Consider the following 139,387-nt stretch of genomic DNA (forward strand, 5'->3'; position numbering starts at 1 on the left):
CAACCGAACAGTGAAACAACCAGTCACTATGACGCGCACTGACCACCAGGAGGCAGACGCTTAATGCAGGAGCTGCCCCCTGGTAGTCCATGCACTCCCATAGGGGGAGCGCTGCTCAGCCAGGGCTCATGGCTGGCGAGCACAGCGGCGGTGGCGGGAGCGGGCCTAAGTCATTAGACATCTCCCAAGGGCTCCCAGAATGCAAGAGGGCACAGGCTGGGCTGAGGGGACCCCCACCCAAGTGCACGAATTTTGTGCACCAGGTCTCTAGTATATATCTTATATAATAAAAGTCTAATATGCAAATCGACCGAATGGCAGAATGATCGATCACTATGACGCACACTGACCGGCAGGGGGCAGGTGCTCAATGCAGGAACTGCTCCCTGGTGGTCAGTGCGCTCCCACAGGGAAAGCACCACTCAGCCAGAAGCCGGGCTCATGGCTGGCTTGCGCAGCGAGGCACCTCTGTGGCAGTGCTACGGATGTGCTCCCAGACTGTAAGAGGGCGCAGGCCAGGCTGAGGGACCCCCCCACCGCGAGTGCACGAATTATATATTATATATCCTATATAATAAAAGCCTAATATGGCAAGTGTCCGGTTGTCCGTTCAACCAATCAAAGCGTAATAAGCTAATGATATGCTAAGGCTGCTCAACCACTCGTTATGATGTGCACTGACCACCAGGGGGCAGACAGTCAACCAGTCGCTATGACATGCACTGACCACAGGGGGCAGACGCTCCAATCGGTAGGTTAGCTTGCTGCTGGGGTCCAACCGATTGGGACTGAGCGAGATGGGCCAGACATGCCCTGGAGCCCTCCCACAGTCCCTCCCCAGCTGGCCAACCTCCCACATCCCTCCCCGGCCCTGATCGTGTACCGGTGGGGTCCCTCGGCCTGGCCTGTGCCCTTTCACAATCCGGGACCCCCTCGGGGGTGTCAGAGAGCTGGGTTCAGCCCAATCCCGCAGGCCAGGCCAAGGGACCCCACTGGTGCACAAATTCATGCACCAGGCCTCTAATATATATATATGGCTTGCCCAAAGTATAACTGACTACTGCAGACCAACTCCAGGACCTGAGTTCTTAAACACATCATAAGGGAGTCTTTCCCTTCTATAGATGAGGCTGAGGTTCAGGGAGGTTATACAAGTTGAAAAAGTAGCAAAGCCTAGAGATCAACCAGGAACCCTGAGCCTGTGTCCTTTCTCTAGGACAGTGGTCGGCAAACTCATTAGTCAACAGAGCGGCAAACTACGGCTCGCAAGCTGCATGTGGCTCGCGAGCCGCAGTTTGCCGACCACTGCTCTAGGAGATAGGAATCTGTGGCTCGGTTGTTCATTTTCTCCTTGCTCCCCACCAAGGAATTGGGAGCCACTCCTCCCACCCCCCAATACCATCTCCCATCTTTGCAGAATACCCAGAGTAATCCCAGCGACTGTAAGGATCCTGATTTCTCATTGCAACACCACACACAAGTTGGGGGAGTCACCATGAGCTCACGCACATATAATCCCCTCTGGTGGGTCCAAATAGCAGCCCATACTCTATCTAGTCCAGCAACACACGATACTACACATCCAGAAGACACAATCTAAAAAACAAAGTACAAACTTTATTTTTTCTTTATAAAGGCATGGTGGCCTCTTGGTTTCCCCCACACACACTTTCTTAACAAAATATAATAGCTCTCCTTGAACACAAAGACCTCGAAATTGTTATTTAAAAAAAAAAACAAAATAAAGAAAAACAAAAAACAAATAAAGGGGGGAAAAAAGAAAAACCCAACAAACAAAACAGAGAGACAAAGACATTTCTGGGGGTCGAAGATGGGAAACCTGGAGGGAGAGGTGGAGGCCAGCTGGTGGTGGAGAGTGGCAAATCCTAGTGCTGAGGTGGGGCAGGGAAGGAAGGGCAGGGCAAAAGGGCAGCAGCAAACCCCAACAGAGAAGCAACTTCCACCCCGGACCCCCAGAGAGTCCTGACCCAGCCAGACCCCCAACCCATTAAGTGCTTAGAGAAAGAAGAAAACCAAAAAGAGGAGGGAAGGGGGAGTTAAAAACTAATGGTCATAGAGCTGGCTCTGGGGAGGGCAGATATATGTTGGGGTTTTGATTTTCCCTGTTCTTAAAAACATGTTTAAATGAAAAAAAAAAAATGCTTTTTGGCAGAGAGGCCAGGCACCTCAAGTGTCAGCTTTCCCAGCCCCCCCAGGTGAGGCCCAGCCCCAGGTGTCCCGGTGCTCCCACACACCCACCACCCCAGCCCCCAGTACCTCAGGTTGGGTGGCCTTCACTCAAAGGTTGATTTACAGTATTGAAAAAGAGGTCATAAAAGAGACCCAAATGACATTGTAATTTTGTAAAAATTCCTCACTCGCTGGCCCGCATGTATTCCTGTTGCTGCCCCGGCCCCCTCTAACCCCAAGAAGGGAGAGGAGGGCTGGGGGGTGGTCAGGGAAGCCCCCCAGTCCCAGCCGGCTCCTCCCGGCTCTGGTCCATGGTGTCGCTGTCCGAGGCCTCCGAATCGGAGGCAGTGTCAGAAGCTTGGGCCTCCGGGCAGCTCCGGACTGGCTTCACAATTACAGCTCGCCGCTGCTCCTCCTCCTGCTCCTGCCTTTCCTGGGTGCCCTCGATGTGCTGGATTGCCTGGGGGGACAGGTTGTGGTGAGGATGGCTGCAGGGACACAGACAGCCACCATCTCCCCTCACACACACATACACACACCAGAAAGGTCCAAAAATAAGTCTGGTAGAGCAGCAGGTGGCCTGCCAGAGTAGCAGGCAGCCTGCCAGAGTCAGGGTTAGTAAACCCCTTTGCTGAGCTGGAAAACCCCTTGGAGACGACAGTGCAGGTCTGCTTGGAGGTCACCAGCATCTTTCACTTATTTATATATTTCAAAATTGGCCTGTTCACTGATAGAAGGTCTTTGTTATTAATTTTACTATTCAATTTGCTGGAATTATGTGCAGCAGGGGTTAACAGACTATTTTTGGTTTAGTTGTTTATTTCTTTTACTAGAGGCCCGGTACATGAATTCATGCACCGGTGGGGTTCCTTGGCCTGGCCTGCACCCTCTCACAATCCGGGACCCCTTGGGGGATGTCGGACTGCTGGTTTTGGCCCGATCCCTGCAGGCCAGGCCACGGGACACCACCAGTGTATGAATCCGTGCACCAGGCCTCTAGTCTATATATATAAAAGCCTAATATGCAAAGTGTCCCCTTGGGAGTTTGACCCACCAGGAGTTCCATCGCTCGCTATGATATGTGCTGACCACCAGGGGGCGGTGCAGAACAAAGGAAGACCCTGGCCAGAAGCCGGGGAAGGGAGGCCCTGGCCGGCAGCCAGCAGCTGCTAGGGACCCTACCTGTGCATGAATTTCATGCACTGTGCCTCTAGTATGCATATAAGATCTTTGGTTAATCTCTTCCCACCCTCCCCCCTGTCCCCTTCCCTCTGAGATTCATCAGTCTGTTCCATGTTTCCATGCCTGTGCATTGAGCGTCTGCCCCTTGGTGGTCAGTGCGCATCATAGCTACCAGTCCAATGTTCAAACAGTCGAACAGTCACTTAGGCTTTTATATAGATAGATGATGCCACTGGGACGCCCCAGGGGTCTCTGCCCCAGGCTGTGTACAGCAGTGACTTTGGGCCTGACACACAGAGCTGTCTTCTCGTTTCTTCCTCCTCTGTAGGAGGCTTAACTGTCACCCTCCCAGCCACTGCCACCTCCACTCCCATCTCAGGTCCTAGGAGATGGAAGTGAGAAGAAGTTCTGGACCAAGAGCTGGATGTAGGAATTCTGGAAGCCAGGAGCTCCAGTAGCAAAAGACCCTCTCAACAAACCCCACGTAGAGGGAAGAAACAAGGTTTTCTGGGGCATCCTGTCCCCCATCTCTACCCCTCACCTTCACAGAGCTCCCCCTCCAATCCCTGCAAACAGAGAGGGAGACTCAGGGATGGAGACAGACACATACACCCAGCTTCCCAACCTTTCCCCGCACAAGCCCTGCCTCATTCCCCTTCAGTTCCTGCTTTCTAATGTCTCCCAAAGTGCCTATTCCCAGAGGACAACCCTGACATGCTGCCTCCTTCCCGAGACCAGGTACCTGCACGATGGTGTCCAGATTTTGCCGGGACGTGGAAACAGAGTTGATGACCGAGGAGGGGCCCATGGTGACGACGTTGATGTGGTGGGAGGGAGGGGGTGGCGGTGCCGGCACGATCACCGTGGGGTGGTGGGTGGGGGCCGGAGGGGACAGGAGCTGTGAGACAGAGGCTCTCAGTCTTTCTCCAAAGGTTCAGGAAGCTTCCCCTTCCCCTCGGGAGGTCACAGAGGGTGTAGGATGCCCTCCAAAACCATCTCCCTCTGCCCATTCCTTCGAGACAGTCTCCGCCAACCACTCATGGGAGGCCAGCCAGTTTGGCCTCCCTTATTTTAAGCAGCAAAGAAAAGGCAGCCTAAAGAGGGGCTCCCAGACATCCAAGAACTTGTGGCCCCTTCACTGTCCGGCACCAAGCAAGCACTCCAACATCTAATGCAGTGGTGGTCAGGAATACAGATTTTGGATTTAGACAGCCAAGGTTCAAGTTATTTAGCCTTTCTGTGCCTTACTTTCCTGATCAGTAGAACAGCCTCAAAGGGCTTCTACAAGGATTCATGTAATAATGTCTATAAGATACCTGGGAACCAAGAATGTCTGCATTATTACGATGTAGGCCCTGCCCTGCCATAGCCCACAGCCCCTCCCGAGGCCACCTGCCCACCTGGGTCCGCAGGTGCTGCTCCCGCTCCAGCTTCTCCTGGTGCAGCAGTCGCACCTGCTCTTGCTGTTGCTGCAGCTGCACCTGTTGTGCAATCACCTTGAGCTTTTCAGGGTACATGTGGGCCTCCAACGATCGAACCTAGGGGGAGAGCAGGCTCAGGGGCAGGGCCCGGGCCACACCCTTGCACCACCTCCAGTGCGAGGCCCTCAGGGCTGCTGAGGCCAGCCTCCCCATGCTCTAACCTTGCCAAACAGGCCATTCACTCCTGCTACAAACCCTAGCTGGAGCCTGTCATCCTGGGGAAGAGACCAAAGTCCTATCATAGCCCACCAGGCCCTCTCTGACTCATCTCCTCTCCTGCCATGACCTCCCTCATGCCATCTCCCTCACTCCTTCACTCCCTCCCTCCAGCCTCAGGGCTTTTGCTCATGCTTTTCCTTCTGCCTGGAGTACCCTTCTTCCCTCTCTGCCTTGTTAATTGTGAGACTGGGCAACCTCCCATCCTCGGCTCAAGTCACTTTGACAGAGAAGCTGTAGGGCAGGACCAGTCCAAATCCCCCTCCCAATGCCCATGCTTCCTGCAGTACCTTTTTCACAGCTGCATTTTTACAGTGTCAGGTCCTTTGACTAATCCTCCTACCCAACACAGATGGTGACTCCTGAGGGCAGGAACCTACCTGGTTCAATCCCCACGGGACCCCCACCCCCTATTCCTAAACCTGGCACAAAGCAGGCGCTCAAGGGAAGCAGGGACAGGAGGAAAGGGAGAGAGGGACTGGAACCCCCCACCCCACCCAACTGCCTGCCTTACCTGCTCCTCCAGCATCATGCGCACCGATCGCTCCTTGTCCAGCTGCTGCCGCAGTTCAATCATCTCCCGCCGTAGATCTTCCGCCTTTTCATCCTCCCAGATGTCTGGTGAGCCGATGCCCTCGTCCTTGTCTTCTGCCCGCCGCCGCTTGGGGGACGAGCCGCTCAGCTCCTGGGGACCCCAAGGAGTTGGTGAGTGTGCCCTCGTATCACCACCATCAATGGGGAAGTTGGAGGGCTCCATCACAGACCCCCAAAGCTGTCAACCCAGGTGCTCTGGCACTGGGAGCCCCACTCTGCAAATCCAACAATGGCCACAGGCTAGAAACAGAGGCAGAATGGACCTGCTTGCCGAGTCACCCAGTTCCTCTCGGAGCCACTCGACTGCACTTCATGGATGGGTAAACTGAAGCCCAGGCAGGAAGGCAAGTACCTGAAGTAGGCGTGTCAGTGGGGAAGGTGGGACCTGTAGCCTCAGAGTCCCAGGCCAGTGGTGAGCCCAGTCATGCCCATGCCAGGGAGAGGGAGCCGGGAAGAGGACAGGTGTTGAGGTGACGGGAGGCCTCTGCAGGTGCTACCTGGATGAAGCGCTTGAGCTGAGTGTTCTGCTGCAGAAGCCTGGTCTTCTCCTGCTCCAAGGAGAAGATGTACTCCGCCGTCTGCTGGAGAATGGCTGCCTAAGAGTGGGAGGGACAAGTCAGGGGCCCCAGCTGGCTGCGTCTACTGAAGCTCACTTCCTTCTCCCTCCACCTCCTCCAGGAAGCCCTCCCATCCCTTGCCCACCTTGCTGAGCTTCTCTCCATCTGTGTGGGGGATGAGGGTCTTGAGGGACTGGAAGCCTGCATTGATACTCTGCATGCGCCTCCGCTCGTTGCTGTTGGCAATCTCCCTCCGAATCCGCCGCTCCTGGTCCCGCTGAGTCTCGGGGGTCAGTGGAATGTTGGCAAGACTGCCAGGGAAGGTAGGGACATGCTCAGGCTAGGTGTCCTCCATGCCCTGTCCCCAAAGGGCCCCTGTCTTCAACAGTTCATCTCCAGAGGACCCTGAGTGTAACTTGCATTTCTATTTCTCCCCTTGCAAAGGATGCCAGACCTGATACACCCTAGACAGTGGTCGGCAAACTGCGGCTCGCGAGCCACATGCAGATCTTTGGCCACTTGAGTGTGGCTCTTCCACAAAATACCACAGCCTGGGCAAGTCTGTTTTGAAGAAGCGGCGTTAGAAGAAGTTTAAGTTTAAAAAATTTGGCTCTCAAAAGAAATTTCAATCATTGTACTGTTGATATTTGGCTCTGTTGACTAATGAGTTTGCCAACCACTGCCCTAGCAGATCAGGAGGGTGATGGAATAGCGTGCTCTGTGATACCTGGGTATCAAAGTCACTGCGCATACCCCAGTTCCCAGCCCCAGTGTCTGGCCAACAGGTCTGAGGGGGGCCCAAAACCTACAGGGCTAGCTAGAATCCCTGTGATTCTGATGCAGGTGGACCCAGGTGACAATTAGAGACACCTGCTCCTGGGACTCCTCTGAGCCTCTTGCTATGCACCTGGACCACCTCCTTCAGAGTCACAGGCTTGAAGCTGAAGAAGACATCATTACTCCCTTTGAATCCCCACAGCCACATCTCCAGCCACAAGCTCCTATGCAAGCCCCCAGCTACCCTGCACTAAGACTTCAAAGACAACACAGGTATCACTCACTCCAGGGAAGGGATGCCATGCCATCCACCCCTAGGGACAGTTCTCCATGCACACCTACTCCAAGTGGCAGACCACCCTGGGCCAGATAAACAAGGCTCCCAGCATGCAATGAGCAATGTTATTGCCTGTTATGTATTGCATTTTGTAGGAGTAGCAGCCTGTGGGTTGAGAGAGAAGGCAGCCAGTGGAAGGGAGTGAGGCTGTGGGCTGAGAGGCGATGGTAGGCAGAGACGACAACAGGGGTTGTGGGCCCAAAGCCACTGCTCCCAAGGGGTGGGCCTATGTGTGGCCTCCTCCTTCCCGGCCCTCTGCTGCAACACCCCCCCCCGCCCCGCCCCTGGCTTGATGGCTTCCAGATGCTAGGCTCCCAGAAGAGGCCACTGACCCCACCCAAAGCCACAGCCCAGGCTTCTTCCTGGTGCGCCCCCTCTCCCCTCGGGGTGACTGGTCCAGGCCTGGGTTCACACCCTTGGGTCTGAGGTAATGGGGAAAGGACTCTGGGCAGCCTGTTTCCATAGATGGGGGAGCCGGGGCTCACAGAGGTGCCTGGTTCAGCTCCCCTACTATGCCAGGCCCCCACGCCCAGTCCCAGGCAGAAAGGAATCTACATGAAAACCAAGAGGAAAACACATCTTCAACGGCTGGAGACAGCTGAGGCCCTTCCTGAACCCACAGCCCACCCCATTTGTCCCACCTCAGCTCCCTGAAGGACCCTGGATTTGTCCTTGCCCCTTCCTGTGCCTCAGCCTTTCCCGACAGAGGGTAGTCAGCTGGGGATGAGCCAGGAGCGGGCTCTACATCAGCTGCTGCTCAGGGTCGAGACAAGACCTCCCCCAGGGCCTCCCTGGGCCCCCTCCCAAGAGTGCAAGGCCTCAAAATGTCAGTGCTATAAAGAGGGTCCATGACCCCCACTTTATAGATAGGGCTTAGGGCTCATAGAGGGGAGGAACACCGTTTTAAAGCCAGACAGCTAGGTATCTGACTTCTCCCAGTGTCCCTGCCCTGCAGTGGAGGTGACTCATGTGGCCAGAGTAGATGCATGTCAGAGACCTGATATGCAGAGGTCAGCCTGACCTTTAGGGGAAGGTGGATTAGAACAGAGTCCAGGCTCCTGGGCCTGGCATTGCCTTCCAGAAGCTCTATGATGGGTGGATTAAAGTCGGGAATCTTTGGGGCAAGAAAAGATGGAAACATCCATAGGAAGCCAAACCACCGGGTGACTCGGTCTGGCAACATCATCCTTCCCCTCAGAAGTGATAGGAGAGAACCCCACTCACCCAGTCCCTGGGTCCCCCCTGGTGATGCCCAAAGGCTAGAACAGATCAAAGTAATAAGGAGTCAAAAAGAAGCCCCACAACCACCCCTGAGACACCTTAAGTGCTAGGTCTTACAAAAGGCTTACCTGGAGGGCCTAGCAACAGAGTAATGAGGTATGGGTGTTTTTTGAAGTCTCTTTAGAGTTTTTACTATACTGTGCTAAGGACTCATTTTGCTGGGATTTTCTCATTGAATTGTCATAATCTTCCTCTGAGTTATGTGGCCCATAATTCCTGTATGGGATGACTACATAAAAGATTGGAAAAGATCTAGCTCAGCAAGTGTTGGGGCTGGGACTTGAACCTGGACCCAGGACCATGCTATTAGCCCTGAGAGGTCTCGCCACAGAGTAGACTGGGCTCTGCACTGTCCCAGAGCAGCACATCCCAACGACAGGTGACAGTTACCCTGCAGAAAGGACCAAGCACAGGTATGCCCTGCCATCATGTTCACTCCGATTAGCATGCACAGAACTTTTTTACATATTTCCCTCTGACTCACAGAAACCCAGCAACGTGGCTGCCTCATCCTATTGCAATGAGGAGTCCAGTCCTGTGAGGGGAAGGACATGCCCAAAGTCAGGCAGCCAGACCAGGGAGCAGCAGGCACCTGCAGGCGCCAAGCTCACACTCTCCTTCCCCACCAGCTAATGGCACCCTCTACTGATGGCTCACACAGAGACCACTGTTTATCAGAGCCCTGTGTATGGCAGCAAGAGGCAGCACCCCAAAACCCTGACTCCTGCCCCCCAAGCCAGCTCATCTGCCCATGAAATCTCAGCTCTGGGGAGCCAGCCCTCTGCCCCTCCCATCTCCTCAGGATATCCACAAACTGAGGAGACCAACGAAGACTGCAGAAACCACCCGGTGGTTTGGCTTCTCAGGGACGTTTCTCAAATGGAAGTTCCCAGAGGGCAGGGGGCAGGGCCTATGTTGTCTCCTGCTCATTGAAAGCCACCAGCCTGCCTCTTCCAGATGTTCCATCCTGTCCTCTTCAACACCAAATCCATCAGCCCAGCCTCCTGGCTCAGGAACCGGCTACTGGTTAACCTAGTGCAGACTTAAGTCCCAGAAAAGACTTCTCCCCAAAGCTACAGTTCCTGGGGGGGAATATGGGCTGCCACCAAGACTTTCCCATTCTCACTCACCTAAATCGTCCTGGAAGTACCAGCTGACCGTTTGTTTTTCTTTTCTTTCTTTTCTTTTTTAAAATATATTTTTATTGGTTTCCGAGAAGGCAGAGCGAGATAGAAACATCTATGATGAGAATCATCGATCAGCTGCCTCCTGCATGCCCCACACGGGATGGACCCCATAACCCAGGAATGTGCCCTGACCAGGAATCGAACTGTTACCTCCTGGTTTACAGGTCAATGCTCAACTACTGAGCCAAGCTGTCAGGCTCCTTTTTTTTTTTTTTTTTTAAATGTATTTATTGCTTTTATTTTTTTTTTAATATGTATTTTTATTGATTTCAGAGAGGAAGGGAGAGGGAGAGAGAGATAGAAACATCAATGATGAGAGAGAATCATTGATCGGCTGCCTCCTGCTTGCCCCCACTGGGGATCGAGCCCACAACCCTGGGCATGTGCCCTTTACCGGAATCGAACCTGAGACCCTTCAGTACGCAGGCCGACGCTCTATCCACTGAGCCAAACCAGCTAGGGCTGTTTTTATTGCTTTTAAAAGGAGGGAGGGAGGGAGGGAGGGAGGGAGGGAGGGAGGGAGGGAGGGAGGGAGGGAGGGAGGGAGGGAAGGAGGGAGGAAGGGAGGAAAGGAGGGAGAGAGGGAGGGAGGGAAGGAGGGAGAGGGGGGACATCTATTGGCTGCCTCCTGCACACCCTCTGCTGGAGATCAAGCCCACAAACCAGGTATGTGCCCAGACTGGGAATCAACCAGCCACCTCTCGGTGCACAGGTCCAGGCTCAACCAACTTAGCCACACAGGCCAGAGCCAGCTGACAGTTTCTTTAATAGATGCAACTAACCAGGGATGCTGCCCAACAAGGAGTTCTGATTGGTGGAATGCTGCCTAACCAGGGATTCTGATTGGTGGAGTGCTGGCCAACCAGGGGTTCCAATAAAGGATGACTAATTGGAATTACCAGCTAATGCTACAAATGCATTAAAGCATATTTGCATTTCTTTCAGAGTTTTATAGAAGTAAACATAACTTACAGTAACTGTAAAAGTCCTACACACCTCCCCATCAACTTCAGAGCCCCCAAGTGAATCTCTTGCTTCTCTCCCTCCCCAAATGCCCTCCAACAGTCTCCTGGGGCTGGCCAGGGACTGCCTTGCCTCAGGAATAAGGGAGGGCACCTACCAAGAAACAGTTTGGGTACCAGCCTCAGATGCATAGACCAGAGCGGCCCACCCACTACCAGAGTACCTTCAGAAAGCCCCCTGGGAACAACACCAGCATCCCAACCAGAGGCTCAGGGCAGGGAGCACACTTTTCAAGTCTAGATCTTGACTGTACCTGTCCCTCTCAGTCCAAGGGCAGTACCCCCATCCTCCTTAGACACCCCTGTCAGGCTCCAGCCTCAAATTAGCCACTGACAACTCTCGTTTCACACTGTCCCGAAGTCACTCACAGACCTGCCACTCAACGACTATACACAATCAGAGGTGAGAGAGCCACACAGGATTTCTCCCATAATCCAAAGGACAGGAGGGAGGAAGACAACCCTCACCAAGGATGCCCAAGGTACTCATCCTTCTCTCTGCAGCAGGTACTGAAGCAGCCCGGGGCCCTCACCCATCCCAGCTGTTTCTATCCATAGATCCCCCAACTCCAACCAGCCTGCCACTCCTGCCCTCAGTCCCAGAACACACCACATCCAGGCTGTTCCCATCAGAAACACCTCCTCCTCACAGCTTCTCCGGCCCCTCAGAGGAAGCCCTGCACTCAGTGGGTTCAAATGCAAATTTACTCACTGTAGGACCCCAAGCTTAGCCACTTCATCTATCAAAGCCCCAGTCTCCCCATCTGTTAAATGAGGAAATACTGCCTCACTTCACAGGGCAATAGTGAAGTTTAAAAGAGGAGAAAAGAGAGAGATTGAGGATAACAGGATGCCTTATTTTTCTGGGGTTTGTATCCAGGACTCCAGGAGAACCCATGGACAACTCTAAGAGACTGCAAACTCAGGGCAGAGGCCAGTTCTGGTTCTTTGTGCTCTCCTCGACCCTGGCACAAAGTAGATGCCTTGTAAATACTAGATCAGGGATCCAACACACATTCAAAATACCCTAATTGATTTCTAACTTCTTCTAAGAGCAATTTGTCTCTTTCCCCACTTAGGCAGTCCCTAAACTCCTGCTTCTCAATGTTTGAGAGCTTTTTTGCTGTTATTAATCCTCACCCAGGGATATTTTCCCCTTCGATTTTTAGAGAATGTAATGGCAGGAGGAATGGGGAGAAACATCGATGTGAGAGAGACCCATCAATTGGTTACCTCCCATGTGCGCCCCTTCTTGGGCCAGGGATCAAACCTGTAACCCAAGTACGTGCCCTTGTCCGGGAATCAAACCCAAGACCCTTCAGTGCATAGGCCAACGCTCTAACCACTTAGAAACACTAGCCAGGGCTCTTCTTCTTCTTCTTCTTTTTTTTTTTTTAAGAGAGAAACATAGATTTGTTTTCACTTATGCATTCATTGGTTGACTCTTGTATGTGCACTGACTGGGAATCAAACCCAAAACCTTGGCATATCAGGATGATGCTCTAACCAGCTGAGCTACCCAGCCAGGGCTGAGAGCCATTTTAACAATTACCAGGCACTTTCCTTCTGTGAAGCCACACTTCAAGGTGCTCCATTTTACAGAGGCTAAGTGCGGTTAAGTGAGAGGTCTCAAACTACAAGCTTGTGAGGATCCTGCTGTGCAGTGCGAGGGGGGGGGGGGGCGGGGGAGGCCGCGGAAGTGTGGGAACAGGACTGGAGAGAGGGTCCCTCTGAAGAGGCAGGGAACCCTCCTAGTCCAAAGAATGGAACAAAGTCTACCAGTCTGAAAAGTGAGTCCATCTGGCCAGAAGATCCTGTCCGACCCACAACCTAGATCTTCTACAGGTCTCCGACCTCACCCCACAATCCCTTCTAAAAATAAACAAACCGCCCTAACCGGTTTGGCTCAGTGGATGGAGCATCGGCCTGGGGACTGAGGGGTCCCAGGTTCGATTCCAGTCAAGGGCATGTACCTTGGTTGTGGGCACATACCCAGTGGGGAGTGTGCAGGAGGCAGCTGATCGATGTTTCTCGCTCGTCGATATTCTAACTTTCTATCCCTCTCCCTTCCTCTCTGCAAAAAAATCAATAAAAATATATTTAAAAAATAAAATAAAATAAAATAAAAATGAACAAACCGCCTAGCCAGTTTGGATCAGTGGATAGAGCAGTGGCCTGCAGACTGAAGGGTCCCAGGTTCAATTCCAGTCAAGGGCATGAACTTCAGTTGCAGGTTTCTCCATGGCCCAGGCCCTGATCGAGTCTCGTGCAGGAGGCAACCAATCGATGTGTTTCTCTCACATCAATATTTCTATCTGTCTTTCCCTCTCTCTTGCACTCTCTCTAAAAATCAATGGAAAAATATCCTTGGGTGAGGATTAAAATAAATAAATAAAATAAAGTGCTAAATTTGTAAAAATAAACAAATAATAAATAAATAAGTAAAAATGAACAAACCTAGAGGCCCCAACTCCACACCCAGTGCACAGGCTGACAAGTGTCTCCCAGCAAGGCAGGCTGAGGATGCCCCCATGCCCAGCCCTGTAGGGGAGTCCTGCCACCTTAAGCACTTGGCCCCTGGGGGACAAATGGATTCCTCTAAAGGGAGGCTAGGGACAGTGTGAAGCAGGATCCACTGCACCAAGCCTGCCCAGGGTCAGGACTGGCAATGTCCTTTCTAGCATCTGGAGCAGCTCAACCCTTCCCCCCACTGCCCAGCCCTCCCCTCAGCAACCCGCAGTTTTTTCAGGAGGGGCTAAGAACAGAGACTAAGAGCAGGGCCCTGGGATCAGGGTTAAAGCCCCAGCCCCACCACTTGCTGTAACTGTTCCCTTTCCAAGCCTGTGTCCTCATCCCACACAGGAATCATAAGGCTACTTAACTCAGGAGACTGACAACTCAATTAAGAAAATCTAGCTAAACAAGTCCCTAGAATATATTAAGAGCTCCAGAATTTTTTTTTTTAATGTTTTACAGCTAGGACCCCCTAGTGGCCCTTCAAAAGGGCCAACACTCAGGGGGGCCCTGCTAGCTGCAACCCACCAACTGGCCCAGGCTGCCTGTATTTGAGAATAGTTGAAGTGAGAGTGAAGTTGAGAGGTGTGGGGGTGGTAGTACATGTGTAGCAACCTTCCCCCCAACCTGCAGCGCCTGGTATTCACCAGCCTGGGCCACACCATCTGGGGCTCCACCTCCCTCAATATCCACGCCTTGCCTTCCCTGGCGGCAGAGCACGTGGCCTCAACCCTAGGGAGCCATTTCCCTCCTAGAGCAGTGTCTCAGAAAAGAGACTGCAGGTTCCAAACGGGCACACGGGAGAACCCCCCACGAATCTCTGCCGTCCCCCGGGTGGTGTTCAGTATACAGATGGCCAGGCCCTCCCTTCTAGCTATCGGAGTTGCGGACATCGGCATTTTAACAAGTGTCCAGGGTGATTCTGATGGGAGTGGTGCGTGAAGTCATCATCTTTTGTAAAAGGTGGATCTGGAGCAACCGGGTCAAACTAGTAAAGTGGCTTCTGTAACAACCCGGGTCAAATTTGTAAAGTAGCGGGGAGCTGCGGACCTCGGACCACCCACCCACTCGCCCCGCTGGGAGACCTGCCGCTTTCGGTTTATAGCTGGGGGAAGAAGGTGGGATGGGAAAGTTTGCGGTAGAGACCTATGTGCAGGGTCTGGTGAGACTCGGCGCGGCTTCTGGTACCCACTATCCCAAAAGCTCCCCCCACCTGGCCTGCCTCGCCTATCCCGCCAGCAGAGGCTGAGCTTTGTGCGGGGAAAGCGTGGCCCGGACGCGCCTACAACTCCCACAATGCCGCACCGGAGAGTCGCGGAGAACTACAGCTCCCGCGAGGCGGCGCGCCGAGGTCCGCCTACTCCAAGAGGGCTGCAGAGTCACGTCCAGGCCTCGCTAGTAAACAGTGCTCGGGCGGCAAGCGAGCAAGCAGCGGCCGCAACGTGCCCGGGTCCGCGGCGCTCCCGGCTCGCCGCGCAAGTCCCTAGGGTCCCACCCACCCCTCTACCCCTATGCGAGCACACCCCCGCCGCAGTACTCCATCCTGCAAACAGGCACACCACCCGGCTCCCCGCCCCCCCCCACGCCCCGAGCCGCGGCGTGGCTGCATTGTAGCTGCCCGCCCGCGGCCCCCCACGCGCCTCGGGGCCCCCAGACCCCCTTGGAGGGGGTGCCCAGAGACAGCGAGGAAGGAGGGAAAGGAAGGAAGCCAATGCGGGAGGGGGGAGGAGGACGCGCGGGGTGGGGAGGGAAGCCACCAGCACCAAGCATGGCCGGGATTGCTGCAGAACCACGTGGGTCTGTTTGCAATTACAAACGTCGCGACTCGCCCGCCTGCAGCGGACAAAAGTGACCGGGACCGCTCAGGGCCCCCATGTTCCAAGAGAGGAGGGTTCCCGGACGGCGCGAGATCGGCGTACGGGGCTGCAACCGCCCGGGCGGCTAAGAAAAGCGAGCGGGGTCGGCGGCGCGGGCCATGCGTGCGCACACACGCGCCCACTCGGGCTGGCTCGCCCGGGGCTGCAATTGTAGGAAGGGGGTAGGGGGTAGGGGGAGGAGTACACACCTACAGAGCCCTCCTATCACTTCTTTCTCTGTTTTCCTGAAATGTTGCAAAGAGGGCACCTTCTGAGTGGGCACCATGAAATACTCCATAGCGATCGGCCCCCCTCCTCTGCACGAGCCGGGTCCCGTGGTCCGCCGGAGAATGCAAGATGGAAATCCGAATCAAAGGGCAGCGCTGGACGGTGGTGCAGAATCGGCCGGTCCCAGATGCTGGCGGCGGCGGCGGCGGCAAGGGGAGGGAGGCGGGCGGGAGGGGCGAGAGGGAGGTCTCTCCGGCCTGCCTCCCCGGGCGCGTGTATGTGTGTGTGTGTGTTTGCAGCTGATCAGATGTCTGTTTCAAGGCGGGAAACAGCTGGTGAAAACTCAGCACTCCCCCGGCCTCCTTCCGCGGAGTAAGGAATTGCATGTAAACAAAGGACTATTTGCAGCGCCCCCCGGGCGGCGCAAAGCCGTGATGAGAAGGGCTCGGGCCCCGGTGGGCAAGGGGCCGCCGGGATCTGTGGGCCTCCCCCCGGCGCGAGAAGCGGGGGGCTGCGGGTTGACTGGGAAGGCACGGCGTGAATGGAGCGAGTTGCGGCTGAGCTACATGCGCCACTATGGGTGATGAGGTCCATCAGCTGACAGGTTGGCAAGCGTTGGGAAGAAAAAAAAAAGCCAGCCACCGCGGGGGAGCCCAGCCAGTGCGACCGGGGTCCGGCGGGGACTGCCCAGTGCAGGGTCTTAGCGCTCTGCGGCCCTCGAGGGCGGGGTACGCGCAGCAGGGCCCCGGGAAAGCGGCCTGGGGTGCTGCTAGGGGCTTTTCGCTTTTTACAATTGTAACTGCAGAGTGGAGCCGCTCTGGCGCGCTCCCTCCAAGCTCAGGGCCCCCTGGAAACTTGCGTCACAGACACCGCTTCCCACATGCAACTTGGGGCCGACTTCGGAGGCCAGCCAGCTTACTGCCTCCCACCCTCCCTCCCTGCCCAGCTGCCCGGCACTGGCCGCCTAGCCCAGCTCCAAAGCCTGGGAATCCCGGAGCTGGAGAGAGGAATGCAAAGGGGGCGCGCCGGGCGCCTCGGATCCTGGGGCTGCCCTAGGAAGCGGAGGCCCCGGCAGGGAGGGAAACGTGGAGGGAGGCCAAGACGGCAGCGGCCTGGGGGCAGGCTGCCAGCGCGGCTGGGAGGTCTGGTGGCTGCTGCCGGGTCCCGTCCTAACCTTCGACATACACACTTTCCCCCTCTGCGGGGAGGCAGGACGGCGGGAATCTTGGCCTGGGCGGAGGGAAAGCTGCAGCTTCTCATTCACGAAACCAATGCCAGACTTGCTCCTCCACCAGGGTGCGCTTTCTACCAGGGCTGATGGCCTGGGGCGGAGAAGGGAGGGACCCTAGCTAATGAACTTCTGTCCTCGCCACCACCCTCACCAGGTCCCCACCTTCCTTCCCCAGGCCCTCCCCTGGCTCCTGGAGGGTGGGCCCCAGGCTCCAGAAGACCCTGCCTGCCTTGGAATGTCCTGCCTCCTGCTGACCACCTTTCTCAATCCCATTCACCTTCAAGGTTCCACCCACATTGCACCTCCTAATTGAAATACTCCTACTAATAACAAGGATTACTGTTATTATCTTATCCTATATAATCCCATACAATAAAAGGCTAATATGCAAATTGACCAAGCAGCAAAATGACAGGTCTATGACACACACTGACCACCAGGGGGCAGACGCTCAACGCAGGAGCTCCCACCACAGTGGGAGCACCCCTGAGCCAGAAGCCCTATGGATGTCAACTGCCAGCTTAGGCCTCCTGCCCAGGCCTAAGCTGTCACACATCCCCAGAGGGCTCCTGGACTGCACTAGGGCAGGCTGGACTGAGGGACCCCACCCCCCCAGCACTGCTGAGCCAGAAGCCCGGCTTCACAGCAGCCCTATGGATGTCCAACTGCTGGCTTAGGCAGGCTCCCCAGGCCTAAGCTGTCAGACATCCCCTGAGGGCTCCCGGACTGCAAGAGGGTGGCACAGGCCAGGCTGAGGGGACCTCCCCCACCTGCATGAATTTCGTGCACGGGGCCTCTAGTTAGAGATTATTATTGTTATTAGATAGTGAGAGCACCTTGTAGATGTTGAGCTGTTTAGCATGCATGTTTTCTAATCCCTAAAGCAAACTGTTGGACAGTTTTCCCTAAGGACAGAGCCTAAGCCACTTAACATCACAGTCCCTGGAAGGCCTCAACTGTGGGCACAGGGAATGTGCTCAGGAAACGATGACATCTGAGGGACAACAGGATACAGAACCCCATAACTATACACTGAGCAACATGTACAGTGCCTGGATGGATGGATGAATGAATAACAGCTGGGAGAAATGTATCTTTCTTTTCCTACAGAACTGCCTTGACCCAGCCTGATCCCCATGAGCTCTGTCACTACGACTGGCCTCTCCATTTCTGCAAAAGGCACCTTCTCACAGAGAACCTTCAGATGCACAAACCCAAAGTCCTTTGAGCTGGATCAGCAGCTCCTGCCCTAAGGCCGGAAATACCATCACTGCCCCCAGTCCTACACTCCAACTCTCTCCCATCACTATGCAGTAGCACAATAAGTCCCCAAAATGCAGGCCAACCTCCATTCCCAGGAGGTTCTGTACATCCCTTAATCTGATCCCATTTCCCTCCCGCTCCCAACTCCTAAACTCAAGTTCACTGTGTTTTCTGGAGCCCTCAGAAGGTGTTCAGCATAATCCCTCAGATCCTTGACATCTGACAGTACCTTCTTGCTCTAAATTAGGAGTCAGCCAACTTTCTCTGTAAACTGCACATAAAAGTTATATGTATTAGTTTCCTATAGCTACTGTAATAAATTACTATAAACTTAGTAGCTTAAAATAACACATTTATTCTCTGGAAGTCAGAAGTCCAAATGGGTTATATTTGGCTAAATCAAGGTGTCAGCAGGGCTGTGTTCCTTTTGAAAGCTCTACAGGGGATTATATTTCCTTGCCTTTCCAACTTCTGGGAAGTGGCCCGGATTTCTTGGCTCATGGCCCCTTCCTCCATCTTCAAAGTGTGTCACTCCAACTTCTGCTTCTGTCATCACATCTTCTCTGACTCTCTTGCCTCCTTTCTACAATGGCCTTGGACCCACCCAAATAATCCAGAATAATTTCCCAATCTCAGGATCCTAAGCATGTTCAAATTTTGCTTTGTAAGGTAACATTCACAAGTACTGGAAATTAGGATATAAATATCTTGGGAGGGGGGGCATTATTCTGTCCACGACACCACTCTTAGTTTGTAAGCCCTACAAAATGAAGCAGAGGTTACAATATGCTGCAGTAATTTCATTCTGCAAAGAATGAAAACGGTGACTCAAACATATCATTGTATAGTGGTGTTCACAGCATCATTATTCACAATACCCAAAAGGTACAATCCACCCCACTGTTCATCAACTGATGAATGGATAAACAAAACATGGACTATCCATACAACAGAATATTATTCAGCCTTAAAAAGGAATGAAGTTCTGATACATACTACATCATGGGTGAACCTTGAAAACATAATGCTAAGTGAAATAAACCAGTACAAAAGATCAAGAATTGTATGATTCCACTCAAGTGAAATATCTAGAATAGGCAAATTCATAAAGACAGAAAGTAGATTAGAGGTTACCAAGGACTGGAGGGATGGGTGAATGGGAAGTTATTGCTTAAGGAGTATGGAGTTTCTGTTTGGGGTGATGAAAACTTTTGAAAATAGTGGTAATGGCCGAAACCGGTTTGGCTCAGTGGATAGAGCGTCGGCCTGCGGACTGAAGGGTCCCGGGTTCGATTCCGGTCAAGGGCATGTACCTTGGTTGCGGGCACATCCCCAGTGGGGGCTGTGCAGGAGGCAGCTGATCGATGTTTCTCTCTCATCGATGTTTCTAGCTCTCTATCCCTCTCTCTTTCTCTCTGTAAAAAATCAATAAAATATATTTAAAAAAAAAAAAATAGTGGTAATGATTGTACAACATCTTGAATGTAATTAATGCCACTGAATCATACACTTTAAAATGGTTAAATTGGCAAAAGTAATGAGATATATATATATATATATATATATATATATATATATATATATTTTACCACAGTTTTTAAAAAAAATTTAAACAGCCACCGCCTGGTGTAGCTCAGCAGTTGAGCATCTACCCAGGAACCAAGAGGTCATTGGTTCAATTCCTGGTCAGGGCACATGCCTGGGTTGCGGGCTCGATCCCCAGTATGGGGCATGAAGGAGGCAGCCAATCAATAATTCTCTCTCATCATTGATGTTTCTATCTCTCTCTTCCTCTCCCTTCCTCTCTGAAATCAATAAAAATATTTATTTTTTTAAAAGTTAAACAGCCTTGGCCAGGTGACTCAGTTAGTTGGAGCATCGTCCCATGCACCAAAGGGTTGTGGGTTCAATTCCCAGTCAGGGTATGTGTGGGAGGCAACCAAGTGCGATGTTTCTTTTTCTCTCTCATCAATTAAAAAAATATGTATCAGTGGGCTGGCTTTAGCTTATGCGCAGTAGTTTGCCCTCACTTCCCTCCTTATCTGGCTTAGAATTCATAGTCTAGCAATATAATCACTCACATACACTTTCCCTTTCAAGTCTAATAACCCCTCCTGCCCTGCACCTACCCCCCAAGCGGAACAGGGCTGGGGAAAGGAAATCCCACAACCTTACTGAGTGATCTTATTACTGAGTGATCTTATTTTTATTTTTTTGTTAATCCTCACCTGAGGATATTTTCCATTGATTTTTAGAAAGAGTGGAAAAGAGAGAGAAGCATCGATATGAGAGAAATACATCGATTGGTTGCCTCCTGCACACAGCCCCGACCAGGGCCCAGGCCAGGGCAGAGCCTGCAAACATGGTACATGCCCTTGACTGGAATTGAACCCGGGACCCTTTGGTCCACAGGCCAACCCTCTATCCACTCAGCCAAACCGGCAAGGGCAAGTGATCTTATTTTTAAATGCCAGACCAAGATCCTGGAGTGGATCTTGGATGGCTGGTAGTCGCTTCATATTGCCCAGTACGTTCTCTCTCCCGCTTTCTCCTTTCTGTAAGACCTCTATCACCTCCTCTTGCTCCTCACTCTCAGCTCATGACCTCACATCCTGTTTTTCTGAGAAAATGGAAGCAATTAGAAGAAAACTTATCCCTAGAAATATATAACCTTCCTAGACTAAATCATGAGAATTGGAAAATCTAAATAGACCAATCAGCAATGAGGAAATTAAAACAACCATCAAAAACCTCCCAAAAAATAAAAGTCCAGGACCAGATGACTTCACCAGTGAATTCTACCAAATATTCAAAGAAGATTTAAAACCTATCCTTCTCAAACTCTTCCAAAAAAATTGAAGAGGCAATACTTCCTAACACATTTTAGGAGGCCAACATAACCCTGATACCAAACCTGGCAAGGATAACACAAAGAAAACTGCAGACTAATATCTCTGATGAATACAGATGCAAAAATCTAAACAAAATACTAACAAATGGAATACAATAATACCTCAAAAAATAATCATAATACATCACAATCAAGTGGGGTTCATTCCAGGGGCACAAGGGTGGTTCAACATATGCAAATCTATCAAGGTAATGCACTACATTACTAAAGAAAGGATAAAAGGATATGATTTTATCAATAGATGCAGAAAAAGCATTTGATAAGATACAACATCCATTTATGATTAAAACACTCAATAAAATAGGAATAGAAGGAAAGTACTTCAACATAATAAAGGCCATATATGACAAGCCTTCAGCCAGCATTATACTCAATGGTGAAAACCTGAAAGCTTTTCCTCTAAAATCAAGAACAAGACATGGATGCCCACTCTCAGCACTCGAATATTCAGCACTAGAGGCCCGGTGCATGAAATTTGTGCACTGGAGAGGGGGGGTCCTTCAGGCCGGCCTGTGCCCTCTCGCAGTCTGGGACCCCTTGCTCCTTACTGCCCTCCTGCTCGCTGCTTCTTACTGCTTGGCTCACTGCTCCTTAGTAGTGCCACGGTGCCGGGAGAGGCCAGCCATGAACCCAGCTTCTGGCTGAGCAGTGCTCCCCCTGTGGGCGCGCACTGACCACCAGGGGGCAGCTCCTGCATTAAGTATCTGCCCCCTGGTGGTCAGTGCATGTCATTGACTGGTTGTTCTGGTTCTGCCGTAATGGTCGCTTAGGCTTTTATTATATAGACTAGAGGCCCAGCGCGCACGAAATCGTGTGCGGTTAGGGTCCCTAGGCCTTGCCTGGCCTCCATCACTGGCCTCTGCCGCCCTGTGACGCTACATGAAGCTCCCCGCCCTGGGACGCTCTGCAATGCTCACGGCCCCTCAACTGCTCCGCAAGGCTCCCCCCACCCCACCACTGCTTCGCGAGGTTCCCCCCACCCCGCCACTGCTCTGCGAGGCTCCTCCCGCCCCACCATGCTCTGTGAAATTCCCCCCACCCCACCACTGCTCCGTGAAGCTCCCCCCACCCCTTGACTGCTCCACGAAGCTTGCTGCCACCCCTTGAAGCTCGCCACGGGATGCTCCGTGAAACTCCCCCCACCCCACCACTGTTCTGCGAGGCTCCCCGCACGCTGCAACTGTTCTGCGAAACTCCCCCCATTCCACGACTGTTCCATGAAACTCCCCCCACCCTGCCACTGCCTGCAAAACTTGCTGCAGCCAAAATCGGTTTGGCTCTGTGGATAGAGCATCGGCCTGCGGACTGAAGGGTCCCAGGTTCGATTCCGGTCAGGGGCATGTAACTTGGTTGCGGGCACATCCCCAGTGGGGGGTGTGCAAGAGGCAGCTGATCGATGTTTCTCTCTCATCGACGTTTCTAACTCTCAATCCCTCTTCCTTCCTCTCTGTAAAATATCAATAAAATATATTTAAAAACAAAACAAACAAACAAAAAAACTTGCTGCTGTCCGGTGACTGCTCCACTAAGCTCGCTGCTGCCCCGTGAAGCAGCCCACTGCCACCACCACCACTCAACAGTCCCCAGTCCTGCCTGCCGCCCCCACCCCATGGCAAGGGGCTAGGGGGCCGGAGGGAGGCAGGGGGGACCGAGAGGTGCTCCATGCACTTCATGGTGACCAGTCGTCCGTTCAGTCATGACGGCACCTGACTCTTTATTTATTATATAGATAGTTCTGCCAGAGCAATAAGGCAACTGAAAGAAATAAAAGTCATCCCAATCGGGAAAGAAGAAGTAAAAGTGTCACTTTTTGCAGATAACATGATTCTTCACATAGAAAACCCTAAAGACTCCACAAAAAAACTATTACAAACAACAACAAATACAGTAAAGTTGTAGGATACAAAATCGGTGTACAAAAATCTACTGTCTTACTGTATACTAACAATAAAACTTCTGAAAAAGAAATTCCTTTTGCAATTGCAACCAAAAGAATAAAATATCTAAGAATAAACTTAACAAAGGATGTAAAAAACCTATATACTGAAAACTATAAAGCATTATTAAAAGAGATTGAAAAAGACAACAAAATAGAAAAATATCCCAGGTTCATGGATTGGAAGAATCAAGATAGTTAAAATGGCCGCATTACCCAAAGCAATATACAGATTTAATACAATCCCCATCAAAATCCCAATGTCATTTTTTAAAGAAATAGAACAAGAAATCATCAGATTTGTATAGAACCACCAAAGATCCCGAATAGCCAAAGCAATCCTGAGAAAAAAGAATGAAGCCAGAGGTATCATACTACCTGACTTCAAATTATACTACAGAGCTACAATAATCAAAACAGCATGGTTTGGCAGGAAAAAAAAAAAAAAAGACACACAGATCAATGGAACAGAATTAAGAGCACAGATATAAAACCACATGTATATGGGAAAATAATTTTCTACAAAGGAGACAGAAACACACAATGGAGTGTAAAAAATAAAAAGCCTCTTCAATAAATGGTGCTGGGAAAATTGGAAAGTCAACTTCATAAGAACTGCTCTTGCTAAAGTCACTGGTGACCTCCAAAGAGCTCTGTTTTCTGTCTTCACCATATCTGACCGTCTTGAAATTCTTTTTTTCTTGGCATCTGGGAGGCTACCCCCTGGGGCCACAGTCCTCAGACCTCCCTCATCTGTCCACACACACTCTCTGCTCTTTGGACAACAGTTCCAGAAAGGACTAGGAGCTATGCAGTGTGGTTCAGAATCCAGACTCTGCCTGAACCCCAGCTCCAGGGTCGTAACACAGAGGTCGTACAGCACCTAGCTTTCAGGCTATCATGAGAAGTTAGTGGCATGCCTGGCATCAATAAGTGTAGTTCGTATATCACTGGTACCTGGTTGCCATGGGTGGTGGTGGCCAGAGGTGTCTGGGAGGCCCAGGGAGAATGACAGAGTCTGGTGATGTGCAGGGAGGGACAGAGGAGAGGCCAACCCCCGGCCCTATCTCCCTGTTAAAACTTGCTGCAAGTGGCCCAGCCAGAGTGGCTCGGTTAAGCATCAACCTATGAACCAGGAGGTCATGGTTTGATTCCTAGTCAGGGCACATGCCTGGGTTGCGGGCTCAATCCCTGGTGTGGGGAGCAGCCGATCTATGATTCTCTCTCATCATTGATGTTTCTATCTCTTTCTCCCTCTCCTTTGCTCTCTGAAATCAATAAAAATATATTAAATAATAAAAATAAATAAAACTTGCTGCAGGTGAAAGAAACAGCCATGTTGTAAGGTTGACATTGAATATGGGGCTCACCTGCTTTACAGCAGAGACAACTGCACGTAAGATCGAATGGTGTGAAAATCAGCCCGCAGAATGCTTGCCCTTTAAAAATTAGACCTCTTTAAAGAGTGTAATTAATTAAATGCCCATGGATGATCCCTATTAGAAATGCAGATCATCTACTGAGCTGGCACCCAATGCCCTTCCCTCCCCTTTGCTCCCCTTCCCACAGCCCCACCCCAAATTCCATGTAGGAGGAGTGAATGAGAGTCATCAACAGGCTTTAATGACGGATACACAAAAAGTGGTCCATCTACACAATAGAATATTATTCAGTCATAAAAAGAAATGAAGTACCAAAAAAATGAAATGAAATATTGACACATGCCACAACATGAATGAGCCCTGGAAACATGATACTAAGTGAAAGAAGCCAGACACAGGTCACACACTGAATGATTTCATTTACATGAAATGTCAAGAATAAGCAAATCTATAGAGATAGATTAGTGGTTGCCAAGGGAATGAGGGGGCATTAGGAAGAAATGAGGGGTGAGTGCTAATCGGGGGATTCTTTTGGGACAATGAGAGAATGTTCTAAAATTGATTGTGATGATGGTTACACAATTCTGGATATACTACAACCTTTCAATTTTACACTTTAGATGGGTGAATCATATCTAATAAAGCTGTATTTTTTAAATGGCTTTATGGACCCTAAAGATGGCCAAAGTCCAGGGATCCCCTACGGTAGAGGGTTCCAAAGTTCCTTTTTTTAGCCAAAGTGGGATCTGGCTGCTCTGATAGTCCCATCAGCACAGCCCTTCTCAAAACAAACGTGCCCTCATCCAGAATGGTTGGAAGCTCAGGTGGAAGATATGGAACCTAAGAATGTGGCTTTAACTGCAGCCAGGAGGGGGGACTGTAAATACAGAAGCTGCTGCAGATTTTTATTCCACACAGCAGCATTGGGGGGAGGGTGATATAGATTTTTCTCATTTTAATCTTACATGTTGCTAAAATACTATTCTCCTCTTTGGACAAATGATGTATTCATTTCCTGTTGCCGTGTAATAAATTTCCACATATTTATTGGCTTAAAACGGTACCTGTTTATCATCACACAGTTCAGGAGGTCAGAAAGCCAGGCATGGCATGGCTGGGTTCCCTGTTCAGGGTCTCACCAGCTGAAATTGAGGTGTCGGTTGTGGCTTTGATTTCATCTGGAGTTCTGGTCCTCTTCCAAATTCACTGGATGTCGGCAGAATTCAGTTCCTTTTGGCTATAGAATGAGGTCTCGTTGGCTTGCTGGCTACTGGCTGGGGTTGGCTCTCAGCTCCTAGAAGCCATCCTCAGGTCCTTGTGCCCTGGCCTCCTCCATCTGAACAAGAGAATGTCACAGGCATGAATCCCTCTCTCGATTCAAATCTCTCCAATTTCCTCTTCCACAAGCAGCCAGAGAAAACTCTCTACTTCTAAAAGACTCATGTGATTAGCTCAAACAAATGGATATTGTTCGCTTGACATTATCAGGATAATGTCTCTATCTCAAGGTCAACTATGCATATATAGCATAATCTAATCATGGGAATGATACCCTATTCACAGGTTCTGCCCACTCAATGGAAGGGGAGTATATAAGGGCAAAGGTCATTGGGGGCCTTAGAAGAATTCTGTTACCACAGATGAGGGAAACATGAAAGAGGTACAGAGAAAGTTAAGGGACTTCCCTAATGACATACGAGAAATGGAGATGGAACCTAAACAGGAATCTAGGGTCCCAATACTAATTTGAGGCTTTTCCTCTAAGCAAATATGCCATGAGTGTGTGTGTGTGGAGTGGGGGGCGGTGCAGGTGAACAGATGGCCTTTTGGACCCTAGCATGCTCTGGTACATGTGGGACCCCAACCTGTTTAGGAGTTGGGGTTTGGGGGGTGTGGATACAAGTTCTTGGGTCAGGAATGAAGGCCCCATAGAAGCAAAAAGCCCCTGCTTGGGAGGGGATCCTGAATACTCCAAGGAAAATAGAATGGGGGTCAGACACTCGTGCAGGGGTTTGGAGCATATCTCAATATCCCCCAATGCCCTGGTCTCCTTTCCTACTCTAGACGCAGACATCTCTGGGCCAACAAGGCTGGGGTCCCCCAACCATCCCCCAACCACTAGAGGGCGCCTGGCACAAAGGATCCTGGGAGAGCCAACAGAGTGAACATATTTAGAGAAGCCAAGGCAGAGATTGGGGTGGAGTGACTGAGCTCCAGCCTCCAGCACCCACAAGGCCTAACCGATCTTGGAGGCACTGGGCTTGTGCAGAAGGCTCAAAAGGTCCTGACCTCCAGATGCCCACTTCCTTTGTCCAGCCCGATCTGATTCACTTTGCTCATAAGCAAGATCTTGAAAAGGGGACTGGAGCCCTGGCCGGGTGGCTCCGTTGGTTGGAGCATCATCCTGTACACCAAAAAGGTTATGGGTTCGACTCCTGGTCAGGGCACATATCTAGATTTCAGATCCAATGCCCGGGTGGGGTGCATACAGGAGAAACAGATCAATGTTTCTCTCACATCGATGTTTTTCTGTCTCTCTCCCTTCCCCTCTCTCTAAAATCAATAAATTGTCCCATGTCCTCTGTCCCCCCTTTCTGGTTCTGTTCCCTACTTTCAGGCCTGTTACTACAGCCCACTGGGGTGGGCTCCTGCCCTCATCCCTCTTCTCTTCCCTCCAGGATCAGCACTCAGCTCCACTCCTCACACTCCACAGTAAAGTTTTGCCTCCCTCTGTGAGGGCTTTCCCCCAGGGAAATGTCTCTGCTTTTCACCATGTCGACAAGGAGGAACCAGGTATGCGGCTTCAGTGAGGTGCATTCCCTTTATAAAAACTCAACATATGGCCACCTGGCTGGACTATTTCGGTTTTAAATGAAATGGCTGTCCTAGCTGATTTAGCTCAGTAGATAGAGCGTCAGCCTGCAGACTGAAGGGTCCCAGGTTCGATTCCGGTCAAGGGCACATGCCTGGGCTGCAGGCTTGATCTGCAGTGGGGGATATGCAGGAGGCAGCCAATCAATGATTCTCTCTCATCATTGATGTTTCTATCTCTCTCTCCCTCTCCCTTCTCTAAAATCAACAAAAAAATATTTTTTTTTAAAAAAAATGAAATGGCTGACCACTTTCTCAGTTGATCTCGGTAAGCACAAGTTCAGCTGTGACAATCCCACCCAGAAGACCAGGAGCCTGAGGCATGGCATAGCTGGAAAGCTGGGACCTGACTCTCACCCTGGGCCTTCCCAGGAGAGTGCAGGGGAAGGGGAGGAGAGAGCTCAGGGGCGTTGGGTCAATATAAAAGGAGAGTAAATCAGCCTAGGGACCAAGAAGGTGTGGCAGGGAGGGTGAAGGATCATCAAAGGGGCCACAAGAAACCAGGAGGGAGCATTTGGGGTTCAGGAGAAAGGTCCAAATCAGAGGGACAGGGAAGAGGACAACTGAAGTTGCTGTTGAGCTCAGAGGAGGTGTGCAATGTCTCTCTGGGCAGCTGAAGCTCCTTGGAGGAATAGAGAGGTGAGGGAGAGAAGGCAGGATGTCCAGTCCTGCCTGAGGATGGAAAAGGATGGGGCTGGGGCTGGGCATGGCCAGGGCAGGGGAGGGACAGAGGTCTGCTCTGACGAGAAAGCAGACCTGAGAGGCTATGAGGGGTGAGGCAGCTGGAAACAGTAGCTCTCTGGAGGAGGGGTCTCAAAGCTCCGGCATGTGTGTGTGTGGCGGGGAGGCCTATGTGCATGTGGGCAGGAGTCCCTGAGTGCCACTAAGTGCCAGCTGACGCTCTGGCGGCTTTACTCAAATTCCCCATTTCATCCTCACTACAGCACCCACCTCTGTGATGATACCTCAAGGACTTGCTCAAGATTGTCCCAGCTAGTCAGTGCCAGCACCTGGCTCCTTGCAGGCTCCTCACAACCTCCTGTGGCCTCAAGACTCACTGGGACTAGTGGTCCAGGTGCAAGAGGGGAGTCCAGCTGGGTGTGGCAAGAAATATGGAGGGAGAAGACACAGGCTACAAGAAAGGACAAGGTCAAGCACTTAGTGACAGAGACACCAGGTCCTGTGGTCGACTGTCAAGTGTCCAGGCAGCCAGAGGAACAGCTCCTAGGGGTCGGGAGGCTTCAGCTTTCAGTTTGGACAGACAGGGAGGATCAAGATGAAGCCCAGCAGGGGAGCCAGGCTAGAGCCAAGGGACTGGTTTCACGACGGCTTTCCCTCCCTCAGCCCCTGCGGACCCTGAGCCCCTGCTGCTATTCCCAGGGAGCCCACTACCAGCACATGGGGGGTTAACATCTGTCTGGTACAGTGGCCTCAGCAGCACAGCAGCACAAGGTGGTGCCAGTAACTCAGAAGCTGAAATGTGAGAAGCTAAGGAGAAGGGCAGGGCTGGGAAAGGCTAAGCAGCCGCTGGGAGGGTTTCCCTGGCAGGAGCTGGAGGCTCCACTCTGGCGACTAGAGGTCTTCCCATCCTTGATCCACATCTCCTCCGAATGACTGCCTCTCCAGCCTCAGGCTGGGGGCTATGGCTCCCACTCAGGGTGGTTCACAGGGCAGCAGGTCTGTGCTGCAGATCTAGGGACGGGGTGGAGGACCGGGCCAAGACAACCAGCAGAGAATGCATTGGGCCCTACCCAGCTTTGCTGGAAGCACTGGATGGGGAGATGGGAGATGGGGAGATGGGAGATGGGGAGATGGGAGATGGGAGATGGGCAGAGAGCAGAGTGAGGAGGAGAACAGGGAGATCCCTTGGGTTCCCTACCTCAGAGGTCTGGCCTTGACTTCCCGCTCCTTGGACAGAACTGAGTCATGGGAGCCTCCCACTGTCCCAGGGGCAGGGAGAGACACAAAGCTCCTGCCCCCTCCCCGGGCCAGGTGCCAGCCTGCCTTTGCAGTGAGGAATGACCAGAGACGAGTGGCTTCCCAAGTGTGTGTGAGGGGCTGGATACTGAGTGGGCACATCTCCCTTTTCCTTTACACTTCCACTGGGAATCAAGCCCATTACCTGGGCATGTGCCCTGACTGGGAATCAAACCAGCAACCTCTTGGTGCATGGGTCAACACGCAACCACTGAGCCACACAGGCCGGGCTTCATCTCCCTTTTCTTAGTTCCACAACCACCTAATCAGTGTATCAATAGGTAGTATTATGACTCCTCCACTAGAGATGAGCAGATAGAGGCTCAGAGGTTGAGAAACTTGCCTGAAGCCACATAGCCAGAGTGGCAGAGCCGACTTGAACCATGGCTTGTATGACAACAGGACTTGCACACCTACCCACCATGTAACAAGGGAAGGAAGGTGAAAGAAGCAAAGTTCACCAGCTGGTAAACTCATGTCTGTGTGCCAAATCCAAGGCAAGAGATGAAAGACAGCCTTGGGATCCCAGAAAAGCAAGGTGATACAGGCTGAAAATGTATTCAGAGGCAGGCGTTAAATGCCCAGTCACAGATCTGTGGATGAATCTGCAACAGTAGGGACTTTCCGTAACCACCTGAGGTGCTTCTGTGGAGCCACAGGATTACCACTGAGCACATGACTGGCACTCACCATGATAGAACATGGAGCACATCTAGGGCTTGAGTTCTGCATGAGCCTTGATGGAAGAATAAGCAACATTTACTGTGGGATAGCACTTGGCAAGGCTCCACTAAAAATGAACGGAAACACCTCAGTACGCATCATAGGGCCTAATGGCCAAGAGCCAGATAATCCCAGTGCTTCCAGCTGTGTGACCTTGACTCACCTCTCTGAGCCTCAGTTTCCTTATCTGCAGGAGGAAGAGCATGCCCGCACTGACACACAGGGCTGTTGTGAGGATTAAATGAAGTGTTTGTCAAAAAAACACTTATATCGCCCTAACCGGTTTGGCTCAGTGGATAGAGTGTCGGCCTGCGGACTCAACGGTCCCAGGTTCGATTCCAGTCAAGGGCATGTACCTTGGTTGTGGGCACATCCCCAGTAGGGGGTGTGCAGCTGATCGATGTTTCTCTCTCATCGATGTTTCTAACTCTCTATCCCTCTCCCTTCCTCTCTGTAAAAAATCAATAAGATATATTTTAAAATAAAAATAAATAAATAAATAAAAGAACACTTATATGGAGCCTGGCCAGAGTGGCTCAGTTGGTTGGAGCATCATCCCATGCACCAAGAAAGGTTGGGGGTTCAATTCCCGGTCAGGGTATGTATGCGGCTGATCAATGCTTCTCTCACATCAATGCATCTCTCTCTCTCTCTTTCTCTCTCTTTCTCTCCTCCCCTCTTTCCCTTCCACTCTCTAAACATGTCCTCGGGTGATTTTTTTTTTTTTTTAAAAAGCACTTATATTGAAAACCTTCATCTTTACTAAAAAAAACTATACAGGAATAGCAGCATCATTCACAAAAGGTAGAAACAACACAAACATCCATTGATCAATGAATAGATACACAAATTCTGATCTATCCACACAATGGAATATTATTTGACCATAAAAAGAATGAAGTACTGCCCTAGCTGGTTTTGCTCAGCGGTTAGAGCGTTGGCCCAAGGACTGAAGGGTTGTGGGTTCGATTCTGGTCAAGGGCACCTACCCTGGCCCCCGGTTGAGGTGTGTGCAGGAGGCAACCAATAGATATGTCTCTTACATCTATGTTTCTCTCTCTCTTTCCCTCCCTTCTACTCTCTCTAAAAATCAATGGGAAAATATCCTCGGGTGAAGATTAACAAAAAAAGGAATGAAGTACTGACAGGTGTTACAATATGGATAGACCTTAAAAACATGATACTCAGTGAAAGAAGCCAGACACAATTGCATGATTCCATTATATGAAATGCCAGAATGGCCATGGAGATGAGAATAACCACAGGTGCATGTGGTGGCGTTTGGGATGAGAGTCGAAGGACTTGGATGGTTGGGTGAGGATGGCTGGCACCCACAGACCTGTGGCAGCTCAGAGGTGTGGCACCAAGCAGGACTGGCAGGAGGGGAAGGCACTGAGTCAAGGAGGTGGAAACTTGGCCTAGTGCTCCATGGCCCCAAGCAGAGTCTGAGAGGTGCTTTACCTCAGTTGACAAAAGCTGGAAAAGCTTACAGCAAGCCTGCTCTCTGCCTTCCCAGAAGCCCCTGGTTTCTTCGAGGTGTCCAAAGGGCTCAGAATACTCTGAGCACCAGCTTCTTCTTCTGAGAATCCCCAAGCCTGGGTTCCTCTCCAACTCACCCCCAGGTTCCAGGGTTCTAGAGGAGAGAATATGAGATCAGCAAGCCTGTTTCACTGCTGTCCCCCAATGTCAAATGACCAACATGCATTTAACGTGATATAGGAGGACAGAGGCAGCCACTCCCCAGAGCCTGGGCCCCCTCCAGCCCCAGGTAGAACTGAGGGAATAGAAAGATGACTCCCAGAGGCAGGCCTGAACTGTAGACCAGCAAGTGAGACCCATACACTTCTCCTTCAACCCCTTCCCTCTCCCTCCTGCCTTTACCCTCTGTCCTATATAGTCCCTAAATCTCTGGGGGAAAGCCAAACAATACAGAACTCCTTGGAGGAGAGAAAGGGGCATGCTACATGCATGTGCACACATGTACACACATACACACACCTGCCTGCACCATCACAGAGGAATCACATAATACCTAGATACAGGGAAGAGAAAGGAAATTAGACATGTTATCACCTTGCCTCCTGTGGGCCAAGGGATTTGCATTTATTGACTAATTCAATTTTTAAAAGAAGCCTATGAGCCGAAACCGGTTTGGCTCAGTGGATAGAGCGTCGGCCTGAGGGCTGAAGGGTCCCGGGTTCGATTCCGGTCAAGGGCATGTACCTTGGTTGCGGGCACATCCCCAGTAGGAGGTGTGCAGGAGGCAGCTGATCGATGTTTCTCTCTCATCGATGTTTCTAGATCTCTATCCCTCTCCCTTCCTCTCTGTAAAATATCAATAAAATATATTTAAAAAAAAAAAAGAAGCCTATGAGATTTCATAGATGAAGAAAATGCCCTGGCCAGTTGCTCAGTGGTTAGAGCTAACCCTTGGACCAAAAGGTCTCAGGTTCAATTCCCAGTCAAGGGCACATATCTCAGCTGCAGGTTTGATACCAGGCACCTGAGGGAGGCAACCAATCGATGTGTCTCTCTCACTTCAATGTTTCTCTCTCTCCCCCAGGTCCTTCCACTCTGTCTGAAAATCAATGGAAAAAATATCTTTGGGCGAGTAGTAAAAAGAAAGAAACTGAGCTTCTGAGAACTTAAGGAACATAGCCAGCAGAATACTCAGTAAGTAAGAGCCGTGAAGTTGAGCACAGTGCCTGGCATGAGCCCCAGAAGCCAGTCCTATGGAGGCAGCTGAGCAGAGTGGGGTTGTGTGCTGTTTCTGCCACCCCCTGGCATTGGTTCCTTTGGGGGACCCCTCACTCCCACTTTCCCTGTGTGGCTCTAGGGGTGTCTACTCTGGGCTAGAGTAAGCTCCTGACCCAGACCTGTCCAATCAGCATCAGGGATGAGCTGAGACCCAACAAGAGGCAAGCCTGGGGTCTTGCTGGAATCCAGGGAGAGCCAAGCTGGGTGACACAGAGCCTACTGGATGGAGCGATGCAATTCAGTGTCCCAGCACCACTGCTGAGCACTTGACCAGCCAGGCCCTCAGCCTTTGCAGTTATATGAATTGTTAAGTAACTGGCCTTTGAAAACAGGTCTGACTGCAGAGCTCTGGTAGCTTAGGGGCTGGAACATGGCTGGGGATGGGGCCTCACCTCTCTCCCAGAATCCGGGGGCTGGGGGGGGGGGGGGGGGCGGGGTCTGGACCTCCTTCTAAAGCACCTCCATCACTCAGTTTGACCTTCAAAGTTGGCATCTGCTTGTAAGAATCTGTCTCCTCTGGGAATTCAGCCTCCAGATGTCAGATCCAAGGCAACAACAGTGGCTGCACATGGCTCTCCCCAGAGTGAATCAGCCACATTCCAAAGGTGCAAACACAGACACCACGCCCTCGGCAGCCTGAGGCTACAGACTTCCTCCCCAGGCCCGCCCAGCCCCCATTCCTGCTCCCCACCCCTCTCCCCTCTTCCCAGCCAGACCAGGCTTTGGGCTTCCTTTCCAGAGACATTCTCCTGGAACTGAAACAGAGGGAAAAAGAAAGCCACTGGGGCCAGGAGACACCCTGATCCACTCTGCTCACTCCCTCCCTTGCAGCAAGCATGGACCCTAGCCCAGACCTCCCCCAGTTATCAGTATATACAGGGTGGGGCAAAAGTGGGTTTACAATTGTTTGTATGGAAAATAATACAATAATTAATAAATAATAATACAAGAATAAACTCTGTGTTTCACGTCCTCACAACTATAAACTACTTTTTCCCTACCCTGTATGGGTTCATTCACTCTACAGGTATTTATTGAACACCTACTGTGGGGTAAACCAGATACAGACAAGCCCCTGACCTCATGGAACTCAGCCCAGCAAGAGTCAGACAAAATCGGCTCCACAGAAAATAATTCCAAGTGTAGGAAGTGCTAAAGAGGAAAGAAAGAAGACACCAAGAGTGATGGCGAGTGACAAAGGGAGGGTTATGAGGTTGGGGGGCGGGGGGGCATATCACATAAGCTGAGGCCTTAAGGATGAATCAAAGCCTCCTCCACAATCACTTCTCTGCAACCATTTCATGAGAATTACAGCAATGTAACCACAAAGAATCTCCCCCAATCACTCAGCAAGTTCTTGAGTCTACTTCCTGGTGCCTTCTGTCAGCATTAATGCAGGAAAAGTCTGGCTAATATTTTTTTGAGTAAGAGCTTTATTGAGATATAATTCACATACCATACCACTGACCATTTTAAAGTATACGATTTAGCCCTGGCTGGTTTGGCTCAGTGGATACAGTGTCGGCCTGCAAACTGGAGGGTCCCGGGTTCGATTCCAGTCAAGGGCACTTGGGTTGCGGGCTTGATTCCCAGTAAGGGGCATGCAGGAGGCAGCCAATCAATGATTCTCTCTCATCATTGATGTTTCTATCTCTTTCTCCTTCTTCCTTCCTCTCTGAAATCAATAAAAATATATATATTTTTAAAGTATACAATTCAATGTTTTCTGTATATTTACCATGCTGTGCAACCATCACCACAATTAATTTTATGCCCGACTGGCATGGCTCAGTGGTTGAGTGTTAACCTATGAACTAGGAGGTCACAGTATGATTCCTGGTCAGGGCACATGCCCAGGTTGCAGGCTTGATCCCCAGTCCAGAGGGTACAGGAGGCAGTCGATCAATGATTCTCTCTCATCATTGATGTTTCCATCTCTCTCTCCCTCTCCTTTCCTCTCCAAAGTCGATTAAAAAAATATTTTTTAAAAAAACACAATCCATTTTAGAACATTTTCATCACCCCCGAAAGAAACCCTGCATCCATTAACAGTTATTCTCCAATCCCTGTGCCCACTACCCCTAACAACCAATAGTCTACTTTCCATCTCTATTATCTACTTATTCTAGAGATTTTATAGAAATGGAACCATCCAGTATGTGGTCTTTTGTGCAGGGCTTCTTTACTCAGCATAATGTTTTCAAAACTTATTCATGTTGTAGCATCTACCAGAACTTTATTCCTTTTCATGGCTGAATAATATTCCATTGTATGGATAGACCACATTTTGTTTACCCACTCAGTTGACGAACATTTGGGTTGTTTCCTGCTTCTGGCTATTGTAAATAATGCTACTATGAACACCCATGTACAAGTTTTTGCCTGGACATATGTTTTTGATTCTCTTTGGTATATACCTAGGAGTGAAAGTGCTGGGTTAAATGGTGACTCTATGTTGAGGAACTGCAATACTATTTCAAAATGGCTGCACCATTTGACATTGCCACCAGCAGTGTATGAGGGTTCCAATTGCTCCCTATCTTCCCGATACTTATTGTTTCTCTTTTCTTGTTATAGTCATCCTAGTGGGTGTAAAGCAGTATGGTTGTTGATTTGTAGTTCCCTAATAAAGTCTATCTTCAGCCTGGCATTGGATGGTACTCCCATTCCTTCCATGCCAGCACTGCCACTGCCCCCATCCCCTTAGGATTCCATTGCCTTCAAGCCCTACACCAGGTCCTGCTGTGATCCACTTCTGCCTTCACAAGGGTCAAACGCACACCAGTCCAATTCAGCCAATGTCTATCTCTTGAGGCCTTCAGGTGCAAGAAATAGTACGGAGGTGAGATAGGGGGTCCTGGTCTGTGCCCCCAGGACAGACAGTGAGGAAGAGGAGCCCTGGGCAAGCATCTACCGTTCCTATACATTTCTTCCCATGTGTCCTGACCAAAATGTAAGCTCCATAAGGGCAGAGCTTCCTCTGTTCATTCACTGCTATATTCCTAGGTAGTAGACATGCCAAAATATTTCTTGAATCAATGAACTCAAGATGAAGAAAGAGAACCCATAACACAGGGGTACAGGGATAGAGTTGTTAGTGATTAGAAACTTGGGCTCTGGAGTGAAATGATTGCATTAGAATAATACCACCTCTGCTGCTTTACAGCTATGTGCTCTTGGGCAAATCACTTGGCTTTCTGAGCCTCCCTCTCATCTTCAGAATGGGTCTGACAGCAACAATCTATTTGACAGGGTAGTTTTGAGGATTAAATAACAGAATACAGATCAGGCAATATTATATTCCAAGGACCCTTAGAGATGAAGCCACATAATGTCAATCCTCACAAGAGCCCTGTGAGACAGGACTATTATTACCACCTTCCACATTGTAGAGGAGGATACAGGAACTCTGTGGGCTCAAGGAATCTGTTGGGTCATGAGGCTGGTTAGGGCAAAATCAGGATCTGAACCAACACCCCTAACTCCAGGCAGGGGCAGTGTGGCCCAATGCCGTATGGAGCAGAGCTGGGCAGTCTCTGAGTAGGCAACAAACAAACTAGTGCAAAGTGCTCGTCATACATCCCTGGGCTGTGTTTGGCTCTGAGCAAAAGTGAGCAGGCTGATGGTAAGTTTCAAAGACCCCCAAACAAGGGACTATAGTGCCTTGGCGGGGTGGGTAGGGTGGTAGGGGTACGAAGAGATCCTGGGGCTGCAAATCTGGGGCACAAGAACAGACACCCATGGGGGTGGAGGCTCAGGGGCCAGAGGTCAGGAAGATAAGCCAGTAGTAATAGTTTTAACAGGGAAAGCAACAAGAAGTCAGAAGTTTCCAACAGGGAAGCCTGGCTACTAAGAGGCTCTCTTAAAGATGGCAGGCCCTCTTTTCTCTCTCAGGGTATGCAACTCAGAAAGGAGCCAGACAGTCCCACCCAGCTGGACCACCCTAAGTGACAAATGTGGCTAGATTCCCCTCAAATCAAAGAGCCTATTTGGAAGAGCTCCAGTGGGCTGGCCTAGGGGAGACATCAAGGTAGCCCCTAAAAAAATGGGGCTGGCACCCCCCAGAGGCTGGGTATAAATATTGGGAGCTCTGGATTAGAAGTGTTCCTCTCACTTTTGCTCTTCAAATGAGGACACCTGTCAAGCAGAAGAGGTCCAAAAATGAAACCTTAGGGAAACACCTGTTTCAGGGACCATGGGCAGACTCTTGGGGCTTTAGGACACAGCAGAACCTGTCACAATGTGCTTTGAGGGGAGAACTCGGGACAGAGCAAGGAGCTCAGAAATAAATGGGTGATCTAGGGTAGCCAGATCTTTGGAGATACTTGGCAGGGGAGGGTTGGAGATAGGGCTATTGCTTGAGACTCCATCATTTATTTATTATTATTTTAATCCTTACCGAGGACATGCTTAGAGAGAGGGAGGGAGAAACATCAGTTGTCTCCTGTAAGTACCTGACCAGAGATTGAACCCACAACCAGGTATGTACACTGACCAGGAATCGAACGGGTAACAGTTCGGTGCACAAAACTATGTTCAACTAACTGAGCCACTCCAACTGGGCTCCATCATTTATTTTAAACAGGGGAGAAGCTCAGCTGATGACAGCATTCCAAGTGAAAATGCATCTAACTTTAGTTGTGGAAAACCATTAGGCACACCAGTCTCTTATCTGCCAGAAGGCTTGGAAGGGGTTCCTTAGAGCTTGCCTGGCTGGGAGGCTTGGGACAGCAGTTTTCCAGGTCTAGTCAGAGGACCACATGCATCACAAGTCACTTGAGCTTGTTAAAAATACAGATTCTCAGCCCAGCCAGAGTGGCTCAGTGGTTGAGCATTGACCTATGAACCTAGAGGTCATGGTTTGATTCCCAGTCAGGGTACATGCCCGGGGTTGCAAGCTCCATCTCCAGTAGAGGGCGTGCAGGAGATAGCCAATCAATGATCCTCTCTCATCACTGATGTTTCCATCTCTCCCTCTCCCTTCCCTTCCCTTTCCTCTCTGAAATCATTAAAAATATTTTTTTAAAAAATAAATCTCTGAACCTTGCCCCAGACTTACTGGTCAGCATCTTGAGTTTGAGAGTCCATTGGGGTTCTAAGATTCAGAATATTTCCAGGGAGGAAAAAAGGGAAGAAGGGACCAGATCAACAGGAAGCAATGTGCAGAGGGTTCACAACTCCTGGCCCACAGGGGTCATTTGAGGGGACCAGCTCCCATCTCCTGACATTCTATTCACTCAAGTCTCATGACTCACATGTGCCACCTCAGACCTCTCTCCCTCCATCCTGGCACCCTCACTCAGGCCACCTAGTCAGTGACCATAGCTTCAACTGCACCCTTAGTTCAAGGCCAGGGTGTACAGGTAGGTTCCCGGTGCCCAGGTGGAATCATTTCTGCCCTTGGGCCTGGGCCCAAGACCAAAGCCTGAGACCTCATCAGGAAGAAGCCCCTGGCTGAAGACATTGGCAGACGACCCCTACAGTGCCTCTGGCCCCTCCTACACCAGTCCACCCTGAGAAGGGAGAGACCAATTCAGCCCAGATGCAAAGGCCTGGGGATGAGGCCTGGGACTGCATAGCTGAGAATCTGAGAATCAAAAGTGTCTCTGTCCCCTTTGGTCATCATCACTTCCCCATCCCTATGGTCCCACAGAGTGTGGTGTGTGTGTGTGTGTGTTTGGTGGGAGGGTCTCCACTATAGCAAACACATGACCATATATTCTGTTGGGGTGAATCCACTCCCTAAGGGGCAGGGCTTGGGCTCTGGACTCTAGAGGTTTGCACTTGGATCCATCTCTGCTACTTCATAGCTGTGGGCTCTCAGGTGAACCACTTAACCTCTTGAGTCTCCTTCTTATCTACCAAATGGTCTAACAGTAAGTGCCCCTGTGGTCCTGTACCACCAGGACCTGACTCACTGGTCTCCTGAGGTTCAAACTCAGAGGGCTGGGTCCCACTCCTAATCCTCCACATTTTACATCCCAACCCAAAGGCCAAGACTTGAAGCTGAACCAGGCTGGAGCAGAGGTCTCCATGAAAAACCCACAGGCCTTCATCCCCCACTTCTACAGCAGAGAAGCGATGGGGACAGCCAGCAAAGGAAGCCCCGATCGGCAACCCTGAGGCCCTTCCCACCACATCTGGTCGGTGGTCAGAGAACCTGCTTGCCGGTGCAAACTTGGGTGAGTTTTGTGGCTGTGCTTTAATCTCTCCAGGCTCACAGGGATATTTCGGTGATTCTGCTTGCCCTGCAGTTGCTGGTGGGTATACACAGCCTGCCTGGCTGACACCATCTTTGTTACTGTTCCAGGGCACTAGGCTTCCCCCCAACCCACTGCTAGCAGCAGCCTCTTCCCAGTTCTATTCTCCCTCCCCAAAGCCACTAGTACCTGCTCCAGAGACTAGAGGAGTGACAAGTGCTTCCCAGACAACAAAAGCCTCTCCCAGGAGAACAGAGAAGAGACTTCTGTCCAGGAAAACTCATACTACACCTTTGTTCTGCACACTAATTTTAGGCTGGGTTTCAGGGCCCCAACTGCTGGGTAAATTGTTTTTTGGGGGCAAACTGTCAGCAAAAAGGGCCCAGACAGCCCATCCTTCCCTTCAAGTCACTCACTGCCCCTCCCTCTAGTACTTTGGGAGGAAACTGAGGAGTAGCGTGGAGAACCTATCTTGGTTAAGGTCACCCCACCCTGGGTCTCGTGGGTGTGTTTCAGGCAATGACATCAATCTCCTTGGGCTCCCTGACACCGATTTCCTCTTAGCTAACAGTAGTGCCCAGGTCTAGGTTGTCCTGATGATTACAGGAAATAATATGCATAAAGCATCTAGCACTTGGCTTGGCACCTGCTCAACACGTGAGCCATTATCATTATTCCATCCTTTTCATTCTCCCCTCTCCACTCCAGCCACACAGAGAGCCTTCCCTAGCCGACTGGTTGATGCCCTTCCCCGCTTTTGTCCTCACGCTAACACGCATCTGACATACTGGACATTCTTTTGATGCACCCCGCGGGCCTCCCTCGCCCTGGCCCGTAAGCCCTCTGAGGGCAGGGCTTCTGCTACAGCCTCTACCCTGTGTCCGCGCCCGCCGGGGTGAGTGAAGGATTCCTACCACGTACCCGGGCTGCAGGCGCGCCCAGGAGCCTGGCTCAGGGGCCGGACCCCGCCCTGGGCCGGAGCAAGAGGGGCAGCGCGCACAGGGGCCGCGGGCCGGGGCTGGCGGCTGCACCCGGGTTTCGGGGGGTGGCGCCGGGGACAAAGGACTGCCCTACCTGTGCTGGGGGCGCAGGCACCTCCCCGCGGGCGGCTCCAACGCGCACCCGCGAGGTCACGTCCGGGGCGTGCCAGTCGGAAAAAGGCCCCGCGCGGGCGGGAGAGGCGGGACGTTCGCCGCCATGCCACGCCCCTCGGCCGCGGGCCCTCAGCGGAGGCGGAGGCGGGGCCAGCCGGGCCGGGACAGCCTCACGCTTCCGCTGGCCGGGCCGGTCATTCATATTCATGAGGAGGGTTAGGGGCGGGACCCGGGTCCCCCGCCGTGCCCGGCCCCCCGGCCGCGAGTCCAGCCCCGGCGGAGGCTCCGGCCCCAGTGGGGCGCCCCCGGCTTCCGCCTCGGGGAGGGAGTTTCCACTTGGTCACGACTCAAAAATGTGTCGCTCCCGCTCCTCCGCCCCCTCGTCCCTGCCCTGGGCAAGGGGGAGGGGGAAGAGAGCGGAGGGTCTCTCCCAGGCAAGCAGGGAAGACAGGAGGGGCGGCTCCTCCTTCCTGGGGCAGGTCCGTGGGGATTCGGGGCTGACCGCTCCCTCTTTCGCTCCCTCCAAGATAGCGCCTGTAGTAATCCTCATTTTTAAAACATAATAGCTCTAATTTATTAAGCGCGTATTCTGTACCAGGCACCATACCCTTTATATGAACTTTTCTCTGAACCCTCCCGCAGTTGGGCTGTTGTATTTACTAACAGTCCAACCGAGGTAAGTACAATATTGTCATCCCGAAGCTCAGAAAAGTTGAGTGACATACCCACCATTTACACAGCAGGCCTGGGCTATTCAGAGGTGCTAGCCCGCCACCGACTTTACCGAAATGGGCTTACCTGGGCACTGCTGGATGGGTGGGTGTGGCTGAGGGGTGGGTGTGAATGCCCCATTGGAGGGAGAAGTTACATACAGAGGGAAACCAAAGCATGAAGGATGGACAGGCTGGACCTTTGGCCGGACCCAATGCAAAAGGAAAATAGCAGGGCCGTGTGTTAATAAATGATTAAAAGCCCTGGCCGATGGGCTCAGTGGTTAGAGCGCCGGCGTGGGCACAGAAGGGTGGCGGGTTCGATTCCAAGTCAAGGGCACATACCAATCCATGTGTCTCTCTCACATCAATGTTTCTCTCTCTCCCTCCCCCTCCCAGTTTTTCTAAGAGTCAGTGGGGGGAGGGGGGAGAAATATCTTTGGGGTGAAGATTAACAACAACAAAAAAAGATTAAGGATTTCAAGATGGTGATGGGAAAACACTGAGCCCCAAAGCATGAGCCCTTCTAAGTGCCAAGCTTGTGGGACTGCACAGGCGAATATCATGAAGCTGACCCTGATTAAAGCACTCAGGGTCTCTTCTAGGAGCAGAGAAGTCACATCCTCACCTCCAGTGTCACCCATCCCCACCTTTCAGCCCTGGAGCTTCACCTCCATGCTGACATCCAGGTCTGGCCTCCAGAACTCCAAAAGCAGAGTGCTTCAAGCCCTCTAGGACCAGTTTCCTGAGGGTCAGGTGAGTCCCACAGCGAGAGTGTGCCCCAAACCTGAAAGACCCAGCTGATCCTTAGGGCTGTGCCTCCTGGGCATTCTCAGCCCCGGACCCTTTAGGCAGTTGGGCAGGATTTTAAGGGCCAGGCCAGGCCCAGAAGGGGCCTCAGTTCTGACTTGAAGCCCTCCTTTCTCACTGGCCCAGGGTGTGAGGAGCAGCCAGGGCTGCTTCCCAGAATAAACACCCCACCCATAGTCTGTCCCAGCCCTGCAGGCACAGCAAGCCAGCAGGCATGACAAGACAGTGCCAACTGGAGAGATGTTCATCAGGCTGCCAGCTCAAGGTTAATACGTCATCCTGATCTCACTCCCTCCACCATTCTATCCTTGTGCCTGGTCCCACTCACAGTAGGTGCAGGCTTCCTCAATAACAATAGCTACCATTTGTTGCACTGCTCCTTCTCCCCACCAGGCATTGGTGGAAGTCCCCTGTGTACCCTCTCCACTGAGCCTCACACAGCCCTGTAATAGGCCTGAGAACCACCATTTTACAGGTAGGAAACTAAGGTTCAGAGAGATCCGATGGCTGGGCCAAGTTCAAGGGCCAGAGTTCATGGTCTGCTGCCATTCATCTATCTTAGTTCCTATCATTTTTCCTATGTCTGCAATGTAGGGTTTTTGTTTTGTTTTGTTTTGTTTAAATTGATTTCAGAGAGAAAGGGAGAGGGAGAAAGAGATAGAAACATCAATAATGAGAGAGAATCATTGTTCAGCTGCCTCCTGCATACTCCTTTCTGGGGATGGAGCTTGCAACCCTGGCATGTGCCCTTAACCGGAATCGAACCTGGGACCCTTCAATCCACAGGCCGACACTCTATCCACTGAGCCAAATGGGCTAGGGCCTGCAATGTAGTTTTTAAGGCTCACTTCTTTATGTTCACTCTCAGCTCCTTGGCTAGAGTAAAGGTTCTGGAAAAAGAGAAACTGTGTATACTGAGTTCCCTGCTGGAACTAGCATTGTGCATTAAAGAACAATGTATGTGAATAAATTAGCCACTTTCCCTCTGGGTACTGACAGACAGGGGGTACCCACTAGATTGAGATATCTCCTTGAAGACATGGATGGGGTGTCTAACCCTGAGCACACAGTAGACCCCCAATAAATGTTGTTGAATGAACACATAATAATAGCTTAATAAGCATCTGTTGAATGAATGGGAACCTAGCAGATGTTCAATAAATGTTTATTGATGAAAGATTAGGGGACAAGATTCAGTCCCCAAAATATATCTATCTGTAATTTTCTTAGTCAACTCAGGCTGCTATAACAGAATACCATAGACTGGGGAACTTAACCAACACACATTTACTTCTCACAGTTCTTGGGGCTAGGAAATCCAAGATGAAAGTGCTGGCAGGTTCACTTCCTGGTGAAGGCTCCCTACTTTGCTTGCAGATGGCCACCTTGTTGTGTCCTTACATGGCAAAGAGAGAGAGAGAGAGAGATCATCTCTCTCTCTCTCTCTTTTTAAATATTTTTTATTGATTTCAGAGAGAAAGGGAGAGGGAAAGAGAGATAGAAACATCGATGATGAGAGAGAATCATCCCCACACTGGGGATTGAGCCCGCAACCTGAGCCTGTGCCCTTGACCGGAATTGAACCTGGGACCCTTCAGTCCACAGACTGATGATCTTTCCACTGAGCAAAACCAGCTAGGGCTTATCTCTCTTTTTATCACAGTGCTGATCCCATTATGGGGACCCCACCTTTATGACCTCATTTAAACCTAATTACCTTCTAAAGGCTCCATGTGCAAATATAATTACATTGGGGTTTAGGGCTTCAACCTATGAATTTAGGGAGGACACAAACATTCAGTTCATAACAGCAATATTTATGAAGCATATACTATATTCCAGATCCTGGGAGGAACTCTACAGAGGGAGTGACAAAGCAAATAATGCCCTTGTATCCTACTCCTTGGGGAATTTAGGATATAACAGGGGAGAGAGTCCATTACACATGGGAGGGAATAGGTAGCAAAGAATGAGTGCTCAGAGTAAGGACTCTGGAGAGAGAAAATTCAGCATGATGGTGGGGTAAGAGGACACCTCTCCTTACCTACTTTTACTAAGAAGGAGGAAGCCAGTCCTGGACAGACTGCTATAGTAGATGTTGCCTCCTGGAAAAGGCAACCCCCTGAAGCCCTCTCAGAGCCTGGCCCTCTTGGATGTCTCAAAACCCCATCCTGCCATCTGATGCCCCAGGGACATAGTAAATTATAACACAAGCTTTGGAATCAGACTGACTGAGATTGCAATCTGGAGTATACCTCCTACCAGCTTCTAAGAACTTGACGAAGTTACTTAACCTCCCTGTGCCCTCAGTTTCCTCCTCTGAGGGTGAAGGTTCCTTATGGTCAAGTCCCCTTTATGGTTCGCAGATCATTAGATTTCCCTGGTCACTGGATTCAGTTCCTGTTGGACTATAAGCTCCAGGAGAACAAGGGCAACTGAGGTTGTCACTCTTTATTGCACTACTGCACAGTGCCTGGCACCCTGCAAACACTCGGTAAGCATTTTTAACTGATATAAAATTAGCCCTTGTGTACCTTTTTCATGCACGTGGATTCCCCGAGGGCCTGGAGCCTGGCTTGGTAGAGATCAAACTTTGTGACACCGACGGCTGCAGGGACGAGTTTCGGGCTGAATCCCCACGATCCCGGACGCCGGGAGGGGGCGCTCTGCGTCCCTCAGGCTCCGCCCCTCCCAACGCACCCGCTGGACCCGGTGAGTCGGCCCTTAACAGTACTCTCCTGGAAGGCGCTAGGTAGCGAAGCTGGACTTCCCACCGGGCCCATCTGCTCACTAATGTTTAACCCGACCTCACTCCACATTATCCACACGAGGGAAACCCGGGTGGGGGTGGGGTTACTTCCAAATCACTACCTTCCGGGCCTACTGGTCTTTCATCTATCACAAAACAGTTCATGAGCTCCTACTCTGTGTCTATTCACACTACAGTCATGACAGCTATTATGTGTCCATTAATGCAACAGGCCAGGAGCACCTACTATGTGTTTATTCTCTTAAAATGGAATGAACACAAATTCTGTGTCCATTGACGAAACAGTCATGAGCACCTACTATATAACCATTTGCCCAAAATATAATGAGTATCTACTGTGTATCCACGTAACAGTTCATGAGCACCTACTATGTGCCGAGCACTGTGCCAGGCCCTGGGGATGCTGTGTGCTCCGGCCAGACGCGCTGCGCCACCAAATACGCGGATGAAGGTGGAATTAGGCCCAGAGATAGATGCCTCACCTATAGAAGATGCTTTTTGTCTGCTAGACTCCTCAAGGCCAACTGCATAGTGGCAGGGTTGGCCAACAGCAGCAGGGCTCTTTTTAAACCAAGGTTTGCAGAACAGCAAGAAGATAAGTGGGTGGGGGCTCCAGACTGGCTCAAACAAAACACACTCAAGAACGCCAGTCTGGTTTCAACATCAGGAGGTAGAAACAATTTAGTGGGTGCAGGTTCGGGGCTTTCTCACTCGTTTCTATCCACTCATTCCCCTTTCTAACCCGCACTGCGCTGGGCGCTGCGGGGTCACGCTCAATCAAGGACCCCTTGGCGCTCCAGCTAGAGGACACAGGTTGCCCCCAACTGCTGTGACCAAGACTGGGGCCAAGAGGAAGCCGGGACTGCTCAGGGTCAGACCTGGTCCTCATTCCACTGTGAGGGAACTGAGGCGAGGGAAAGGCGGGGTTAGGGGGGAACCAGGGCGGCGTTGGACGGCGGGAGGCGCTGAGCCCAGCCTCGAACCCCGGAGTGCGCTGCCCCGAATCCGGAGCTGGGGCCTCTGCCTGCCGGGTGCTGCCCGCGCGTTCCTGGAACTGGGCTGGGCGGAGAAATCTGGGCCGGCGGAGAGGCATTCTAACTGCCCTCCCCGTCGCCGGGGGCTGCGGGGGGCCTGGCCAAGGTGACCCCGCGGGAGGGAGGTGATGCGCCCCGCCCCTCCTTCATCTTCCCGGTTTTCGGGGCTTTTCCTCTGGACCCTCACGCCCGCCCCCACCCCCCCGCCCCCGGCCCCTCAGTCCACTGCGAGCCCGCCCCCTCCCCGGGCTTCCCCGAGGGCGGGACATCCCTCCCCCCGCCACCCCCGGGCCACCTCCAGGCCGTGTCCTAGCGCTGCCCTCGGACTGGGGGCGGGGCCGCGGGGGGGTGAGCCCAAGGATGGGGACGGAGAGGACGTTCCCGTCCCCGCGCCCCCTCCCTCCCTCTGGGTGCCGACTCCCCGCCGCCTTGCTGCCCTCCGTCCTCCCCTCCCCCGGCCCAGCGCCCGCGCGCGGCCGCCCCCTCCCCCCGTCGCTCAGTCCCCGCCTGGCAGCTGGCGCCCCGGGCCTGGGGCCGCGGCGGCGAGAGGGGTTTGCTGGGAGGGCTGGAGGGAAGCAGCAGGGGAGGGAGGAGGGAGGGCGGCTGCCCCCCGCGCCCCTCCTCCTCCCCTCCTCCGCAGCCCGCCGGTCCCTCCTCCCACCGCCTCCCTCCGCCCTCCTCCCTCCCTCTGTAAGACATCCCGGCCCGGCCCGGCCGCCGCGGCCACCTTCCCCGCCGGAGCTGCAGATGTGGCGGAGCGGCCGGGTGCCGGGCGGCCGTGCCAGGGGAGCCCGCGCCCGGTGAGCCTCGCGTCCCGGCCCCCGCCCGCTCCGGCCCCTCCCCCGCTCACTCCCCGCCGCCCCCGACCGCCGGAGCCCGCAGCCGGGAGCCTACCGCCCCGCCGCCGAGGTAGGAAGCCCTCTGGCATCGCATCGTGGGGACGGGGACCGGGCGGGGGTCCGGCTTGTCGTGCGGGGGCTGCAGGGCCAGAGGGTCGCCTCCCCCTACCGCGTCCGCGCCTCGCCCCGGGCCATTGTGAGCCCTCGCCGGGGCCCCTGCGCTCGCTCCCTAGCTCGCTGGCTTGCGCGCTCCCTCTCTCGCCGGCTCCCCGACTCCGTCCTTTGGTCTCTCTGTCTTTCTCTTCCCTCTGCCCTCCGTCCATCCTGAGGCCGGGCCGAGCCGGAGCCGGAGCCGGGGCCGGACCCGGGGCAGTAGCAAACTTCGGCGGGGAAGTTGGGCGGCCGCAGTGGGGGCGCGCTGCGGGGTGGGCCCAGGCCACCCCCCCTCAGGTCTGGGCAAGAAGTTGTCTGGGGCTGCTGGGCAGCCCCCCCTTTTAACGGCTGCGTCGGGGCTGTTTCTAAAACTGGGTTTGAAAGGTGTCTCTTCCCTGTCCCCGAAAGTCTCTGACCCTGGTTAGACCCGACCCTTCCTAGGGCAGGGGAGGGAGGCGTCCCTGAGGCTCAGGACAGGGGTGCTGCCGCGTTTGGACTAGGAGCTAGAGTCCTGTCCAGCGCTTGTTCCAACCCCTGCAAGCAGAGGGCCTGGCAGAGTGGGGAGGGCAGGGGTACCTAACCCTCCTGAGGAAAGGTCTGGAGGGGGCGAGGCAGGTGCATCTGGAAAGAGGGAAATGCCTGTGCCCTGCTTCCCCCTGTCCCCCTGGGATGGGGCTGGAATCCAGGCTGGCACCTGGAGGCCTTGGCACACTGCCCTGCCCAGCCGGGTACTCAGGCCACAGCAGGGCAGCATGCCGCCTGTCGCTTGTCCAGGAGGGCCTGCCTGGCCTGTCCCCCTCCCCCCCCCAAGGGCCGCTATGGTTGCAGCCCTGCCCAGGGGCCTGGGAAGCGGGAAGGGATCCTGGGAGGAGCCCTGGGCCCCCAGCCATCTCAGCCCAGGATCTTGGCTCTGAAGGGAATGCTTGACACTGAAGGGGCAGCCAGGCCAGCCCTGGACCTGGACTTGGCCACGGCTTGGGCTGCTGTGATTCTTGGTCTGGACCAGGGACAGGACCTAGCTGTGGTCGTGGGAGACAGTCATCCCAAGGGTCCTACATGCCTGGAGAGAAGGTGGGGCTTAACAGACAGCTAGGGAAGACGCTCTGCTCCCCAGTGTTTCCTTCAGGTCTTCCTCAGCCCCCAGACTCAGGGAAGAGGAAACGGGCTCCTTCAGTCTGCCTACCCACCCAGCCCTCCCCCAACCCCACCAGTGCCACAGTGCCACAGCTGTTCCAGCCCAGCCCATACATCCCTCCCCATGACCTCGGAGCCTCCCCCCTCTCTGCTCCTCCTTCTCCCCTTTGGGCCACAGCTGGGCCTCCCAGCTGGTCTTGGCCTGTATTGGGGGAGGGGCTGCACCTGGGGGCCCCTTCTAGGACACCCCTTTCTGAGCTTCAGCCCAGCTCATTTCACAGCCCACTCCCAGCTCAGCTTGGCACTCCCACCAAGCAGGAGACAGTGACCAGGGATTTGGGCCACCATTTATGGGGGTTGAGGACCTCTTGGAAGCAGCCCTGTTTTCCTCAGCCCCTTCTCCTCCCCCTCCTTTCTGGAGCTGCCATTAGTGCTGACCCTCTGACCGCCCCCCCCCCCATGCCTGCCCACCATTCCCTGTCTGTGACCTTTAACCTTTGGTGTTAAATCCCTCCAGCTGGGGCTCTTTGCCCTCTGAGTGACCCTGGCACAGGCCCCCTGGGGGGCCTCTCCCTGCTCCTGGCTCTCTACATAGGGACACCTGCCAGTTCCTCCCTCACTGATGGGGAGAGGGAACACCAGGAAGCCAGACAGTGAGTAACCCCACTTCTAGGCACCACTGCTTTTGGGGTTAGTGACTTTGGGGGATATGCCGGAGCTGGGCCACAGCCTGGAGGGTGAGTGGGAAAAGCCCCCACCTAGAAGTCTGACATTCTGGAACTGAGTCCTGGCTGGGCCACCAACTCCCAGAGGTGTTTGAGCCAGGCTCCTCCCCTTTCTGGGTCTCAGTTTCCTCATCTGTCAAACCAAGGGTCAGACAAGGTGAGCTTCCTGAGCTCCAGAGTCCATGAGAAGACTTGGGGGGCGGAGGCATGTTGAGAGAGGGGTAAAGCCAACAAAAGCCAACTCTCAATTGTCTGTGGGTGGAGCCAGTATGAATAACTGGATGCCACAGACATCCAAAAACCTCATTTTAAACAATCGTGTGAACCACGTCCCCCCCCCCACACCCCCCAAAGCTTTTGTTGTTTCTAAAAGCCCAGCTGCAAATGGGTAGCCACAGCCATGTCTTCTCCTGCCTGGGCTCCCCTGGCTGCCTCACTGGGAGTGCCCATGGAGGGTGAGAGGCTGAACTGATTCGAAGGAGACAAAGCTCTCCAGATCCCCTCCTAGGGCTTGTTTGGGGGGCCTAGACCCCTCTCAGCCCCACTATGGGGCCCTCACTTTTCTCTCCCTTCCTTCCCTGGCCTGGCCTTGGCCCTGGGCAGTGGGAGTGTCTTCTGACACCTAATCCTCCCAGGGTCTGAGCTGTGGTATAGAAAGAAGAATGTGTTTTCCTGATATTTTCCCATGTGGGTTTTCCATCCAATTTCCCACTTAGGCAAGGGGGCGGGTACGGGTGCTGGGCAGAGTTTGGGACAATCCCAGGATGAGGGAGGGGGGTGAAAGCTGTGGCTGGGTGACCAGATGTGGGGAGTGGGGCCTGCAGTAGAGCTCTTTGGAAGGTGTTTGGGGTGGGCCCCGGATGTCGGGCAGGGGAGAGGGGCTGGACAGGGCAGGGAAGACTCCTGCTCCTACCTCTTTCCTCCAGTGGGGTATGCTTCCCAGGTTCCTGAGCCCCAGGGGAGGCAAGTGGAAGAGGCCTCTTATGCAAGTGGGAAATTCGGAGTGTAGTGGAGAGGCCTGAGCCAGGTGGAATGGGGGGATGAAGAGTGGGGTTGCCTTTTCTGAGGCTGAGAGAATCCTTCCTCTATTCAGGGCTATTATTGTCATTGTACATTTCACACAGATGACTAAGTCAGAGGAGTGAGCCCTGGAAGGTACTGAGTGATCCTCCCTTCACCCAGACAAGTGCCCTTCTCAGAGGTGGGGAACACCGCTAGCTGGTGAGGGGCTCTTTGGGGCCAGCCAGAAAGATGTGGATCCCCCCACTGCCTCCAGGGCCTGAGTTGTTTCCCCCTCCAGGGTCTGTGAAAGGGCCCTAGAGAGAGGCTGAGGCCCAGACATGTGTCTAAAAGTTCACCTGAGAATGCCAGCCCATCCAACCTTGCCCTGGCTCTGAGTGTGGAGGACCACAGCTCCTTCAAGGTCCTTGGGACACATCTGCTCAGGATTTCTCCGGTGGATGCCTCAGCTCACACCTGGAGAATTCTAAATCAGGTGTGGCTAGGCAGGGACTCCCATTGTCAACCAGGACCTCCAGTGCTTTGCTGATCAGCCAGGATTGAGGCAACTGCTTTGATGCTAGGACAAAGAAGGGCTTGCTGGAGGAGTGGGGGTCTCTTTGAGGGGCACAGCTTGGAGTAGACCCAGGTTTCTCTCCTGGTTCCCACATAACCCCATAAACCTCTGCTGTCTCTGCAACTAATAAAAATGCCATTTTAGGTCCCCAGGGAGGGGGTGGGGGAGAAGTGGGTCAGGGATAAAGCAGCTTGGGTGGATCGTCTGGTAACAACTCCCTGAAAAAATCAACAGTGCCTTCCAATGGCCCCATGAACTTTGCAGGCATTGACACCTTAACCTTGTGAGAGAGTTCCATTGATCCCTATTAGAAAAATGAGGAAACTGAAGCTCAGGATGGAAAAGGGCACGTGGGCATTGGGGGGGTCCAAGTTCCTGGGGGTCTGCTGTGGCTGCAGTGGTGGTGTCTGATGGCCAGTTTCCCAGCCTGGAGTGAAAAGGGACCCTGCTCCTGAGGGGAGCCCTAAGTGGCCCCAGCAGCTGTGCACACTGGGCCCCAAGCATCTATCCTTTCCCTGCGCTGATCCTCCTGGCCTCTACTCCAGACCTGTCCATGGAAGACGTGAGGCCTGGCCCAGACCTGTCAGGGTCCCTGGCCCTTTTTTCTCTCCCAGCTCTGGTACTCTTCCAGGGGAGCTCTGAGAGCTTCCACACAGCTGGTCCCCAGGGAGCCCCAGTTGTCTGACCATCCTGACTGGGATGTGCTACAAGCTGGGCATAGGAGAGGCCCTGGTTCTGGGCATCTTGATGGGGGGAGCACTGGCCTTCCATGCCCCCTCCAAGATGGGATGGAGAGTTCTGGTTAACTGGTGGCCAGGCTGGGAGGAGCCTGGGAGCACAGAGCTGGAAAGTATAATGGCCCGGGGCGGGGGTGGGGGCGGCGAAGGAGGGCTTCCCCATCTGTTCCACATGCCATCTCTCTGGTGGGAGATGGTAGGGGAATGAGAATCTTCCAGGCCATAACTGGGGGTTGGCTGGGATCTCCTCAGGCCCTTTGACTCCACTGCCTAAGAAGTCACCTGACATTTGAGTGGGTTATGTGTGCACATATACTACTGCCTTGGCAGATGGCTGCCTGGGGAGGGGACTCAGACCCAGCCTCTGGCCCCCTCTTCCAGTCATTGCCAAGGGCGGGTGGGGAGCCTGCGGAAGCCCCAGGAGATTGCTGAGCTGCTTGAGTCAGCCCTGGGTGCCTCCAGGAAAACAATTCTGCCGGCTGACAGAGGGTCTCCACCATTTGCACAGTGTGCTCACAGGCCAGTGCCTCACTGGGACCCTGGGAGTAAGGAGGCTGCCTGTGGGCACTGGTGGGGGGGAAATAGGCTCAGAGATTTGAGGGCTTTGCCTGGGGTCACTTAGGGAGGGACAGAGAGGGGGAATGGAGCCTAGGGCTCTCTGGCCCTGGTCTCTGAAATGTCAATTCAGCCTGGGAATCCCCCCAGCTCCACTCCTGCCCTCCTATCCACTGCTTGGGCTTGACATGGGGGACAGCTGTGTCTGGATAAAGCCTCCCTCCCTTATTCCCATATCCACCTGGGTCTTGCTGGGAAGTCCCAGCCTGCCATTTCTCTTCTGGTCCACTTCCTTCTGCATCCAGAACCCCCCAAACCCACCCCCACCCTTCCAGGCTGACTAACCCCAGCTGTGATGTCCCCCTCCCCCGAGGCTATGGAGCCCTCCATTGTTCTGCCTGTTTTAAAGTACCCCCATCCCAGTACTGCTGGCTGTCTGCCTACCAGCTCCACCATCGTCCAGGCCGAGCCCCCAGCACCACCTCAAAACACCTAGTGGTCACCCTGCATGGTCTTATGGACCCTGGGCCCCAAGAGCCTGAAGTAGGCCAGGCCTGGCATGATGTTTCCTTTTGGGCTTGGAGGCTGCCCCCTGGCTTCTGGACTTGCTTTGCTGCCTGGAGTGGACAAGCAGGGGAGGGTGGGATGGCTGGTAAGAAGGGCATGGGGTGGAGCCAGAGTTTGTGCTAGAGTCCCTGCTGGGCCCGGTCTTGTCCAGCTGTTCTGGGGTAGGCCCTGGAAGACGTGAGGAGTGGCAGGAGATGAAGCTGGGAAAACTGGGTCCTTCTGGTCATCTCAACTGACCAGGGCGATTCTGGCTGCCCCGCCCTAGCCCTGCTCCAGGGGAGGAGGAAGAATCTGTGTCCAGGCCCTGCCTCTCACCTTGACCTTGGACAAGCTACTTCCTTCTTTGGGCTGTAAGCCCCTCCATACCTGCCCACCTCACCTGGCTGGTGGCACCACAGATAGATTCATGCACTCAGCAAACACGTACTGAGGACCAAGTACCAGGAAAAGTGAAGGGCAATGGTGCTGTTAGGAGCATGGTCAGGATGCTTGAGCTCCAGTCCTATTCTAGGCCAGCTCTTTTCTTGGATGGGGAAACTGAGTCCCAGAGACTGGCTCACATCACACTGAGGCAGGCCTGGTTTCTGGCTCTGAGCCCCAGCACTTTGCATCAATGTCCAGTTCATGCTGGTGGAAGGAGTGGGCTGTGGGGGGCTGTGAAAGAGCAGGCAGTGGTCTGCTCCATGAGGCCTTCTACTTTTCAGCACCCCGAGAAGGCTCAGAGCTGCCCGGGGCCCCAGAGATACCCCTACCTGCCCTAAGCCTCCCTTCTTGGAAAGAGGCGGGGGCGGGGAGGGCGGGGTCAGTACTTGGAGCTGAAGGTTGGGGGCAATGAATATGACATCGTGTGCAGGGCTGGGCACTCAGGGCATGCTCCAGCACTGGTGACATTGTGGCATTAGTGATCTATTAGTGAGGACCCTGACCCAGGGTGAGTGTCACATGCAGCACAGGGCCACACAGGGCCAGGGATGCTGCCTTGGCAGTGTGGAGACAGAGCCAGGGCCTCTGCTCCGCTCTCAGGCACCTGGAAGAACAGCTCATGTACAGCTGCAAGAGGCTGAATCAGGGAAGACTTTCTAAAGTAGGGGGTCGAAGGGGAGTGGCAGCTGGAGGAGATTTTGGGGACAGGGAAGGTTGTAAAACAGGAGCTGGCACTTAAGAGATGGGCCCCAAGCTCATGGTGGCAGGGAATTTTTTTTTTTTTAATATATTTTTATTGATTTTTTACAGAGAGGAAGAGAGAGGGATAGAGAGTTAGAAACATCGATGAGGGAGAGACATCGATCAGCTGCCTCTTGCACACGCCCTACTGGGGATGTGCCCGCAACCCAGGTACATGCCCTTGACCGGAATCGAACCTGGGACCCTTCAGTCCGCAGGCCGACGCTCTATCCACTGAGCCAAACCGGTTAGGGCGTGGCAGGGAATCTTGAGAAAGGAGGTACTGCAGGGGACAAGAGATTCTGGGCTGGAAAGGATGATGGCACTTTCTGTGTAGGATACTCCATGGCTTTCCAGTGCCCCCAGGTCCTGGCCTAGCCTCACCCTTGAGCCTCCTCTACTGCTGAATGATAGACAGCTTCCTTGTGGGTTAGTTGAGGCCACACTACTGGCCTCTGCAGCATTGGACCTAGAGTGTGGGCTTTGGACCTGGAGGTGAATCCCAGCTGTGCTACTTACAGCTCGGTGACCTTGGCAGGTGACTGAACTGCCCTGAGCCTCAGTGTGTCCTCATCTGGAAGATGGGGAGAATAGCACCTAATTGGCAAGGTGGTGAGGATGAATGGAGATGGTAAGTGGGAGGCATGCTGGCAATTGTAGCCTGCAGAACTTGTTAGGACCCAATGCTCTCTCTTGCTTTACCCCATGTCCACGTGGCCAACTCAGATCTGCTCCCCTCCGCCCCCACTTGGCAGGAGCAACATAATATTATTTTTCTGTTGCCAGCGGTTCCCCCACTGAAGTCTGGATGCCCTTCATTCTCCAGAACTGAGTGGAGGGCCTGGTGTTGGAATGCATAACTGAGTGAGGGGGTAAATGAGGCTGGGAGGGACAGGCCAAAGTCCGGAGTCTGTCCTGCCCACCTCCCCTCCCGCTGGGACTTGGCAGGTGCTGTTCAGTGGGCCTGGTGCCCATTCTTTGGTGATGGGAGGGGTAGGCCACAGGCCCCGTCTCTGCTCACTACCATAGCCTAACACTCTGACACTGGTTACCTGCCATGTCCTGTGTGTCTCCTGTATGTGCACAGGTGTAACACATATGCACGGACCTGTGTGTTGCAGGGTGTTGTGGGTGCCCATCCATGTCCTGTGGGACACTGACCAACACCTTTGCTGGCCCCAGAGAGCTCTGGAGGAGTGCCCTGCTGCCACTGAGAATGGCAGTGCTGACTGGCAGGGCCTGGGCTTCCAATGTCTAGGCCTTGCTGGGTGTGTGTCCTGTCTGGCTCCCCAGTACTGGCCCCTCCCAGGGATTTGGGCAGCCTGGGCCCAGCCCTTCCCTCCCAGCCTGCTGACCAGTGGGTGTGTGGGCGGGCTGGTGTGGGGGCTGCTTGGCGGGCTCCCCTCTGGCTGAGGCCCAGGTGCAGGCAGTGCTCATAGCCCCACATACCACCTCCCCCCGAAGCTGGGCAGACAGGAAAATACCAGACATAGTTGTGCAAAGGTGGCTGCAGGCAGGCAAGAGGCAAGGGGCGGGGGCTGCACTAGGGCGCCTAGAGCCACCAGGCCTAAGGGAGACCTCTGTGCCAGGCTGGACCCTGCAGCTGGATGGGCACACACATCTGTGTGAGTGTTCATCTGCCGTCTAGGGCCCATGAGTGAGCTGCTGCCCCCAGCCGGTGTCACCCTGCTAATGTTGGAGAAGGAAGTACATCTGGGGAGCACAAGTGTTAGGGGAGCCAGCTGCATGCCTTCCAGCTTCTGTGCTGCCTGAACTATCTGGGTGACTTTGGCAGGCCAAGTTACTGCATGGGGCAGGAACAAGAATCCTCAGGGCTACCAGTTGCTGGCACCTCCTGTGTGCCAGGCACCCAGCCAGACAAGTCCTGCAGGGTGCCCTGACTGTGCCTGTGATTGTGGTACCTGTGACGGTGGAGGAAGAAACCAAGGCTCGGAGGGGGCTACAGGGAGCCATCTGCGGCTCCACAGCTAGGGGTGGAGGCATCGAGGACTGGAACCAGGGAGCCTGGCTCTGGGTAGCACTGTCTAAACATGCCTGCGCAGGTGCTGCCCAGCTGGGGCCTTTTCCAAGGTCCCCATAGCACAGAGCAGAACGCTTGGCCTTGGCTGGTTCACCTGGGGGTGCTTGCACTCACACCAGGGTGAGGTCTGCGCTCCCAGAGGATCTGGGAAGGCCCAGGGTCCTGGCTGAGCACCCCTCTGGTGATGGGGGAGGGGCCTGTCTTGGGAGCAAGAGGTTCCCAGGGAAGTCAAACCCCATGCTCTTCCAGGAAATGCTGCCTGCCCTGGCCCCTCTCCTGGGACCTGCTGGGCAGAGGCCTCAGGATAAGCCCCTCCCCTTCATCCTGGGAGGAGGCCTGCTCCTTCCAGGGCTGCTCAGAACCTCTCCAGGGCCTCCCAGTGTTCTTTCTTTGAAGCAGTCAAGTCTCTGGAAGGTGACTACGGTCTGCTGTGGCCATTCCACAGGACAGCAGAGGCCTGAGGCTCTCTGAGGGGCACACACTTGTTCACTTACACCCTAAACCGAAGCCCACATGCTCCCAGTGTGAGACTACAGTGTCTGTGGGAACAGCGGGGAGGGCCAATCCTCTCCTCAGCTGCCCTCACAACTCTAGACTGGCCAAAGGCTGGAGAACTCAGCTTTGGTGACAATATATTCAATAAGTCTGATTAAGTACCTACTATGCACCCAGTACTGTTCGAGGTGCTGGATGTCGCATCCCAATGGGAAACACTAAATAATCATGGACTGCATCATTGCATTGATTTCTCCCCAAAACCCAATGGGAATGGGTTATTACTATTATTACTATCTCACTTTAGAGATGAGGACCCTGAGGTGACTTTCCCTAAGTCACATGGGTAGGAAGTGGCAGAACCATGTTGGAGATCCAGGTGGTCTACCCCATACTTACGGCCTGGGTATGCTCTGCTGCCTAGTCAGGAAAGGGGACCAGGAGAGGATGAGGCCTGCCCCTGTCCCTAGCCCCTGCTGCTTGGCTGCCATGGAGGGTGGAACTCGTAGCCAGAGCAGGGTGGAGCTGCAGTGGTTCTCAGGAATGCAGGGTTGTGGGCCCTTTGCTTTGGCAGCATATCTGCCTGCAGCTCTCCAAGCTTCCCTGTGGCCACCCCCAGCCAGCCTCTCCAGCGCCCACCCACTGCCTTCTGCCCCTCCTAGGCTCTGCACCCAGCTCAGGCAAACCCCTAGGCAGGGAGAGGGTGCCAAGCTGGAGCCCTTTTGCCTGCTTATTCCCCCACATCCATTGGCACAGGGAGGAGAAGCTAATGGGGAACACAGTTTCTGGACTCACCTGGCTTAAACCCAGCTCTGCCACAGACAAGCTGTGTGACCCTGGACAGATTATTTAATCTCCCTGAGCCTCTGTTTTTGCATCTGAGAAATGGGAATGAAAGAGCACCTGCCTGAACAGGTGCTAGCACGTTCCCCAACTATCAACAACTGGCTGTTGATACTGTTATCCTGTAATATTCACCCATAGCTTCCAGTCCTGGGCTTGCCACCCACTGTGTGACCTGGGGCAGTGGTCTCTCTCTCTCTGGGCCTCAGTTTCTCCATTTGTATGACCAGCATGTTGGCAGTGATGGTCCTAGTCACCAGACACGGGGCACCCATGGAGCACAAGGGAGGCCCTAGGGACTTGCTTCCTCTTTCCAGTCTATATCAAGAAAGCCACCTGGGCTTCTGAGAGTTGCATCTTGGAATTATCCATAAGTCCTTTGCTGGACGAGCCATGGCTGACCAAAGGGTAGTTTCAGGGTTACTCTGAGAATAAGGGGTGTTCCTCATGTTGCCCTTGACAACACTGGCTCACTGCTGGTCAGGGATCTGACTCTATGCTACTGTGAGGAGAGCCCCCAACTTATAGAGGACCCCACTCTCTCTCTGCTTCTGCCAAGGAGACCGTGAGTGCTTCTAGGGTTGCTGTGTAGAGCCCCCTCCGCCTACACAGGCACTCCTCCAGGCTCAGGGCCAGCCCACCGTCCTCCCCAAGCAGGCAAGGAGGGGCTTTATGTAGAGCAGATTCCAACCTGCACCTATTAGCCTGGTGACCTGGAGCCTCAGTTTCCCCATCTGTATGACGGGAAATGACTATATCTACTCACAGTAGGGGTTTGCGAGGGTTCAGAGAATTCATGGACAAATAGTACACGAAGGGTAGGTATTTAATGGATGTTGATCCCCCATTCTGTATGCCATCCACCCTAGCCACAGGGCCTCAGTTTCCCCATGTAGTGCTTTGCCTGTGGAGGGGAGAAGTGTTGGGGGGACCTGCCAGGTAGGCCAGGGGTATGGGGGGGGCGTGTCTTGGTGGGCCCAGCAGCTGAGGCCCGTTGCTGGGCCACAGGCAACACACAATAGCAGCCATTGTCTAGGCGCAGCCGGCTGGGAGGGTGCGGTGAGGCAGGGGGAGGGGCGGGCCCGAGGGCCAGCGTGGCCCACCCCCAGATGACCCCTGCCCGCCCCCACCACTTCGGTGGTCCCCACACCGCCCCACGCTCCCTCAGCTCCCTCCACTCTAATTAGTTCCTTTCGCAGCTGGAGTTGCTGTGCAGCACCCGGCAGGCAGCTTGACCACCTCTGCGTTGCCTCCCCGCCCAGCATCCCGCCCACACAGAGCCCCACAACCCCACACCAGCAGAGTGGAGTCACATCATCAAGCCAGGTTCCCAGTGGACTCCATGCTGCACCCACGGGGTGCCTACTGAGTGCCCGCACCGGGCTGGAGATTCGTGGCCCCTGCCTATTTCGGGCCCCACCACTGGTTAAGAAACTTGCCTGCACCCTCAGAGCAAGACAGCTGCCCTTTTGAGTGTCTCCATCCTCCCTATCTCCCTGGTTGTCGTGAGCATTAAATCGGGTGATGGCTGGCTGGCCTCTCAGGTTATCATAGCGCCAGTCCCAGGGTTTCAAGCCAGGTTGTCCCCTCAGCCTCCCGAGAGCATAACTGGCTCTCACCCGCCCCCCTTCACCCAGCCCAGGAACAAAGAGCAGAGCTCGAGCCCAGAACTGGCCGCTGGCTGGTGGCTGGGGGATGGGGGTGAAAGAGGACACTGAGGTTGGCCAAGGAGTGGGTCACAGGCGTCTTCCCCTTGGAGAGGGGCCCCCATTGCGAGGGAAATTGGGGTGAGGCCAGCCTGGAGATGGGGTTGCTGGGACTGAGGGCTTTGGGGGCGGCGCCTTCCTCCTTTTCCAGGAGTGGAGAGGCTGTGCCTCTAGGCTGGGCTCTGGCTCCCATCAGAATGAAACCCAGGGCAAAACCCAAGGGCAGTAGTGGGGGGCAAGGGTACCCCCTCCCACCTTGGGCCCCCCCCTGGGGGACAGGTTCCTTTTGGGGCCCTCCCTGGTTCTGGTTCTCCTCCCCAAAGCCTCCTTCAGATCTTCAGAACAAGGTGACCAGGGCTCAGGGCTCCTCCCTGGTCCCCCCTCTGGTCTGGGAGGAGGGCAGTGGGGCAAGTGCCAAAGGATGTTGCTTGGACAACGACACCAATGAGAGTCAGTGTCACTTTGAATTCTCATTTCCAAACTATTCTGCCGTCATGGTCCCCTTCTCGGCCACGTTGGGTTGGGGGTTGGGGGTGGGAAGTGGAGGCTTTGGGGAGGCCTGTGGCCCCAGGCCAGCCAAGGACCAGGCCACCAGCCCTTCCTGGCTCCTGAATTCTTAATCAGCATAAATATTTACTTCCTTCCTCTCTTTCCAGGCTCCTAACACAGAGGAGCTTCAGGGAGGTTGGAAGGGGCCTGTGTCTAAAAATAAACAGGTGGAGGGACAGGCAGACACACAGACAAACTGACATGACTAGGGGGTGGGTTAGGCAGAGGGCAGCTCCTCCCCCATCCAGAAGGAGAGTGGAGGGGGCCCATCGCTACCCATCACTGTCTTTCACTCACCTGCCCGCCTGGAACTGGGGCTCCTGAAGGGCAGGGAGGCAGTCTGGTCCCAGCCCCCCTTGCATGTCTGGGAGCTCCTGGCCCTCACATGGCCTGGGGGGCAAATCCAAACAGATCTGCTGGCTCTTACCTGTTGGAGTTTGACAGGAACAAGTCAAATCACAGACCTGGGTCCCCTGGCCAAGTGCAGCCAACGGTGCTCTGATAATACAATCCCCCTCCCTAGGCTTATAGACTCTAATATTAGCATGTGCCGGTGGGCCTTTGTATGTGTCCCCAGAAGCTGAGGGTCCTAAGTTCTCTGGGTGGTTGGAGGGTCTTAGCAAAAGTGGAGCTTGGCCTAGCCCTGGCCGGTGTTGCTAAGTGCTTAGAGCAGTGGTTCTCAACCTTTCTAATGCCGCGACCCTTTAATACAGTTCCTCATGTTGTGGTGACCCCCAGCCATAAAATTATTTTTGTTGCTACTTTATAACTGTAATTTTGCTGCTGTTATGAATCGTAATGTAAATATCTGTGTTTTCCGATGGTCTTAGGTGACCCTGCTAGCAGTTCTCAACCTGTGGGTCGCGACCCACAGGTTGAGAACCGCTGCTGTAGAGCCTAAGACCGTCAGAAAACATAGATATTTACATTACGATTCATAACAGCAGCAAAATTACAGTTATGAAGTAGCAACGAAAATAATTTTATGGCTGGGGGTCACCACAACATGAGGAACTGTATTAAAGGGTCGCGGCATTAGAAAGGTTGAGAACCTCTGGCTTAGAGGGTCAGCCCGCTCACTGAAGGGTCTTGGGTTTGATTCCCAGTCAAGGGCATCTAACTGGGTTGCAGGTCCGATTCCGAATGGGCGCGCGTAGGAGGCAACCAATCAATGTGTCTCTCACATTAATGTTTCTCTTACTTTCCACTTCCCTCCCTTCCTTCCACTCTCTATAAAAATCAATAGGAAGCCCTGGCTGGTTTGGCTCAGTGGATAGAGTGTCGGCCTGTGGACTGAAGGGTCCCGGGTTCGATTCCGGTCAAGGCACATGCCCAGGGTTGTGGGCTCGATCCCCAGTGGGGGGCGTACAGGAGGCAGCCAGTCGGTGATTTTCTCTCATCATTGATGTTTCTATCTCTCTCTGACCCTTCCTCTCCGAAATCAGTAAAAGTATATATATTTTAAAAATCAGTGGGAAAAAATATCCTTGGGTGAGGATTAACAACAACAAAAAAGTGGAGCTTGTCCTAGGAAACAGATGAGCCAGGGCTTGGAACGAGGTGAAAACTGTTTAAAGTTGCCGAGGGGCTTGACCTGGAGAAAACGAGTGGGGATGTGGGGGCTGTTCTCCCCTGTCCTGCTCCGAAGATAGAGCGCCACACAGCTCTGTAGGCATCTGTAGGCAACACTAGCCCCCCGCCCCCCCCCCCAGGAGACACACCAAACAAAATATGCAAAGTCTCTTACCACATGGTGCTTATGGGATTATTCTGTATTAAATTGTGAAAACCTGGATTCAGTGAATGGCAGGGATACAGTATCTCAGTGTTGGCTTGTTTAGCAGATAGATTTTCAGGGAGTAATCATCTCAATTAACAAATGCAAGGAAACACTGTGAATGTTTCCCTACGTGTGAAAAGACTGCCTCTGTAAGAAGTTTTAATTTGGAATGAAGAGTTGACCTTGCTTTTGGGTCATTTTTATGTGAAGAAAATTACATCACTGAGACATTCTAAGAAAATGGTGAAAATTCCAGCATGAGAACTCATAATAAAAGAATGACGTCACCAAAAAAAAAAAGAAAAAGAAAAAGAAAAAAGATATATGCATATATTTTACTAACCACCAGACAGAGCTGGTCCACTTCCTTCCAACCCAGCCCCTGGCTGGCCTGGCTGGGCCACAGCCCCCAGCTGCCCCCTAGTGGCGGCCCAGAGCCCTCTGGCTCCCTGTGCCTATGGGCACCTCTTCTATCTCACCTGTGAGGCAATGCCACCTGTCTGCACCCCCATCCCTTGGGGCCAGTCTTTGCTCAGCCATCTCTCAGCTTTGTTCCCTTAGAGCTGACCACAGATCCCAATGGGCCTGGTACAATGGGCCCTCAGCAGTCAGTAGCTGAGGACCTCTCATGGCCACCTTGGAGAACACCTATTGCTCCTCAGGCCTGGTTTTGGGTCTTTCGCCTCAAACCAGGCATGTGCTTCAGGCATAACTTGCCACTCAGTCAGAAATGACCTTTGGGACTTGGCTGGTTATTTCTTGGGAGATCTGACTTTGAATATGGTAGCTCTACCACTTCCTAGCTCTGTGACCTGAGGCAGGGTCTCTAAAACTCAGTTTTATGGCAAAATGGACTTTTTGAGCTTTGCCTACCAGAAAAGACTTGTGGGAAGTGGACATGGAAGATCTGAGTAGATGGTTGGCTCTCTTTATGATACCTGCTGGCCAGACCACTCAGGTTTCCCCACCTGGGGAGACAGCCTTCACACACCTACACACATACTACCTCCCTCTCCCGTGGGCTTTAATGAATGTAGCCCAAGGAGGACTTGGGATCACAGTGTCACAGCACAGCTCCTGTCCTCCCCTAGGTTCTTGCCTGAATACCAGCTTGCCACCTCCAGCCCCAGACCCCCATCACTATGCACTCCTTGGACGAGCCGCTTGACCTGAAGCTGAGCATCACCAAGCTCCGGGCGGCGAGAGAAAAGCGGGAGAGGACGCTGAGTGTGGTCCGGCACCGAGCTCTGCACAGGGATCTTGGCCTCGTGGATGATAGCCCCACTCCATGCTCCCCGGGCTCCCCGCCCTCAGGTACTGCACCGGGTCAGGGCCATGGTCTCTGGGCCCTGATGGAGATGTGGCAATAGAAAGAATGTCCAAGGTATGCCCACCAGGACAAAATTGCAGTCCCTCACAGCTTCTAGCTTAGAGTGCTCCCCACACTCTGCCATTCATCCTTCCAGCAGTTTATCTTTGGAGGTCACATTGTCCCCACGAGGAAGGAAGTTACCTGCCTAGTTTATAAAGCTGGGACAGCAGAGTCAGGATTCAAGTTGAGGTCTCTGGGAGGAGTTGGAATAGCTGATAATGGGAAGCAGAGTTTCTATGTGGGAACAAAAGGCCCTGAGACCCAACTCCTGGGCTTGGAGGCAGTGTGGGTGGCCAGCAGGGCAGTAGAGATTAGGCACCTAGTCCAGCAAGTTTTTTAGGATGCTTCGGGCCCAGGCCTTCTGCTCTGCCTCTGGTGCTCCTGAAAACCACATCTACCCCTTCTGAGCTTGAAGGCTCTAGAAGTAACCTAGCCCAAACCTCTCGTTTTAGAGGGGAGCACTGAGGCAGACGGGTGATGGGAAGCTCCTAGCTTCACATTCCTAGTCAGTTGCTCACCCTGTATACCAGATCACTCTATCTGCAAAATGGATACTTCCCACTTTTCATGTCAACTGATGGCAGAGCTCTCATGATGGCCAAGATCACATTTGTCAGTTATATAGGCTGTTGCTCAGATACCTGGAGTCCCAGGTGGTCAGGGGGTGTAGCATGCCAGGGGTTTGCTTCCAGGTCATGGCTTAGGATTCAGAGGTGGGAGGGCCTAGCCCACCAGGACTCCTGACTCCAGCACCCCTGAATTGTGCTTCTCTTTTAGGCTTTCTACTGAACCCCAAGTTCCCTGAGAAGGTGGAGGGACGCTTTTCAGCGACCCCACTGGTAGACCTCAGCTTGTCACCATCATCAGGACTGGACTCCCCCAATGGCAGCAGCTCACTGTCCCCCGAGCGCCAAGGCAACGGTGACCTGCCCACAGTCCCTACTGCCCCGGTAAGGAAGAGGTGTGGGTTTTGAACTACATCACTCCAATCTCTGTTATCACATGGCCTCTTTCCCTCTATGTGTGTCTCTATCCAAATCTCCTTCTTTCTCTTATGAAGACTGGTCACTGGATTTAGGAACCCCCCCTCCCACCCTGTCTAGACCACACTTCTAACTTTATCACATTTACAAAGATCTTTCAAATGAGGTCACACACACAGGTACCGGGGGTTAGGACTAGGACATATTGTGGGGACAACTCAACTTGCTATAGGAGACATAAGGGGTCTGGGCCTGCTGGCCCCATGGGGCACTGACCACCTCTGCCCCTCGCCCTCTCCTCCCAGGATTTCCAGCCGCTGCGCTACCTGGACAGTGTCCCCAGCTCCTTCCAGTTCTTCCTGCCTCTGGGCTCGGGGGGAGCCCTGCATCTGCCTGCTTCCTCCTTCCTCACCCCCCCAAAGGACAAGTGCCTCTCACCAGAGCTACCCCTACCCAAGCAGCTGGTTTGTCGTTGGGCCAAGGTGAGTGGGGGCCAGGAAGAGTGGGACAGGGCCTGGGGCAGATGGCCTCACATGGGCTCAGAACCCTCCCTGGCCCCGCAGTGTAACCAGCTCTTTGAGCTCCTGCAAGATTTGGTGGATCATGTTAATGATTACCATGTCAAGCCAGAGAAGGATGCGGGGTACTGCTGCCACTGGGAAGGCTGTGCCCGTCACGGTCGAGGCTTCAATGCCAGGTGAGGAAGGGCGAGAGCTGGCAGGAGGGAGGGGGCACGGGTGTCCATTGAGCTGAGCTGTGCTCTATGCCCTCTCTGGAGCAGGTACAAGATGCTCATCCATATCCGTACACACACCAATGAGAAGCCGCACCGCTGCCCCACCTGTAGCAAGAGCTTCTCCCGTCTGGAGAACCTGAAAATCCACAACCGGTCACATACAGGTGAGAGGGGTTGCTGGAGGGTAGCAGCTGGGCAGGCACCTGACCATCCATGGGCACCCAAGAGACAGGGATGCATCCCATTGTTGACTGGTCCCTTTTCGAGCTCCACTTGCTGGGGGAAGCCTCTCCTGTAGGTGAAACCCTCAATAAACCGGAGCACAGACAGGTCTTCCCGCCACACTCAGCATTGTTTTTTTTCTAAGATTATTTGACTCATGCCACCTGTGATTGCACTCAATGTCCGCTTTGCTCCTCACCATAACCCAGCACATAGTAGGGCCAGCACTGGCCAACAGAGCCACACACCTGATTTTAAATTTCCTAATTGCTGCATTAAAATACAAAGAAATAGGTGAAATGAACTATAATCATTTATTTTCTGGAACCCAATTATGTCTGAAGTATTATTTCAAAATTAAAAATATATCTATGAGACATTGAAAATCTTCATTTCATTTGAAGTCTGCAGAATCTGGTGTGTATTTTACACTCACAGCACATCTCAATTTGGAGTGGCCACACTTCAAAGGCCCATAGCCTCACGTGGCTCCATCCTGGTCAGTGAGGGAGCAGACGTTTAGAAAATCTGGAGCCATTCTGCTGAGTAAAGGCTGCATAAAGGGCAGTCGGCATTCATGCAGTGCTCACTGTGGGCTTGCCTCTAGTAGGGGCTTTATGGAAGACTGTAATCAGGTTCATCAATTCTCCTATTGACGTGGCTGCTGTCACCTGCAATTTGAAGCATAGCTCTAAGGCCAAGGGCACACAATGAGTGCACAGGGGTTCTGAGGGTAACCAGGCTGGCTTTTCAGTGGCTGTTTGCTGCCCCTACCTGGCGTCACATCTCATGCCAAGTGCTGAGGACACTGCCCCTCAAATGAGAGTCTGTACTTTCAAAGACATCTTGGTCTGGAGTCTGCCAAGTAGGTAGTAGGTGGGGGCAGGACACTGGGCTGGGAGACCTCTCACACCAGCCCCACTCACAGGTGAGAAACCCTACGTCTGCCCATATGAGGGCTGCAACAAGCGCTACTCCAACTCAAGTGACCGCTTCAAGCACACTCGAACCCACTACGTGGACAAGCCCTACTACTGCAAGATGCCTGGCTGCCACAAGCGCTACACGGACCCCAGCTCGCTGCGCAAGCACATCAAGGCCCATGGCCACTTCGTGTCCCATGAGCAGCAGGAGCTCCTACAACTGCGCCCACCCCCCAAACCACCACTGCCTGCCCCCGATGGCAGCCCCTATGTCAGTGGGGCCCAGATCATCATCCCCAACCCGACTGCCCTCTTTGGAGGCCCTGGCCTGCCCGGCCTGCCCTTGCCCCTGGCCCCCGGCCCCCTTGACCTCAGTGCCCTGGCCTGTGGCAATGGTGGGGGTGGGGGAAGTGGGGCAGGCATGGGCCATGAGCTGCCAGGCCCTGTCCTACCCCTCAATCTGGCCAAGAACCCACTGATGCCCTCACCCTTTGGGGTTGGTGGACTAGGCCTGCCTATGGTCTCCCTCCTGGCTGGCTCCACGGGTGGCAAGGCCGAGGGGGAGAAGGGGCGTGGGGCAGTGCCAGTCAGGGCCCTTGGTGTGGAGGGCCGTAAGACCCCCCTGGAGAGGACTGAGAGTGGCCGCTCGCGGCCCAGCCCGGAAGGACTCCCCTTGCTGCCAGGCACCGTGCTGGACCTGTCCACAGGCGTCAATTCGGCGGCCAGCAGCCCAGAGGCCCTGACCCCTGGCTGGGTGGTCATCCCACCTGGCTCTGTGCTGCTCAAACCAGCTGTGGTGAATTGAACTCATCCCAGGGACAACTATCCGAAGCTCCCAGCCCTGCCCCGACGAACGGAAACTTTTCTGCGAAATAGCAATAATGTCCGTCTGCCCCCAGGGCCTGGTTGGCTGTGTCCCCCTGGCAGCCCCAGCCCCAGCCCCAGCCAAGCTGGGTGGCAAGGATGGTGCTAGGTCATTGCTGGTGTCCCAGGCTCCCAAGGGAGGAACTGCCTACTGGCCAGGGAGACCTGAGCCCCTGAATGCGGAGGCCTTGCTCACCTCTGGCCCTCAGTCTCCTGGCCCTGTCCTCCACCCTGGTGCCTCCCTCACCCAGTGGCCAACCTGGACAGGTCACCCTCCCTCCCTCCTTTGTCACTTGCCAGCCACATCCCAGCAGTGGGGGCAGGTGGGGTGGCATCTACCCCCTCTGCCGGCCCAGGGCTTCTACACCCCTTCATGTGGTAAGCTGTGACGAGGAGCCTTGGGATTGAGGCCCCTACTCGTCTTGCCTAATTTCACCAGGCTCCTGCTCTGGGTGCTCCTTGGACCCCTTTCCCTCTGGCCCACCCTCCAGAGGGAGAGCAAGACAGGTGCAGCCCCCTGCAAAGCCACAGGAAGAGCCACCTTATCCTTATGACAAGGTGCCTCCTGCTCAGAGAGGGAGGCCTGCTCTGCCCACTGCCCCTCATCACCTACCTACCTATCCGAAGCAGCTCTTCTCTGGTTTGGACGGTGCTCTCCAAAATGAGGGAACAGCTGACCACTCAGCTGCCTCTTTACCACTGGCCTCCCCGCTCTACCTTATAGGGAGCCTTGGAGTGTGGGGAAGGGAGGTGCCAGGACCTCGGGCAGGCCTGGCTCAGGGAACAGATGGGGTGGGCCTGGCCTGGGGCAATGTCCCTCTTGCACTTGGGGCTGCAGACACCTGCAGGCTGGTAGGAGGCTGGAAGCTGGCTGGGGATGACCCCAGGTTGAGACACAGTTCTTATTCTGGGGGTGCCAAGTCACAGCCAGCACACAGGTAAGGGAGGGCTATAGGCCATTGCTGAGCACAGGAGCTTTTCAGAGGCCATGGACTGAGGCCCTGGGCTTGGGGGGATGGTGAAGCAGTTAAGACTGGCTATGGGAGGCCCAGCCCCTCCACCTGGGAGGGGGGAAGTTGGTGGAAGCCTGGACTTACGACATGCTGTTTCCTTTGGCTTCTTCCATCTGAGCCCCTGGCCTAGACTTTTTTTTTTTAAATCCCAGGGGCCAGAATAAGCCAAGGATGCTGGTGTTCTAGGTGCCCACTACCTGACCCTAGGGAATGGGCTTTCCCACCAGGCCCTGGGGATGCAGCAAGTGCTTTTCCCACCCTGAACCCTCACTGTGCTGAGGCACTGGTCTAGGCACAGGAGCTTTGGCTCCAGGCCTGCCCGGTCCTTGGCATCAGTGAGCAATCCTTCCCTTTCCCTGACAGAACAAGGGAGCTGCAGGACAGCAGTGGGGTCCTTAGTAGCCATGCGGTTCCAGAGTCCCCCTACTGTTCCTCAGCAGCTCTGCTGACCCCTACCCTTTTCTGGACTGCCCTTCTGTCCTAGAGGGGTCACCCTGACCCAGCCTGCCCTAACAGGGCCTGGCAGTGCTGGCTCTGCCTCTCTAAGGGGCTGTGAGCAGAACAGGAAGGAGCTGGTCTCCTTCAGGCCCCATCCAGGACCCAGGCATCCCCACTCCATGAAGGGCCCCAGGCCTTTTAAGTCCCCAGTTGGGGGATGAGGGGTTTGGGTTTGCAATTGAAGCCCAGGGAGCAGAGGAACAGGGCACTGGAAGATGACATTAGCTCAGCATGTGACTCAGTGATAGACCAGGCTCAAGAGAGCTGGTATATGTGTTGTTGTTGGTTTGTTGTTGCACATTCCAGGATATCAGTATTTTAACAGGTTCTAAGTGCCTTTCTATCGTAGCTTATGTTTTTCCTCCTCTTGGCTCCACTGCTGTTAGCATAGAGTAAAAAAAAAAAAAAAAGATAAGCTAATGACTATAACAATATATTCCTCCATGTGAGAGGAAGTTTATAAAGAAACAATAAAAGTGAGTTGCAAAGATGGTTTCTGTTGTGCATGTGCCCGAAGCTGGGCCACCCAACAAGAAACCACTTCCAACTGTCCTGTGTCTGGCTCTAAGGTCACCCACTCCAGACTGCAGCACCCAGAGGCCGTTCTGGGGCTTCCTCCTAACCCTGTGGGTGCCATCACCTCTCAACATTCTGCCAGGAGCTGGAAGGGTAGGAGGAGTCAGGTGCTGAGGGGGCAGGAGTGCTAGGAGCTAAAAAGCAAGATTCCAGACAAAGCTCACAGGCTTAGCTGCTTGTCCTGCAGAACCTGCTGTGGCTTTGGTGAGTAGCTTAGCCCTTAGGAAGACCCAGCTCCAGGGCCTCAGAGCAATGAGAGGCTTCTCTTCCCCAGCTGTACATGGAGCATTCTGCCCAAATCACTGAGATGCTAGAGTCAAACTCAGCTGTGGAGAGGTACTCTGTGACAGAGCTTGGGTGCCCAGGGCTCTGTCCCCAGGTGAGAAGGGCAGCGGCAGATCCAAGGATGATCATACTATAGGAGGGACCTGGTGCTGGCAATGACCAGGAGTGGCTGTGTCCAGTACATAACAGAACTTGGCTAGCTCTCCACAGGCAGGCAGGGCCCGATGGGTAGGCTGCCTGACTTCTTGCCAAACTTACCCACCCAGCCCCTTGCCCTTCTCCCACCAGCCCATGGCTGGCAGGAAGAGCAGTCTGCTTTCTGGAATCTGGACATGTACTTGAGAAATGCGGAAAAGACATTTATTAATGAGCTATAAATTAGAGATGGAAGGGGGGTAGGAGGAGCCAAGTGGTCACGTTTGTGGCCTCTTCTCTTTCTCTCTGTCCTCCTGGGCCTGGATTCGGAGCTCCTCCTCAAGGCGCTCCTTCGCTCGGACCACCTGGGGAAGGAGTTACAAACAGCTAGGTAGGGTGGCCTGCACAAGATGGTCCAATTCCAGCTGTGAGTCCCGGAAAGCAGGAGGCAGGTCTAGTGCCTGGGGTGGGAAAGGTGGCCTGGGGACTTCCCCGTACAAGGAGACCGCCCAGGGCATGTGGACTGTCATATGGGATCTGAAGCTGCTTCTAGCAATCCACCAGCTAATGGTCCTCTTCCCTCAAAGTCATGGCTGTTGGGAGGGCCACTGTCCAGGCTGTTGCAGGGCTCAGCCTGACAGAGCCCGACAGCCGAGGCAGCCAAAAGACATGACAGTTTAGGGGGTCTCCCTAAGGTTGGGGCACTAGGGAAAGGCCCACACATCTTTCTACCTGCCAAGCTCTGAACTACCTGAAACATGTCTTGCCCTCCTCCCAGCAGCAAACACTACTCACCTTTGACTGCAGGTAGAAGGAGCCGCCCACAGATTTATCATTCACCTTGAATAGGTGTTCGTACTTCTGCAGAGGAGGGGAGACGGTGAGAGGTGTGCAGTCTCTGGGTTACAGAGGCGGGGGAAGCTAGGAGATGACAAAGAAGGAAAGCAAAAGGGCTCGATCCCTCTGCCCTGCATGCCTGAAACTCCACAAAGGAAGCTACTACAACCACTAAGGGGCAGAAAGGTGAACAGGTACCCACGGAGGGAGGGGTTTGGCTGCTACCGCCAACTGCTCAATGCCTCTGCTACTGCCTCCCTTGGGCCTAAAAACTAACAAGGGACACTGGCTCCCACAAGTCGGGAGTCCCAGCTGGCTGTACCCAAAGCCTACCCTACCCTTCCTGCCAGGCCTCCTTTACTCTTCCCCACGCTGCTGGCCTGCCCTCCCCCCACTCCCGCTTTCTGGTCTGCTTGTCTCAGAGTCAGCCCAGTGGCCTCACCTTCTGGATCTCCTCGGGGTTCAGCTTGGAGACATTGAGTATCTGCTGTGCCTCCTGGAGGCTGAGGCCGGAGAGGTTAGAGGCGGCTGCAGACTGGTGTCCGGCACGTCCCCGGGCATCAGCTGCTGCCCGGCTGGCTGTATAAACATGTGGGTTAGTGCTCAACCCTCAGCAGCCCAGAGCTCACCTGGCCTTCCATGTAGGTGGCTCACCCCTGCCAAGTGACACATGGAGTCAGAAGTGGCCAGAGGGCATTTCTCCAGGAGTGGTTTCTTTTTTGGGGGGTGGGGTGGGAGGGGGGCGGTAGGGTTGGAGGGGTATTGAAGTGAGGACCAATTTGCTCCACTAGGGGGCAGGGTCTAGTCACCAAACCTGGAGCCTAATCCCCAGCCTAGACCACAAAGATTACCCTGTCCCTCTTCTCTCTATTGCTCCCTCATCTGGGCACATAGAAAGTTGGGGATCTTTAGGCTAAGGGGAGCAGAGCCAAGTTGTGGGCAAGGGGAGGCAACAATAACTGTCCACTGGTTACCTAGGACACCAAAGCAGGCTGCCTCCAGTGACCACTTCCTTTTCAATGACCCTAGATTCAGAAGCCAGTACACTTTTACTTAAGGGATCTGAGGGCTTTGCAGGCCAATTGGTCCGTGTTGGACTCTGTCTTAAAAGCAGCCAGAGGGTGTAGCTGTGTTCCAATAAAACTTTACCTACAAAAACAGATGGCTAGGTAGGCCAGTTTGCCAACTCCTGCCTGTACGCTCATGTCAACCAGGTCTCTCTCTTATGGGAATGCCTCACAGTCCATCATTGCCCCCAACCATGGGAAATGCCCCAGGCTACCCAAGCTGCTAGAACCCCAACCCACAGAACTCCTGCATTCACAACTAGCCCAGCATGTGAGGGCCCGTAGCTATGGGGAAAATCTGACCTGGGCAGGAGCTCCCACCCCAGGGGGAGACAGGGGTCAAGCTTACCTGCAAATTCCTGCCGCAGGGCCCGGGCAAAGGCTCTGCCCACTACCTGCGCCCCCATCACAATGATCTGGGCCAGGTACTTGGCCTGTTGGCAAAGCAGGCATCTGGTTAGCAGGCTGCAGCCCCCAAAGATGGCACCCTAGAAATGGCTACTGAGTGGCCCCCAGAAAGTTGAGGTAATAAAACACAGAACAGCAGCCACAGGCCTTTTTCTAATGAAAAGCTACTTTGGGTGGCTTCAGGTGTTCATGAGATAGTAGGTAAGGGGGTAAACCTGACCAAGTCCCCAGAGGCACACCACTTGGTCTCTCCCTTGGCCTCTGGAAGAGGCACATAGGAGCCAAGGCAAAGTGGCTGCAGGGCACAGAAACCACTGGCTTCAGGAATAATACTGTGACCAGGAACCAGAACTGGGCCAGTCCCAGACTCACCACTAACTCACTTTGGCATCTAGGCCAACGAGGGCACTTTCTGTGCTTCTGGGACCGGCTGCTCCAACCTTCATTCTACTGGTGACATTCTAATTTCCCAACACTATTCAAGTCTACTGTATCCAACATAACACAGCAAAAACTCTGTACCTTCCAGGAGGGAAAGGCCATGAGGCAGGCATTTAGACGAACACATCAAGAACCAAGTAAGGAGGGAGCGCAGGGCTGTTTCCTATTCCTCCACTGGCTAACTGAGAGGTAACATTTAGACTACAAAGATACACGGGCCCAACCCTGGCCGAGTTGCTCGGTTGGTTAGAGTGTTATTCCTATACTCCAAGGTTGTGGGTTCAATCCCTGGTCAGAGCACATACAGACAGGGGTCAACCAATGAATACATAAATAAATGGAACAACAAATCAATTTCTCACCTCCACCTCCCCTCTCTACCTCTCCCTCTCTCTCTCTCTCTAAACTCAATCAATCAATCAATAAAATTAAAAAAAAAAAAAAGATGCAGGGGCCCCTGTCCTTGGAGCTCCCACACCCATCAGGCCTTGCAGGGAAATCCTTCAAGGCAGTGCCACATGGCAGTGTTCCACCCTGAGACCACATGGGTCCATGCAACACAGAGACAAGTGGGGAGTCTCATTAAGCACGTGACCAGAGGCATGGATGGGAACCCAGGAATGAGATGGAGCTATTAGAAGACAATAGTATTTCTACTGGGATGGGTTTTGAAGGGCAGGTAGAATTATGATGGGAATACTGGGGCTTCCTAGGCAGAGGTACCAGGGGGAGCCAAAACTGGGAGAAAGCATAAGAAATGTCTAGGTAGCAGCCAGGAGCCTAGGGGACCAGGAAGGTGGCTGAGATGGGCAAATGTGCAGATCTTACTGTGAACAGAGATTACATATAGCCTGCACATGTGAAAATGACTGTGTGTGTGAGATGGTACAAACTTGGGTGCGTAGAAGACACCTGGAGAATGCTCACTGAAGGTCAACACTGTTCATGGGGCACATCCAAGTGGTTTCCCTTGTTCTTTGTACTTTTCTGTCTTTAGATTTCCTATCAGTCAACAATTATCAGTCTAAGCAAGAGTGACAGGCACCACGCCAAACACATTCTGTTTATTGTGCTATTTATTTTGCTATTTTTAACAAATATTTTTATTGATTTAAGAGACTAAGTGAGAGATAGAAACATCAATGATGAGAATCATTGATTAGTTGCCTCCTGCACGCCCCCTACTGGGGACCGAGCCCGAAACCCAGCATGTGCCCTTGACCAGCACCAAACCTGGGACCTTTCAGTCCGCAGGCCAGTGCTCTATCCACTGAGCCAAACCGGTTAGGGCTATTGTGCCATTTAACCCTAACAACCCATACACTGAGACATAAAAAGTAACAACAACACAAAAAGAACAAAACAAAAAAAGACACTAAAGCACAGAGGTATTTAGAGACCAGCCCAAGGACACACAGCTAGTACTCAGGGGAAGGTGGGCAAGGATCCCAAAGCCAGTGCTATCAGCCATGGCATCCCTAGGTTGCCCGTCTCACACAGGGTTCTGGAATCTGCAGGAAGGGCGACAATGCAACCTGACAAGGAACAAGGACCCAACCCAGAGGCCAGAGGGTCTTGTCAGATTCCAGTGGAATCCAAACTCCAGAACTGGCTTTGTTTGCCTCCCTTGAACCTGCCCTTCCCTAGTAAATTCTGGGCCATTGTCAGGAATTAATAAATGGAAGTGGGTTTGGATTTCACGAGTGGGTGGAAATTTCATAAGCCCTGTATTTCACACCAAAGCACAGTGAAGACTCCTGTGATCAGGGCTCCAGCCAGCTGCCTTGCAGGTGTCAAGACAAATAATGGACATGCTATTGACTGCGAAGCCTCACCTGACTCCCCAACCCCACCTAAAGCACTCCCAAGAGGGACAGGAGGCTCTAGGATGAATTGCTGGTCCTATCTGAGTGACAGAGAGACTGACAGGCCACTAGGTGACTCCAGAACTTTTCCTTGGCCTGGCACCTTCAACCTTCAGAACATACCTTCCTTTGCTGCCACATGCCTGAGTGCAACACCATTGTATCACCTTGTACTCTGCCCAGGGTAGTAACTGCTGCTAAAAAAATGAATGTTAAGAACAAGGCTGTAATGGGCAATTCCCCCAACCATCCCCTACAGGCTTCAAACCAAAGTGGCTCTGTGGTTCCAGTTGCCACAGCTCTATGGCTGCAGGGAAGGCTGGGCTGTTCTGCAGTTTCCCAGTAGCTAAGGGAGCTGCCTGGTCAGCCGAATTAGACTACAAGGTTCCTGTGAGAGCCAACTCCCAGGGGAAGCCGTGTGGTATAGTGGTTATATATGTAAGCTTTGGGATTACCTGTGTGCAAATCCCAGCTGTGTGCCCTGAATAAGTTCTCAACCTCCCTGAGCCCCCGATTCCTCACCAACAATGGGGCTAATTACCTCAGTATTAAATGAGTGTAAAGTGCCTGATATAGAGCCTGATGACACAGTAAGTGATCAATAAATGTTGGTTTTCATTTATTACTATTGTTTAGCAAAACTTGACAATGGCCAGTCACTATGGAGTAACAAAGCTTCTCCCAATAAAGCAGCTCATTTGATAGATTCTCTAATTACTCAGGGGAGAAGGCTGCAAAAACCAGGGACCTCAGAAGCAATGTGAAAGCCGAGTGAAAATGCTGCTTTGGAACTGGGCTGACATAACAATTTCAGACAGGAAGGGAGAGGGAGAGAGAGAGAGAAACATCAATGATGAGAGAGAATAATTGACTGGCTGCCTCATGCACATCCCCAACTGGGGATTAAGCCTGCAACCCAGGAATGTGCCCTGACTGGGAATCAAACCTTGATCTTCTGGTTCATAGGTCGACACTCAACCACTGAGCCACGCCAGCCAGGCCCCAGCTTTGCTTCTTTTTTTTTTTTTTTTTTTTCGTTTTAAATATATTTTTATTGATTTCAGAGAGGGAGAGGGATGGAGAGATAGAAACATCAATAATGAGAGAGAATCAAAAGGCCCCAGCTTTGCTTCTGCTTAGTTGTGTGGCACTGGGCAAATTACTCAACCTCTCTGAATTTTTTTTTTTTAAATATATTTTATTGATTTTTTACAGAGAGGAAGAGAGAGGGATAGAGAGTGAGAAACATCGATGAGAGAGAGACATCCATCAGTTGCCTCCTGCACGCCCCCTACTGGGGATGTGCCCGCAACCCAGGTACATGCCCTTGACTGGAATCGAACCTGGGACCCTTCAGTCCGCAGGCCGACGCTCTATCCACTGAGCCAAACCGGTTAGGGCTTTGAATTTTTTTTTAAATGTTTATTTATTGATTTTAGAGAAAGATGAAGGGAGGGGTCAGGGAAAGAGATATACATCAATTTGCTGTTCCACTTATTTATGCATTCATTGGTTGATTCTTGTATGTTTCTTGACCGGGGATTTGAACCCACAACCTTGGCATATCAGGACAATGCTCTAACTGAAGGAGCTATCCAACCAGGGCTGAATTTCAGTTTTCTTATCTGAAAAATGGGGAGAATAATACCTTTCTCACAGGAGAGCTGTAAGACCCTCAGGAGGCAATGCACGTAAGACCAAGAGGACAGACAGAGAGTGGCAGGTCCAGGGCAATTCAACAGCTGCCTTTGCTTCTGGACCAGGTCCTACTTCGTGTTGAATAATCTAGAGATCAGGGGTATAGCCAAGTTTCTCATCCATCTATTCAACACCCAGACACCTGCTAAGCACCAACTGTGGGTCAACTATGCTCAGAGCTGAAGATTGATGGGGAGCAGAGTTCTGCCAACTATAGCTACCACAGGTGACAAAGATAGCCACTGGCTGAGGCCTCTCTCAGAAAGCCCATAGTCCAAAGACTGACATTTGGGCCTGAAGACCCTGGGCCAGAGCAATTGGCTGACACAGCATCCAACTTCAGGCCAAGCTGACAGTTAAGGAGCAGAGGTCAGAGCCACAGGATTCCGAGCATGGGACCACTGTGGACAGCACACATGCTTTCTCACCTGGGAAGCATCGTGGCCTAATGCAGGACCAAAGCTCCAGTGGGGCAAAGGAGGGCAGTAGTGTGGAGGTGGGAGAGCACTCAGGGAATGTGGTTTATCCCAAATTAAGTGCATAAAGAAGGGAGCTTGGCTTTCAGACAAACCCATGCACAATGCTTCCCTCTAGGAACAGTTCCAGGCCCTCAGGGTGGTGGCAGAGACAGCCACTGAGACTCACCCTTTTTTTTCAAGGACGCAATGAGACAGGAAGGGGGCTCTGTTCATACAGGGCCCCTGCAAACAGCTGTTGGTATCACAACTAAGCAGGAGGGAGGTCAAGACCACAACTGTCCAATTTACCATGGTATGTGTGGTCCTGGCCTGTGGCTGGCGCAGCAGGTACCTGATACATATTTGAATGAATGTGACATTTAACCAAGACACCATCAGCTCTGCTTTGGCCAAACTGAAGTCTCATAATCTCTAAGTCCCCAGATAGAATTTACAAATGCTTCCCACACCCTGTGCTGAAGGAGGGCTCTAGCCTCCCCTGACAATACACACAATTCTCCACCAACACCACCTGCAAATTCAATCCACTCTCCAGGTACAAAAGACTTCTCTGGTTTCTTCTTCCCTCACCCTCTCTACCATTCACTCCTAGATCAGCTCCTCTACTTCTTTACCTGAAATCTCTGCAGCTCTGAATTCACACATCATATTCAGGGGTCCTCAAACTACAGCCCACGGGCCACATGCGGCACGCCGAGGACATTTTTCGGCCTGCCGGGTGCCACTGCCTGTCCTGCTTAGCAGCCGACTCATCCCGGGCCCGCAGTGTGCATAGGAATTTGTTCATAGTTTGTTTTTTTTAAACTATAGTCTGGCCCTCCAACGGTCTGAGGGACAGTGAACTGGACCCCTGTTTAAAAAGTTTGAGGACCCCTGAGTCATTCTTCTAAAGTGGACAATTCAGTGCTTTCTAGTGTATTTAGAGCTGTGAGACCATCATCACTAGTGCCAAAACATTTCCATCACCCCCCAAAAAAACTCCATACCCGTTAACCGTGAATATCCTCTCTTCCACTCTAATACTGTCAAAATCCAACATCCTTCAAGACTTAGTCACATTACCCCCACCCAAGTGAAATCTTCCCAGTCTCCTCCCATTTCTACCTTCCCATAGCAGTCGTTCTTTTCCTATTAATATATTATCAAGTTGTCTTAATTTACAGACTGGCCTACCTTTTCCTATAGGATACAAACTCCTCCAGAGCCACACTTTACTCAGCCCTTGAGGGTGGCTCAGAGTTACATGTGGGAGTGGGTGTGAAGGACCCAGTTCAGCGAGGGCTCATCATAGGGCCTCAACAAATGGCAGTGACTATTATAAAGCAGAAATCATGTGATGGGAAACGTCAAGTCTTGCCTATTACAAGGCAGGAATAATGTGATGGGAAACAGCAAGTCTTAGGACGCAGAAGGAGTGGTGCCATCTCAGACACTTGTGGGATGAATGACCCTGGTGGAGTCAAACATGCAGAGCTTCAGGTTCCTTCTCTTGTGAAATGGGGATAGCGAGAGCACTGACTTCTTAAGAATTATATGAACATCTACATAAAGCCTCAGCTCAGGGACTGGCACTTGTAAGCTCTTATGTTATCCTTACCGCTTTCAGTTAAGAACCCTGCATCAATCACTTTGAGATTGGGGGCAGAGCTCAGGACCCTATATTTTTTTAAAGTATACGTTTTTTAATTTACTGATCTTAGAGAGAGAGTAAGAGGGAGAGATTTGTTGTTCCACCCATTCATGCATTCATTGGTATGGGGACGGCGCTGTAAACAACTGAGCTGCCCGGCCACAGGGCAGAACCCTGCATTTTTAAGGGGGTCCCAAGTGACCTGACGCAGCCAGTGTGGCCCAGGTGTGTGGACTGGCTCTAGGTGCCAATGGTACCGCAGAAACACTGTTTTCAGTGTCGCAGGGCCTGGTTCAAGCCCCAGCCAGTTCTACCACTTTATTGTGAAAGTCTCAGAGCCGTTTCGCCAGCTTCCAAATGAGGACAATAATAGGACAGCACCAACAACTAGCTCCAGGACAGAGCAGGGGCTCGCGTGCAGGGCTAAGCTCCACCTCAGGCAGCTCGCACATGGGCTGGAGCACGGCGATCGCGGCCGCTGGCGCCCTGCCTTCCAGCCAGTCGGCTCTCCCCGGCTCCGAGGCCACCAGCGCCCGCCTAGGTACCCCCAGGTCGACGCCCTTGGCCCCGCTTCCCGCCGGGCACGTAAAGGGAACGGGGCGCCTGCTGCCCGGCCGGAACGCGCCGCCCTCGCCCCGAAACGCCCCCCCGCCCCTGCAGCCCCCGACTCAGGCCTTACCATGGCAGCCGCTCTGCCTCGGGGGACGCGGGCTCCGTCTTCCAGGCCTCGCGGCCCCGGCTCAAGGGCGCCGGGCAGGCAGGTCAAAGGTCGAAGAGAGCTACCGAGAGTGCTTGCGCGACGCCACGCTGGGCATGCGCGTAGCCTTGATCCAGAGAGGCGGAGTGTCAGTGGTTACGCAAGAGACCTGGGCGAAATTGGGGGCGGGTTCTGCCTCGCGCTCGGCTCCAGTCCGGCGCTTGGCTCCGGAGGTTATCTGGCGCGGGTGATAGGCGGTCCCAGAACCCTCTCGGACCTCGAGCTTATCCTGGTACGCTTAGGAGTCACCGAATACATGGGTCAGAAGTGGGCCAATTTCTTCCCTTGATTTTGCCAAAATATGTGGTACTAAAAGATAAGCAATAAATACACATCACCCGAACATAAGGAGTCGGCTAGGGCTATAATTCATCTTTTTTAAATGTACAATTCAGTGCTTTTTATTTTTTCTTATCCTCACTGGAAGATATTTTCACATTGATTTTTAGAGAGAGTGGAAGAGAGAGGGAAAGACAGAAACATCGATGTGAGAGAAACACATGGGCTGCCTCCTGCACTCGCACCAACCAGGGCCTGGAAGGAGCCTGCAACAGAGGCACGTGCCCTTGACCGGAATCGAACCCGGGACCCTTCTCTCCTCAAGCCAAGGCTCTATCAGCTGAGCCAAACTGGCTAGGGCCAGTGCTTTTTAGTATAGTCACAGTTACAAGCTCCAGAACATTTTCATCATCCCCCCACCCCCGACTCCCCCCAAAAAACCCTCACCATTAGCAGTCACTGCCCATTTTCCCCTACCCTTGGTGACCACGAATCTATTCTATCTCAATGGACTTGTCTGTTTTGGAACTTTCATGTAAATGGTATCATATTATATGTGGCCTGTTGTGTCTGGCTAAAACCTCCATTCTTTTTTGAAAAAAATATTTTTATTGACTTCAGAGAGGAAGGGAGTGGGAGAAAGAATTGAAACATCAATAATGAGAAAATCAGTGATTGGCTGCCTCCTGCACATTCCCCACTGGGGGATTGAGCCTGAAACCTGGGCACATGACCTAATGACGGGATATGATAATTTTAATGACAAGTGAAAAGGCCAGGAAGCTCCCTTATATTTTTCAAAACCAACTGTAATTTCCCCACAGGAAACACAGGTACAATTGACAGTGGGGAACAAATTAATTGATTTCTTAGTCTGATATACTTTCATTTGTAATTCTGAGTGTTATCTTCAAATGTTGTTATAAAGTAAACTGCATTATAATCAGATCTATAACCACGGTATTTTAAATATTTTTTTTGTCATTTAGAGACAGTCATTGTTTTACTCTGATGCATTTGCAAAAATGTTACATCTTATAACTTATTTTAATATATGAATTTTGGACAGTAAACTTTCAGATCATTCCATTGAAATAGATAAAAATTTATAGAACTGTTAAGGAATAACTGGATTCATAGAAATATTAGCAAATAATCAGGATAAACAAAAATTAATTCTGGGACTGAATAAACTGAAGCTAATTATTATTCTTATTAAGACTGTTCAAAATATTGATTTTTAAAAACTTATGTTTTCTTAGAGCAAATTGGTAAATTGTACCTTGATAAGCAATATTAAAGCATTTATATTTTTCTCCCTATTTATCCTTCCAGAATTTAAAAACTCTTAATGAGTAGTATTATTTTCATGGCAATATGTTTATTTGTATGAACCCAATAGGAATCTGATTTTTAAAACAACAGGACATATAAAGCCAATTCCCAATTATTGTTTTATTAACCAAGACTTTGACTGGAATGTAGAGTTTGAGAAAGACAGGTCTAGACTCTGGATATCAGCAAAAAGGCTTTACAGAATGAAGATTGACTCTGAAGCCTCTAAAAGTCCCTTAGGAAAATGGCTTGGCACCTTGCTTATATATATGGTTCACGGCAGTCTTTCCAGGTAAGGGGCAGATTGCTTTCCTGGCAGATGGCAAGGAAAGAACCTCAAGACATTTTGGGGACCTCAAGAACTTGAGGAATTTACCCAAACCTATAGGTATTGCAGGAAAAGTCTTCTGGAAACTGTGTGACTTGGCTTCTTTGTTCTGAGGAAACTTTCTTGTGAGATTCCAGCAAAGCAGATTTAAAAAGCCTATATGATCAATTGCTATTCCTATTTTGTTTATGCAAACAATCAGGCCAAATTGAAACTGGACTTAATATTGTAAATGAGTTAGTCTTAATTTGGCTCTTTGATAAAAATGAGGGTGATTTTAGGAGAAAAGATATGTATCAATAGAACCTATAATACACAGTTATGAATATTAGACTCTAGTTCAGTTAATTGTAAAATTTTCTTTTTCACTGATGAACTAGACTGGTTCCTGAATTTTTCTAGTTTTCTGAAATATTCTGTCTACAACCCCCTAACTTCCATGGAAATGGAAAAAAAATTGACAGTGGGGAACTGTAACAATGGAAAATTGTAAGCCACCCCACTATTCTTTAGCATTGTTTCTATAAATGCTGACTCTAATATGTAGCTTGTAGATAAACAGCATATTTGTATGCAAATCCTAGGAACTAACTTCAGAAGATACAGACTCTGACCTTCAGTCATCCTAGGTCTGGAATTTTTTTTAAATGTAATTTTCATTTTCTTTTTAAAATATATTTTATTGACATTACACAGAGAGGAAGAGAGAGGGACAGAGAGCCAGAAACATCGATGAGAGAGAAACATCAATCAGCCGCCCCCCGCACACCTCCCACTGGGGATGTGCCCGCAACCAAGGCACACGCCCCTGACCGGAATCGAACCTGGGACCCCTCAGTCCGCAGGCCGACGCTCTATCCACTGAGCCAAACCGGTTTTGGCAATGTAATTTTCATTTTTAAAAAATTATTTTTAAAAATATTTTTTTATTGATTTCAGAGAGGAAGGGAGAGGGAGAGAAAGATAGAAACATCAATGATGAGAGAGAATCATTGACTGGCTACCTCCTGCACACCCCCTACTGGCGATCCATCCCGCAACCTTGGCATGTGCTCTTGACCGGAATCGAAACCGGGACTCTTCAGTTTGTAGGCTGACGCTCTATCCACTGAGCCAAACCTGCTAGGGCCAGGTCTGGAAGTTCTGCTAATCTTCAAACATAGAACCAGAAGGACAAAGATGAAGACCAGGACGACACACCACACACTAGACCATCACTTGACCAGTTTTGAGGTCCTTATTGGAGTGGACTGGACTGCAAGGAGAGAACTTTTCAACTCCCTTCCCTTGATTTCTTTGTTATGCTTTGCCTCTCCCTCCTTATAACAGCCTCTGCCTGGCCCTGGCCAGTGTGCCTCAGGTGGTTGAGTGTCATCCCACACACCCAGAGGTTTCCAGTGCACCTGGGTTGTGGGCTTGATCCCCAGTGGGGGGTGTGCAGGAGGCAGTCAATCAATATTTCTCTTTCTCTCTCCCTATTCCTTCCTCTTTCTCTAAAATCAATGAAAACATATTTAAAAACAAACAAATACCAAAACAAAAAACAACAACCCTGCCTACACTGAGATGTTGAGATGGGCTTTGTGACAACAGTCCTCCATCTCCTCAGGTGATCAGCACTTGAATAATACCTCTTTCCCCTTTCACCAGCACCTGTCTAATGAGTTTGGTTTTTGTGGTGGCAAGCAGCCAATCTTGGGTTTGGTTACATTATCATCTTTTACCATATTATATTATTCATTTATTTTTGTTTATAATCTCTTTCCTCCCACTAGAATGTGGATTCCTGGTGGATAACTTTTATCTCTTTACTCCACGCTGGAAGTTCAGCACCTGGAAGGCACCAAATGTTTGTTGAACGAGTGAAAGACAGGCTGCTTTGTGCTATGTTATGGACCACTGCCCTTCTTTCCTTTCATCCAACTCTCCAAATTCTTTCTTCCCTCAGCACCCAGGCCATCCTTCCCTTTGTCTGAAACATTTTCATGGTTCTCTCTGTGGCTTCTTAGCTTTTGGGTCTTAGCTCTCTTCTTAAATGTTACCTTCTCAGACCCTAAAAACTGTTTCGCCTGCATCCCAGTCACTTTCTTCAACATCATTTATCTTCTGTATGGCTCTCTATTTGCTTACTTGCACACAGTCTGGCTCCCCGACATAATAAGATTATACTAAGTACATTGAGAAGCTCATGTCACCCCCCATCTGTTTTACAGTATCTACCATCCAGAGCACTGTTGGATACCTCTGTGTTGGATGAATGAATGCACTTTCAGGAGCATGCTGGAAATGGCCTCAGGAGCAAAATGGAGCCTGGGACCAGAGGGAACCCTCACCTATACTCCTGACCCCTTCCCTTCCCAGCCATCCCATAGACCACAGCAGCACAAGAGGTGGCAAGCTTAGAAAAGTTTAATTGCTGAAAATATCCCAGGCATGTGCAGGCCAGCCCCTGTGGGGCTCACACTCCCTTAACAGGCCATCAGCCTGTGATGCCTGCTTCTCCTGGCATCAAGCCTGGGGAGCAGGGTGACTGTTCCAGACCCCTGAGGCTGGTGCTGCTCCAAACAGTCCGGCAGGGGGCCAGCCCCCAAAGGCCATTGACAAGAATTGGGTCAGTAGGCAAGATGAGGTGGCATGTAATAACTGAAGGTGCTCTGCGAAAGCAGCCCAAGTCAGAGTAGGCAAACGGATTCCAGGGCTTGCTCAGGGACATGCTACTGACCCCCCACACTCACTCTACCCTCATGACTCTGGCTCCACATGCTAGCAGGCAGCTGAGGAGAAGTTGGCAGTACCAGAGAAAGCAGAGGTGCAGACAATCCACGGGTGTTTTAGCAAGGCATGGAAGTGCTCAAGGCCCAAAGAAAGCCAGGGTTTCTGGGATGAGTTATGCCAGAGCCAAAAGGTGCCTTCCAGTTTGAGGGTAAGATATGAAGTGTGCAGGGGCACTAGGTGGTTCTAGGAGGTGGCAACGGCAGGTGAGGCCAGAGGTGGCTTGGTAGGCAGACTAGTCCTGGGGAGATAAAGGAAAAAGTGGGTGGGAGTTGAGAAGGTGTGGAGAAGGGAGGTGGCACATGCTGCATGGGTGAGTAGGGAGGGATGGGATGCCAGGCCCACTCATTCACTCACCCATTCGTCCTCGTCCACACCTTCAAAGGAGTCCTGGGGGAGCGGGTCCTCGCGATTCCCTAGCTTTGCCACCATGGCATTCAGCAGCTAGGAGAGTGGACAGAAGAGGTGGGAAGGGAATAGGATCTCTGATCCCAAGAATGTCAGACCCCACTTTGAACCCCATCAAGGTTGTGAAAGAGCCATTTTGTTCTACTTTGCCCAATGTGGGTCAGGTTAGAGAATTAAAGGGCAACTAAGGGAACCCCACCCCCTCCCCATGGCCAGCCCGCTCCTGTGCCTACCTCTTCCTTCTTTTGCTGGTCTGACTTTTCTTCCAGGTAGAGTGCTGAGGATGGGGCCCGCCGGGCAGGGGCTTCACGGGGGGCCTGGCTCACTGGGGCGGGGCAAGGACAAGCATCAGGCATGAGTCCCTTCGGTGGGGGATCTTTGCCCAACCCTTTGGAACCAGCCACCTAGGGCAGTGGTCGGCAAACTCATTAGTCAACAGAGCCAAATATCAACAGTACGATTGAAATTTCTTTTGAGAGCCAAATTTTTTAAACTTAAACTTCTTCTAACGCCACTTCTTCAAAATAGACTCGCCCAGGCCATGGTATTTTGTGGAAGAGCCACACTCAAGGGGCCAAAGAGCCACATGTGGCTCGCGAGCCGTGGTTTCCCAACCACTGACCTAGGGGATTCTGTGGCAGAGACCCCCAGAGGTGGCATTAACAACTACTCAACCCTCTGTTCATAAGGCCTGCCCTGAACACCAGGCTGTGTGCATGGATGAGTATGTGAGTATGCATGTATTGGGGGTGGGGACTTGTGATGGCAACATAGACTATGGACCCTGCCCTCCAGTGGTTTAGAGACTGAGCCTGGAAACACAGCCATCCCATCCTTAGGAGCACCAGAGGTTTCTGCATGCCAGCAGGGACAGAGGATCTGTCTTCTGCCCCTTTCTCTACTCCCCACCTACTCCCTGCTTCCTACCCACCCCAGTCCCTCTTCTGACCTGGGGTCATGCCAGGGGGCTGCAGGCTGAGAAGCCGGGGCTGTCTGTTAGCACCTCCCAGCCAGTCTTTGGCACTGAGCACAGGCTCCCAGCTCATGGCTGTGTCTGGGAACACATCATCCTGGAAGAATTCTTTCTGCAAGGAGGGAGGAAGAGGCTGCCCAGAGGCACTGACCAGAGGCCCAGAGCACACTGGCATGCATTGGGAGGGGGTCCAGTTTGGAGTTCCTAAGAGTTTCAGAATCTCAGCAGGATAAGGAAACAGGTGCCCCAAAAAGTAGTGAGGGGGGCAGTTTTGGGACAGGGCCATTCAAGCCCCAAAGCCCCAGAAAGGGGCTGGGTGTTGGCATACTGGGCCCCCATCCTCACCCTGACTCTGGGCAACCGGAAGGCAACGGGCTCCAGGGAGGTCTGGCGAAGCCGCAGGCATCGGGCAAACTCTACTTCACGCACATCACACTCTGTCTTGGGCAGGAGTACAAAGCCCTGAGGGGGTAGGGGAGTCACGCTGGGTCTGGGGCCCAGAGCTCACAGCTGGGCACCCAGACCCCCAGGGTGCTAGTACTCCTCACTTAGGAGCACCAGGACCAAGGCCCATTTCTGGACAGATTGGTCAGGGCTGTTACATGTTTAACAACTGGGTCTCTGGAGGAAAGACGCCTGGATTCATTGCCTATTTCCATGGTTTGAAAACTAATGCCATGGCTGATTTCACTGGCTTGCTGCATACAGATGTGGGAAGGAATGTAGAGTAGCATACCATCATATAGTACTTTCCATTGGACAGCTCTGACAGATGTAAATAACTTCAATGGCACAAAAGATAAAATCAGGTAAATAATTAGGAAATGATAAATTGAGTATTTATTGCCTTCATTTTTTGTTTTTGTTTTGTTAATCCTCACCCGAGGATATTTTTCCATTGATTTTTAGGGAAGAGAGAGCGAAAGACAGAAACATTGATGTGAGAGAAACGCATCGACTGGTTGCCTTCTGCATGAGTCCTGACTAGGGTCTGGGCCGGGAAGGAGCCTGCAACCCAGGTATGTGCCCTTGACTGGAATCGAACCTGGGACCCTTTGGTCCACAGGCTGACACTCTATCCACTGAGCCCAACTGGTTAGGGCTTTATTGCCTTCATTAAAAAAAAAAATATATATATATATATTTGACTGACCTCAGAGAAGAAAGGAGAGGGAGAGAGAAACATCAATGATGAGAGAATCATCAATTGGCTGCCTCTTGCACACCCCCCACTGGGGATCAAGCACACAACCAATGGGACATGTGCCCTGACCAGGAATCTAACCATGACCTCCAGGTTCATAGGTTGATGCTCAACCACTGAGCCACAGGTGAGAAAGAGGGAGGTAGGAAGGGAGGGAGAGAGAGAGAAAAGTGAGAGAGAGAGAGAGAGAGAGAGAGAGAGAGAGAGAGAGAGAGAGAGAAACATCTATTTGTTGCCTTCCATATGTGCCCTGACTGGGGATCAAACCCCCAACCTTTCGGTATACAAGGCGATGCTCCAACCAACTGAGCCACACCAGCCAGGGCTTGCTTTCATTCATTCATTCATTCATTCATTATTTTAAATTTAAAATTTTTATTCTTGCCAAAACCGGTTTGGCTCAGTGGATAGAGCATCGGCCTGCGGACTGAAAGGTCCCGGGTTCGATTCCGGTCTAGGGCATGTACCTTGGTTGTGGGCACATCCCCAGTGGGAGGTGTGCAGGAGGCAGCTGATCGATGTTTCTCTCTCATCGATGTTTCTAGCTCTCTATCCCTCTCCCTTCCTCTCTGTAAAAAAATCAATAAAATATATAAAAAAAAAAAAAAAAATTTTATTCTTTAAAGTATTACATAAGTCTCCTTTTCCCCCCACATTGACCTCTCCCCAGCCGCTCCCACCCCCAGCACATGCCCTCACCCCCCTACTGTCTGTGTCCATTGGTTATGCTCATATGCATGCATACAAGTCCTTTGCTTAATCTCTTACCCTCTTACCCCCCGCCTTCCCTCATAGGTTGGACAGTATGTTCGATGGCTTGCCTTCATTTTTAGTATAACTTATTTGCAGGCTCATATAACTTAACCTTATATAATTGAACTTGCAATAATGGTTGAGTTTAACCACCAGCTCCTGGGAGCTGCTGAACACACCTGACACGCCCCTGCATTTCCCCAGATGGCCATTAGAGGGCGGGGGAGCCATGTAGTGCCACCTAGGGAAGGAGGACCCGGTAAATGGCATTTCAGGGCTCACCTTGTGGGGGTCAGGTGAAGTGAAGCTGTTACACTCCAGGAAGAAAGGGGCCTCAGGGAGCAGCTCGTACAAAAACACTCGGGTGTCACCCTAGAGGGAGTGATAGGGGGGAGAGTGAGGTGGTCAGCTAAAGCTGTCTTCATCCAATCTCCTCTCATCTGCCCCCTGCCCCACACCTGCACACCCCAGCTTACCTTGCCCGTGAGTAGCACCAGGCTGGTGTCTGGGTCATAGTTGGGCAACAGGGTGGAAGGAGCCATGTCCAACCCTAGCACTGCCAAGGGGCCACTAGCCAGGGCCTTGGCTGAGTACAGGAGTAGCTGGCGCTCACTTCGGCTACAGCGGGTTGAGGGGTGGGGGGGCGCAGAAACAGGTTCATATTGCTGGAGGGGCATGAGGCAGGGCAAGGACTCCAACAAGGACCCTGATCTTGTCCAGCTGCGGGTCTCAGGGCCAGAGGAGTGGCCTCTGCCTATGCTCTTTTTTAATCCAGCTCTTAGAATTAGTGGCCTGGCCTAATGCAATAGTGTCCTAACCTGTTGCCTGCCTCAACCTCTCCTCCCTAAATACTCTCCCCACCCGGCCCCCCGCCACTCCCCCTCACTGCCCTCCAATGCTCCTCAGCAGTCCTGGCCCTGGCACCTGTCCCATGGCCACTGTAGCCCACTAAGTCTGAACTTTTCTCCCCAGGGTCTGTTTCCCGCCCTCTGCTCCAGCCAGGCTGGTCAGCTTCCTGGTCTTTCCACCCACACTTGATATCCTCTGGTTAGTAGTCTCTTTGTGACCCAGTTCCCTACTACACCTCCCTTAGGAGGCTCTCCCTGATCCCTCCTCCAAAGTGACAAATGCCCAATCCTTGGCCCTCCCAATAGGCTTGCTTCTGTTTAGTGTGTTTCTTTTCTTTTCTTTTTTTATTGATTTTTTACAGAGAGGAAGGGAGAGGGATAGAGAGCCAGAAACATCGATGAGAGAGAAACATCGATCAGCTGCCTCCTGCACACCCCCTACTGGGTATGTGCCCGCAACCAAGGTACATGCCCTTGACCGGAATCGAACCTGGGACCCTTGAGTCTGCAGGCCGACGCTCTATCCACTGAGCCAAACCGGCTAGGGCTGTTTAGTGTGTTTCAACTAGTCCCCGGCTTTCATCTCTCTGGCCCCCAGCTGACTCACTGTTCCCTCCCTTCCCACCTCCCTATCGCCCTCCCATCCATCCATCCAATAAGTGATGGGTGAAGACAGCTTCTGCATGCCTGACAGGTATATGTGTGTCTGGGGGAGGGAGACACAAGTGGCTCCTGAAGTCTGGAAATAGGTACGATAGCTCCTGAGTCCTCACCTGTCAAAGCCAGACACCAGCAGACAGTGACCATCACACACCCAGACAATGCGGGCTCCACGGGCCCCCTCAGGCCCTGGGCCTTCCTGTTGGGATACAGCACATGAGATTCAGCCAGGCCCCCACTGGGCCTGAGGACTGCCCCCATCCCATCTTGCTTACCTGCAGGGGCTCAGGGCTACTCCGGGGCTCATAGACCCGCAAGCATCCATCCTTGCAGACAGAGGCCAGCTGCTGCCCATTAGGACTCCAGGCCAGGCCAAATATCTGGGGGTAGGTAGAAAGGTGAGAGGTGGTCTCTTGCCCTGTGGTTGGGCGCTTGCCCCCACAGCTGTCCTACCTGGTCCCGGTGGCCCTGCAGCCTTAACCGTTCAACTCTAGCCTGAAGGTCCCAGATGCGAATGGTAAGGTCATAGGAAGAGGAGGCCAGTAGGTCGGCTGCCAGGGGGTGGAAGCGCAGAGAGTAGATCTTCTCTGTGTGACCTGGGGACAAGGCATGGGGTGATACTGAGCTCCTCAGGAGCCACTGCTTGCCTCTCTGCCCCCTGCCCTACCAGGGCCCACCTGACCTGTCAGCACAGCCTCCGGCGTAGTAAGCACCTCCACTAGGCCCTCTGGGGGCACCCGCCACAGACGAATCCTGGCGTCCTCCCCGGCTGCAGAAAGCAAAGGCTCACCACTGCTGGGCCCAAGACACCCAGGCTCCCCCCTGCTCCTCTTCAAGACCCTGGGACCGTCCCTCAAGCCCAGCATCTAGCCTCTTTACCCACGGCAAGACGGTGGGGGTCAAAGGGGTCCCAGGCCAGATCGGTCACAGCTGTCCCATTCTGAAGGGTGGGCAGTGCTGTGTCAGGCAGGCGGCCAGGCTTCTGAAGCTGTGGGAGATGCCCCCACCCCGAGTACCGTTAGTAACAGGCAGGGCTGCAAGGCAAGCCTCATGTCTGGGTCCCCACCCCCTGTAGCCAATGCCCCACTGCTGGGTGGCCCAAGCTCTCTGCCTTACCCACCTTGTGCTCTGAGTCTTAAGTGCCAACGTGAGGCAACAGAAAGTGTGTGTGGGAGGGGGTGGTGGGGAGCGTGAGGTGGTGGAAAGAGCTCCGGCTTAGGGCTTAGGTGGCCTGGGTTCAAATCCCCAGCTCCACCACTTACACAGCTGTCCAGGCAGGTCACTAAACCTCTCTGTGCCTCACCACTCTCATCTGTAAAATGGGGATAAGAGTGGCACCCCACATGGGGCAGCTGGGAGGATTAAAGGGGACTCTGGGTAGATGCCTAGCACATGGCTTGTGCTCAGAGAATGTGGACTGGTGTGAATACTGATGCCTTTAGTGTCCCGCAGGGACTTGGGGGCAGCTGTAGTAGGGTGGGGTCCTCACCTCGAGTACAGCCACCTGCCCACCACTGCTGAGCAGGGGCACGGCCACACGTAGCTGGTTGGCACAGAAGCCGTCGCTCTCACCGGGTGTGGTGAGGTTGAGCCCCTTGAGGTTGGTGATATGGCTGTCTCGGTGTAGGATGGTACCCTGAGCATGGCGGAACTTGGAACTGGGGCCTGGTGGGCAATAGGGACACAGAGCCTTGTGAGGATACCCTACCTGACCACCCTGGGCTGCCCTGAAGGAGGACCCCAGGCCAGTCCTATGTCCTGGCTGCCTGCTCCCCTCACTGCAGAATCATGCAGGGCATGTGTCCAGACCCAGACCTCTGCTGTTCCAGCCAACACAACTGGACCAAAATGGTGCCTGGAAAAGAAACTCGAGGTATCTCAGTGAAAGCGAAGGGTTCCAGGGAGGGTCCAGGCCACCCTCTTCCAGATGAGACTGACTTCATACCACAGGACATGGGACTCCACCAGGAGGGGAGACAGGCTGGGTTACAGAGGAGGATGACTGGGCTGGGGGTGGAAGGGTTAGCTGCCCCCCGCCCCCACTTACCCAGAAGGCTCTGCAGTGACCTCTGGCTGGGGCTGGTGCTAATGCCACTGGTGCTGGAGAGCGAGGGCCCCAAGCTGGATGGCGTGGAGGGTGAGATCAGAGAGCTGGGAGGGGAGGAGAAGCCCTCCTGGGGGCAAAGCACCTGGGATCAGTCACAGGCCCCTTGGCGTGTTGGCCAAAGAGAGGGGATGCTGGGATTGTCACTCTGGGCCCCTCCTCCTGGACCAGCCGTGGGCAAACTACGGCCCGCGGGCCGGATCCGGCCCGTTCGGCTGTTCTATCCTGCCCGCGGAGCCGAAAGAGCGGAGGGTTCTCTTGCTCTCCCCTCCGCTCCTTTACTTTGAATTTATATTAGTTCACACAAACACTCCATCCATGCTTTTGTTCCAGCCCTCCGGTCCAGTTTAAGAACCCATTGTGGCCCTCGAGTCAAAAAGTTTGCCCACCCCTGTGGACCTGGACTGTGGCACACTGAGCTGGGCATGAAGCCTGGCTCTGGGATGAGAGGAAGGGGCATAATGGCAGATGCTGACGGGGGGCGGGAATAACATGGGGGTTAAGGGAACTTCAGACCATGGGACAGCAGGTGGCAGCTGCTGGCTCCCAGCATTTGTGGGAAGGTGGGTGCAGGGTGGTTAAGATCTGCCAGTATTTCAAGAGAAGCCAGAAATCTAGATTTTATGTGACAGTCCCGCTTTCTACTAAATGTTTGTTATGCTTGACAGCTAGAAAAGGTTAAAAAGACCATGGGGCCTCCCACTGGCACTCACACTGGGGTCCTTGTTGCCTGTAGGCAGCTTCGCAGGCTGGACTGCATCAGTGGAGGGCTCTGTAGGGGGCACCAGGGGGGAAGTGAAGCTGGGGTGGGGCTGGCAGGTCGGGTTGAGACTGACCTTCTGTACCTGTGAGGGAAGGCAGCAGCAGTTGAGGGGTGGGAAGGGATGGGGGACACAGGACAGCTGAGTTAGTGCACGGCTGGACTGTGGGGAAATGCATGGGGCTGCTGTCAGGAGGGCTTCCAGGGGCTGGTGGAGACCAGGAGCAGCCAGCCAGGCCTTGGTCCTACCTGCTGGTTGCTCCCAGCCCACCAGGAGTGTGGTTCAGAGGCCGGCATGCAGCCTGCAGTGTCGGGGAACAGGTCCTCGTAGAACTCCACAGCCTGGTGGCAGACAGGTATGTGGTCAGTGAGGCACGAAGCCCTCAGGCCCTCCCAGCCCCTCACCCCGGCCCCCCTCACCTTGCGGGGCACGTGGAAGCTGATGGGCACGATGGCTGTGTCAGTCAGCTGAAGGACTCGGAGTACCTCACAGCCCATGACAGCCAGTGCCCTCCGGGGCACAAGGGCAGCCCCCCGAAGCACATTCTCCAGGAGGCACTGGGTCACTATTGGGGAAACCACAGGAGAAGAATCAGGGTGGTCAGGGGAGTGCGGGGGGGAGGAGAGGAAGGGAAGGGAAAGAGGGTCGGGGAAGAAAGAGAAAGGGAGGAGAAAAAAAGACACCAAACAAACAAAAAAAAAACAGAAAGAGAGGTGAGGGAAGGGGCGGGTGAAGGGCAGTGCTTACCTGGGCTCAGTGCCAGCTGTTGGGGGGCCACTTCATAGCAGTACAGCTGACTCTCACCCTGAAACGAGCCTAGCCTAAGACCCTCATTGACCAAACTCGTGACCTGGGGCAGCCCCAGGCCCAGTACCAGCTCTCCCATTCCTCTCTAAGGATCTGAGCTACAGAAGCATGGCAGACATCATGGGCTGGGCAATAAGCTGAGCCCTCAGTGGACTTAACTTCACCAGTTCTTCATCAGCACTGGGATTATACATTCAGCATTTACAGACTGCCTACTCTGTACTAACACTGTCCTATTTTCACCCTGTCCTCATGACGCTGACATTCATGGATGGAGATTTGGAGGCCTAGATGCTGGAAGGAGGCTGCTCAGCCTGACACTAGTGGAGCCTGGCAAACACTATTCTAGTTCCTCCTTTCTGGGGGTGGTAGCATACTGTACTCCCCACTCTCCCAGCTGTCTGCTTAGGTCTAAGGTCAGCACTAGGCTTGGCACAAGCCCTAGGGGCCAGACGTGGGTGGACATGGGTAAGGGTGCTGGTGGTGGGGTGGTTCCAGCTTCTCCCTTACCTTTCCTGCCAGGACCAGGAGCCCAGAGTCTGGGTCCAAGAGGGGCATCAGAGACCTGGGGGAGAGAGAACTGGTTGATGGGTGGAGTCAGCCACGCGAGGTCCAGGGGCAGTAAGAGGTCTGTGAGCCTTGTGACCCAGATAAGGGCTCAGGCCAAGCATCACAGTGGCTGGGAGGGATGTGGTCCCTCCAGCTGGTCCCCCAGAATCCTCTGTCTCATCTCCCTGTGCTACCAACACATCAAGCATGTCCAACATTCTAAACTTTCTTTTCCAGAGTTCTCCACCTGCTACCTGCTTCACTTAGAACTTGTGCTGGGCCCTGGGCACAGGGAAGCCATGCCCTCTTTCTGTACCTCAGTCCCAATCTCACCCCAGGCAGACCCCACATACATTTTGTCCCTGGTCCCTGGTCCCACCTTAATCAGCTTAATCATCAATGCCAGCATTACCAGGGCAGGTGAGAAGGTGCTGGAACTAGGGGGTTCCCTCCATCCCCATCCAGTGCAGTTGGTTGGGTGTTCCAGGTCTGCACTAAGGTTTGGGGGCCATCTCCTTAGTCACCCCAAGCTCCTGGGGCCTTGATGACATCTTAGAGACTCAAATTCCCCCTCCACACCAACCTTGATCCCCTGTGGCCAAGCCTGAGCCAGAGCAGGGCTTCCTTTGCTGCCAAGCTTCCCTGCCTCCCCGTTCTTCATCCCCCTGTTCCCAAGGCAGGTTTGGGGAAGGGCGGTGGCTGGGAACATGGAGGGAAGGCTGGAGGCCCCAGCACCCCTGCTGCTCTGTGCCCATCTTATTTTGGCCAAGGGCCTGTGGCTGCCCAGGGATTTATGATGCCCCTCTCCAGGCTCTGAGGAGGCCCTTCACAGCCCCAGCCCTGTGAGTGCTGCCTTCTAGCCCACGGTCTCAGGGGCAGGGGGCCCAGAACTCTGGCAGGTGCCTTCATCCATTTGCTTCCTGGTCTTGGTTTCATGTCCCTGGGGACCCATGGGTTTGGGTCCCCATTTCAACACTTGTCTCCACACAGAACCCTGTCCTCACTGTGGTCCCAGTGGTCAGCAGTCACCCAGCTGTGACAGCTGCCTCTATTCTCACCCAAGCAACAAAGGGCCCAGCCCTCTTCTCCCCTACTGTCCACCCCTCCCAGCCAACTTCCCAAAGCTTGCCTGCTGCCCACCTATACCCCACACACATACCCTGCTGGGAGCTACAGAGTGAGCTGAGCAGCTGGGTGGGGCCCTGGGTGTCTCCACAGCTTCCTGGAAGACCCTGGGCTGGTCACCTGTGAGTAATACAGCCTCTAATTACCCTCAAGCCCAGCAGGAAGAGTTGGGCTCAGAACTGCCCTTCTTCTTTTTTTAAAATATATTTTTATTGATTTCAGAGAGGAAGGGAGAGGGAGAGAGAGACAGAAACATCAATGATGAGAGAGAATCATTGATCGGCTGCCTCCTGCATGCCCCTTGCTGGGGATCAAGCCCGCAACCCAGGCATGCGCCTTTGATTGGAATCGAACCTGGGACTCTGCAGTCCGCAGGTTGACAGTCTATCCACTGAGCCAAATCAGCCAGGGCCAGAACTGCCCTTCTTGACCTGGTCTGACCACTGCCTTCCTTGGGGGAGGGGCAGGCAGGAGGGCCTGGAGTGTCCCCTACACTGATGCTGGCTTCAGAGGGATTGGACACAGGTCCCTACTGCAGCTCTAACAGGGCTTTCATTCAGTTCATTCTCAATCACTCATTCCTTAGGCAAGTTGGTTTGTGCCCAGCCCTTGACTCCACCTACAGGTATGACTAGAGGTGGATACAGAAGACCCCACCTCTGACCTCCAGAAGCTCCCAACCTGGAGAGGCAGACACAGTCCACAGATAAATATGTGAAGGGCAAGTTCTCTGAGCACACACAGCAGAGAGCAGAGGGGATGTTTCCAAGTCCAGGGGAGAGAGTTCCAGGCAGAAAGAGCAGCATGAGCAAAGGGCCTGTGGCAGGTAGGTGCATGGCCTGTTTGAAGAATGAGGACAACGTAGTTGGTGGCCTGGGCAATTACGGTGAGGGGCTGAGGCTTGGGGAGGATAGATGCAAGACAAGATGGGGTCTAGTACATCAGAAGGAGTGTTCTGCCTCCATTGGACAAGCAACGAAACGCTGATGGAACATCTTAAGTAAACAGGATAGGAGCCGATGTGCAGAGGCCACCATGTGGAGATGGGTAGGAGGAATGGAAACAAGAGGTGATGGGTTCAGGGCAGAGTCTGAAGATAAATGGGCTGGCACTCCTGCTACCTTGGTGAGAACTGGTGGGACTGTAGTTTCCAGCACAGCATTGATGGCTCACCTGTGCTCTAAACCAACCTCCTTAAGAGGTTTGACCTGGCCTCCCTGCACACACACCCCCCATCAGTCCCAGCTGGCCAGCTTACTGACTCAGGTGCTTGGGGTGCGGGGGCAGGAAGTCATAGAGGGCAGGGCTGGCTCCTCCAACAGGTCAAGCCAGTCTTCCTCACCTCAGGCAGAGCTATCTGAGCAGCTCAGTAAGGCGGGAGCACCTGCCTGCCAAGGCACTGGCCAGGAAATAGGGTCATGGCACCAGCCTCAAGGGCTGGCCAACAGCTAGCATGGGCCTGACCCCAGGCCTTACCTAGAGAGCCATGCTGGGTCTGGGTCTGGAATGCAGAATGGAGCCCCTGCCTGGCAGAGGGCCAGAGGTGGTGAGAGCTGGCATAGTCACCTCTCCTGCTGCCATGGCCCGGGGGGGGAGGCGAGGGGGGACTAACATCTGGGGTTGCCACTTAAAAGGGTTCTGACCAGAATCCTGTCTAGAGCTCAGATCTGCCTCCTAGCTCTGAGCCCAGGTTCCCAGAAGATGCAGGATGATGGTGGTACAGAGTGGGTCACACGGGGGAAGGATCAATCTCTGATAATCCTATCAACTCTCCCAATATTCCGGCAATTAACACAGGAAGTACCGGGGTGTGCTTGCTTCATTAGGCCTTCTCTGGTTCTCCCCACCAGCCCACATCTTGGCAATACCACTGGTACAAAGCAGTCCAGGTCCCTTGGATCTGTCTCCATCACCCAGGCTGGGCTGTAGGGACCCGTGGACTAAGCTCAGCCTCACACTCCTTAGAACCCTCCCTCAAGACACTCCAGGTAACCAGGCTCTAAAGGGAGGTGGTATCTTGAAGGCATATGAGGAAAGGATGGACAAACTTGGGGGTGGTCTACTGGGAGCTGCCTTGAACCTCTAGGTGGATAAGAGCATGGCCTGTCTGAGTCCAGGGTGCAAGATCATGGCAGGAGATGGACCATTTAGGCAAATAGGGTCTCTCCATCATGGAGAACTGGCTGCAGAGGTAAGAGGCCTCCGGACCTCTTCTTTGGGAAGTCAGGCTGAAGGTCCTTAGAGCACCTACTCCCTCCTACAGTATCTGTGGACACTCCTGAGGGTGTTAGGGGACACAGGACACAAAGGCAGAGGCATAAAGACAGTCTGACCAGAGCCACATGGTACTAACTGCAAACCCAAATGCTTCAGGAAACCGAGTGAGTGAAGCAGCCTCATGTGAGACAAGTGGGAGTGGTGGGGACTGGGGTCAAAGCAGGTAGTTGTCACTTGGCACCAGCTGAGAGTTCCTGTTCAGGCAGGCTGGGAAGTCCCACTTTAATGTGAAACCACCGGATTTTTAATGTTTGCAATGGCATCAAAGTTTTAAAAAGTCCCATACAGCTCAAGTGAAACACACCCAAGGGCCAGCTCTGGCGTAGGAACAGTGGTTCAAAAGTTATGCTACACATACACAAATTATCAAGATAATCAAGGAGTGCAGGTGTGGGGCCCAGACCTCTGCCTATTCTGGAAAGGGGCCCTGTGGGAGAGAAGCCCTGAGAAAGCTAGGAGCTGAGAGGGGAAGTCTGGGAGGTAAGTGTTGCAGCTGGACCCTACTTAGCTAATTAGCAATTGGACATGGAGGCTGTCCTGCCTTCTGGAGGTGATCAAGTCCTGCAAAGACCACCTATGCTGCCCCGGCCCCCCATGGTGTGGCCCAGCCTCATGGGACAAGCCCTTGGGCCTGAGACATCACGCTGCCCCTGGCTGCAGGCCAGGCTAGAAGAGGCGGGTGTCCAGGGGCCCTCTGGAACTCATGAGCTGAGCTGGGTCCCAAAGCTAAGGCATGCCTCTGACCACAAACATGTATGGGGAGGAGGGCAGAGCCTTTTCCTGGAATCCTCCAAGGCAGGGGATTTTTCTGGACTAGTCCAGCCCCTGGCACACGTCCCTCTTGCCCCATCAAGGGCCACTGTCAGCTGCACCCAGGCCCCACCCACTGACGATGAGGCCCAATCTCCCTCCCCATCCCAGTCCCCCCTTCCCCACAAACACATTCTGGCTTTGGAGCTGCCTGTAACTGGGGTGCCTTGGACAGATGGTCACTTCCCCTTCTGTGTCTCAGTCCCTTCATCTAAAACATGGGAAAGGTGATCCAGGGATGCTCACAGCATGAAAGTCATCATGTCTAAAAGGACCCCAGAACTCAGATTTGATGTTAAGAGTTTGTTATCTAGGAGGCTCTCAGAAGAGCCTGCCCAGGAGTTGTTGAAATTGGGATTAACTACCAACAATAGTACATTCAGAGATTTCACCTAAAAAATATAATAAAATCCAGATTTCCAGTTTCTCTTGCAAAACCCAAAGTTCTGGCAGGCTGAAGCAGGTCGTGGGGGCTGAGTCCTTACACCTGCCCCCACTCCCCTCTTCCCCTGACTTTCCAGGTCTGCACAGGCTCTGGGGTCTGCTCCTCGAATTTATATCACCTGTCTGATGTGTCACAAGCATCCGAGTTTGGGATTGTCTCACTGAAATTCGCTTGTTTTCTATACGGAAAAACAGGGACCTATCCAGGGTCATAAGACAAACACGGCTCGCCGGCCTGGAGCTTTGGACTCCTGACTCCGCACCGGGAAAGACGCGATCTCTCCCGCCCCCCAGTTAGGGAGGTTGCGGGGTGAGGACCAGGACGCCCAGCCAAATGACCCGTTCAGTGGATAGGGGAGGCGGGTCTCCCTTGGCCCCTTTCAGCCCCGGCCAATGGGGAGCAACCCCGCCCCCCGCCCCCCCCCCCCCCGCCCGCGGCAGCCCCTCCCTCCTGCCTTAAAGGCGCGACCCGCCTCCTGCGAGCTGACTTCGCAGCCTGAACCCACGGCGGGGGTACGTGGACGCGGTTGCCTCGGGACCCAGGAACCCTCCGGTCTGGCCGGCGGGGAAGGACTGAGGCCGTGGCTCGCCCCGCCCGGCTCCCGCCACTGCTGTCCGGTGAGTGTCTGCTGGCCTGGGGGCTGCGGACGGGAATGGGGGCGCCAAGGAGGCGGGTTATGCACATGCGCCGACCACACGCGCAGATTCCCCCCTCCGCACGCACACGCACTCAGGGCGGGCATGCGCCCTCAGCCCCGCACCATCACCTGGGCCGACCCGGCCACGGACAGTCTCACGGCCGGGTGCGCGCGCGGATGTGTGTGTACAAGGGCTCGCCGACCGGCAGGGCTGCGAGTAGACAAAATAAACACCCCCTCCCTCGCTTCCTCCTCCCACGGCTGGGCCCTCCGGCATGACCAGTTTTATGAATCAAATCCCTTTGAGGGGATGGCCACGCCATAGTCTTGGGTTACTTTTACCTCCTAAAGTGGGGCGGTCTAGTTCTGTACCTGGAGCCCCCGGTGCCCCTGTGCAGATTGGCCCTCTAGGGTCCTGAGGGCCCTTGTCACTCAGGACAGAGCTGAAGTGGAGGGGGCACAAGTATGCAGCCCGGGGGGGGGGGGGTGTAAGCGGGTGGCTGGCAGGTACTAATGCACCATTCCACACCGCCACCCACCCCCACTCCACTCCAAGACACTGCAAACCTTGAGTGCCTGGGCCCGAGGTATTATCATCTCTGCCTCTTTCAGAGAAGGGGCTTTGCTTGGGCTTCGAACCCAATGGCCTGGAGCCAGCCTAGTTCTTTGTGTCCCAGGGCTGGCAGCACTGGGGCCTGAGGGCTGCCAAGGTCCCCCTGTGGTCACTGGCAGATCAGCTGATTGGTGCCAACCATTCCTTAACCATTACCACACCAGGGTGGGTAACCATTACCCACCCTCGGGAATAGGGATGGAATCTGCAAGGTGGGAGGAGGAAAAGACCCTAATAGTCCAGGTGTCCCCTGCTTGCCTTCTGCACCAGGGGTAGGTGAGGCTCTGGAGAGAGGCACCAGGTCCCAGTGTCCCCCTCCCCAGGCCAAGAGCTTCTGGGGCTAGAGGAACTGGACTGGATATCAAAGGACCCTTCTCACTTTTGGATGTTGAGGGTATAAAGGGGTGGCTGGGCTGGTACTCAAGCTGGTCCAGCAGACAGTGAATCCAGTTAGGGCCCAGCTGTTGGCAAGGCCAACAGCACTAAGGCAAGCGGGTAGGGGGATGGGAGAGCAGTCCCCTGAGTTTGCTGTCTTCTCCCAGGGGAATCAGGCCCCAGAGCTTCTGTAAACAGTGTGTCAGAGGCAGGAAGAGGGCTCTGGTAATGAGCAGCCCAGCTGGATTCCCTCCAGACCATTATTTGGTCTCTCCTGGGCCCAGGGAGGGACAACTAGCATACTTGTGCCAGGCTGGGGGCCTGGGCATGGCCTGACCCCACCTCCCTGGCTTTGTGCTGCTGTAAACTGAAACAGCCACCCTGGGACCTGTGGGTTCAGAGTCAAATGGGACCATTGGGGGCCAGTGTTCCAGGGCATTTGCTGGGATGGCACCACTCTCTAGACTCTGGAAATGGGAAAGGGAGTTCAACACAAGAAGACACTTAGATATGCTCTGCTTTCCCCAAAAAGGCCCTCCTGGCAGGCAGCCCCAGGGGCAGGGAGATGCCCTGGGCAGAAGATGAGTCCACAATTTTTGGCTACCATTCCTGACACCCCCCACTACAGCCCTGAGGGAGTTGGGACAAGTCCCAGGTAAAGAGAGTCGAGTCCTCATGGGGGCTTGTAAGTGGACCCTATCCCTGGGCTAGGCAGCTCATGGAAACAGGAAAGCGGGTCCCAGCTAGGCCCAGGAGGCAGCTTCCACCTCAGCAGGCCAGCCAGCCAGTACCCCCTGGTGACCAGAGAGAAGCATCCCTGACCATTGGCAAGCCCTCAACTCATGGGAAGGGCAACAATGCCACCTAAATGGGTTAGTGACCCTTTCCGGAGCCCCCCTCAGCTCTCCTTAGAGTCTCCTCCCTGGTTTGGGGAGCCCAACGCTCTGTCTGCACTGCCAAGAAAACCAGCTCCCCTCACTGCTGTGGAATTTGTGAGAGTTCTTGGAGAATGGGGAGGGTGTGTGTGTGTGTGTGTGTGTGTGTGTGTGTGTGTGTGTAAGAACACAGCCCACTGGGCGTGTTTTGGGTGTGGGTGTATGTGTGCGCGTGACTGGAGCAGGGCTATGTTTGGGGGCGGGCAGGGGTGCTGCGGGAGTCTGCATGCACCACGGGCGGGCGCAGGCTCAGCCTTCTTCCTTTTATCGGTTTCCACATTCCAGAGTCAGCCGGATTGCTTTCCCTTAGCTGGCTGAGCGGCCTGGCCGGCCAGGCCTGCAGGCCTCCCCCGCTTTTCCTCATTCCAGTTTCCCTGGGTATGAGGAGGCTGAAGCAGGCTCCCTTAGACCACCTCGGTTTTAGGGGGAGGGGGCAGGCGAGGAGCCAGTTCTTCTCCAAGGTTGGGAAGCCCCCCCCCCCCCGCCCCCCCGCCCCAGTCTCCTCCAGAGAAATGCAATAAGGTTCTGACATTCCTCTGAGGCTGCCTGAGAGATTTAATTAAGGAGGGAGGAGAGAGCTGGCTTGCCTTGAGAAGGGGTTGGGGCTGGGGCTTGGGCAGTCACTGGATAGACAGCAGTGAGAACAGAGGAGAGGTGTAGGCAGGGGGTAGCTCCCCATATCAATCTGACCTGCCCACTGATCAGCTCACAGATCCCAGGAAGGGCCAGCCACTTCTGCCACAGGGTGACTTAGATCTCTAGGCATGGTGAGCATGAGAAGGGCAAGACCTCCTCTGGGGTCACTTCCTTCTCAGACCCTATCTAGGCCCCAGACAGCCTGGGCCCAGCTGGCGTGGGGCTGGTGGCCTCCCTTGGTGACTAAGGCCTTCCTCTGGCAAAGTCAGGGTTAATTGCAGGGTTAGGACCTTTCTTGATGGGTGCTTGGCCCTGGGTGGGGACAGGGCAGTGAGGGGCCCAGTGTCTGAACACAGCCCTGGTGGCATCACACCTGCGCGTGCCAGCAGAGGCATTTGGACTGGCCCATTTCTAGTTGGGCCCCAGCCACCACATAGCTCCCGGGGCAGCAGGTGTCCTCTCCCAACAGAGTGGCACCTCTCCTGACTGAGATGGCATGTCCCGCTGCCCTGAGGGCTCACTTCAGCTGTGGATTGGCCTTAGTCACTGATCTTTCTGCCCTGGGCTGACAGGTCTGGTAGCTACCAAGTCACCCACAGTGCCACAGAAGGTCCCCACCCGAAGCCTGGCAGGCTGCTGCTCTTCCCCCACACCTGCTCAGGGATCTTGCCCTGACTGGGAGGAACAAGCTGATGTCCAGATTGTCCCCTTTGCAGCCTCCTGTCCCAGGGTCTGAGCCCTGGCTGGAGGGGAGACTCACCCAAGGAGCTTTTCCAAAACACAGCTCTGCCAGACCTCACCCCAGACATTCTTATTTAGTGAGCCTGGGGGTGGGGCCCAGGCCTCAGGAACTTTCCAAAGCTGTCAGGGTGATTCTGATGTGCAGCTGGGGTTGAGAAGCCCTTGGGGTTCCAGGTGGGAGATGGAAGCCCAGAAAGGGAAGGGAACTGGGTGAGGTCACAAATTGAGTGTCAGGGTCTTCTCTGTAGAATGAGCAGAGCCAGTTGGAATGGTGGATGGGGTAAGGCAGAGACGCCGAGACTGGTGGGGACTTCCCGCTTAATCACAGGGCAGGGCTCTGCCCCCCACTTGGAGAGAGGGCCATCTCTGAGGAACCTGAGGCTCTGCCCTCTTGGCCCCTTCTCTGAGGACCCAGGAGGGAAACTCCAACCTCTCTGTCCTGCTGGGCCAGGGGCTGCTTTGTCCCGGGGATGGGGAGACGGGTGGGCCTGACCTGGGCCCTGAACCTCCTCAGACACGTCAGCGAAACTGGAGCCAGCTGTCCTGGCCGCCGGCACAGTCCCGCCTGCCTGGAGGGTTGGCAGACTCCTGGGCTGGGCTGCTGCCAGGCCTGGCCGGCAGTGCTTAGCCCAGGCGGGCCAACACTGGGATCCAGAGGCCCAGGGACCCAGGGTCAGGCCTATAGTACCTGACCCCTGCACTTACTCTGTAGCATAGGGCACAGGAGGGGGGTATGCTGGCCTGTCCTTCCCCAGGAGCAGTGAGATGCTTCCACCTTAGATCTGATGCAGTCACCGAAATGCCCAGGTTCCACCCATTTTCCAGTCCCTGCCTGACCCAGGGCAGATGCCTCTGTGTGTCCCATACTTGGGAGTGGGTGGGGGCACTCTGGGTCCCCCCCAAGAGCTGCGATGATGGATGTCCTTACTCACAGAGCCCTCACTCTGCTCTCCCCTCACCCTGAAGTCATATGCTGAAGGGGACTGGCCAGAAGACAGGTCACCCCTTACCCCCTCCAAAATTAAAGGTACCTCTCCATCAGACTGTTCTCCTACGCCCATACCCAAGGGTGGAGGTGGGGGGGGGGGGCAGTCTCTACATGGAGGCTTTACCCTCAGCCCAGGGAGGCTTCCTGTCTGTGCTGAAAGTAGCATGAAGCCTCTCACACTATGGCATCCTTCCCAGAGCGGACTCAGGTGTTATGGGTAACACCCTAAGTAGCGAATGTTGACTGACCACTCAGAATGTACTCCAAGTACAAACTAAACAATCCTGAAAACCAGGTGCTATTACCAGCCCCCCAACTTAACAGATGGGAACTGACGTGAAGGCCCATGGCCAGGTTGCAAACACAAGTAGTCGGACCCTAAAGTACCATCCCAAAAACTGTTCCTTGGGGTTTGGCAAGGCTAGCAGCAACAGAGCCCAGGCCTCTGCCTGCTACCTCTTTCCACCAAACCATGGCAGGGCCAGGCCAAGGCAAGGCTATGTTGAATCTAGATGGAGGACAGAAGCCCTGGACCCTGTTTCCCTCTCCCTCTAGTCCCCGCCCCCTCTCCCCCCAAATGCCAGGGTTGCCTCCAGAATTCTCCCCACACCCTTTCAGAGAGAAAGGTCCCACCTCCCTGCCTCAGGTCAGCGGATCAGATATCAAAGCCCAGGCCCCTGGTCCTTCAGAGCTGCTGAAATTGTAACTCGCTGGACAAGGGCAGCCATGACCCAACCCCCCTCATGAAGCACGCCCACCCTCAATGCACTCACACACCAGCATGGGCCCAGACAAGCGGAATTGCTTCCAGAACTTGTTAGAAGAACTTGCTTATTTGAAAACAGAATACTGGGTGCTCAGAACAACTCTGGAGGGTGAAGCAAGGCAGCTGAGAAACCCAGGCCCACAGGTGGGAAGGGGCTTGGAAAACAATTTAGGGGCAGAACTTGGGCCCAAATTCAAGCCTCTGTCTCCTACTGTCCTAACTACCTGATGCCTGCTCCTCTATGGACAGTCTTGGCCCTCTGTGCCCCTTCTTTTTTTTTGCGGGGGGGCGGGGGGAGTTGTCTGATATCTGCTCTGCTCTTGGTGCCAGGACCTTGTGGCAGAGCCCCTGGAGCCACCAGCCCTCATTTGCTGTTTTCCAAAGCCCCTGTGCCAATCCTTGCGGAGTGATGGATCCGGGCTCAGGCCAAGGCGCTCACTCCTGCTTCCTAGGGAGTGGGAAGCAGGTTAGCTCCTGTCTGTTGAAGTCTCCCCAGCCCAGGATGCCAGTCACTCTTCCTCATGCCGCCTTTGCTCCCAGCTACTCAGCCAGATTGCCACTCAGGTCCAGACAGAGCCATAGCAGTCACTGCCTCCCTCCCCCATGAGGGCTTTGCTGATTAAAGGGAGCAAAGCCTAGAGCCCATGCTGGCCCCTCCTTAATGCTGAGTGGAGAGTGTCCCAGCAGTGCCCCAGTTTTGGGAGGTGTCTACTCTAAAACGTCTGGGGGACAGATGAAGAAGCCTAGGCACTGAGAGAAACCATTGTCTACACCTTACAGCTCTGACACCCATGGCCCAGGGTTGCCTGACTAGAGCATGAGTTCTTAACCATGACCTTATATAAGTCTTATGGGAAGCCAAAGTCACGGGTGACCAAGCTGGCCACATGTAGGGGTCCCCTCCCACCCTGAGTCTGGCTGCTCCCTTCCTGACCCCAGCCTGTTCCTCCAGGAGAGCTGATTCAGGGGGAGGTGGCTCACCCCCCACGTCCGTGGGGGTGGGGGATGCTCATAGCCCACATCTGGAGGCCAGGCTGAACTCTGAGTCAGAGAGGGTGGAGCAGGTCCTCACAGGGGAGTAGGCTGGGTGGGGTGCACATAGCCCCCTTGAGATGGCACTGGCAGGGTCAGGGGTGCATGTGACAGCCAGGAGTCCAGAGAGCAGGGGAGGGGGCACTGGCTAGGGGTCAGGTAAGGCCTCCCTGGCTAGCTTCTGAAGGGCAGTCATCAGTGTTAACTAGTGAAAGGCAAGGCTGATGGCCCCACTTCCCAGGCAAGGATAATCTTGCAGATGGGCAGGGTACCCAAACTGGGTGGCAGGCCTTTACCTAGAACTGGCCTAAGACCACAGTTGCCTCCCCAGTGACTTGTTGAATCCATCCTGGGACCACCTGCCCATCTTCCACCTCATATTCCAGCCCACTTCCCTATTTGGGGGAGGGACAATCCAAATAGATGGCATTGGGGCAGAAGGCACTCTGGATGGGGGGGGGGGGGGGGGGCGGGGCATGTTACCTGCCTTTGCCCAACAGCTGGCCAGTATGGGGGAAGGGGAGGTTGAGCCCCAGCACAAAAGGCCCTTGTGTAAGCAGAGGTGCCTGGAAGGGAGGGATGCTGGCCTCTCTGGGGCTATACAGGCTCAGATCGTGGGGACTGCTGCTGGGGGTGGCACCTAGATTTTCCCCAGGAGCCTGAATGAAGGTGGGCCCCAGCTATGGCCTCATCCTTTCTTGGGCAGGTCAAGCTACAAGCTGGAGCCTGGAATGACTGGGGGGAGCCACCCCCACTTACCCCGGCAGGACTGGGCCCCACATCAGGCAGCAGGCACAACCACACCTGGACCTGCTTAAGGACCAGGGCTCTGGCTCAGATTTCTTGGTAGTGCAACAGCAGCAAGTCACTGCACCTCTAGGAGCCCCCCTTTTCTGTCATCTGGGAGTGATGAAAATAGTTTCCACCTGGAATGGCTGCTGGGGAAACTACAAGAGGTGGCTAAATGCTCAGTGACGCTGGCACATGGGAAGGGCTGCAGCTCTGCTTCAGTGCCCAGCCCACAGTGGAACCCAAGAAATGGTAGATGAAGGAATCGGGGGAGTATTTCCAGGTCTGGCACTGCCTCTGGGGCCACCATGCAACCAATGTCCCCCAACTTGAGCCCTGGGTCAGCCCAGGGAGGCTTGGATCCCCTTACCTCTAGTTCTATCATTGTGCCCATAAGGGGATATGAACACCAGGGTTCCCTCCCTACACCCCTCTCCCTGCCAACTGCTCCAGCACCTCTGCTCTCTTCCCTAGGAACTTTCCTACTGGCCACATCCTGGCCATCCCACAGCTCCCGTCCTGGGCAGGTCTGACTTCACAAGTGGAAAAACACCAATCCCATAGTTTCCATGTGAAGTCTTCCCACTGCGGTCTCTCCACACTTGGAGGATGTAGAGCATGGCAGCAGGGGCCGGTGGCCTGGGGCAGCCAGCTTCTCTACTTACGCACTGGGCTGACTGCCCGCCAATCTCAAAGAAGCGTCGGGGAGGGAGCCGCCATTCCCCCTGCTTCCCTGTCCACCTCAGCAGAGATTTTGGGGTGGGGGGCTGGGGGAAGGGCCACAGCCTGATGCTTTTTGATCATGTTCTCTCTAAGCCACAGAGGTGGGAGAACTGGGTTAAGGTATAGATGTCCTTGGTGGTCATTGAGTGTTTGGGGGCTGGGCCCTGTTCTTCATGCATCAACCCACTCAACCATGGTGACAGTGCAGGAAGTATCAACTGATAGCATAATGAGGTCATGTGACTGTTCAAAATCACATAGCAAGAGAGTGATGTGACTGGGACAGGAACTGGGCCCAGGCAATGGAGATCTGACTCATAACTACAGTGTGCTGTAGGATTTGGGGGCAGGGAGTGGTGAAGGGGGCTTGGAATTCCCTTCTCAGACCTTCCTGGCATGGCTGTCTCCTGGGCCCCTGACTCATGGTCTCCTGTCTTTCCTCTCTGCTCCCAGGGACCAAAAGATGCGCTCCAGTGTGCCCCTGCCCCTTCCCCTGCCACTGCTGCTGCTGCTGCTGCTAGCCCCAGGGCCTGGGGTGCAGGGCTGCCCATCTGGCTGCCAGTGCAACCAGCCACAGACAGTCTTCTGTACTGCCCGCCAGGGGACTACGGTGCCCCGAGATGTGCCATCCAACACAGCAGGCCTGTATGTCTTTGACAATGGCATTACTACACTTGAACCAGGTACCTTTGCTAGCCTGCCAGGCTTGCAGCTCCTGGACCTATCACAGAATCAGATCACCAGCCTGCCCAGTGGGGTCTTCCGGCCACTTGCCAACCTTAGCAACCTGGACCTCACTGCCAACAGGCTGCGTGAGATCACCAATGAGACCTTCCGCGGCCTGCGGTGCCTGGAGCGCCTCTACCTGGGCAAGAACCGAATCCACCACATCCAGCCTGGTGCCTTTGATGCACTTGATCGCCTCCTGGAGCTCAAGCTGCAAGACAACGAGCTTCGGGCACTGCCCCCGCTGCGCCTGCCGAGCCTGTTGCTGCTGGACCTCAGTCACAATAGCCTCCTGGCCCTGGAGCCGGGTGCCCTGGACACCGCCAATGTAGAGGCGCTGCGGCTGGCTGGCCTGGGGCTACGGCAACTGGATGAGGGGCTCTTTGGCCGCCTGCGCAATCTACATGACCTGGATGTGTCAGACAACCAGCTGGAGTTTGTGCCACCTGCCATCCGGGGTCTACAGGGACTGACACGCCTGCGGTTGGCTGGCAACACCCGCATTGCCCAGCTGCGGCCTGAGGACCTGGCTGGCCTGGCAGCCCTGCAGGAGCTGGACCTGAGCAACTTGAGCCTGCAGGCCTTACCACATGAGCTTTCGGGCCTCTTCCCCCGCCTGCGGCTCCTGGCAGCTGCCCGAAACCCTTTCAATTGTGTGTGCCCCCTGAGCTGGTTCAGCCCTTGGGTGCGGGAGAACCGAGTGGCACTGGCCAGCCCGGAGGAGACGCGCTGCCACTTCCCGCCCAAGAATGCTGGCCAGATGCTCCTGGATCTCGACTATGCCGACTTTGGTTGCCCAGCCACCACCACCACGGCTACAGTGCCCACCACAAGGTCCTTGGCGTGGGAACCCACACCTTTGTCTTCCAGCCCAGCCCCCACCTGGCAAAACCCCACGGAGCCTGCTGCCAAAGCCCCGAGCCTGCCACCTGCCACCCCACCCACTGTGGGAGCTGACTCTCAGCCCCAGGACTGCCCAGCATCCATCTGCCTCAACGGGGGTACTTGCCACCGGGGGGCTAGGGGCCACCTAGCCTGCCAGTGCCCTGAAGGCTTCACTGGTCTGTACTGTGAGAGCCTGATGAAGCAGGGGCTATGGCCCTCCCCCACCCCAGCCACACTGAGGCCTCCAGGGCCCCTGCCCCTCGGGATCGAACCAATAAGCCCCACCTCCCTGAGGGTAGGGCTGCAGCGCTACCTGCAGGGCAGTACCGTGCAGCTCAGGGGCCTCCGCCTCACCTACCGAAACCTATCAGGCCCTGACAAGCGGCCGGTGACACTGCGGCTGCCCGCCTCACTTGCTGAGTACACAGTCACACAGCTTCGGCCCAATGCCACCTACTCCATCTGTGTCAGGCCCCTGGGGGCTGGGCGGATGCCTGAGGGCGAGGAGGCCTGTGGAGAGGCCCACACCCCCCCAGCTGTCCGGTCTAACCATGCCCCGGTCACACAGGCCCGAGAGGGCAACCTGCCACTTCTTATTGCGCCTGCCCTGGCTGCCATACTCCTGGCTGCCCTAGCTGCTGTAGGGGCAGCCTACTTCGTGCGGCGGGGGCGGGCCGCAGCAGCTGCAGCTCAAGGCAAAGGGCAGGTGGGGCCTGGGCCCCTAGAGCTGGAGGGGGTGAAGGCCCCCTTAGAACCAGGCCCCATGGCAAGTGAGGGCGGTGGGGAGGCCCCACCTGGTGGGCCTGAGTGTGAGATGCCACTCATGGGCTACCCAGGGCCTGGGCTCAAAGGGCCCCTTCCCACTAAGCCCTATATCTAAGCTGGGAGTGATGGACTATTGGGCTGGGCTCTCAGCCTTGCTGGGACTGAATAGCGCCCTCCTGCTATAAGATCAAGAAGTTCTCAGATCCATAAGATGAGGACACATCAGGGCAGGGGCTGTGTGATTACAGCAAGTCCCTGCCCTTCTCTGGACCTTGGTCTCCTCATCTAAGATGCTAGGACCCAGGTGAAGACCTCTAAGGACCCCCAGAGCCCAAGTGCCTCTGAGGATGGCGTCTGCCCTGTCCTCTGCCATGTGCAACCTCGGGTGGAGCAGGGCAGGCAGGTTCTGCCATGTGCTGGTAACACAGGCCTAGGGCTGCCAGGCCCTCAACCCAAAGAGACTCGGGGGAGGGGGGGTCAGTGAAGGGAACCCCCAGAAAGAGAGAAGAGGGAGAGGGGGGGTAAGGATGGGTATGTAGCCCAGCCTTGGCCCCAGGGAGTGAAGTAACAAATGAAACTGGAAAGAAAGACGCTTTAGGAACAAGTTTTGCTTTTGTTTTTTAAAATATATTTATAAGAGATCCTTTCCCATTTATTCTGGGAAAATAGTTTTCAAACTCAGAGACAAGGACTTTGGTTTTTGTAAGACAAACGATGATATGAAGGCCTTTTATAAGAAAAATAAAAAATAAAATAAAATGAGTGTATTTTTGACATGACCCCAGGGCTCCTGGACTGGGTGGAAGGAGGGTAAGGGTGCAGGGTAGGTGTAAAGGGACAGCCCTCTGGGGAACTGGGGGCCAGGACCCCTCTCCCCAGTGGACACCAGGCCCTGGCCAGCATTCCTTGGGCTTGGGAGGGCTATGGTGGGTAGGGTGGCATTCCACAAGTCCTATCCTGGGCTGTGTCCATCCAGCTTCCACTGAGGTACCCAGTCCAACCTCCCAGTGGGGCAACAGAAGCTGGGCAGCTTCCAACCTCAGTGAAGAATAACAGGACAGCCTTAACCTACCCAGCTGCAGTGCTCCTGTAAGAGGCTCATGGCAGATACATGCCAAGAGGATCTCTAAGGGCCCTTTCTCAGGGACGGATTGGACAGATAGTCCATGCCTGCCTTCTTCTGTGGAGGGGGTGCCTTGAACTATGTCCTGCCAAGCCCTCATGATGGTGCAGATGGCACACACAGCTCACCCTCCCTACAGTCCTGTTGCCCCTCTGTATGGGCTCTTGCTCCAGCTGCAGAGAAGAGCCTTAGTCAAGTGCAGCACAGATCCTGAATGGCAGGAGCCCTCTGGTGGGTGAGGAGGCTACAAGAGACATAGGAGCTGGTGGCCAAGGATCAGGATCAGAGATCTGAGTCTGGCCTGTGAAGACCTGGTGGCCCTTCAATGTCCCTTTACTCTCTGCAGTTGGAATGTGCCTGGCTTTCCAAAACCCCGGAAGTGGGAGTGTTTTCCAGGAAGACCACAGGCAGGGGCAGGACCAGGGATGATGCTGGGAGCTTGGGGACAGTGATGGATGCAGAGCACCTTTTCCTAGTACTTCAGATGGTGGGCCCTGGGACCACAGAGAAGTCCTACAGATGCTGGAGCAAGGCTCCCCAAAGCCCCATGCCTGTGTCCCTCTGTGGGTCGCAGCCCCTGGCTCCTAGCCTCACCCTGGCAAAAAGGAGGCAGCTCAGTCAAGCCTGGGGAATAGGCCCTGTGGCTTGGGGCGTTGATGTCAGCGCTGAGTTAAGCCTGGCCACGCAAGGCTCTGGATTCAATTAGTGGCTGCTGAGGGTTCTGGCATGAGAAGGAAGGAGGTGAGCAATGGGTCGCAGGGGCAGAGGATGGTGGCAGCAGGCCTGGGTGGGGCCCCATCTTTCTGAGCCAGCAGCGGCAGCCCAGGTGGATTTCCTGTGGGCCTGGGTCTCATTACTGGAATGGCTATGCTGAGGCCTAGCCCCCCACCTTGGCAGCCCAGTCAAAGAGGCTATTGTAGGCCTGTGGGCTGCTGCTGAACACGGTGGCTGCTGAATAAATGTTTTCCCTGCAAAGCCAAACCTGGCCTCATGGGCCAGCAGGGGGTGGGTGGGACCTAAAGAAAGGGGGTTGGTGTGAGCCCTCCCAGAAAAAGCACTGGGGGATGAAGGGAGGACCCGGGCTAAGTGGGAGGGGGGGCAAGAGGGAGGGAGGCAAGCCAAGATGCAGCCCCTAGTCAAGGCGATCCCAATGGCTCTGGGCCAGGGATGGATATGGACAAACACCAGCCCCCACACTGTTGAGTTCTTGCTGCCATAGGCCCTGTGCCACATGGACTTATACACATTCCCATTTCATGCCCATACCTATAGGGAGACAGGCTGGGAGAGGAGACAGCAGCTTGCTTACAGCAGGCGAAGACGGCTCCTAACACCCAACATCCACTCCCTGGCCAGGAGAGCATTGTGAGCCATGGGGGAGGGCTTGGATTGCCAGAAGATGGGTGGGTCCACTATGAGCAAAAGCTACTCAGGTGGGGAGGAGGCACCCAGTCTCTAAGAACACACTGGGTGTGGGACCTATGGACAAAAAAGGGGCCATATACTAAACCTGATAAACTCAGGGGGCGGCCTGCATGGTGGGCCTTACAAACTTAGAAACCGAAAGTAACCACATAGGATGGTCTGAACATAAAAATTTCTAGCTAAAATTGGGTAGTCTTTTTGCATCTAAGACAGCATACCTTTGAAATGTCAGAGTAATGTCCTTTTCCAGATCCCTCAGGGCATACCCATGGCACCTGAGCAAAGACCACAGAGCCTTTCATTGCTGTTGTTCCCTAAATACCATCCCTATGTGCTGTAAATGGTAATGGGTAACTATCCCATACCTACCAATGTAAAAGAAGCATGTGTCTATTATATTCTTTATCTAACCTCAGAGATTTCCCCACTTTGCTTTCTCTCACCTCCCTAATCTACTACCAATTCATTTCATATAACCCCTTACTTCTTTGATTGTAATGCATAAAATAAGCTGTAGAATTGTCATTCTCCAGAGCATTTTCTCAATCTGCTGAGGTTTTGCTTCCCAGCAATTATCGTCAGTTTGGCTCAAATAAACTCAAACATTCTCTACAGGTTTGGAGGTTTCTTAGCCAACAGACCTCGTGCCTCTGGCTGATGAATGGGCTTGGGTTAGGGGTCTGGCCAGAGGTGGACACTTCGGTGTGAAGAAGCAAACCCAATCCCAACCTCCAACCTGCATAAGCTTGTTGCTGGGATGATCTCAACAGAGGACCCACTTCTCTGGCTTCAGCTGCCTCTTCAGTAACATGGAGGGGAAAAATCCCTACTTGCCTACAGCACAGGCACCTGACCATTCACCCAGTCCAGAAGCACCAAACCTGGGACAGGTGGTGTTTATGTGTCTCCTGGATGGAGCACAAGCTGCTTTATCACCAGATCCTTCTAACCCCCAACCTTCACCTCCACCAGCTCCCCCCCCTCCACCTCCACCTACCCCCAACCTCCACCAGCCCCCCACCTCCACCAGGCTCACTACCTCCACCAGTCCCCCACCTGTACCAGGTCCCCCACCTCCACATCCACCAGTCCCTCACCTCCACTTACATCAGGCCCCCCCACCTCCACCCTACACTAGCCCAAGCATGGGCCAGACACACAGGAAGTGCAGGGCAGCCATCTATGGACCTGCTGCCTGAATCTGGCTTTGCAGATAGGATGCTGGTGTCCTGCTCTTCCCACCATGACACATCTCCTTTTAGTGATGTGTACTCCACAAGTGACAGGGATGACAAAGAGGATGACAAAGAGGGAGCTGAGACAGAGGTCCCCGGGAGGGTGGGGCCCTGGGTTCTCCCTTGAAGAGGCTGGGGAAGGCTGGGTGCCTGATCCCTGGACCCCTCTTGCTCTTATGAGAACATATACCATTCTGCCTAAATTGAGATGGAAAACATGCAAACAGTGAAGAAATTGAGGGCATCCAGTGGAGGCCCATGGCCGTGCCCACCCATACACTTTTCATCTCCAGTCCAGTTCATTGAGCAGCTCCCACACCCCAGGAGGGCAGTATAGGTCTCTAGCTTCCAGGAAACCTGGGCGGTGGGGGGGGGGAGGGGGGCAGGGGACCTGCCACCTCTCAGGCCAGCCTGTAGGTTGGCATGCATCCCTGTTGTCCACCAGCTTTGTAGAGGACTGGAGAGTCCCAATTCCTCTGCCAAGGGTGTGGGCCCGGTGTGGAGGCAGGGGCCAGGACCTAGGGTGGAGGGGGCAGGACACTGGCCTGGCTGGCCCATCTGGGAGTAATTTGAGAAATTCCAGGCCTCACTGGCCCTACAAGGCTATTCTTAACTGCTATAATTACAGGGTCAGCCTTGGCCAATGGTACTGTGGGGTTTGGGCATCAGTTAACTCCTCCAGAGGCTATGCTAGAGCTGGGTGGGGTGGGGGTGCTCTTCAGGGGGAGGGCAACCCCTCACAGGCCAATGGTGGAGCCTGAAAGGCAGGAAGTGGTGGGTGGGGAGCATTTAACGGCTAGTGCTGGGTCCCTTTTCCAGGTTGACCAGCTCCCTCCCCCTGCTGGGGGGGCGGGGGGCCTGTAGGGAAGGGGCTGTCTGGCCAGGGGAAGCAAAGAGGACAAGATGCCAGTAAAGAATCTGCACCAGAGGAGGGGATGCTGGAAATGGAGCAAAGAGCCCAGGGAGATCCATTTCCTCCAGTGCATGTGGGTCCTAGTGACTCCTCTGAATCCCCAGGGCCCAGAGCAGGCAAAAGCCTCACACCCAAATGTAATTCCAAGGAAGACACTGGAGCTCGCTCAGCCTCACCTTCCTTATTTGCAAAGCTTTTTAGCCTCTCCAGGGGCTGTGACAGAGGATGGGAGTGGAGGGTCAATGCCACCCTGACCTTTATCCCTTCACTGAAAACTCAACCAGGGAACACCCTGGCAGGAGTTCTTATGGCACTTAGACCCCAGACACAGCCCTTGCTGCTCCTAGAACTTGGAGACGTCACAGCACTCTCTGTGACTCAGTTTTCCCAGTTGTGAAACAGAAGAGGGAGTGGCTTACAGGATATCCAAGGACCAAGGCATCTCCATGCTTTGACCTTTGCAGGCCCCTGCCTGGTGGTGGTGCTGAGGGTCCCAGCAAGCCCCTCCGAGAGTCATAGCTGAACAAGGCTAAGGCTTTGGAACAGGGGCCAGGTCCCTGCTTCCTCCCATCCCAGCTCAGCTAGTCTCCCACACTCCTAAGCCTCTTTCCTCAGCTGTACCTGGGGTCCATGTAGACTGAAGGGACGGGTCACTCCTCAGCACTTAATGAGCCTCTGCACCGAGTGGGCTCAGCCCAGAGCCCCATGGGCACCACCACATATCCTCCTGCACACTTCTTGGGAGGATGGAAGGATGAGGTACATTTGCATACCCCTCACCAAGGACAAGAAGGGATGGGCATGTAGCCAGGGCTGAGGAGGCCCCATAAAGCCACAAGTTCAAGGCTTGCCTCCCTCTGCTCTTTGTGCTTCCAAACCTGCCAGCTCATCTGTCCCCACATCCATCCCAAGTCCACCTTGCTATTGTAGCCTTAGGTCTCCTAGGCCCTCAGCCCCCCAAAACACCCATAGCAAAATCAAGTGCATTCTCATGTCGACCAGCCACACATCCGCCAGGTCACAGTCTCCTCCCCAAAGGCCAAAATACACCAACCTGAGTCCCCAGGCCAAAAGTCTGCTCCATGACTAAGTGCCACATGAGATGGGTCAGTTGGGTTAATTCATCTACTCTGGGCTGCCTCACCATCCCCTGATGGTGAAGCTCCAGGGGGATCCTCAGACACCCCCTGACTACTCCGGTGATGAGCCATCTCTCTGACAGGATCTGAGCCAGGTAAAGCCCTTATAGCTGGATCGGGCCCTGTACTCTGCAGATGGCCCTGCCATGGCGCATTAGGAGCCCTTAGCATTGGTGCCCATTCACAGGTTTGGAATCAAGACATTGTCTGGGCCCTTGCCCCACCCCACCCCCAGTCCATCCCAACATGCTGGCTGCTCCTACCCAGGTGAGGTGTCCAGGGTGAGGGAGGTGAGGGCGCTGGAGAAGTGTCGGGTGTCCCACAGCTTCACTTCATGTTCACGCATCTGTGGGGAGGGGACAGAGAGAGGCTCAGAGGTCCGTCTGTCAGCCCCCAGGGCTCCCCAGGAACCTAGTGCCCAGGGACACAGCCTGGCACAGAGGAACTTGCCCCAGAAAGAGCTTAGAAGGCAGTGGTGGTAGGGGGGAAGCATGCCAGGAAGGGAGGTATTTGGGTTTTCAGGTCCTGCCCCTTTAAGAACCCTTAGGTGACAAGGGACAAGGGGCATTTCCCTCCATGGACTCTGGTCCCTGGGGGAGCTGCCACAGTTCCCAGGGTCAGGCTTAGCTATTACAAATGGAATCTACCAGTTTTCAGCAGCAGTTGGTCCCCTGGGGCTCTGAGACCCAGCTGTACTCAGGGCCATATATGGACAGGCCTAGAGCTAGCCTGCGGCCCCTGCCTCCCAGTGGGCCTCATCCCTGCTCTCTTGGTATGAGTCCCTGCTCACCTTCAAGGAGCCCTACCTGGTTGAATCCAGTGGACACAAGGTGCTCCTGGGTGCCTGTCCACACCAGCCGGCCATCCTTGCTGTTCTCATGGGCCTGTGTGCTCTGCAGGAGGCAGGAGAGAAAACTGAACCTCCCCAGGGCCACTAGCCTGACAGCCTAACAGAGGAAAGGAGGGGCCAGGTCGGGGCCCCTGGGAGCTGGTTAGAGACTGGGGAAGCCTCATATCACTACAGGATGGACCTCAGCTAAAGGCAGTGCTGCACCTAGAGAGCAGACCTGCACCCAGATTGGGCTCAGTCTCCCTCCTCGTAAGGGAACTGCCAGGCTGTCCTGCTCACTATCAGGCCCCCTTGCTACAGCGACTCAGAAGGGTAGCATGCCATTGCCCCTGCAGGTGTCCTGGAGGTAGCACTCAGCTGCTTGTCACCATCCCCAGGCTCTGGGGACCTGTGTGCCCTCTCAGAATTTCATTTTTCTCACTTATGCATGGGCTCATGTTGCCCAGGCTGCCTACTACCCAGGGCTGTCGAGAGGATCAACTGAGACTATATGTGAGAGAAACAGGCCTGTTGCAAAGCGCTGTGCAAATCAAGGGATTACTAGAATTACTGCTGCCTCCTGATGCTGCCAGGGGGCCGGGGAGAGGGCCTGGTGCCAAGCTCTGTGGAATGTCCTTGGAGAGGCACAGCAGTGCCCCTCTTCGCCCTCCCATGGTGCTAGAGCTGCCAGCTGGAAGGCTCACTGGGACCCAGGAAGGAGAGGCTTGAGTTCATACCATATGCAACCCTGTCCCCTGGGCCCAGATGGGGGGAGTCCAAGAGGCCAGAGGAAATGCAAACAGCTCCCTCCCAGTCACCCTGGCCTCTAGAGCCTGAGACAAAAGACCCTGTTTCCAAAAATAGCTCACCCCAAACTGTGGCCAGCTTCCTCCAAGCTTCCCACGATCTCCTTGGGAATGAATGAGGGAGGGAGGCAGCCTGTAAGGAGCTGGCCCAGAGCCCCCTCCCCAGCCCGCAGAGGCAGACCCCAGCGTGGGAGACCATCGGAAACAGCTCAGCATCATTCAAGGGGCTTTTCTCACTGCTTATTTCCCACCCAGCCACAGCTGGCACAGAGAAGTCAAGGCTAGAGCCTGAGAACCAGTAACCCACACCCCTCTCTCTCCACACAAAAGGAGCTGTGGGGTCAGGGTGAAGGTCACCCCCATCCCCAACACCCTAGAGCAGTGGTTCTCAGCCTTTCTAATGCCGCGACCCTTTAATACAGTTCCTCATGTTGTGGTGACCCCCAACCATAAAATTATTTTCGTTGCTACTTCATAACTGTAATTTTGCTACTGTTAATGAATCGTAATGTAAATATCTGTGTTTTCTGATGGTCTTAGGCTCTACAGCAGCGATTCTCAACAGTTGAGAACCGCTAGCAGGGTCGCCTAAGACCACCGGAAAACACAGATATTTACATTACGATTCATTAATAGTAGCAAAATTATAGTTATGAAGTAGCAACGAAAATAATTTTATGGTTGGGGGTCACCACAACATGAGGAACTGTATTAAAGGGTCGCGGCATTAGAAAGGCTGAGAACCACTGCTCTAGAGAGTAGGTCAGAAGTGTCACATGGGCTCTCGTCCTCTCAACAGCATGCAAATACCCCATATGTAAGCAGCAAACCGGATGGCTCACAATGCATCTGAACACCATTCATTCAATAGACATGGGAAGCACTATGCTAGGAGCTGATGGTGGACCAAACAGATCTCAGATGAACAGTCATGTACTTGGGTGAAGCAGGACTGCTAATTTTTTCCTCAATACAAGCATTTGAGCTGCACACTACAGTAGGTACTGGGTCATGGTGAACAGAAAAGATCTCCAAACTCATAGCATACACAAGTCAGGAGACATATGTGAACCAAACAAACTATATCACCATATTTTATTACAAATGCCACAAAAAGGTAAGGTGGAGATTAAGGTTGCAAGATTTGGAGTCAGACTGCCTGGGTGAAAACCTTGCCGGGCCACTGAGGGCCTCATCCCAGTATGAGATACTCAACGTCTCTGTGCCTCAGTTTTCTTATCTGTAAAATGAGCACCTGAGTGGGACCTACTATGGAGGGTAGTTTCAAGGAGTGTTAATAGTGGTGAAGTGTGCTCAGTGTCTAATGTGCATTATTTTAAAACATAGAGTACAATAAGAGGATGATTGAGTCCAGCCGGTGTAGCCCAGCAGTTGATTATCCACCTATGAACCAAGAGGTCATGGTTGGATTCCCGGTCAGGTCACCTGCCCAGGTTTCAGGCTCAATCCCCAGTGGGGAGTGTGCAGGAGGCAGCCAGTCGATCATTCTCTCTCATTATTGATGTTTCTATCTCTCACTCCCTCTCCATTCCTCTCTGGAAACAAAACAAAACAAAAAAACCCACATAAATATATATATATATATATATATATATATATATATATATATATATATATCTTTTTAAAGAGTATAATTGAGAGAAATAGATTTAAGGTAACATTTGAGTTAAGACATGAAGGATCAGCAGGTGTGAGCCATGCCAGAAGTGCAGGGGGCCTAGGAAAGCAAAGGGCCCAGTGCAGAGGGTAGATGGGTGGAAGCAAGGGAGAGGAGGTGACACCCAGCCAGCAGAGTCCTCAGACAGTGACGGATTGGTTTTTCATTCAAAGGCACAGGTTGGGGTTGGAACATACCTTAGCCTGAACCCCCCCCTTCCTATGTACACATGGAGAAACCAGAAGCCCAGAGAGCGGAAGCTATCTGCCCCAAGTCATCTGTTGGTTATTTGAGCCCCCTGCCACTGTGGGCTAAGTCCATGGTTATTGCTCTCTATCTATGCAAGAGTAACCTGAGGTAAAGACAGGAGAGGAGACAGAGCCACAGCTAGAAGGCAGCAGAGCCTGGGTCACAAAAAGCCCAGGGTCCTGGCTGCGTCTGGGCCACCTTGGATATCCAACAAATGTCCTTGAACTCCCACTGGAGGAAACAGGTACCTGGGCCCAGAAAGTTGGGTTGGGCAGAGTGGGCTGGTGAGTCCCGCTTGCCCTGCAGCTTTCCACTTGCACCTTCTAGTTTCCAAACCAGGAAGTGAAGACAAGGTAAGAGCTTAGGCTGAGCCCAGAGTGCCCACCGTGGGCACACCCAGTTCCGTCTTCCCAGGGGCCATGGGTGGGGAAGGGAAAGCCACTGACCCCCTCCCATCTCCTCTATCTCCTGATCAGGGGTGTGACTTTCATTTTCAAAAATCGCAAGTTCACGCGGCCAGCGTGGCTCAGTGGCGTGAGCGTCGACATATGAACCGGGAGGTCATGGTTCGATTCCCGGTCAGGGCACATGCCTGGGTTGCAGGCTCAGTCCTCAGTGTGGGGCATGCAAGGGGCAGCCGATCGATGATTCTCTCTCATCATTGATGTTTCCGTCTCTTTCTCCCTCTCCCTTCCTCTCTGAGGTCAATTAAAAGAAAAAAAAAGCAAGTTCTTCGAGGACCTCAGTGGGACTCAGGGAAGAGAAGCCTTCTTTCCAGATCCTCAGATTCTCAATCTCCTGGGGCAGCAGGGAGGCTGCAGCTGGGACCCAGGCATCCAGCTAACCCAAGCTCCAGCCCTGTAAAAGGAGGCCCAGGGGGAAGCCACTGGTGGTAATCCCAAGCCTGCAGGCCAGGCCTTGGGGGTTTCCCTCTCACCTGGGCTCCCTTCTCGGGTGAGAGGACCTTCTCCAGTGGTAAGACACCCACCCCATTCACCCATGCTCCTCCACAGCTAGGCTCAGTATTGGGCTCTAGGTGCCCTTCTCCCAGGCCTGTCCAACACAGAGGGGTGCTCAGAAGGTACAGGTCCACCTGCCCACACCAGAGGTTAGCATCCGTGGGCAAACTACAGCCCGCGGGCCGAATCCGGCCCGTTCAGCTGTTCTATCCCGCCCGCGGAGTCGAAAGAGCGGAGGGTTCTCTTGCTCTCCCCTCCGCTCCTTTACTTTGAATTTATATTAGTTCACACAAACACTCCATCCATGCTTTTGTTCCGGCCCTCCGGTCCAGTTTAAGAACCTATTGTGGCCCTCGAGTCAAAAAGTTTGCCCACCCCTGGGTTAGAGGGCTTGTCTCAGCCCCACTCCCTGACAGGGTACTAAAGCCTCACTATTCCCTGGACACCCCCTCAGCTGTGGGCCGATACTTCCCATGGCACACCCATGTTTTCAGGGACTCACACACCCCGACCTGGGCTCTGGCATAGGGAAGGGACAGCAGAGGGCTCCAGGGGCTCCCAGACCATGCCTGCCTCTGCTACTCAGCTGTGTGATCTTGGGGCAGAAATGATCAAAGTGCAGACTTCATAGGCGAGTCATAAGGGTGGAAGGCGGTGGTGGGTGGAAGGAGGTGGTTCATGCCAAAGGCCTGGGACATAATAAGTGTAATCTAAAAACAAAGTAGGGCATGCGAATAGGAGGGAGCTGCCCAAGCATCCCCTGCTCCAAGCCAGATACAGGGTCCAAAAAAGGCAGCAAAGGAAGGACTCCCAGGCCTCCCCAACCAGCTTCCAGGCTGTGGGGACAGCCACTGGAGCAGGGAGGACAAAAGTTGGACCAAGGGCAATTTCCTTCCCTGACCCCCTCCTCCAGCAAACGCTCCCCTCTAGTGGGGAAAGAGGATCTCAGGAGATGGTGTTCCCAGAAGGCCTATTCCTGGAGCTGGCCCCTCGGCTCACACCAATCCTGGCCGCCAGCAGCGGTTTTCCTAATAGAAGCCAGGTGTGGGCCAGATGCCCTGGGCGGAAGTAGGGGGGCAGGGCCATGCACAGGCAGCATTCCAGGCCCACTGCCCCCACACCAGCACAGGCACTGTCCCAGCAGCAGGGAGTGGGTGGGAGCCACCCACGCTCTTCCCAGGTCTCCTCACTGAGAAGCCCCTTTATGGGGGCTCCCTCCAAAACCAGATCTCTCCCTCCCTCTTCTAGGAACTTGGAACCCCTTGGACAACAGCCACTGAATCTCTACCTCAGCACCATTACCATTCCCTCCTTGCTGGAAAAGGATGAGAAGGAGATGAGAAGGAGGAGGAGGGAAAGGAGGAGGAAGATGAAGGAAAGGAAGAAAACATTCAGGCCAGGGAAGCTGGCAATGCCCAGTCAGGTTAGGAATGGGGGTGCCACACACTGTTCCCCAAAACCTTGGGTAGCAGAGGGCAACCTGAGAAAGCTGGGGGAACAGGGCTTCAGACTTCCTCTTTCAAGCTGAGCCTGGGACACCCTTTCCAGGCAAAAGCTTGGAGACTAGCCACAGAAAACTACAGTGAAGCTCACTGCTCACACACTCACTGCCCTAAGACTCAGATTCAGCTATCCCCACCAGCCACAGAGGCACGGCCTGGGGGAGGGGAGTGCTAAAACCACTCCTGCCCAGCTTGGTTCACCTGTCAGGGCAGGGCCTCCTTTTGGTCTTCAGCCAGCCAGAAGCGGAACTGACTGGATGGTCTTGGGCAAAAAGTTGCAAATGGCTAGTGAGGGGGATTGTGTGGGCACACCTGTGTATGTGTGTGTTGGGGGGAGGGGTGCCAGGGCCCATAGCTGGTTGGGTTTAAGCTGGTGAATTATCCTTTCCTCCACTTAGGTGGGGAAACAAGCTCTAGAAATGGAGACCAGACATCTGTGATGAGACTGGGGCTTCGCTGGAGAGTTTCTCCCGAGCTAGCAGCAGGGCCTTGAATTTTACCTTTCCCAGGGAAGAAGTCTCCTCAGCTTCTAGAAAAATCCTTTAAAAAGTACATACCCCCTCAACTCTTTTTAAAAAAATCTTTTACAAAATGTAAATCCGCTCATTTATGCTTAAAACTCTCTAATGGCTTCCTACAGCAAAGGTGAGAGGCCCTTCACCATGGGCCCTGGCTCTCCTCCGTGGCCCTCACTCCTGGAACGAGCTCGTCCCACCTCTGGCTGGTTGTCCCCTTTGCACCACTCAGGCCTCAGCTCCGAGCCATTTCCTCAGGGAAGCACTAAACTGCGTCAGCAAGAGAAGCCCCTGGGCAAGTACCCCATGTGTGTGGCTCATTCACCAAAGAGTATTCCAAGCTTGGCACCAAGCTGCTATAGAATGAAGGAATGATTCTGAAGTGGCTCAATGCCTATAGCCTTCCCAGGGCCAGCCTTCCCACTCAGAACTCATAGGGCCACACACACCTCATGCATGTCTATTGACAAAACCAAACAGGCTCATTACTGTGTCCCTCAGATCAGGCAGGCCCCCAGCACAGCCCACAGACCCTGGACAAAGACTTAGGGTCTGCCTGCTATGTGACTAGAGGGGTACAGATGGCAGCACTGGGTCTTTTGGTTCCTCTGTGGCTAGCCTCTGCTGGCCATGCCAGGAAGGGTGGGTGAGGATGAGGGTCTTAAAGGAGATGAAGCTGGAATCTCAAATTATTTTCCTGAAGCCACAGGACACCTCTAGTGAAGGCCTGTGGGCAGCCTGGCTGTGCCCCACCCTGAGATCAAAGCCAGACCCTCCCAGGACCCAGAATATGCTTCTCGGAAAGAGCTGGAGCCCACCTCTGAGGTGACCCACACCCACCCAATGGGCCTTGGCCAGGGGCACAGGGTGTGGCAGAATCTATCGACCAGGAGGCTGAACCTGCCCCTGCCTGTTCATGTTGGAGCCACTGGGGCCTCAACCAAGCCCTGCTGCCCACACAACTCACCTGGGAGGCCTCAGGCTTTGCTCTGGGGTCAAAGATCCTCAGCTGCTTGTCCTGGAAAAGCAAAGAGGAGGCAACAAGAGTGCAATTAGGGTGGGCTGGGTCCCTGGGGGCCAGCCTGTCTCCTGGATCCCAGGCTCTGACGGGTCTCCTAGTGCTGAATACTAGCCCTTATACTGAGGAGTGGGATCCTCAGTATAAGGGCTAGTATTCAGCACTAGGAGACCCATCCCCAGGCTGGTTCCTCCTTCTCACCACAGGGGGCAGGCTCCTTTTCCTGCCTTAGTCATTCACAATAGAGAACTCACTGAGAAGAGTTCACATTTCCTAAGTTACATGCAGGATCTCTCCCCATCTTTCCAACCACCTCATGAGGCAGTGTTATCACCATGACCCCTTCAAAGATGGAGAAACTGAGACCCAGAACAAAACTCTAGGCTATCAGCTACTACACGTGTCCAGCCCTGTGCTGGCCCAGAGGGGCTCATGGGACAATGTCATTTCTACATTTTAAAAATTTGATGTCTAACCAAGATGATGAGCTTACACATCTTAACCATCACTCAGCACACAGCTCTAGGTTACCCCAAGATGGCAATGGGAACAGACAAAAAGGAAAAAAATAAAATGCCTATACCTATATAAGGACTTTATATCTGCGTGTGTGTGTGTATATACATAAACATATGTGCATAAAGAACTGGGAGGGGGGGGGCAGAATCTGAATCCATTATTTGCAGGCGTGGCCATGACAAGTTCTTTATTTTTTAATTGATTTGAGAGAGAGAGGAAGGGACATATTGATGTGAGAGAGAAACATCGATTAGCTGCCCTGGCCGGTTTGGCTCAGTGGATGGAGCGTCGGCCTGCGGACTGAGGGGTCCCGGGTTCGATTCCGGTCAGGGGCATGTGCCTTGGTTGTGGGCACATCCCTGGTGGCAGGTGTGCAGGAGGCAGCTGATCGATGTTTCTCTCTCGTCGATGTTTCTGGCTCTCTGTCCCTCTCCCTTCCTCTCTGTAAAATAGCAATAAAATATATTTAAAAAAAAAACAAAAAAACAAACAAACATCAATTAGCTGCCTTCCGTATGGGCCCTTGTCCAGAATCGAACCTGCAACCTAGGTATGTGCTCTGACAGGAAATCCAACCTACCACCTTTTTGGTGAACAGGACAATGCTCCAACCAACTGAGCTATCTGGCTGGGGCAGTCATGATAAATTCTTAAGTGCTAAAAGGAAAATGCAGAATAACATGGCATGATGCAATCCTACTGTGGTAAAAAGAAACAAAATTCCCTATTTTCTAACCATGTATTTATAGGTTTTGCAAGTTTGCTGAGCAAGGAGAAAGATGTCAACTAGTACAAGCCATGTGTTAAAGATGGGTACCAGGGCTGGGGGATGTGGAGGTTGATTAGCTTTTCCTTTTTAAATGGTTCCACTTTGTTTCAATCACTATGGATTCATACTTTCATATTTTGAACAATGAATCTGCAATGAACAACTGGAATTTGAAATTAAAAGCACAATACTATTTACAATAGCACCCAAAATATTGAAATACTTAGCTATCAATCTAACAAAATATGTACAGGATCTATATGAGGAATACCATAGAACTCCCATGAAAAAATCAAATAACTAAATAAATGGAGAGAGAGAGAGTCCATGTTCATGGACAGGAAGACTCAATATTGTCAAGATGTCAGTTCTTCCCAACTTAAACTATAGATTCAATGCATTCCCAATGAAAATTCCAAGTTATATTGTGGATATAAACAAACTGATTCTAAAGTTTATATGGACAGGCAAAAGACTCACAATAGTCAACTCAATATTAAAGGAAAAGAACGAAGTTAGAGAATTGATGCTACCTGAATTTGCTCTAAAGCAACAGCAATCAAGACAACGTGGTACTGGCCTAAGAATAGACTCAACAGATTAAATGAGTAGAAAAGAAAGCCCAGAAATAGATCCCATATAGTCAACTGATCTTTGACAAAGGAGCAAAGACAATAGTCTTTTCAACAAATGTTACTAGAACAATTGGACATCCACATGCAAAAAATAAATCTAGACTTAGACTTCACACCTTTCATAAAAATTAACTCAAGCTAGCCAGTTTGGCTCAGTGGATAGAGTGTTGGCCTGCGGACTAAGGGTCCCAGGTTCGATTCCCACCAAGGGAACATACCTGGGTTGTGGGCTCGACCCCTCCCCAGTATGGGGCGTGCAGGAGGCAGCCAATCAGTGATTCTCTCTCATCATTGATGTTTCTATCTCTCTCCCTTACTCTCTGAAATCAATAAATATATATTTTAAAAAATTAACTCAAAATGGATCACAGACCTAATTGTAAAAAGCAAACCTATAAAACCTCTAGAAGATAATTTAGGAGAAAATCTAGGTGACCTGGCATTTGGCAATGACTACTTAGTTACAACACCAAAAGTATTATCTATGAAATAAATAGTAATAAATTGGGCTTGATTAAAATGAAAAACTTCTGCTCTGCAAAAGATACTGTTAAGAAAATGAAAAGAGCCCTAACTGGTTTGGCTCAGTGGATAGAGCGTCTGCCTGTGGACTGAAGGGTCCCAGGTTCGATTCCGGTCAAGGGCATGTACCTTGGTTGCGGGCACATCAACAGTGGAGAGTGTGCAGGAGGCAGCTGAATCGATGTTTCTCTCTCATCGATGTTTCTAACTCTCTATCCCTCTCCCTTCCTCTCTGCAAAAAATCAATAAAATACATTTTTTTAAAAATGAAAAGACAAGCCGCAAACTGGGAGAAAATATTTGCAAAGCACATTATCTGAGAAACAATTTATATCCAAAATATACAAAAACACTTAAAATTCAAAAATAAGAAAACAAGCAACCCAGTTTAAAAAGGGCAAAGATTTGAATAGACACCTCACCAAAAAAGATACACAGATGAATAATGGACATATAAAAAATGCTTGCCCTAGCTGGTTTGGCTCAGTGGATAGGGCGTTGACTGTGGACTGAAAAGTCCTGGATTCAATTCTGGTCAAAGGCACATGCTCGGGTTGAGGGCTTGATCCCCAGTGGGGGTAATGCAGGAGGCACCCAATCAATGAGTCTCTCTCATCATTAATGTTTCTCTCTCTCCCTCTCCCTTTCTCTCTGAAATCAATAAAAATAGTTTTTTAAATGCTTAACATCACATCTCATTAGAGAACTGTAAATTTAAACAACCATGTGTTACAATTACACACCTACTAGAATAGCTAAAATTTAAAAAAAAATGAAGATACTAAATGCTAAGGATGATGTGGAGCAACAGGAACTCTCATTTGCTGCTGATGGGAATGCAAAATCATGCAGACACTTTGGAAGACAGTTTGGCAGTTTCTTACAAAGCAAATAATACTCTTACCATATGATCCAGCAATTGTCTCTTAAAGTATTTACCCAGATGTGTTAAAACTTAAGTCCACATAAATGTTTATAGCAATTTAATAATAACTGCAAAAAATTGAAAGCAACCAAGATACCCCCAGTAGGTGAATAAATACATTGTGGTACATTCACATAATGGAGTATTATCTATATATATATAAAAAGCCAGCGACCAGAACGCTGAAATGACCTGAACGACTGGTCGCTATGACGCCCACTGCAGCCAGCAAACCAGCCCAATCAGGAGGTGGGGCCAGCTGGCCAACCTCCCTGCAGCCCCTCCCCCCGGCCAGCCCCACCCCCAATGGACCCCCAACACCCCCATTGGCCCACAGGCCCTTCCCCCAGCTGGCACTGCCCCTGATCGCCCCCCCTACCCCATTAGGGGGTGGGGCTGGCCAGTCAACTCTTGCAGCCCCTCCCCCCAGCCTGCCCCGCCCCAGATGGGCCCCCATTACCCCGATTGGCCCATGGCCCCTCCTCCCAGCCAGCTCTGCCCCTGATCGCCCCCCCCCACTCCAATCAGGGGCAGGACTGGCCGGCCAACCACCCATGGGCCCTCCCCCAAGTTGCTGGCCCCTGATTGGCCCTCCCCACCTCATTTTGGTAAGGGGCCGGCTGGCCCACCACCCACAGCCCCTCACCATGGCCAGCCTCACCCCCCCCCCCACATCAGCCCCCACCACCCCGATTGGCCTGCGGCCCCTCCCCCCAGCCAGCTCCGCCCCCCAATCGGGCCCCAATCAGGGATGGGGCCGGCTGGCCCACTACCCACAGCCCCTCACCATAGCCAGCCTCACCCCCCCCCCATCAGCCCCCACCACCCCGATTGGCCTGCGGCCCCTCCCCCCAGCCAGCTCCGCCCCCCAATCGGGCCCCAATCAGGGATGGGGCCGGCTGGCCCACCACCCACAGACCCCCCCATGGCTGGCCCTGCCCCTAGTAGGTCCCCCACCCTAATTGGGGGCAGGGCCCACTGGCCAATCGCCTGCGGCCCAGCCCCAATCAGGCTCCAATCAGGGTGAGCCAACCGGCCAACCTCCCACTGTCTCCTCCCAACAGGCCCAGCCCCTATCTGCTAATTGGGGCTGGGCCAGCTGTACCCCACCCATTCACGAATTTGTGCACTGGGCCTCTAGTTCAGTGATAACAAGAAATAGCTAATAGCCCAAACCATAAAACTCCTAGAAGAAAACATAGGGGAAAAGTTTCATGATGTTGGACTTGGTAATGGTTTCTTAGTTATAATACCAAAGCATAGGGAACAAAAGTAAAAACAGACAAGTGGTACTACATCAAGCTTAACTTTTGTTATAATCAAAGAACACAATCAACAGAGTAAAAGAAACTATGGAATGGAAGAAAACATTTGCAAATCACATATCTGATAAGGGATTAATATCCAGAATATATAAAGAGCTCATACAACTTCACAACAAAAAAAAATCAAATAACCTAATTAAAAAATAAGCTAAGGATTTAAATAGACCTTTCTCCAAAGTTAGATAAATGGCCAAAAAACATATGAAAAGATATTCAACATTACTAATCTTCAGAGAAATGCTTATCAACACCACAATGAGATATTATCTCACACCCATTAGGATGACAACTATCAAAATTCAGAAAATAACAAGTGTTGGTGGGAATGTGGATAAATTAGAACTCTTGGGTACTGTTGGTGGGAATGTGAAATAGTAAAGCCACTAGGAAAATAGTGTGGTAATTCCTCAAAAAATTAAAAATAGAATTATCATATGATCCAGCAATTCCACTTTGGAGTATACCAGGTGTACCGGTTAATAATGCGGATTTTGTAACCAAAGAAAACATGATAATTTTAAGAGAAACTTCAAAAGTGCTTTATTCAAAGTAATATCCATTGCTAACTACACATTTCCCCATTTTTCAGGTAATCTGTGGATACCGGCCCAATAGAACTTTTCTTGTTTTAAGGCAAATCATTCAGAGACCCAATTTTCCACTTCTTCGTATGTTTTGAAGTGCTGATTAGAAAGCGAGTGTGCTATCGATCGGAACAAGTGGTAATCTGAAGGAGCAAGGTCTGGTGAATACGGCGGGTGGATCTTCCCAGGCAAGATCTTTTAACGTGTCTTTAACTGGTTTTGAAGTGTGTGATGGTGCGTCATCATGAAGCAAAATTACTTTGCCATATCTTCTGAAACATTCTGGTTGTTTCACGATCAAAGCATGGTTCAAATTGATTATTTGTTGTCAGTAGTGATCAGTATTAACGGTTTCACCTGGTTTTAGAAGCTCATAATACACCACACCTTCCTGATCCCACCAAACGCAGAGCATTGTCTTCTTTCCGAAGTGATTTGGCCTTGCAGTCGATGTTGATGGTAGACCTGGATCAACACATGATTTTGTGCATTTGGGATTCTCAAAATAAATTCACTTTTCATCGCCAGTCACAATTCGAAAAAAGACTTTCTTTTGTGCCGTTGAAGCAACATTTTACTGATGACTTTTTGGTTTTCCATTTGTCTTTCGTTCAGTTGATGTGGCACCCATTTTCCTTCCTTTAAAATCTTTCCCATTGCTTGTAAACGATTGGACATTGTTTGCTGGGCAAACATCTTTAATCTTTCTGCAAGTTGTTTTTGAGTTTTACACACATCTTCATCAAATAATGCTTGTAATTGTTGGTCTTCAAACTTTTTTGGTTGACTGGACATTCTTTGTCTTTCACATCGAAATCATCACTTTTAAAGCATTTAAACCAGCATTCACAAGGATCTTGAGATGCAGCATGTTCACCATATGCTTCCCGAAGTATTCAGCAGCACTTTTCTTCAAAATAAAGTAATCTATATATATATAAAAGCCCAGCAACCAGAACAGCAGAACCAGAAGGACCAGTGCCTATGACGTGCACTGCGGCAGCCAGCCAGCCTGATCCAGGCCCTGGTTGGCCCCTCCGCCCCGGCCAACCTGGCCCTCAATCGGCCCCCAACACCTCGATTGGGGACAGGGCCAGCCACCATGCACCCGAATCCTCTCCCCCGCCCAGAGGCCTGGCCCTGATTGGCCCCTATCTGTGCAAGCTGGCCAGACCCCACCTGTGCATGAATTTGTGCACCTGGCCTCTAGTGAATTAAAACTTCCCGCAAATGCTCATTTTTTTGGCACGAAATTCAACATTTTTACGTGTAAAAATATCTATGATGTTAACACCTTCAGCAAATTTGATATATGAAGTTTTGAAGCTTGCTGTCAATACAACAAATTAGCATATATATCAAATCGCATATATATCAACATATGCGTAACTCCATCTATTAAAAAAAATCTGCATTATTATCAGGTACACCTAGTATACAAAAAAGAATTGGACACAAGGTCACAAAGAGATATTTGCACACCCACATTCAAAGCAGCATTATTCACAGTAGCTATACTAAACACGGAAGCAACCCAAGTTTCCGTTATGGATGGATGAAGAAACAAAATGTGGTATATACATACAATGGAATATTATTCAGCCTCAAAAGGGAAGGAAATACTATCACATGCTACATGGATGAATCTTGAGGACATTACACATAATGAAATAAGCCAGTCACAAAAAGACAAATACTGTATGATTCCACTCATATGCAGTATCTAAAGTGGTCAAATTCATAGACATAAAGACATTAGAATGGTGGTTGCCAGGGGCTGAGGGAGGGGGCAAAGGAAAGTTGTTTCATGGGCGTAGAATTTCAGTTCTACAGATGAAAAAGTTCTGAAGACCTGTTTCACAACAATGTAAAAATACCTAACATTACTGAACTGTATACTTAAAAATGGTTCAGATGATAAGTTTTATATGTGTTTTTACCATAATTTTTTAAAAAACAGCTATCAGGCCATAACCGGTTTGGCTCAGTGGATAGAGCGTCGGCCTGCGGACTCAGGGGTCCCGGGTTCGATTCCGGTCAGGGGCGTGTACCTTGGTTGCAGGCACATACCCGGTGGGGAGTGTGCGGGAGGCAGCTGATCGATGTTTCTCTCTCATCGATGTTTCTAGCTCTCTATCCCTCTCCCTTCCTCTCTGTAAAAAATCAATAAAATATATTAAAAAAAAAAAAAAAAAAAACAAAAAAAAAAACAGCTATCAGTCCACAAAAAGACACGGAGAAACCAAAAATATATATTACTGAGTGAAAGACGCCAATGTGGAAAGGCTACACATTGTATGACTCCAACTATATGGCATTTGGGAAAAGACAAATCTTACAAAGACAGCAAAAAGATCAGTGGTTGCCAGTGGTTTGAAGACAACGAGGAGGGATGAATAGGTGAAGTGCAGGGCACTTTTAGGGTGGTAAAATTATTCTGTATGATGCTATACTGGTGGGTACATGACATTATGCATTTGTCAAAACCCATTCTCGTCATTGATGTTTCTAACTCTCCCTCTCTCTTCCTCTCTGAAATCAATAAAAATATATTTTTTTTAAAAAAAGGAAAGAAGCCTAACTGGTTTGGCTCAGTGGATAGAGCGTCGACCTGCGGACTGAAAGGTCCCAGGTTCAATTCCGATCAAGGGCATGTATCTTGGTTGCGGGCACATCCCCAGTAGAAGGTGTGCAGGAGGCAGCTGATCGATGTTTCTCTCATCAATGTTTCTAACTTTCTATCCTTCTCCCTTCCTCTCTGTAAAAAAATCAATGAAATATATTTAAAAAAAAAGAAAAGAAAGGAAACACCAGTGATGACAGAGAATCATTGATCATCTGCCTCCTGCACGCCCCCTACTGGGGATCGAGCCCAAAACCTAGGCATCAAGCCCAAAACCTGGGCATGTGCCTTTGATCAGAATCGAACCTGGGACTCTTCAGTCTGCAGGCCAATGCTCTATCCACTAAGCCAAACCAGCTAGGGCTCATCATTAGTGTTCCTATCTCTCTCCTCACCCTCCCTTTCTGAAATCAATAAAAATATATTTAAGGGGAAAAAAAGCATGAGAAAAGATGTGGAGACATGAGCTTGCTGGCATGTGATGTGGAGGGGAAGAGATTGCCATGTGAAGAAAGTGGGTGGCAGGAATAAAGGGGCAGCTGGACAAGGGAGGGACCGGCTCAGAGATGGCCTGGAAAGCCACACCTCCCGTGGTGGACCGTCCCAGGCTTTCCTGACACACCTCAGCAGGTTCCCAGGGTTCTTGGGTCACTCCTGGCAAAGCTTTCCTTGCCAGTTTAGTGAGCACTTGCTATGTGTCAGGCGGACACCAGACACAGTCCAGGATTAGCTCTAAAGCACCACTCCACTCCAAAGCCTCATGTTCAGGATGTCATTTAGAGACCAGACAGCCAAGGACATTGAGGGACAGAGATAGGCAGAAAGAACAGTGAGAGAGAGAGAAGTGAGAGGACAGAGACAGGGAAGCAAGAGATGGACAGAGGATAAGGAGAGACAGAGAAATCCCAGGCAAGAGAGACCCCCTCCTGGCAGCAGGAGCAACTCACACCTGAGTGGCAGAGCCACTGTGGAGAGCCAGCGGCCTGGATTCAAATACCAACTCCACCACTGTGTGATCTGATCAGAGCCCTTGGTAGGATGAGGATAATGGCAATGCCTCTCACGCGTCAGTAACAGTCTTGGTACGTGAGCAGTCCCTAAAGGTAGTTGGGCCATCTAACCAGGGCTCAGGTTGGACAATGGAGGCTGGTCTTGTGCTGATGGGGGTCTACGGGACCCCACAGAGGGGGTGGCATAGGCTGTGGGGGACAGCTAGGCTCACAGTAGCAGATTTGGGGAGCTATCCATGAGGCAGGCTCGCCCCCTAGTGGCTGCCTGCAGAAGCTGGGAGGGGGACAAGAAAGGACTTTGGTGGGATTGGGCCCAGGCCTTGCAGGGGAATCACCGGCCCTGAGAGGAAAAGCTGCTCCAAGGTAGGATGGGAGTCAGGCCAGGCACCAGGGAGGTTTCCTCACCAGCAGGGAGATGGTGCTGAGAGGGGCGAGGCTTTGATGGGAAGCATCTCTCAGCTTCCTCCTTCCCTCTCCCTTCCTCTCTTTCATTCTGTGCTTGTCTCTCTCACACATGCCAAGGAAACACAGGACAGGGAGGGTTTCTCATTGGAGGCGGAGTTCACAGCCTAAACGCAGGACTCTGACAGGTCGGTTCCCCTGCCTGAGATGCCCGTCCTTTCCTCAGTGAGAACTCATACCTAAGGACCAGCCTTGACCTCACTGTCCCTTTGGAAGTCATGCTCACCAGCCTTTAGCCTGAGCACTGGCCGCCACATGACCACTTTGTCCTCGAGCAGCAGCTTCTTAGGGGCCAGCAGCCCAGTATTATTTACCTCCTGACACCCAAAGCTCAGGCCAATGTCTGGAACCTATTGCTTAATGAACCAAATAAGGGAAAAAATTAATAAAGACTAGGAAATAGGTAAGTAAAATAAGCCAGTCAGAGAAAGACAAGCACCATATGATATATTTATATGTGGAATCTAACGAACAAAATAAACTAACAAACAAAATAGAAACAGACTCAGAAATACAGAGAACTGACAGGTGTCAGAGGGGAGGGGTTTGGGTGAAAAGGGTGAAGGGATTAAGCAATCAAAAAAACAAAAAGAAACAACCTCATAGACACAGACAACAGCATGGTAATTACCAGAGGGAAAAGGGAGTGGGGGGAGGTTGATGAGGGTAAAGTAGGGATAAAGGGTGATGGAAGGAGATGTGACTTGGGTGGTGAATACATAATACATGGATAATGTATTACAGAATTGTACACCTGAATCCTAAGTAATTTTATTAACCAACTAGAGGCCCAGTGCACGGATTCGTGCACTGGTGGGGTCCCTAGGCCTGGCCTATGGGGATTGGGCCAAAACCAGCTCTCCAACATCCCCAAGGGGTCCCAGATTGCACGAGGGCGGTTTGCCTGGCTCCCTCCTCCCTGGTTCCGGGTGCATCACCCGAGAACCGCAGCTGCCAAGTCACCACAGCTCAGCAGCTCCTGCGTTGAGTGTCTGCCCCCTGGTGGTCAGTGCGCATCATAGCTACTGCTCAGCCGGTCACTTAGGCTTTTATATATATATAGATGCCACACAAATAAATTCCATTTTAAAAAATGTTTAAAAAGACTAGGAAATGGGGCCTCTAAGAAGTTGGGAAAAAATAGAGATGGAAATAGATTCCACCAAGTATGCAGACACATTTTCTCCTTCAGAGGTGTCCTTACCCACATACCCCCTCCCAATTAGCTCCTGTCCCCCATTCCCTATCCCTGCCACATTTCCCACAAGAGCCATTGCAGGCTTTTCCTTGCCTTCCCCCCATTCTTCACATGTGGCTTCAAGCCACAATATACTCCAAAAGGTCCTGAAGGTCACCCATGTCCCCAAATCCAACAAGTGAGTGTCCTTCACCTCTTTACAGACTCATAAACACAGATAGTGCCCACCTTTCTATCTTCAGCTCAGCTTGCTGCCCAGAGCCCTAGTCCATGGACTAAAATGATATCTCTGCTTGAATGTCCCAGGTAACTCAAACCCAACAGGCCTACAACCAATACCCAGAAGCCAGCCTCATAAACCCCCACTCCTCACATCCAGCCCCCACCCAACCCACAGCTCTCATCCCCAAGCCTGCCCCTCTGTACCAGCCCTGGTTGAGGACACTCCTTTCCTCCCCGAGAAGCTGTAGCACCTTTACTTTTGCATATGGGCCTCTGCAATGCTCTGTCCACAAGGCAGCTGGGGAGCTTTCAAAATGCAAATCTGCTCACTTCACACTATAGGCTGCCCCTCTTCTGGTTTTAATCACTCCAGTGTTTTCTGGTTGTTTCTACAATAACAAGCACAACTCTTGTGCACTCAACTCTGCTCTCTGCACACAGCCCTGCCCTGGCCCCTGCACCCAACCCTGCAGTTCCCAGAACCTCTCTATGTCCCATGTCATTAACCCTTCCTTCAGAGCCTGTACCCAATTCCACTGTCTATGGCCAAGCCTTCCTGGCTCCTCTGACCAACTTAGAGCACTTCATGTCTCTCTCTCAGATCCCATTTCACAGGTCAGTTATTGTTTAACTAGAGGCCTGGTGCATAAAATTCATGCAAGGGGCCCGGCCCCCCACCGCCACCATGGCTGCCTCGGCCCCCACTGCCACGGAGGCCACCTCAGCCCTGGCAGCCCCTGCTTCGTCCGGAAGGTCATCCGGAAAGACATCTGGTCTAATTAGCATGTTACACTTTTATTATTATAGATCTGTCTGATTCCCTAATCCACATTGGCCACCACCACCTCCACAGGACTGGGCGAGCACGGGGCCTGGTGTCAGCGAGGACTATGAGGTCTGCATACTGGGTATGAGAGTTGACATAGCATCCTGAGTCTGATTTCTCCTAAAAGTTTGGACAAAGCAGATAGGCAGGCAGGTGAGGCTGCCTGAAGTTGGTGATAGGAGCCAAATGGCATAAACCAGAGCCCAGCAGGGCCAGAGTGGGGCTTTACTTGCGCCCTCATCTAATAGGGACCTCAGGCCCTGGTACCAAGGTGGGATAGGTGTTTGCATATGCAGGTGTGAGCCAGAGATGAGAGGCCAGCTGAGGTGGGGGAGGGGCTCATACGCCTTCTGCCCCATAAATACCACCCAGCCTGACAAATACAGCCTAGAATGTGTGCTCCATGACACCATGGCCCTGAGAGGAGCAGAGCATGCCTCAGGCCCCCCACAGGCACTTACTTGAGCCTCACCGCCCACCTGCTTACCTTGCATGTTGTGCTCAGCAGGGCTCCATCTCGGCTCCAGATAGCACCCTGCACCAGGTCCCTGTGGGCTGCCAGCTCTGCAGAGAAGCAGCCAAGGTCAGGGTCCCCACACCCTGCCCTGGGCAATAAGAACACAGGGAAGCAGGTGGGCCTAGTTTGAGTTAACTCTCTGGGGCAAAGGCAGCAGCTGCCAGAGTCCCTTCTCAAGTGGAAGGAACAAGGGCAGTAGCTCCTTCCAGATATTCTGTACTATATCCAGGAGCTCCTTCCTCAGCCCTACCACTGTCAGGCCATGCTCCTACTCTGAAACCTTCCAAGGTTCCCTGCTCCCCACCCCCATGGAACTGCTGTTTTGTGCTGAGGAATAATTAAACTCTCAGCACAGTGCTGGGCACCTGATAAGGGCTTGAGATGATAGTTACAGGTGGGGTGACTCCCTAATGACATCTGTCTAGTGACCTTCACCTCTGGTTTAAGGGTCAGGCTGGTCTCTTCAACTGTGCCAGGAACTCTTTGGGGGCAAGCCCTGCACCTTGTACTTTCCATTCCTTGTGGCACAAGATGCTTCCATGTTGGGCACTGACTGATGCTGTCAGGAGGGGAACCCTGAGACTCCTAGTTATGCTACTAATGGCCCTTGGCCTCAGCCCCACTGTGAGCTTGGTGTACCCTGGACACTGCACAGCTCTGGGGTGCCTGTTTGTCCTTCAACTCTCTGAGCCTTGTGTATGTGTTTGTATGTGTTTAATTTATTGATTTTAGAGAGGAAGGGAGAAAGAGAAATATCAATTTGTTGTTCCACTTATTTATACATTCATTGACTGATGCTTGTATGTGCCCTGAACGGGATTAAACCCGCAACCTTCGTGTATGTGGATGACATTTAACTGATCTACCTGGCCAGAGCTGAGCCTTGTGTCTTTCCCCTAAAAAGGAAGGACTCTGCAAAACGGACTCAGTGACACTACCACAAAAAAACACTTGGACTCAGCTGAGGTTCATACTGCGAGGTCATAACCAGTCAAATACTGAGGTGTCTGGCTCAAAGTTGTTACCATCTAAGCATGCTCTGGATGTCTGTGTCAACCCCCCCCCCCCCCCCCCACACACACACACACATTTCACATGTTGAAACCTAACCCCCACTGTGATGGAATTTGGAGGTGGGAGCCTTTGGGTGGTGATTAGCTCATGAGGGGGGAAGCATACATGAATGGGATTAGTACTTTTATAAAAGAGAGCTCCCTCCCCTCTTTCACCATGTGAAGATACAGGGAATAAGATGGCTGACTATGAATCAGGAAGTAGGTTCTCATCAGACACCAAATCGGCTGGCACCTTGATCTTGGACTCCCAGCCTCTAGAACTGTGAGAAATAAATTTCTATTGTTTATAAATCACCCAGTCCATGGGATTTTGTTATAGCAGCCTATACAAACTAGGTCAATCTATATTAGGAAGATGAGAGGAAGAAAAGCATGGTGAGGCAGGGATAGGCTGGGACTATAAGAGAGCAAATCCTCATCTCATGGGTAGAAGTCAATAATTTGTTTTCAAAACTGAAATAACATATAACTGTTATTTCTTAACAGTATAAGAAAGTTATTTAGACATGTGGAGGAAAAAGTAGAAAAAACAGCTGTAATTAAAACATGTGCCATGGGAAATGGAGATGGTGGAGTGTTCTTAAGACTTGGTTTTATACTCTGTACTAGAAGCCTGGTGCACGAAATTCGTGCATGGGGGGAGGGGCTGGGGTAAGCGGGGGGGCCCTCAGCCCACCTGCATCCTCTCCATTCCAGGACCCCTTGGGGGATGTCCGACTGCAGAGATTGGGCCTAAACCGTCAGTTGGACATCCCTCTCGCAATCCAGGTCCACTGGCTCCTAACCACTCACCTGCCTGCCTGCCTGATTGCCCCTAACCACTCTGCCTGCCTGCCTGCCTGGTTGCCCCTAACTGCTCTCCCCTGCTGGCCTGGTCACCACTAATCACCTTTGCTTTGGCCCCCGCCACTGTGGCTTTGTCCAGAAGGACGTCTGGAAGGATGCCGGTATAATTAGCATATTACCCTTTTATTAGTATAGACAAGTGATTTTTTTTTTTTTTTTGATACTTACTTTACAACTCATGATATCAAACACATAAACAAAGAAACAGAACATTTTCCAGGAGGGGCTGCCTAGAAAGTGACATGGCAAGTGTGGCCCATACCTGTTAAGGGCTGCTGCTTAGCCACATCCCAGACCTTCACGGCTGTGCCTGCCGTGCTCACCAGGATGCCATCCACAGTGGGGTGGAACTGCAGCACCTCTACCCGGGTGTCCTCAGGGCCCAGCACCAGCCCAGGTCCCAAGGGCAGCGCCTGGCCAGAGGCTGGCAGTCTCCATAGTTTCATCTGTGGGAAAGAGTAAGTCTGTGAGTCCAGGAGAGGGAGGGTCCTCACTGTCCCCAACTCCAGGGGTCATGCTTGGGCATGAGGCTGTGTGCCTGTATTGGGAAAAGAAGGGAGACCTGGCTCAGGGTCACAAGTGTGGTTGAAGGCTGGGGGGAAATGGGAGCAGGGAAATCAGGGTTCTGATCCATCTCTTCTGAGCCTCCCACACTACCCCAGCCCTGATGTCCTTAGGCAGTCAAGCAGCAAGCCAGCACATCACAGGCAGGGCTCCGGCAAGTGCACAGGAGTATGTGGGAGTTGGTGTGGGTTAAGGAACTAAGAAAGTCTGGGCTGGCCTAGCCCTGCAAATCTGTGGAGGAGCTGAAGGGGTAGTGGGAGGGGTTGGACTAGGAAGGAGCAGGGCCCCAGAGGCTCAGAAAGCCCCAAAGAGGAGTGGGTGAGGCATTGAGCAGCTCTTCCAATGGCTCCACTCACCGTCCTATCTGCTGAGCCTGTGGCCAGGAGAAAGTCATCAAAGGGAGAGAAGTCCAAGTCCGTGACCAGGTCTGCAGGAAAGGAACGGTTGACTCAGGCCCAACTAGAACCCACCAGAACATCCTTTTTCCAGCACAAGGCCTGGGATCAAAGCTCAGGGCTTCAGAGGTGACATCTCTGCACACATGGAAGCAGGCTCAAAGTCCCAGAAGGAGAGCACCTCTGCAAACTATGGGCAACTGCCACAGGCCTACCTGCAACACATATCCCCGCAAGCCCTGTAGACCCAGGGTGGCCAAAGACCTGACATGGAGAGGTCAGCAGGGCAATGGGAAAAGAGCTCCTCGCTGATGTGGCTCAGTTGGCTGAGTGTCGTCCCATGCACCAAAAGGTCACCGGTTCGATTCCCGGTCAGGGCTCATATTCAGGTTTCGGATTCAATCCCCAATCAGGGTGCCTACGGGAGGCAACAGGTAGATGTTTCTCTCTCACATTGATGTTTCTCTTTTTCTTCCCCCCTCCCTTTCTCTCTAAAATCAATAAAAACATATTTTAAAAATGGAAGAAAAGGTATTTCTGTAAAAAACAACAACAAAAAACTCCTTGGATTACCAGGAACCTGAAGTCACCTAAAGCCCCATAGCACAAGGTTTGGCAAGGATATGTGAATGAACACAGTTATGGCCCCACTGTAGTCACAAGGAATTTACAAACCACTCAGTCCGACTGTCCCTCAGCACTTCCTCAAGGAGACACATACATCTGTGCAGATGCAACAAGGAGCAAGTTCTGCCCACAGGGGTGACCCATAGATCAGAGGTAGGGAAGCCTTCAATGAGATGCATGTTGAATCTCGGAGAAGGCAGTAGGGGGAGGGGGAGGAAGGTGGTTGTCACATGCCTGACCTAGGCATTCTCTACCCTATTACTCCCCCCAAAGCTAGGGCTGACCAGTCCCAATGTGGGAGTGCACCTGATCTGTGCCCCAGCAGCCAGCTTCTCTCTTAGGAGAGTTAAACCTGGAATAGGAAGGCCTAGCAACAGGGTGCTTTAGGAGATCTACGGTGCTTTAGGGGGACCGGCCTAAGTGGAGGGTCACCAGCTCAGAGGGAGCTGGCAGCTTCCATGCCAGGACCCTCCAAAGACCTGAACATCTAGCTGATCCTTTGGTTCTGGAAGCTTCCCAGGAATTTCCCAATAAATTTATTTTTGTCTTAAGCAAGTTGGAATTGGTCTTCTGTTCTTTGCAACCAAAGAACTTGAACTGCCCAGCTCTGGCAGGTGGGGTTTGGGGTGCACAGAGCAAACCAGAGCCCAGAGGGGAAATGAGGCTGCGGGGAGGGGACAGTGGAGACAAGGCCAGGGCTTGGGTGTTGAGGGGAATGTAAGCAGGACAGCCAGGCCTGTATCACCACAGCAAAAAGCAGAGTGGCCACCCTACTGCCTGCTTCTCCACAGGCCAAGCATTACATTTTCCTCCTGGCCAGAGATAAGGAAGAAAAAGGGGAGTATGAGGACAGGTACACCTAGGGACAGCCTCAGCCTGGACTCCTGGCCACAAACCCCTACTGCCCCACCCTGCAGGCTCCGAACTGGACAGGGCAGGGCACAAGCCCAGAGCAGCAGCCAATGTAGGCAGTCTGGCACACTGAAGGAACAAGAGGTAGTAATGTGGCCGATCTGAGAAGTCTGAGTTTTGTGTTTTTATTTTAATTTAATAAATCTTTATTGTTCAGATTATTACAATTGTTCCTCTTTTTTCCCCCATAGCTCCCCTCCACCCGGTTCCCACCTCACCCTCTGCCCTTACTCCCCCCACACTGTCCTCATCCATAGGTGTACAATTTTTGTCCAGTCTCTTCCCGCACCCTCCACACCCCTTTCCCCCCGAGAATTGTCAGTCCACTCCCTTTCTATGCCCCTGATTCTATTATATTCACCAGTTTATTCTGTTCATCAGGTTTTTTTTATTCACTTGATTTTTAGATTCACTTGTTGATAGGTATGTATTTGTTGTTCATAATTTTTATCTTTACCTTTTCTTCTTCCTCTTCTTAAAGAATACCTTTCAGCATTTCATATAATACTGGTTTGGTGGTGATGAACTCCTTTAGCTTTTTCTTATCTGTGAAGCTCTTTATCTGCCCTTCAATTCTGAATGATAGCTTTGCTGGGTAGAGTAATCTTGATTGTAGGTTCTTGCTACTCATCACTTTGAATATTTCTTGCCACTCCCGTCTGGCCTGCATAGTTTCTGTTGAGAAATCAGCTGACAGTCGTATGGGTGCTCCCTTGAAGGCAACTAACTCTTTTACTCTTGCTGCTTTTAATATTCTCTCTTTGTCTTTTGCTCTTGGTACTTTAATTATGATGTGTCTTGGTGTGGTCCTCTTTGGATTTCTTTTGTTTGGGGTTCTGTGCGCTTCCTGGACTTGTAAGTCTATTTCTTTCACCAGGTGGGGGAAGTTTTCAGTCATTATTTCTTCAAATAGGTTTTCAGTATCTTGCTCTCTCTCTTCTTCTGGCACCCCCATAATTCGGATGTTGGTACGCTTAAAGTTGTTCCAGAGGCTCCTTACACTATCTTCAAATTCTTGGATTCTTTTTTCTTTTTGCTTTTCCGGTTGAGTGTTTTTTGCTTCTTTGTATTTCAAATCTTTGACTTGATTCTTGCGATCCTCTAGTCTGCTGTTAGATCTCTGTATAATATTTTTTATTTCAGTCAGTGTATGCTTAATTTCTAGTTGGTCCTTTTTCATATCCTCGAGGGTCTCGCTAAATTTATTGGCCTTTTCTAGAAAATTCTTGAAAAACCTTATAACCGTGGTTTTGAACTCTATATCCAGTCATTTGCTTTCCTCCATTTCTTTCATTTGTGATCTGTTTCTTTGTCTCCGCATTTTGGCTGCTTTCCTGAGTTAATAGAATGGCTTTGTGTGCTAGGTGTCCTATAGGGCCCAGTGGCTCAGCCTCCCCCAGTTACCTGAGGTGGACAATCTTGGTGCACCTCTTTGTGGGCTGTGTGCACAGTCTTGTTGTAGTTAAGCCTTGATTGTTGTTGGTATCACTGGGAGGAATTGACCTCCAGGCCAATTGGCTGTGAGGATCAGCTGTGTCTACGCTGGGAGAACTTCTGTGCTGGAGACACCCTTGCAAAAGCCTCTGTGCTTAGGTTGGATGGGGCGGAGTCTCAGGGTGAGCAGACAGCATTGGTTTCCCATCAGCCCTGCCCTAATAGGCCCCTGTGTCTCAGTGTCCCATGGTAATCGCTGCAAGCACCTCTGAGAGAAAGCCGCCCTCGAGTTCCACCCATTGCCAGACAGTCCAGTTACTCCCCAAATGAGTCTGGGTCCCCAGAGTCTCGCCCAGAACTGGAGTTCAGTGCAGTTGGGAGCTTTTGTCTTCCTCCCGTTTGAGAAAGCCAGCCGCGCACTCAGTTGCCAGTCCTCTCCGCTTGCGTCTCAGTACCTCTGCCTCCTGCAGCTCCTCTGAGTCTCAGTGTGCTTTTCTCTTTCCTTCTAGTTGTAGAATTTCCACTCAGCCAGCCTTCCTGTGGTTCTGGATGATGTCCGTTTTGTCTTTTAGTTGTAGTTTTGAAATTGTTGTGCAAGGCAGCAGTTTAAGTGTTCACCTATGCTGCCATCTTGGTTTCTCCCCAAAGCCTGAGTTCTTCATGTGCATTTATCTCACCAAATCCTCAGTGACCCACCAGGATGGCACTGTGGCATCATCACCCAAGTGGAGGACAAGGACACAGGGACAGAGAGGTTAAGTAACTTGTCTAGAGCTACATAGCTAAGAAAGGGCAAAGCTGAGGGGTCATGCCAGGCTGTCCAGGTTCAGAACCTACAGACTCAGCACATTATCACACTGCCTTTCCCAAACTGGGGCACATCCCTGGCCCACCCCACAGCCCAGACATGCAGAAAGGCCCTCTAGAAGTCTCCCTGGCCTCTGCTCCCCTGGGAAGCTTGGCTAAAGGGCCACTTGGCCCTGAGGCAAGACATAGAAGGCACCCCAAAGTCTGGGCATCTTGAAGACAGGGCAGTAGCCAGAGCCCAGCCCACCACAGTCTCCCCACCACCACTGGCACTGGATCCTTGAAGGCAGGTTCTGAGAGAGCTGGAGCTCAGCTATGCTCACTGCAGCTTCGCAGCAAGGTTGCTCCTGCAAAGAGAGGCTCTGAATAATTGGAGCTACAGTGAGGCTACAACCTGTCAACAGAAACTTGGTCCAGCTTCTATTTGGAACCCCCAAGTCACAGGGCACTCACCACCTCACAAACTCCACCAATTTGGAGCAACTCTCCCGTGAATAAAAAATATCTAGAAGCAAGCAGTAGGGTGCCTAAGAGCACAAGGTCAGATAGACCTGGCTCTGCCAGCAGCAATATCAACATTGGCAAGGTCCTAACCTGAGCCTCAGTTTTCCTAGCTGAAAAGTGGGTTATTTTTAAATATAAATATATGAAAAAGATATGAGAGCAGATGAGAAAGCAGACTTCTTACATATGCTGCAATACAGATGGATCTCAAAGCATTATGCTAAGTGAAAGAGGACAAATTCAAAAGACCATGCACGGTATTCTCCATTTATGTGAAATGTTCAGAAAAGGCCAGTCTATAGAGCAGAGGCTGGCAAACATTTTCTGGAAAGGGTGAGGTAGTAAATGTTTCACGCTTTTAGGGCCATATGGTCTCTGCTCAACTCCGCAGTTGTTGAGAGAAAGTGACTACAGACTGGCCATCGATGAAGAGGCCTGGCAGTGTTCCAAAACAACAGTTTACAAAGACAGGCAGCAGGCCAGATTTGGCCATACCAGTAGCTTGCAGACCCCAGCTGCAGAGGCAGAAAGTACATCAACAGTTGCCTGAGGCTACAGTGCCTGAGATGGAAATGGTTTAAGCACAAAGGGGCATGAGGAATCTTCTGGGGAAATGTCTAAAACTGAATGATGGTATACACAAGCCTGTAACATTAATAAAAGTCATCAAATTCTTCATTTAAAACAGGTAACATTAATGATATGTAAATGATATCTTGATAAAGTTGTAAAAAGCTTTAAAGAAGGATTAGGTGAGAAAATGGGGGGGAAAGGACATAGAGAGGGCTCCATCAATCTTCATTACTGTTATTTTAATAACTGCCATCATCATCATCATGATTCCTACATTGAGCTGCACACCCACAACAGGAACCAAAGGTTAGCCCCCTTCTCTCACCTA

At 52.6% G+C, this 139,387-nt stretch overlaps 5 protein-coding genes across 11 annotated transcripts in view; 2 read left to right on the top strand and 3 right to left on the bottom strand.

Annotated features, from left to right (window-relative positions):
• Positions 1–1,597: 1,597 nt before the first annotated feature.
• On the bottom strand, positions 1,598–39,904 carry TFAP4 (transcription factor AP-4). 5 transcript variants are annotated; one of them, XM_080681319.1, is made up of 9 exons: positions 39,748–39,904; positions 31,178–31,349; positions 25,210–25,481; positions 6,366–6,531; positions 6,161–6,259; positions 5,584–5,754; positions 4,773–4,910; positions 4,115–4,270; positions 1,598–2,650 (listed from the first exon to the last, which is right to left on the bottom strand). In XM_080681319.1, the coding sequence occupies exons 3-9, from the start codon at positions 25,218–25,220 to the stop codon at positions 2,456–2,458; spliced, it is 936 nt and encodes a 311-aa protein (XP_080537445.1). In that variant the 5' UTR covers positions 25,221–25,481; positions 31,178–31,349; positions 39,748–39,904; the 3' UTR covers positions 1,598–2,455. The 5 variants fall into 5 exon arrangements, with proteins under 5 accessions (XP_080537445.1, XP_080537446.1, XP_080537444.1 ...); XM_080681320.1 differs by lacking the exons at positions 31,178–31,349; positions 39,748–39,904 and having other exon boundaries at positions 25,285–25,418; XM_080681318.1 differs by lacking the exons at positions 25,210–25,481; positions 31,178–31,349; positions 39,748–39,904 and adding an exon at positions 15,404–15,796 and having other exon boundaries at positions 4,773–4,853.
• Positions 39,905–45,868: 5,964 nt separating this feature from the next.
• On the top strand, positions 45,869–67,052 carry GLIS2 (GLIS family zinc finger 2). The gene is made up of 7 exons (XM_080681321.1): positions 45,869–46,000; positions 61,047–61,269; positions 62,105–62,277; positions 62,616–62,792; positions 62,874–63,007; positions 63,092–63,210; positions 64,197–67,052. Exons 2-7 carry the CDS (start codon positions 61,098–61,100, stop codon positions 64,994–64,996), a joined length of 1,575 nt encoding a protein of 524 aa, XP_080537447.1. The 5' UTR covers positions 45,869–46,000; positions 61,047–61,097; the 3' UTR covers positions 64,997–67,052.
• A 721-nt stretch (positions 67,053–67,773) lies between these two features.
• Positions 67,774–77,053, bottom strand: PAM16 (presequence translocase associated motor 16). 2 transcript variants are annotated; one of them, XM_080681330.1, is made up of 6 exons: positions 76,962–77,053; positions 76,667–76,853; positions 69,816–69,900; positions 68,842–68,978; positions 68,358–68,423; positions 67,774–67,927 (listed from the first exon to the last, which is right to left on the bottom strand). In XM_080681330.1, the coding sequence occupies exons 2-6, from the start codon at positions 76,667–76,669 to the stop codon at positions 67,841–67,843; spliced, it is 378 nt and encodes a 125-aa protein (XP_080537456.1). In that variant the 5' UTR covers positions 76,670–76,853; positions 76,962–77,053; the 3' UTR covers positions 67,774–67,840. The 2 variants fall into 2 exon arrangements, with proteins under 2 accessions (XP_080537456.1, XP_080537455.1); XM_080681329.1 differs by having other exon boundaries at positions 76,667–77,053.
• Positions 77,054–81,079: 4,026 nt separating this feature from the next.
• Positions 81,080–139,387, bottom strand: part of LOC308254845 (coronin-7) — a 63,213-nt gene continuing 4,905 nt past the window's right edge. For both annotated transcript variants that reach the window (XM_080681323.1, XM_080681322.1), the window contains 25 exons: positions 134,164–134,234; positions 133,506–133,689; positions 131,292–131,368; positions 119,134–119,184; positions 112,435–112,521; positions 111,892–111,974; positions 90,487–90,541; positions 89,917–89,974; positions 89,589–89,734; positions 89,418–89,510; positions 89,122–89,253; positions 88,352–88,478; positions 87,794–87,969; positions 87,184–87,292; positions 86,987–87,073; positions 86,758–86,900; positions 86,580–86,684; positions 86,418–86,503; positions 85,273–85,414; positions 85,079–85,168; positions 83,185–83,301; positions 82,816–82,951; positions 82,100–82,191; positions 81,816–81,902; positions 81,080–81,699 (listed from right to left, as the gene is read on the bottom strand). In XM_080681323.1, coding sequence (XP_080537449.1) covers positions 81,694–81,699; positions 81,816–81,902; positions 82,100–82,191; positions 82,816–82,951; positions 83,185–83,301; positions 85,079–85,168; positions 85,273–85,414; positions 86,418–86,503; positions 86,580–86,684; positions 86,758–86,900; positions 86,987–87,073; positions 87,184–87,292; positions 87,794–87,969; positions 88,352–88,478; positions 89,122–89,253; positions 89,418–89,510; positions 89,589–89,734; positions 89,917–89,974; positions 90,487–90,541; positions 111,892–111,974; positions 112,435–112,521; positions 119,134–119,184; positions 131,292–131,368; positions 133,506–133,689; positions 134,164–134,234 — 2,540 coding nt within the window. In that variant the 3' untranslated portion in view covers positions 81,080–81,693. The remainder of the gene's footprint in view (positions 81,700–81,815; positions 81,903–82,099; positions 82,192–82,815; positions 82,952–83,184; positions 83,302–85,078; positions 85,169–85,272; positions 85,415–86,417; positions 86,504–86,579; positions 86,685–86,757; positions 86,901–86,986; positions 87,074–87,183; positions 87,293–87,793; positions 87,970–88,351; positions 88,479–89,121; positions 89,254–89,417; positions 89,511–89,588; positions 89,735–89,916; positions 89,975–90,486; positions 90,542–111,891; positions 111,975–112,434; positions 112,522–119,133; positions 119,185–131,291; positions 131,369–133,505; positions 133,690–134,163; positions 134,235–139,387) is intronic.
• Positions 95,667–106,527, top strand: VASN (vasorin). The gene is made up of 2 exons (XM_080681328.1): positions 95,667–95,799; positions 103,871–106,527. Exon 2 carries the CDS (start codon positions 103,881–103,883, stop codon positions 105,906–105,908), a length of 2,028 nt encoding a protein of 675 aa, XP_080537454.1. The 5' UTR covers positions 95,667–95,799; positions 103,871–103,880; the 3' UTR covers positions 105,909–106,527.

Source organism: Plecotus auritus (genome assembly GCF_963455305.1).
Source record: "Plecotus auritus genome assembly, chromosome: 7".
NCBI classification, from domain to species: Eukaryota; Metazoa; Chordata; class Mammalia; order Chiroptera; family Vespertilionidae; genus Plecotus; species Plecotus auritus.

Coding starts and splice junctions, on each gene's coding strand:
- TFAP4 (XM_080681316.1), bottom strand. CDS start 15,492: ATGGAGTATTTCATGGTGCCCACTCAGAAGGTGCCCTCTTTGCAACAT. Junction 6,532..15,403: donor GTGATAGGAGGGCTCTGTAG/GTGTGTACTCCT, acceptor CTTCCCTGGCAG/TCTTGCCAACATTCCACTGA. Junction 6,260..6,365: donor ATGGAGAGAAGCTCAGCAAG/GTGGGCAAGGGA, acceptor TCCCACTCTTAG/GCAGCCATTCTCCAGCAGAC.
- GLIS2 (XM_080681321.1), top strand. CDS start 61,098: ATGCACTCCTTGGACGAGCCGCTTGACCTGAAGCTGAGCATCACCAAG. Junction 63,008..63,091: donor GGTCGAGGCTTCAATGCCAG/GTGAGGAAGGGC, acceptor TCTCTGGAGCAG/GTACAAGATGCTCATCCATA. Junction 63,211..64,196: donor CCACAACCGGTCACATACAG/GTGAGAGGGGTT, acceptor CCCCACTCACAG/GTGAGAAACCCTACGTCTGC.
- PAM16 (XM_080681330.1), bottom strand. Junction 68,979..69,815: donor CCTGCGGCAGGAATTTGCAG/GTAAGCTTGACC, acceptor ATGTTTATACAG/CCAGCCGGGCAGCAGCTGAT. Junction 67,928..68,357: donor CCTTCTACCTGCAGTCAAAG/GTGAGTAGTGTT, acceptor CTCCTTCCCCAG/GTGGTCCGAGCGAAGGAGCG.
- VASN (XM_080681328.1), top strand. CDS start 103,881: ATGCGCTCCAGTGTGCCCCTGCCCCTTCCCCTGCCACTGCTGCTGCTG.